At 38.2% G+C, this 105,665-nt stretch overlaps 1 protein-coding gene across 1 annotated transcript; it reads left to right on the top strand.

Moving 5' to 3' along the window:
* Positions 1–24,959: 24,959 nt before the first annotated feature.
* On the top strand, positions 24,960–99,043 carry NR1H4 (nuclear receptor subfamily 1 group H member 4). The gene is made up of 10 exons (XM_015539103.2): positions 24,960–25,078; positions 42,137–42,268; positions 58,509–58,874; positions 72,970–73,110; positions 74,997–75,130; positions 77,204–77,302; positions 77,614–77,713; positions 81,351–81,497; positions 96,750–96,863; positions 98,310–99,043. Exons 2-10 carry the CDS (start codon positions 42,190–42,192, stop codon positions 98,546–98,548), a joined length of 1,419 nt encoding a protein of 472 aa, XP_015394589.1. The 5' UTR covers positions 24,960–25,078; positions 42,137–42,189; the 3' UTR covers positions 98,549–99,043.
* The last annotated feature ends 6,622 nt before the right edge of the window (positions 99,044–105,665 follow it).

The following is a 105,665-nucleotide window of genomic DNA, read 5'->3' on the forward strand; positions in this document are numbered from 1 at the left end:
GGAAAAGAGCTAAGTGGTAACAGACTTCTCATTGGCAGAATGCTAAAAGACAGTGGATCAAATGTTCAAAAGCCTGAAAGAATTTGATTTTGAATCTAATATTCTATAACCAGGCAAATTAAAATATGAGTGATAACTGAATTTTAAGAAAATACTGTGAATAGCTTAATAGGAACACATTTGAAAATTAAGTTGAAATGGATGATTTCTTGGAAAATCTAGATTCCCAAAATTGACTCAAGAAGAAATAGAAAAATTGAATAGAACTATATAGAAGAAATTAAAAATTAGTTTCAATATATAGCTCTTAAAAGGCACCAGGCCCAGAAGTATCTATAGGAGAGTTTCATTAAACTTCATGGAACAGATGAAAAAATAAGGAAAGCTTTCCAACTCATTCAAAGAGGCTAGCAGACCCTACCAAAAGCCAGATAGGGTAGCAGATGAGTGACGGTCTACTCAGGAGACCGAAACCTTGCCAATTATTGAAAAAATGATAAAATAATGGAAAGAATTGATAACTAGATGTAAAATTGTTACCCAGGTAACTGAAAGAATAGAAAGTGAACTCTAAGGTATCAGAATTGTAGCAACTGAAAAAAACAGGTTCCACCCCAGGGCATGAAGAAATAAAGGGAAGAACTTAAATTTATTAAAATATAGAAGTTTGGAAGAGGTCCCCCTGAACTGAAACTCAGATCTCTCAAGAGAGGCTGCTGTCCCACTGGTGCTGGTGTCTAGGATGTAGTGGAGTAGGGGTGTGGAACATGCTGAGGCTGGTTCTGCAAGTATTGAATAAAACTACAGTCTGGATTCAGCTGTTGCCATGGGAAGGCACCGCTGCTGCCTGGGTGAAGAAATGGTGCGGTTGCCAGGAAACCACACACAGGAAATGGAGCAAACAGGAATATCACAGCAAGCTGTCAGGAAGGAGTAAATCCCCTCTTCCTCTTCTAGTCCTGCAGTCTCCTTCGGAACCTAATAAAAAGCCAGCTGACAGAGCAGAAATACGGTTTGCAGAGTTCTAGCCTCACAAATCGAAGTATAGAAGGGTGGGTTTGGAGCTGAGAGACAGTAACTCAACAACTATCACAGAGAGCACACACACAAAGGAAAATTTATGCTCACCCACTGACACATGAATGGGAAAAAAACAAAACATCAGTACATTAAATCAAGCAATGTAGAAACAAAATTCACAAAAAGGTAGGGTTTATCCCAGGAATACAAGGATGCTTCAACATTCGAAAAGCTATTTGCTAACAGATGCAAGTAGATAGACACTGGTATTTGATGACCCTCAGTGCCTCTACCTCATCAAATATCTCAGCAAATGTAGAATCTGAAAAAATTATGCCTAATGGTGAAACATCAGAAAAATTCCTACTGCTGTCAGAAACAAGACAAAGAGGCCAATTATTGCCACTATGTTCAACATTATACTGGAGAGCTTAAAACATACAATATAATGAGAAAAAGAAGAAAGTATAAATATTTGATTGGAAGAGATAAAATTGTCACTCTTTGTAAAAATCTGATGTTCTGTTTTTAAAGATTCAAGAAAACCAGTGGAAAAACTAGTGAGACTAATATAAAGATTCAGAAGAGCACACACCTGATCACACAAGAAGCTAGAAACCATAGCTTTCCCATGTATAGCAGTGATGACCAATTAGAAAGTATAAAAAAAAAAACCCTCCTGTTATCTTAGCAACAAAACTATAAAATGGGGATCAAAAACCTAACAAGAATTGTTCTTATAATTTAAAAACTATAAAATATGTCTATGAATACACCTAACAAGAAATGTGCAGAAACCTCTTTTAAAGGCTACAAAAGACATTTTGAATAGACCTGGATGGGAAGACTGAATTTCATAAACATATCAATTCAATCCAATCCCAATAATGTTTACAGCTGGATTTTTTTTTTTTGGGGGGGAAAGAAAACTAATAAATTGATTCTTAAATTCATCTGATTAAAAAAAATTGTGCTAGAATAAAAAATATTTTGAGAAAAAAGAATAATGAGGATCTTGCCTTACCAGATATTAGAGCATACTATAAGGCAGTATTAATGGAAACAATGTAGTACTTATGTGGAAATAGATAAATTGATGAATGAAACAGATGACAAAGTTTAGAAACGGAGGTATACATTTACAGAATTGAATCTATGGTAAAGTTGGTAAAGTTGTCATTTCAATAGAAGAGAGAGATTACTGGATATTGATTTTGGAAAAAAAAAGGTCATAATCTAACACAAAATCTCTGATTATTGCAATATGCAACTACTCAAGTATTAGGACAAAATAAGGGGCAACATATTAAAATCTGGAAAATGAGAATGGTTTTCTAAGCAAGACATAAACACAGAAGCCATAAAGAGAAAAAAGTGGACAGACACAACGACATAAACGTGGAAATTTTTTACCCAAAGAAAAACACTATATACAAGTTAAGAAATTTAAGGCTGCTTGGGAGAATGTTTTTGCAATGTAGTTAATAGATATTTAGCCTCAATAATCTCTTAAATATTAAAAACAATCTGTAAATGTTTTGATTTAGGAGTTTTAGTTATTCATTAAAATGTACTATAAGCCAGGCACTGTGCTAGCTCTTTTCAGACACGATTTAGTCTTCAGAACAACCCTATGGAGTTGATATTATCTCCATCTGGCAGAGCAAAAACTGAGATTCAGAGAGTCCAAGCAACTTGCTTAATTTCTCACAGTTTCCAAGTGACAGGGCTGAAATTCAACAGCAACTCTGACTCCAGAGTTCTTTCCCAGGCCCTTTCTTCTTCCTAGTGCTAAATTAGTTTACCTTAAAAATTTCTAAAATTGCACTATTATCTCCCACGAAGTATTTCCCGATCTCATCTTTTATGCTTTGGTCTAGCAGAGTATTTATCCTTAAACCACCATTAACACAATGACAGAATAAATGCATTATATGGGCAGGGCAATGTCAGTGAGTCTACAAATATTTATTCTAAGTGAAGGGACAGGGATAACCTTATCACGTCCATTCACAATTAAAAACTTGGCAGAAACAGTAGCTAGTTGAGAAATTTGAAGTTGGCCAGTTCACTAATTTGGTGTGTGATATTGTCAGAATTACTCATCAGCCTGGCTTCATGCTGACAGGCAATTATTTCTCCAGGGCTGAGTGAATTTCATGACCCAAACCCATAGGAAACTCTTAAGCAAGGAGTTTGAAGATATTCACTTTATCTATCAGTGAATGACTCCATTCTAATTCTTGATGGGGATAATGGGATGGGGAAAAAAAGAATAAAATTACCATAATTAAAACAACACAACAACAACATTTATTTAGATAAAAACCTGTGGTTCCTGTTTTCCACCTTATCTTGGCCAAATATTTAAACAGATTTGCAATTAAAGAGCTAAATTGTGAGTTTTCAGTTACATTTCTTCCCTGTGGTGCTGCTAGATTATGTACTCTTGCCTTTGTTATTTGGGATTATTAACATCTGAGCTAGTCCTTCTAACACTCCTTGGTGGATTCTGTTCTTTCTTATCTGTCCTTTTAACATTGGCATTTTTTGGAGTCCTACCCAAGGCCTTCTCTACTGGTCTCATCCACTCCTATTGCTCCAATTATTGTGTGCAGATGATGTCTGCGTTTTTTAGGGAGACTGGCTGCAAACATCACAATACCCAATAATGGCTTAAGAGTGATGATATTTATAGAACCATCTTATAAAACAAGAAGTCGGGAGATAGTCTGTTCCAGGGTTAGTTCAGGGATTCAGAGATGTTATCAGGTACCAATACTCTTTCTACCTTTCAGCTCTGCCATTCCCAAGGCTGTCTCACAGTTTCAAGATGGCCACTAAAGCTCCAAACCTCAGGTTTCCACATAACACATTTAAAGTGGGAAGGAAGAGGGTTTTGAAGGCAGATGAGAGCTTTATTCTTATGTGGCTCTCTGTTTTTCTGAGGGAAAAAAATCTCTCCTAGAGGTTCTCCAGTAGACTTCCTGGCCTTAGAAATGGGTCATATATGCAAATCCAAAACTGCTTACTAGTTTTAATAAAAATTATAAATTTTAGTTCCTGATGGATAATACACATTTGAAAATTTTAGGCAAGCTCTCTTAGTGTGGAAAAGAAAGTATGAAGCAAAACTTTCATGCCAGTGCTTATTGGAGAATAGGATGCAATCCTAAGAATGCAAGAGGGAGCGATAAATGGGAATAAGGCAGAGAACGAGGGAAAGCAATACAAGTTGGTATGTTGCCAAGCTTAGGCACACCTTCTCAAGAAAACATTGCTAGTAGGGGCGCCTGGGTGGCTCAGTCGGTTGAGTGTCCGACTTCAGCTCAGGTCACGATCTCGGCGGTCTGCGAGTTCAAGCCCCGCGTCGGGCTCTGGGCTGGTGGCTCAGAGCCTGGAGCCTGCTTCCGATTCTGTGTCTCCCTCTCTCTCTGCCCCTCCCCCGTTCATGCTGTGTCTCTCTCTCTGGCTCAAACATAAATAAACGTTAAATTTTTTTTTTTTTTTTTTAAATAAAACATTGCTAGCTAATGTGGGACATCTCCTGAGTGGTCACATGGATTCATTGCTTCTTAGAACAGTCCACTGTGGAAGAAGAATAAGGGCATGGCATTTATCTGCAAACCTATTTCCATCTTCTGCTCCTTGGGAAAAGCCTGCCCGACAGGGCACTGAGTTTCTCACTTTGGGCAAACACTTGCTGGGAAAAGTAGGTTGGGGCTGCACCCTGGACCTGCTGCAGTTCCCTTACAGCTGGCGCAGAGGAATCTGTGCTTAAGCCCAGCCTTCATCTCTAGGGAGGATGAGAAAATTGGAGATGTGGGATCATAACCTAATATGAGGTGATGGTGGCAGCAGCTGGGATGTGAGCCATCTCTGGGATTGCTCCAGCCTGGGAAGAAGGGCAAGTGGCCAAGGCTGCAGGATATGTGAGGATGAGCAGATCTGGAGTGGGGCATAAAATGAGCTCGATACATAAGCTGAGGCTTATATGTTGCATGAGAAATGGATGAAAGGATCCAGGGAATACTTTAAAATTACATAAAAAGAAACAATACATATGACAGAATTCTTTCAGCTACTTCTGATCTTTTTTGTGGATACTTTGGGTGTCATTTCTACTTTTTCACAATTTTTTTCTTTTGCCAATTTTTCAATTGTCAAAAAAGGTATAATTTTGTATTCCCAGTATTAAACATTTTTAATTCAAATTTATATTATTTCTCCATGGATTAAAGACCTGTATTTGAAAAAAATAACTTAAAAATTTTTAGAATAAAATATTGAAGGATATTTGTATGGTTAATCAGGACAAAAGCACAATACATAGTAAAACAGAATCAACATTACAGTGTTCAAATTCTGTGCATCAAAGTTAAAAGACAGCCCATAAGGAGAACATATTTGTAATGCATGTAACCAGAAAAATTGAAGATTCCAAATATGTAAAGTTTTAGCTACAAATCAATGAAAAATCCAAACAACCCAGTAATCAAATGGGCAAAGAATATTAAGAGGCAAGTCACAGAATAGCAAAACTGAATGTCAAAGAAGCTTAACTAGTAATCAAAGAAATGAAAATTAAAATGAGATACCATTTGGTACTCATCATATTGGCAGTAAAACAGCTGACAATATCATATGTCAGTGAAGATGTAGAGAAATGAGAGTATAATTGGTAGAGCAAGTTTGGAGAGCAATTCAGTAAAGTCTATTAATGTTGAAAGTGTGCATACACTATAGTGCTACCATTTCAGTTCCAGGGACATATCCTAGAAAACATCTGAACCTGTGACCCCGGAATTAAGATGTAAGAATGTAAGAATGCTCATTTTGGCATTGATCAGAATAGTGAAAAATTGAAAGCAACCTTAATGTTCATCAATGGGAGGATGGCTACATTGCAGAATAATTATAAAAGAGAATGTAAATGAATGAAATAGAGCCTGGTGTTGAATGGAAAAGCAAGTCACAGAGTAATATACATAAAGTTTAAATGAAACAAGTATGACAAAGCCTTAAAATTTCTTGAATATGATTGATTAGTGATTTCTTGGAGTTTAAAAAATATTTTCTCTGCATAGTTGAAGATTTCATTCTAAAACATTTATAGAAGGACACAATCTTAAAGAAAAGTTTTAAGCTTATTGAAATTTAAATAGAAAATTTAAATAGAAAATTTAAATTTAAGTTAAATGTAAACTAATGCTAAACTCAGAAGCATGCAGTGTTAATTGGAAATGTTTGAAAAAATTCCATTTCATATAAAATGCTAAGCTTTTTACTTATAACCAAAACAATAGAGATCTGTCAACTTGATAAGAGTTGGCAGAATGAGTCTACATGAAAAAGGAAAACAAAAAAAGCAATAGGAAATGAGCAGGGCTTACTCCAATGGATAATCTGATTAGAATGCCTGTCACAGTACTTACTGATGTTGCTTATGTTTGCCAATATCTGTGTAAAGAGGTGTATTAGGCAGGATATAGTTTTAATGGCTGCCTTGAAGAACCAAAATAAAAGTAGCTTAAACAAGGGAAAAATCTATTTGTCCCTCACACAATAGTCTGAGTTTAAGTAGTTTAGGACTAAAATAGCAGCTCTGCATTGGCAGGGACCCAGACTCCTTTGATCTTGTTGCTTTGTCATTCTCAACATACAACCTCCTCATATGGTCCAAGATGGCCGCTCCAGCATTCACCATCATGTCCACATTTCATCCAATAGGAAACAGATATAAAGAAAGTGGAGGACATGCTCCTTCCTTGTAAGGAATACTAGTAAGTTTCTCATGTTAGTTCTGCTTATGTTCCATGATTACACCTGGCACGTAGGAAGGCTGAGAAAGTCTTTGTTCTGGGTGTCCATGTGCCCAGTTAAAATTCAAGAGTTCTAGTTTTAAGCTTATGAAAGGAGAATGGATATTGGGAAATAATTAGGAATCTCTGCCCAAGTGGTGAAAATCATTCTTTAACAGCTGGTACAAGATTCTTCTTATAAAGGGAAGTGTATTGTTTAGGGAAATATATTTATGAGTTAGTTGGGTATAAAAATAAAAGCATCAGGGCAAAGTCTAGGAAGAGAAGGTAGGATAAAAGGAGTTTGGATATTTCTCTGCATGGGTAAATGAAGGTATGAGGAAGAGGAGAAAGGGAGGGGTACCAAGTTACTTGACAAAGAATCTAGACTCTCCAAATTTTTATCAGGTCTGCCATTTAAAGAAAGCCTCTGTGAGGCTGGGTTTTATGTATGGGTTAGAATCTAGGAAGGGGTTAAGTTTCATGTGCAAGTCAATAATGTGCATGATAAAGAACAGTGAAACAGTTCACGGATGTAGGCACTCAGAATCACCCTCCATGGGCTTGGTGTCCTTGAACCCAACTTTGGAGAGTAATTTCTCTATAGTTTCCTGAGTGTTCATAGTGAATGAACCCCTGGCAGTCCTCTTTCACATCTTCTAGATATGAAGTAGACCTGAGTTCTAGGAAGAACACAACCCAGGCTCCAGCTGAAGACCTTACTAAACTCAGTCTGATCTTGGGAGAGTCCATTCACCCCTCTCTGTCCCAGCTTCCCCTATCACTAGGAGAAAAAGTACAACACCAAGACTCCACACCAGAACACTGTGAGAACTTCTTCACAAGGTTTGTTTGAGAATTTCGATGAAAATAGTCACAAAGAAATCCAAACTTAAATGCTGGTCGTGGCTTTGAAAATTCTCCAAAAATTGATTCTGGGATTTTAGAAAGTTATTATTTTGTGGCTTAAGCTAAAAAATATATATTTAAATGATTATTATTTAAAAATTTATTTGTATCTCAAGTGGACTCAGCTAAATGATCATTCATTCATTCACAATGATAGGTGCTATGGGAAGATAACACAATGTATTAGATATGGTCCTTGGCTTAATGCAGCTTTTTATTAACTGGGTAAGTCATTCATTGATTCAGAAAATATTTATTGAGCACCTACTATATGCCTGCCACTGGGCTGGGAACTGGGGATGAATGGGGAATGGGAAATACTACCCACCCTCAAGACGTTTCCTATGGGTGAGGCAGACATGGACATAAACAAGAAAGTGTGATTCATGTTATCAAAGAGGAAAGTATAAGGTACTGTGCTTATTGATAGCAAATACACAAAATTTAAAGCCAGACTTATTTGTGGGATCTTTAAGATAAAAAAAAAACCCAAAAACTGCAGACTGGAGGGCCCTCCCAGTTTTCAAAGCATCTGTGATTTTTCTGGTATTGTTTATAGAACAGAGCCTGAGAAAATCTTTTCTGCTAACAAGCCAGAATTTGGTTTATAATTAGACAAGAGGGCTCAACAACCAGGGGTGATGGAACATTGCCGAGAATCTTGGAGAGGACCAAAGGGAAGCAGTTTAAAATTAATTTAAATTTTGAGGTTTTAAAAATGTCCACTTATTTTCCATGGAAACCAAGCTCAACCTACCTCAGAGACTGGGTATTTATGGGTAGAATTATTTGTTGTGTATTTACCTGCTTTAATCACAAGTAGTGACTAATAAACACTATGTGCCATGCAGTGCTAGATGCTTTATATACATTATCCTATTTAGTATTTAGAAACATCTTGTGTGGGAATGCTTAGTCCCATTTTATGAAACAGAGGCTCAGAAAATGTATTTTGTCTCAGTTTACACTGTGAGTGGGGCAGAACTAAGATTTGAACCCAGAGACTATAAGATCCTAAGCCCTGTGCTCTCAGTCACAGCTACTACAGTGTATCCCAGATTCTATCATTTTTACAGTAAAACCATTTTAGCTGTCAATCATTTACATTTTATACCCTCTCTCCTACTCCCAAAAACACATGTAATAAAATACATTATAATAAACATATAATAGAAAAGCAATTACAATAAAGATAAAAAGGAAATCAAAAGCCTTTGAGGCAGGGACAAGATAATCACACTAAAGTAATCATTTTCCATAAATGTTTGTTGAGTGAACAAATGAGTGAATTAAAGTAAAATCAGACATTTTAAGCTTAGAAGTTCCTAGAAGCTAGAACAAAAAGGGAACCATGATGAGTTATATATCTAATGTAAGAAAACATGGAAGCTTGGCAAAACAAGTTATTGTGTGGTCTTTAATAATAGAGGTAAGGTAAATGATGATATCTTCAACTGCAGTATTTTAGAAGAAACAGAAGTGATGTATATATAACAGTTATTTTTCTAATAGATGATCTAATATCATCTCTAAAAGAGATGATAAATCCTTATGAAGCATTTCTATGAAGAGTTAAGCTAATATGCTCTAGGTAGGCCTCTTTCTGTTATTCTAATATGATGAGTCTGGTTTTTCAGTTGCAGGAAAAGCCTTCTGCCCAGAGAAGACATCCCTGTACAGGGAAAGAGTGTGGCACTAGAATGTTGTGGGTCTTGTGGCTACCTTCTAGCTCTTGGCTTAAGCAAGTCCCTTAGCCTGCTTCAGCATCCTCAGCTGTAAAGAAGGTAACAGGATCTACTTAAAAAAGTTTTTTAAGTACTAGGGTAATTATATGTAAAATGGCAGGTCAGGACATAATGAGTATGATGATGATTGTCTAGTTTTCTTTGATTCTTATTTGCAGTCAGGGAGGTCTAAGTTTGTTTCAGTTGCTTTTGTTTTTACACATTTTTTTCATGGTGTTTGTTTATATAAAGTAGATTTGGAGTTTACTAGATAATATGCTTCATGAAGATAGGAAATGTATCAGTTTTGTGCTCTGTTGTACGCCCAATGACTGGCTCAGACCAAGGGCTCAATAAATATGTATTGAATGAATGATTGAATGAATAAATGAATGAATGAATTAGGGTGAAGTGGGGAGTGCTTGTGCCCATAACTGTACTCATCCTCATTACACCATGCATCAAGTTTTCTGATTTGGAAATCTTTCTAATATCACATTGCCCCTGAGGATGAGGGGTCCAGTCTTCCAATACCCTCATTGGTCTGAATGATAATTCACATGTTCCCCTTTCTACTATTGCTGAAGATCTGTTTGATTTGATTTTCATAATTACCTTCTCCATCTTATTTCATTTTACCTTTTCGGAGGAAGAAGAGGAACTCCAGCTCCGATTATAACTTTAGATTTCATATGTGATTGTTGTAGACACATTCTGCTCATTTTATCTTGTAGATAGTAGCTTTGCTTTTTCAATATAGTACGTTTAGCAATTGAGCCCAGGGAAGCCCACATTTGTGGATAGATGCTTTAATATTACGCTATAAGAATAACACTTTAATAAACTATCCACTAATGAAAAAGCCCATGATTGGTTGTATTAACCAATGACTATAGATTCACAGAGAAGATATTACCAAAGTGATTTATAGAGACTGATGCTTAGCACTGAATTTTAAAAATCAATTAAGAAAAAATGTTAATAAACCAAGTATTTAATATTCATAAGATATGGAATCATAAAATCAGAAAGGATGGAAGAAACTTCCAAGGAGATCTTTTAGGAGAAAAAAAATGAAAGGAGGTGGCATCGACAAAATGAAACCTAGTAATTAAAATCCAGTGAGTAATGATCTACTTTCTTTATAAAATGATACTGGGCCTCATTCGGATGACAATCTGATTCTCTTTGATAAGTATAGTAGCAGGGAGGGACAATATTTTGAAAATGGGCTTTGTTAAAAGAACAAAGCTTTCACTCTTTTCAGCCTCATCTGTGATATCTGATCCCCAAATCTGATACAGACACATTCCCTTCCTCTGCCTACCAATAGGAAAGGGGGGGATGGGCTGAGAGCATCTTATGTCTGAAACAGTTTTTCATTTTCTAGTGAGATGTGTCTCCCTAAAGTGTCACCTTGCCTTATATCCTTTCGATATAACAGATGAAGATGTATTATTGTATTAGGAGTATGAGTTCGTTTCTGAAATGTAAAACCCAAGAGATGGGTATAGGTATTCAGCTCATCTTTTGCCTATTGCTCAAGTCTTGCTTGTAAGACACCAACCTGACAACTTATGCCCAGGGTATAAAGTCTAATTGGCTGAGCTGGACCAGGGGAGAAAATTGCCTGACATTGGTAGAAGTGTTCTCAAAGGCCATAGGCTCCATGGTCCAGGAAGAAAGATTTCAGCCACATCTGCAGAGGTATCACTAAGATGTCAGGTCCAGGAGTGAGCAAGATTAAATTGCTGGCGAGAAACTCAAGTGTGTGAAAAATAATCCTATTTTCCATTCTTCCAAGCTGTCACGATAATCAGTCTTGGTCATTATCTAGTGACCAAGCTAGATAATGTCAAGCTCTTACACATAGTACAACTTCATCAATTATGGGACACCATCCACAGTGTTCACCACGGGGCTACCCATTGTCCCAGACTGCAGGGGCCTTCTCTGCAGCTCACTGGTTTCTGCACCACACGCAGGGTGCCTGAATCTTTGGCAAGGCTTGGAACCCCTGGGCCTCAAGCCCAGACTTTCTAGAAACCCCTTGGAGTCATTTCTTGGAAGTCCCCTCACTACACATGGCAGAGTGAGAGTTATTACTAATCTTCTACTTTCCAATCTTGAGAATATCTTTCCTCTAAAACACTAAGTGTTAAATAAACCCAAGAGTTGAATAGTCAATTAGAGTATTAGCAATGCAGGGGCTTGGGTGCACACAAACACACACACACACTTTTAGAAGAATTGATATTACAAAAAAATCATTTTATTGATCAAAAGAAATCTAAATGTAATTGGATTTCTTTTTTTTAATGTTTATTTTTGAGACACAGAGAGAGACAGAGCATGAGCTGGGGAGGGGCAGAGAGAGGGAGACACAGAATCTGAAACGGGCTCCAGGCTCTGAGCTGTCAGCACAGAGCCCCGCACAGGACTTGAACTCCTGAACTGTGAGATCATGACCTGAGCCAAAGTCATATGCTTTACCAACTGAGCCACCCAGTCACCCTTAACTGGATTTCTTTTTATTGATGTTATGGGTGAATATTTTTTCTATTTTGATTTATGTTTGGAGGATGGTAATGTTGGCACCATATTCCTCTCAGTCAGGATCTCTAAAATTCTAAATCTTGCCCACAAGTCACTTCTCTTCTCTCTCTCCTCTCAGGTTACCATTAAAATATTTTTGAAGAGGTCTTTCAGGGGTTTTCTACTTTTTCCCCAGTTGGATATATGGGACCATGGGGGTGGGTAGGCAAAGAAAAGGAAATGCACAAGATCTATCTACTTGCATAGAGTGGTGGCTTTTCTGGAGGGACTGGAGAATAGAAGGACAACACACATATATCCCATTAATATCCTGCTTCACAGCTCATGATAAGAAGTTATAAACATGATAGAAACAAAATTTGAAAACTGTTTGTATTTAGTTTTTTGGGGTTCAAAGCAAGGAATCATAACTACCGGGTAAAAGGGGACGTGTTTATGGGTGAAATGCCCATTCTTTCTTTCTGACAATTTATTTCAAATGGCACTGATAGTTCTTTCATTTGTCGTAGTTGAAGGAAGAGCTTTTTCCAGTAATTTTTTCAACACCCAAGATGGATTTTTTAAAGTTTATTCATTTATTTTGGGGAGGGGGAAGGCAGAGAGAGGGAGAGACAGAATCCCAAGCAGGATCTACTCTGTCAGTGCAGAGCCCGACATGGGGCTTGAACCCACAAACTGGGAGATCATTATCTGAGCTGAGATCAAGAGTCAGACACTTAACTGACCGAGCCACCCAGGTGCCCCAGCATGGATTCTTCAAGAAACAAAATATTTAGTTATTTTTTGTATTTTTGCCTCTTGGAACAGATTTTTTCCCTCTAAAATATATTCTGTCCTACCCTGCCTTTTACATGAAAGAAGAGGACACAATTTACCTCTCTCTGCAGCTCCCCAACACTCACTCTCTTCTGGGTTTTCATATTAAACAGAGTCCTCTCATATTTTGGGGAAAACTTTGGTCTCTTGCTTGTGGCCACCTCTCACCTTGTTCTAGATTCTTTTCTGGTTTGCTGATGAGCATTTGTTATCAGAGAGGAAACCAAGCACCTTGACTTGGGAGGATACCTACCAAATAACAGCAAATGGGCTCTGGGCCAGGACCCAAGCCTGCAGAGCCTTCGTGGCAGCCATTTTAATGACATTATCAACTTTAATTGAGGAGGGTCTATTAAATAAAAGTGAAGTCCAGTGTATTTGATGTTCTAAATTAAACTTCATAAGACACCAAGATATAGATACTTTAATCTTCTTTTTATAGTTGTTCTAGTAGATCCCAGAACAGTTCAGAAACTTGCCCAATGCTCTTAGACTTGACACAAGTTTTTCAAACTATGGGTCACAATCCATTGGCAGGTCATGAAATCAATCTAGTGGGTCAAGATCAGTGTTTTAAAAATTAGAATAAAATAAAATAGAAAATATCAGAATAGATGACACATAGAAGCCTAAGCATTTTTGTTTATGAACTTTTATTTCAGTCACACATATATGAATGTGTGTGTGTGTGTGTGTGTGTGTGTGTGCATTTGTGGTCTGCATTGTGGTATGAAATTTATTTACTATTTGGGTCCCAATTCAAAATATTTGAACAACTGTGGTCTGCACTTCCCCAGAGAGTGAGGTTGTTTAAATGTGACTTCTGGGAATATGGTTGACATCAGAACTCTTTACAACCAAAGCAGATGAGATGAATGGTCTACTATTTATTCCAGAAAAGTTAGAATTTCCTTATAAAGCTGTGGACATAAAACCATTGAAGCACTGGGATATTTGCTTGAATTCAAAAGACCACCAGGGACCATCCCAAGTGACCATCTAAATCACTGAAGAGTTTCATGGTTAGTAGACACTGTCTATTTTACCCTGAAGGACAATAGCTGCTATCGTTCAGTGTTTACTGTATATTAGGCCTTGTTCTAAATGCTTTACACACAGGCTCTCTTTTAACCTTTTTAACAACTTTATGAGGTTGGTGTTGCTGCCCACAGCTTAAGATGAAGACACTGGATACACAAACGATGACTGAGTCAGGTGCAGCTTGGCTTCTACACCATTAGGTCTAATTTAGAGGGAGGGATAGTGATACCATATCTTCTCTCGGAGTCTGTTCCCTCAGTGTTTAACAACTTAATTTTTTTCTGATGAAAGATTTTCTCTGAATCTAATTTAGATTGCTCATGCTACAGTTGAAACCCTTTTCCTCTTTGTCTCCTTTGTGGTGACAGAGAACAGCTGGTCACCCTCCCAATGACAATGATGTGTCGTCAAGAAGGGGACAGTAATTGTCCTCCTTCAGAACCAACAATATCAGCTCCTTGGACCATTTTTCCTCAGCCCTATTTTCCACCAAACCTTCAATTACTTCTTTGTTTCTTGTCCAGTCCTTTGAGAATGGCTCCACAGCTTAACTCCTTACCAGCCCTGGATGTGAGACAAGACAAAGTTTGGGCACTTCTAGTTTATGTTCCCCTGAACTTCCCTAGAATGGGCAACAAAAGGCTGATTTCTAATCTGCATTCAACCTCAGGGGCTCCTCCCAGACCCTTCACACCCAGATCTTGGCTTCCTATGCATGTACTCACATCCAGAGAGGACACACAGTCTTCACTGAGTGCTAAAGTTCATCACAGGCCCCTTACCTGCCCCACAGCAGGCTGCCCTCCCCCACTCCCCGAATATCCTCACAACTTTCCCTTCTTTAAAGGCTCAGCTCTGCCTGATGACCAGAAGGGTGTAATCTCACTCACCTCTGACCACCTGGGCACCTTTCCTATTTCTCTCTAAGCCCTTTTGACTTTCTGACTCAGAATCTTTGTGTACATATCATTCATTTAAAACACTAATTTGCAGTTTAATTTTTAAAGCAGGCAGTATGTGCATATAGTATACAATCCAAAAGGTACAAAAAGTACACACAGCAAACATTTTTCCTAATACCTTGTCCCCCAGAAGCAGGCAACCAGTGTTACCAGTTTCTTATATATCATTTCAGACACATCCTACGTATCCAATTTGTGATTTTATGTGTGTGCATATGTGTGTTTGTGTGTGTATACACACATATATGTATACATACATATATATGTCTATGTATCTAAATACATATACACACATGTGTGTATCTACAAATTGGATAAGTACTACACACATTTTTCTGTACTTTCTTTACAATGAGTAGTTTAGCTTGAATGCTATATCAATTATGAGTTCATAAAGCGCTTCCCTGGGGCACCTGGGTGGCTCAGTTGGTTAAGTGATCAACTTTGGCTTGGATCATAAACTCACAGTTTGTGAGTTCAAGCCCTGCATCAGTGTCTCTGCCTTTAGTGCAGAGCCCTTTTGGGAAACTGTCCTCCTCTCTCTCTCTGCCCCTCCCCAGCTCACACACACTCTCTCTCTCAAAAATAAACATTACAAAAAAAAAGAGCTTCCCCATTCTTCTCTGTGGCTGTATAAGTTTCTATTCCATGGGTATACCCTAATTAATGTCACCTGTCTCTACTGAAACACATTTTGTTTTAAGAGCATAGGCTTTGGAATCAGACTACCCTGACAGAGTTCTGGTTCATCACTGATTAGTATATGATGTTGGCTATATGTTAACCTACTTAACTTCTCTGTGCCTCCTTTTCTCATCTATAAAATGGGAATTATAACAGTACCTCCATCCTAGGCCTGTTGTGAGGACTAAATATGAGAATCAATGTAAAGTGCTTTGAACAGTGAGTGGCACATAGTAAGCTCTCAATAAATGTTAGCTTTTGATTAGGTTGTTTCCCAAATTTTGCTATTGCATTCTATGCTTCAGGGAACAGCCTTGGACATAGGAGTGCTATCCAAATATATAACAACCCTTACAGCACAAGCACCAATCAATCAGAATGAGGCTGGCCACAGTGCTGAAGCATGGTCCTGGAGGCCCCTGCAGTATCAGGTGTTACTTCTTTTTTTTTTTTTTAATGTAAATTTTAGTTAGCCAACATACTGTGCAATGTTGATTGGAGGAGTGGAATTCAATTCAGTGATTCATCATTTACATACAACAGCCAGGGGTCATCACCAAGTGCCCTCCTTAATAGCCATCACCCATCTAGCCCATCCTGTACCCACCTCCTCCATCCACCCTCAGTTTGTTCTTTTGAAATGCCTGGTTGCAGCAAGGTCTGGGGTTTGGGGAAGGGGCTGGATGGGCAGGGCAGGAGTAGGCGGCTGGGTGGGCTCAGGACAGCTATGTTTCCCAACAAATAAGAATTTTAATATTTTAATCATCAGTACAGTACATCTGGAGCATACTAGGTGAATTTAGCACTGTGTTCAAGTATCACTTCACACATCTGAGTGAGTATCTTTTAGGATAGACTCCGGGAAGGGGAATTACTGGGTAAAAGGTTGTATACACTTGCAATCTGTTCTCCTTGGAGATTGTACCAATATACATCCCCACCAGCAATATGTGAAAGTACTTGTTTCTCCATCCTCACTGGCATGATATGTTAGCAAACTTCTTTTTATCTTTGCCCATCTGATAGGTGAAAAATGATAGTATAGCTTGAATTTCTCTTATTATGATTGAATATGAATGTCTTTTATGTGTTATCAGCCATTTATATATTCTTTGTTGTCTTTTATTATGGTTCTTATTATGATTGAGTTTAAATGTCTTTTTTATATGTTGGAAAAAAAGAGAGGGAAGCAAACCATAAGAGACTCTTAACGATAGAGAACAAACAGAGTTGCTAGAGGGATGTGGGGGGGGGGGATGAGCTAAATGGGCAATGGGGATTAAGGAGGGACTTGTGATGAGCACTGGATGTTATACGTAAGTGATGAATCATTCAATTCTACTCCTGAAACAATACTACACTATAGGTTAACTAACTAGAATTTTAAAATTTGAAGAAAAAAAGTCTTTTCATATGTTTAACAGTCATTTGTGCAACCTCTTATATGTATCATCTTTGCATGTACTTTACCCATTTTTCTTTTGTGTTGTTGACCTTTTTCTTATTGATTTGTAAAAGCTCTTCATATATAATGTGCCACTCATTCTTTTAGTTAACTGTAGAGATTTTATGAGCACCTGTAATAGGCTTGGTGCTATGTGAGGACTAGAGATCGAGAAGCTAAAAAAACACCACCACAGGACTTGCCTTCAAGGAGCTTACAAACTAGTAAAGGAGACAGATGAAGAAATAAACAATTGCAATAATGAATAAAAAGTGCATGGAGGGGGGTGAACATGGAGTGCTTTGAGGGTACAGAAAATAGATAACATTCTCACATGGACCATGCTGATTAGGGAATTCTGCAAAGGTTGAACAAAGTCTTTATTAAACCAGATGTTTAATAAATGATTGTTCTATGTGTAAAGACAGACATTTTAAGTACCTTGTTTGCCTCTTCTGTTTCAGTATCATGATTTTGTAAGGAGACCAGCATTATGATTTTCACCATATCTGATGCTGTTCTATTGTCATGGCCTATATTTGGTCCCTGGAAAAACAAAATGAATAGTGTAAATACAATGTCACCACCATTATAAAGTTCTGAAAATATGCCTTCTTGATGATAAGTAGCTTTCTCCCTATTGAAGAAAGATAGCTTACCATTGAGCTATCAACTGAATTTCCCAAACAGATGGGGGCCTTTTCAAATATAAAATGGACCATGCCCTCAAATGTTTTCTTTATTCTACCTATTAATCATCTTTTTAGCAGCTTCTGGGTTTAAAATGCAGGTTGGACATAATATAGTACTCAGGCCCAACACTGACCTTCATCTTTCTATTATATCTTTTATTGAGAACCTGCTGTGAATGTTTCACATCCAATTAACCCGTAGAGCGGCACATGGCATTAAATGGGTCATCCTATTTTAAGACTATTTTTTGTAAGAGTTGAATGCGGTTTGGACAATCCACTCCAGCTGGGGCTGGAACAATTGAACACAAGCCTTGGGCAGAACAAAAGTTCTAAACAGCATCCCTTATGTGTTGTTTGTAGTGCACCGCAGACTTTTGCAAGTCATAAACCCTCTAAGCAGCTTGTACTTTATCCACTGGGGTTGAGAGCCACTGCGTCATCTCCCAGCAGTGCCAGAGGAAAGAACTCCATGTTCCTATCAGGAAGACTTCATGTTGTCTGACTTAATAGACTGGACCAGCTATGTAATCTGTGGGGCTCTGTGGAAAATGAAAATATGAGACCCTTTGTCAAAAAATTATTAAGAATTTTCAAAACAATGACAATAAAGCATTCAACTTAAGCACAAGGCCTTCTAAGTGAGGGACCCTGTATGACTGCATAGATCGCATGCTCATGAACAGCCATGCAATTAACAGCTCCTGTTAATGGGCCACTGAAAGCTGTAATGGATCAGCACAGCACAGATCCCTGGGACCGCAGATGTGGAAGGGCCCTTGGCTGTCATCTGGTTGAATATCCTCATTTTGTAGGTGAGAAAGCTGGGGCTTAGAGAGATAAGGTGAGTTGCCCCCCAAACACTGGTGGAATAAGCAGAGGCAGATCTGTAACTATAAAATTTTTTTAATGTTTATTTATGTTTGAGAGACAGAGAGAGAGAAAGAGAGAAATCATGAGCAAGGGAGGGGCAGAGAGAGGTGGAGACACAGAATCTGAATCTGAGCTGTCAGCACAGAGCCTGATGTGGGGCTCCAACTCACGAGCTGTGAGATCATGACCTGAGCCAAAGTTGGATGCTTAACCAACTGAGCCACCCAGGTGCCCCTGGATCTAAAACTATAGACATAATGTGACAGAAATATGTGGAGAAGATACAGGTACAGATTACCTGTCCCACCCTGAAATTTATAATTTCACCTACTATAAAACCATGACTTATGTTACACTTTTTTAAGTAGCTAATTTTGTGTACCTCTGAGAGTTCTATCACATTTCCATTAATAACGTAGATTTCTCCCCATTGAAGAAAGATAGCTTTCCTACCAGGGAATATAAATGGAATGTGTGTCCTTTCTCCATTCCCTTTGCTTCCTTCCCCACCAAATTATGCCCTGAATCTATACCCCATCAGCCTGGATTCTATGATCTTTTGACTAACCAGTACTTAGTTAGATCTACACTGTGATCTTACAACTGTTTTATATTGAAATCTAGGCCTCATCAACATGTACATGTGTAAGTGAAACAAAAGCTCCAGTAATTGGTACATACTTTTCTACTTGCAATGGTGATATTTGCTATACTATTTTAAACAAATGCTCTATTTCATTGAAAACAAATAAATGCTGGTCATGACCCATTAACTTGATTTTATGAACCACTAATGGGTCATGTCACACAGTTCAAAAGACACTGCTGCAATGTCCATGTTGCTTCTGTACTGGGAGGGGTAAGTGAGGATGGGAGGCATCACATAGGACATTTCCTCTGGAAAAGAGAAGAACCAACAAGGCCCCCATTTGCTGGCAAAGGGCAAGAAATAGACACATTTAGACCCTATTGGGAGACTATAAATTGGCCCAATCTTTCTGGAATCAGTTTGCTAAGTTTACTGTAGAATCTTAAGGATTTTAAGGATTTAGAATCTAAGGATTTAGGTACAAAGGGTGATCATTGCAATATTATTTATAATGGAGGAAAATTGGAAACAAGTGAAAGTTTCAATAGTAGGCAATTGGTCAATTGAGGGCTATATATATATATATATATATGAACTGAATATTATGTTGTCATTAAATTATGTTATATGTAAAAGAAAAGATTTAGTGATATTAAAATATTTATGATACAGTAAAGGAGGAAAGCAGATTCAGAACAGTATATACCATATGATATCATTTTTATGAGATGAGAAGTTGTGATATATCTATTTGCATTAAAAGTTAAGAAGGAAATAGATCAGTATGGATAGTATATTCTATGATTCTATAGGTTGTAAGAATATAAGTGAATTTTATTTTCTTCTTTATGATTATACGTATTTTCTATTTTTCTACAATTACCATTGCTACTTATGAATTAAAAACAATAACAACAGCAATAAAGGACTCCTCCAAAAAAGGGGGGGCAAGGAAGATACATAAAGCAAAGTGCATTTGATCTAGGATGAATGGAGAAACTAACCTGAGACTTCCTAAGTACAATATAGTAATGTTCTTTCTCATGGATTACATCTTAAAACAGGTTATGAATATTTTACTTTTAAAAGGTTCTGATTATTAAGATTGGTTGTCTGGGTTCAGATAAATGTTCAGCTATGTTCTTCACCATCTATAAGAGGGCTATGTCCGCAATGTAGACCCCATGACTTTAGGGAGTCACTTAAAAAAGGTGATGGCAGAGAGATGGGTCAGACTCTTGTATGGTTTCCAGTTTCTAGAAGATTTCACATCTGATGGTGCCTGGCAGTTGCTTCCCTTTGCTGTTTTTATACCATGCATTTTCATATGATATTTCATGTTGATTTTCACAATAATTCTATGTTGTGGACATCGTTTTCCATTATTATATTATTTTGGAGGGAGAAAACTAAGATCGAGAGATTGACTTGCACAAGGTCATATGACAAAACCAGAGTCAGGACTCAAACCTACGTCCCTGACCTTTAGATTAGCCCATGCTTTTGCCACTGCCCCTACTTTGTTGTCCTAGGTCTTAGAAATTTTCTCTGGTTTGAGAGCATAGCTTCTTGAGGGTTGTGGTGCCTAACCAGAGAAAAGAAGTTATTTAAGGCTGTAGTATAAGGATTGTTGCACACACACTTCTGCTAAGACCAGTTCAGTGTTGGGACAGACATTCACACTCACATCCAGGAGTGAGCCAGTGGGGAAAGAGGCCAACTCGACTATCCATGCTCTCTTTCCTTCTCTCCTTTTGTGCTTTTCAGTGTCCCCCCTGTGGTCACTGCCCTGTGAAGCTAAGTGCCCTGTCTCTGTTCTCTGACTGTGGTGTCACACACACCTCCTGTCCCTAGGTTAGGTTGCACCCTTGCTACAATATTCACAGTGTACCTGTTCTGCTTCCCATTTGCTTCAGGATCTTTTATCATCCTTGATCTGTGAGAAACTCATTCATTAGGGTAGATGGGGGGAATTTTCAATTAAAAAAAGGAGGAATCCTCTAGCAGATAAAGAAGCCAAAGCATTAATCAAAAAATATTAATTTCTATGAATAGAGATCTTTTTGTGACAGAATGGTTTTTCTGCTGCATACCTAATACTATACCAGAATTGATCACTAGCAATATGTTAATGACTTCCCTCATCTGTATTCTATTCAGCAATTAATTAAAATATCCCAGTTCTGATAAGCATTTCATAAATATTTTGATCTCACTTTGCCTGGCTTAGTAGTAGAATAAAGTATAGGAGAAACTAGATCAGCTTTGAAGAAAACAAAGCTGTTTAAAGCCCACCTTTGTTGCTTTTGACAAGTCACTGAATCTCTAAGCCTTGGTTTCCTCATTTGTAAAATGGAGGTAATACTTCCTAGCTTCTAACTAATAAGGACTGAATGTAAGAAGCCCTCATGCCCCCAGTGATGTGCTGAGTTGGCTTGTCCCAGCTCATAAGAGACAACTGGTAAATTTTCAGGAGCTTTTTGAGTTGGTTGTTAAATATAGCCATTATTAAAAATTAAATAAACTTACAATTAAATACATTTTAAAAACAGAGGTAATAAATACTCAAAACTCATCACATGCTAGTTATTTTACTATATTTTACAATTATCTCTGCCCTTGTGGTTAATTCCATCTGTTGTATCTGTAATGTAGAAATACTAAATAATGATGTGCCACTGTACATTTCTTTCCAACCTTGGGTTGAGTAACATCTTGTTGTTAGTGTGGCTACAATGAGAATATTTACACCACAGAAATGAGCAAAATCTATAAATCAGGACTTGATTCATTGCTTTGTTGATTGTTTGGCCCACGGATATTTTTGTACAGCTTGCAAACTAAGAAGTTTCATATTTTTTAAAAATCTGACAGAGATCATATGTGGCTGCAAAACCTAAAATATTTACTTTTTGGCCCTTTAGAGAAAATTTTGCTGAGTATAAAATGTTAATAGTAAAGATTAAACTTAAAAGCACCTCATGCTTTTAGCTTTACATTGTGAGGAGCACACACCCAAAAATGAAGAAATGTCTTCCGATGTCTGAAAACGATTATTTGATTCATCAAAGAAGCTGCTTGCATCGCTGATTAAGTGATGCAACATATATGTTGGAGCTGAAAGAGGGTACAGTTTAATGAATATAATTTGTGAGACGGTAACAGTTCAACAGTACATCGCACACGTGATTTCATGACAGCAAATATACTAGGGAAAGCATCAGTGGACTAGAATGCAGTTCCATTTATTAAATCATGGTTGAAAACCAGTTACCAATACAAGAGAATTCAGCAAGCTAACTAAAAGCATTCTGTGAGAGTCAATTGGCTACATGGAATTTACAATACACAAAAATTTTATGTTTTATTATTATTTGTGAAACATGTTACACATCTGTTATATCTAAAAAGGCGAAACATGTCTTTAAATGTACTCACCTCCCTGAGAGCTGACTGTTAAACATTCCCGGGCATACTACTGTCCCTACCCCTATCTCTTCATGCGTCCTCCATACTCTGTTGAAAAACACTGGCCTTCTTTTACTTCATGGGATTCTCCAAGCTACCTCCTGGCTCAGAGCTTTGCTGCTGCGTTACCCTTGCCTGAAATTTTCTTCTCAATACCTTTCACTCTCAAGACACCTGAGCTCCTTCAGTTCTAGTCCAGCTGGGCAGATGTGATAGTATGAAATGCTAGGGAAAACAATAATCGCTAATGCTTAGATAGCATTTCTAGGTATCAGATTCTCTAGATGTACTAGCATGTAGCACATATGAATTGATTTCATCTTTATAATAACCCCCGTGAAGTGGGTAGTAATTATATGTCCATTTTACAGATGAGGAGATCTAGGGATGTTAAATAAAATCCTAAGGTCTAAGGTCACACAGCTCATACGTGCCAGAGCTGAGATTCGGACACAAGTGATAGGTTCCAGAGTGTGTGTCCTCCACCATCACCTTCCACTGCTACTGGGGAGAATGAAATCATAGCATAGGCTCTTGCCATCCACGAAGAACTGGTTTGGGAGTCATGCAGGAGTCCTTCGGGCAGCCCAGAGCTGCAGAGCAGGGTGAGTGTCACCACAGACTCTCCAAATGGGAGGGGGTAATTTATAGGGCTAAGTTTCTCTTCTTCCTTGTGATGAGGGGTGTGTCTGGGGGCATGGTTCAGTATATAGGGAGTCCACAGGCATAAGGAGTGTGAACCTGTAGGACTAACACATGCTATTTAACAAGAGGAGTAAAATCTACCATTCCTAACAGATTTTAATGTAGACCTTCTACTAACTTTACTGGGAACACTGGTGCTTGCGCGCACACACACACACACACACACACACACACCCATGTGTGTGCACAGGTGTGCTACTCTGGAAAATTGTTCTTTTCTCAGCTCACTCATTGATTTAGCTAACAAATAGTTATGCAACCATTTTGCCATGAGAGGTACTATGCTAAGACCAGATACAAACACAAGTTGGCTACCGTCCTTGTCCTTTAGAAATTTTGTTCTTGTAAAAGAGATAAGTAGGTAACATTAATAGACAAGGTTGGAAGAATTAAGGGACATTGAGGGAACTACAAATAAAGAGTGAGGAGGGTTTGGTGGGCAGCATAGAGACAGATGAAGAATGGGGTTGGCTTCAGGGAGAACACAGCAATTATGGTGGGCCTGGCAGACATGAAGATATGAAAGGAAGGTGATTTAAGCAAAAGGAAGAACTTGTGCAAAGGCATGGAGGTCTGAGAGCTTGGCATATGTAGGCAAGAAGTTAAGGTCTATGGAGAGACAGGATGTGAGAAAATGCTAGAAAGATAGATTAGGGCTAGATTGTCAGACGGTGGAAGGGGTTCTAAATGTCAAACCATAGCATTTTAAAATTATTCTGTAGTCAATGGGAACCCATTGGGGGTTTTTGATTAGAAGAGCATCTAGCAGGGTGCTTGCTGGGTACAGGGTATGCAGACAACCAATCAATATTAGTTCAATTGATAAAGCAAAGAAATAATAATGGCTAAAATTTATTGTGCGCCTGCTGGCATTTTTTTTTCAAACATTTTACACATTTTTAACTCTGCAAGTAATTCTCACCACAGCCCATGAAATACTCCATTTCCATCTTCCAGATGAGGAAGCTAAGACTCAGAGAGGCTATGTGTCTTGCTGAGGGCTGTGACAAACAAGTAGGCATCTGACCAGAGCCCACGCTTTATGCCGCTATGCAACTTGGAAAGCAGAGAAAGAAAAGAGGAAAAGAGATATGAGGCCAGTGCCGTTCTTCAAGAAGGAGACTGTGGTAGGCCCAAATTAGCAGAGGAACATGGTGGGCTGGAAATAAGAGACATTCCAAAGATAGAATCCACATGAATCTGTTATTACTTGATATAGGAGGCCCTGGAGAGGGAAGGGTCAAGAAGGCTCAGTTACTAACTTCAGTCCCTGGGAGGTGGTGGAGCTATTAAAAGAAATTGGGGATGGGGGGAGGGGAGAGGACAGTTCCAGTTTAAGGCCTTGGTGCAGAAACCTGGGTTCTCAGAATCCTGCAGGCAGTCTGAAGAGAAATGTTTTAAAAGGCAAGTTTCAGGGCTCCTCGACTGGGTCCCATTCCCTACTCTGGAGCTCTGGGAGTTTGTCCTGGGAATCTCGAGGCTCTCCCAAGGTTCCTTTCTATGTTTATATCATTTATCAGGGAAAGGATTGTTAATGACTAATCTGTGTTCATGAGGCACAGAGCCAAGGAAGAGATGTTGCTGCTGAGCCAGAAGGCCGCCTGTGATCATCTACAGCTTTTACTAGAACTCTCCCCTCTTCCTCCTCCTCCTCACCACACTGTCTCCTGGACTCACCCCAATGCAAACCCAGGTTCTGAACATTTGTAGCAGAATTGCTGCGATTTGAAGGAAGACTGGACTCAGTATCCTCCCAGGGCCTTGAAAGTTCATCTCTGACCTGAGACAATCCAAGTGAGTACCTAATTCCTCTGGGAGGGGGTGTCTATCTCAAGGCAACAGAGGGGAAGTTATCATTTAAAATTTTTCTTTAACGTTAAGAAGTGTGGTCGATGAACGAATTCTGTTAGTAGAGTTTGATGTAAAATCCTGAAAACAAGAAGGGAGAGAAACAGAAACTAAAAACAAACAAAAAGCAGCAGGAGTTAATGGGTCTAACAGTTGCTTACCTTATTGACAAATTATTTAGGGATATCTTTTAAACATTGTGGTCACCCAGGAGAATCACCAGAGACCGTGAATTTCAGAAATGTTTTCTGTTCTGATTCCATAGACAATTTGACCTGTATATTATGCTCTATTTTGGTGATTTATCAGATCTTGCTGTGAGTCTGGGAATATTGCTAATATCAAATGACTTGGGACCTAGGGACAGGACAATATTTAAGCCATTCTTAATTAAAATAAAAGTTTTTCCTAGGAGAAGAGTAGGTTTAAAAGCTTTCTCTTTTGATTTCGGTTGTAAACCTGCTTTCCATTTATCATACTAATATCAGATGGAAATACTAAAAAAAGATGGAAAATGTTAGGAAGAACTTCAATATTAAAAGTGTCCAAGGTTTGAATCTACAGACAAGGCATCTCCTTGTCTGCTTACTGCCACAGTGAATTAAGCAACTGAAAGGTGAGCCTGGATCATTTCTTTTAACTGAGTTTTTATTTAGAAGGGGGGAGGGGATACACATGACTCACTTTGGATTCTTTCTCTGGGAAACTCACCTGAGTTTTAAAGATATTTGATGTGTCACTGGCACTGCCTTAGAAGGACTTCGGCAGTATTAACAAGAGAAGTAGAGAAAGATGTTGAGGGAACTATCACTGGGTTTCTAGCTGTGATTTTATGAAATGGTAGACACTTTCATCTTTGAGTCACTGCTCCCCTTGCCCCACTCCAAATTATGGACCTATGCCATTTGCACCGTGGACTTTTCTGTTTTGCTGAGAATGTTGCAATGTGGCTGATGCAACTTGAAGGTAGCTGATAAGTACCAGCCAGGGACAACACACTCTTGTCCTGAGACCCTTCCTCACTATTTGCAGCAGTGTTTTTCTCTAGGCTCCTCTGCCCTCTCACCATAGTTGGAGAGGTGAAGTAATGTAATCTGGTCTTCCCACACCTCTACACCTCCCAAATCTGGTCAGATTGTAATGGAACACCCTATAGTTGTGAGGCCCTGAGTACTTTGTAAGGAAAGGAAAAGAAACGTGTGTGTGTGTTCATGAGTTTGTAATGGAACTGGCTTTGAGCGTCTACTAACAGGTCACAGGCTTTACTAAAACTGCCTGTTCCCATCTCACAATAAGCCTACTTGAATTTTGTCTTATATTCATTTTTCAGATGAGCAAACAGAGGCTCAAAGAGGACAACTCATTTTTTTTTTTAAGTAAACTCTACCCCCAGTGTGGGGCTAGAACTCACAACCTTGAGTTCAAGAATCACGTTTCTACCAACTGAAACTAGCCAGGCGCCTCATGAAAGAAGACAAATAACTTACCCACGATGACATGGTTAGGAAGTAACAGGTCCCGAACATAGAGTCTTTCTGACTCCAAAGTCCTTTCCTTGCCCCCCTGACATTGTTGGAGGCTGGGAAAACTTGAAATCTGGAATTATGGGAGAGGAGGAGGATCTGCTTGCAAGCAGTTCAGCTGACAGAGGTGATGCGTTAGCCATAGCACAATTGTGAAGATTCCCAAAGCCTCGTAGGGTGTTTTCTAGTGACTACACCATGAGTAGGGGAAGTGGAAAGTTTCAGCACTATTTGCTTTAACCCAGAGGTCAGTCTGGGAATGCTGGTTGGAGATTTCAGTTAAGAGTATCTTAATTAAAGACTCCATGAACCCACCATGGTGCTGTGATTAGGGATGTCCAAGAGGAGCTCAGCACTGCTATTGGTTCATAGAGTCTGCAGGTTATGAAAGCCTGGAGAATACACATCACCATGTGATAGATTTTAAAAGGCTCACATTGTCCTCAGGTGAATGAATAAAGGAAAACATGAAGGCATGTGTTCTTTTCTTGATAGGAAGAGTTTCCCCTTCATTTCACTAATAGTCTCATTTTCCTCTTACATCCTAGCAACATAGATTATGAAGGGGCCGAAAGAAATAGGACCAATTTTCTTTTTCCCAGTTATTTCCTATTGTGGTGTTATTTCCTGCCAGTAGAGATGTGGCCACATACTATACGAGTGTTTTTAGTTACCTAGTTGCATGGGAAGGCAAACGTCTCTACATAAAAATACCAACCCATCTTTCTCTTCTCTCTCCCTACGCTATCATTCTCTAATCCCTGTGCCCTCCACAGGCAGTTAGTTTCTCCCTCACTTTGCCCCTTTCCAATTTTTGTAATAAAGGAGTGTCTTCTATTCTTATCCTCTCTCCTTTTTATAAATTTGTGTCAATACAGTGCTAATAATATAATGCAACTTGGTTGCAAAGTGAAATAATGCATAGAAAGAGTAACATATTTTTTCTTTGTTAGGTCCAAGTATTACAACAGAGTTCTGGTGACTAAAAATTAATATGTGTGAATGCAATATAGATTTTGATTAATTTTTATTTTTCAAGATAAAATTCTAATAAACTTTGAGATTTTACTTCCCACTCTAAACAGAATCAATGTTGCAATGAACATCCTTGTGCATGTGTGCAAAGGTTTATCCAGGAGCCATATTTAAGTATTAGAATTGTATTTTATTTTAATATACAGTGCTCAAGGGCCCTCCAAAAAGACTAAAACCTATGCCCTCACTAGTAGTCTGTAAAAATACATATTATCAAAATATTTTGATAATCTGATAGGTGGAAATGCTGTCTAGTTAACATTAATTTGCATTTTTCTAATAAATTAATTTCAGATGTTTTGTATGTTTATTGGCTTTTTGTTTTCCTGTTGGTGAATTTTCCTCTTTATATCCTTTGCCAATTTCTTTCTTGGATTGTTTATCCTTTCTGTTTTTATTTATAGGAGTTATTTATGTATGGTTTGGACTAATTTTTGGCTGCTATTTATGCTGTAAACATTTTCTCCCAGTTTGTTTCCTAAATTTAACTCTGTTTATGGTGTCTTGATTTCTTTCTTTTTTCTTTTAACATAGTCAAATTTATTCTTTTACTACTTATTTATTATTTAATAGATTCTTCTTAATCCCTACATTCATAAGGTCATGAATGTATTTTCCTATATTTTCTCTCAATAGTTTTATAATTTTAAAGTTTTTAATCCACCTGAGACTTATTTGTAAGAATGATACAAGGTACAAAGCTTTAATTTTTTTTTCCCTCAAAGGAATTGTCAATTTTCTGGACACTATGTCTTGAAGAGGTAGGTCATTCTTCCCCCACTGATGCCAGCTGAATCCACTAGCATTGTTGCAATGCTGCACACAGCATGCTATTTCCCTTCCTATAGCCATCCCACTGCATGCCTTCTTCCTAGTCTAGTGCCCACTCAGGATTAAATTCAAGAGGCAGCCCTCCACCCTCAGAAATATTTCCTAGTCACATGCTTCACACCCACCAGTGATTCCCATTTAGAATGAATCCAAACTGCTTACCACAGTCAACAAGGCCATATGAAAGCTGTCTTCTCTCAGACCTCACCTCCTGTTCTCTCCCTTTGCTCACTCATTTCATTGGGCTTTTGCTGTCCTCCAGTGTCCTGAGCCTGGCTCACAGAACTTGCTGACCACTCTGCCTTGGAGCTTTGCTGCTTATCCTCCACTTCTCAGCTTAAATTTCCACTCTTCAGAGAGCTCTTCCTGGTTCCCACTGTCCAAAACAGTGTCCGATGGCATCGTGCTATCACTTGTCCCCTTTATTTTCTTATCATTAGTAGAAATCTCACTTTTTGTTTATTTTCAATTATCCATCTCTTGCACTAGAACGTACTGATTTTTTTTTCTTTCTCATCTTTCACTCTAGTTCCAAGATCTAAATCAAAGTCTGATACATAGTGGAGAATTAATGAATGTTGAATAAATGAATGTCCTTGTTTATGTTCCTGAAGGGACTTATGCTTACCTCTGTCATAGCAGCCCCCACACTATTTTAATTGGGTTTCTTTGACTGATGTTTATACTAAGCTTCCTGAAGGATCATGATTTTTCTTTCTTTCTTTTTTTTTTTTTTTGTCTTTATATCTGATGCTTGACACAGGGTTGATAAATGTATATTGGCTGAATAAATAGGTGAGTAAATGAATTCACTTGGCATTGACATTGGAACTTGACATTGAGATACCATTTTTAAAGAGTAAATATATTACTTTATTTATTTAAAAAAATTTTTTTTAACATTTAGTTTTGAGAGACAGAAAGAGACAGAGCACAAGCAGGGGAGGGACAGAGAGAGAGGAAGACACAGAATCCGAAACAGGCTCCAGACTCTGAGCTGTCAACACTGAGTCTGATGTGGGGCTCAAACCCACGAGCTGTGAGATCATGACCTGAGCCAAAATTGGACACTCAGCCGACTGAGCCACCCAGGTGCCCCAAGAGTAAATATATTACTTTAAAGGAAATACTCACTTTCTTTAGATACCAGTGAGACAAAAGCCAGCATGCCATATTGTTCATTTGGGGGATTATAATCAGTTATCTAATACTGTGTAACAAGCTGCCCCAAAACTTAATGGCTGAAAAAGATAATGATTTATTATTTATTGTAATTCTATGGGTTGGATAGGTGATTCTTCTGCTGGTTTTTCCTGGGCTCAATCATGCAACTGAGTTCAACTGGAAGATAAACTAGGTCTTACTCCCATGACTGAAGTCTCTGATATTGGCTGTTGATTGGGATGCTTGGAATGACCAAGTCTCTTTCTCCTGGAGTATTTCATTCCTGGCCTCTTTATGGCATGGTGGCCTCAGCCCATCATTCCAAGAGGGTGAAAACAGAAGTCACAGGTCTCTTGAGGCTTAGCCTCAGAAGTCAAACAATTCTATTGGTCAAAGAAAGTTGTAATAATAACAGCTCATTAAAGGGGTGATGAAATAGACTTGATGAAATAGACTTCATTCAGTAATGGGAAAAAATGCAAAATCAGCTTTTGGTTCAAGATAGCATTGGTCTCACTAGAACAATTTGCATAACACTTTATGGATTTATTATGAGCCTTTTTAGGACTTACTCTGTGCCTGAAAACCTACATCCATAATTTTTTGAGACAGGCTTCTTTCTACTTTGGACATGTCAAGCGATTATGGAACAATGCTATCAGATAACAGGATTATGCCCGTTTACCTAGAATGCCTTTTTACCTAGATGTGAATATCTATTAGGCACCTCCTTAAATTTTTTGAACTCTTAGCAAGGATCTTACAGCCACACCCATGATTTGACATTTACCCTTTGTCCATTTCTTACTTGAGAATCTTCTGCCAGATGGAGAGACCAAAAATGCAAAACAGTCTTACTTTTCAACTTAGCATGTCTTGAACGCATCATTTTACTTTAAATTCTACTTGAAAATGAACAGTGCCTTCATTAATTCATCTCTTTCTTTATGGACCTTATCATGTATAGCTAAAAACACCAACTGACACATTCATTATACTCCTTAGAAATCTCCTCAATCAGGTCTACAAGTTTATTAGAAAACACTCCATCTCCCAAGTTACCACAGGTGACAGTGTTGCCAATTTTTTCATGACTATAAAAAGTGATCCATCCCCTTTGCAGTTTCTTATAGTAATTTTCTCACTGTTCTTCCAATTTCCAAAGCAGTCTCCTTACTGCCCTTCTAGGCTCTGCCCAACCCTTAATCCCAAAGCCAAGGCCACATGTTTTAGCCCTTTTTGTGTTGTTGTTTTTACATCCTCCCTCTTACAGGTACTGCTTCTACATCTGTTATTTTTTTCTTTGTTAACAGCTACCCAAAAGCATACTGACTTAAAAGAATAATGATTCATTAATTCTCATATTTCTATGAGTCAGCTGAGTAGGTTCTCTGACATTTTTGCAGGGACTTACTCAGATACAAGATCAACTGGAAGGGAAGGTCCAAGATGGCCTTGTAAATATGCCTATAGTTTTGATGTGGCTGTCAGCTGGGACAATTGGGATATCTGGACTTCTCTGTCCTAAAGGTTTTGTATCTGAGGGCATCTATACATAGTGTGCCACTCTCAGGGCAACATTCCTAGATGAGAAAAAGAAGCTCAAAGTTCTCTTAAGGTCTCACTCAGATGTCTCATAGCATTGTGTTCACCATTCTACTTGTCAAGAAAGGTACCAGATCAGCTCATGTTCGAGGGCTGGAGAATAGACTTCATCTGTTGAGGGGTAGTGGCAAACTAACATTGCAAAATGGAGTGTAGAATGGAAGAATGTATGGTGTCTACTTTCACAAATAACAAATAATTTACATAAATAATAATCATAAAATTTTAGGAGATCTAATGAACTATTTGGGAAAATAGATGATAGGTCAGTAATAGAGAAAGCATAAATAATTTCTTGACCATTCTGACTATAGAAGATTATGGAGGAAAAGAGACAGCTTTCTTGACTACGAAGAGTAAACATTAAGAAGACACAAAACTATTTCTGATAATTCTGAGGGAAGAGAAATTAACAAAAGGAGATTTGGGAGGATTATTAAAACTATTTTATGGGATGGTTAATTCGCATTTAAAATAGTTAAGAGATTTCCAACAAGAATGGATACAGTTCACTAATGAGGGCTTCATTGTGAGAAAGCAGCCTTAGTTGTCAGGTTTTGTATGTGATTAAAAAAAAATCCTTCTTCAGTTTCTATGTGTGTTGCTGTTGTACATTTCGATTCACTAATGGTCCTGTGGCCCAAACAAGATGGACTCTAAAGGTGGTTATCTACTAAGGTATATTATTCATTTTTTCATATGTGTGTGCAGTTAGTTTATTTGTCCACCCTCTAATTCATTCAATCAGTAAGTATTTATTTTGTATCTAATACATACCTGGCAGTCTGCTAGGCACTGGAGGTCCAATGTGAGTTCTTCTGGAGCTGATGGTCCAGTGGGGGAGATAGACAACCACTCACCACAAACACAAAGACAGAGTTACAACTGTGACAAGAAGAGGTACCAAGTGGTATCAAAGACTCCTGAAGGTTAGTGCTAGTGAAGGTAGTTGAGAAGCCAGGCTGGAGTTTGAGCAAGACCAGCAGGGAGCAGGTACAGAATGGAAGGGTACTCACTGTCAAGTTCCTGGCTCTCAGGGCCTCAACTTTTATAGTCAGCTGGAAATAAAGCTCAGCCACTTTTTTATTTCTTTAAACGTTTTTTCATTTTTTGAAAGACAGAGCGCTAGTTGGGGAGGGGCAAAGAGAGAGAGGGAGACAGATTCTTAAGCAGGCTCCAGACTCTGAGCTCTCAGCACAGAACCCAAAGTGGGGATCGAACCCACACACCATGAGATCATGACCTGATCCGAAGTCAGACCCTTAAACGACTGAGCCACCCGGGAGCGCCCCAAAGCTCAGCCACTCTATAGGCACCATTGTGTAACCTCCAGAGCACAGAAACTCAAAGGGCTGTCGAGGTCTGGTTGGCTTAAGTATTTTTGGTTCACAATGCCTCAAGGAAATATACCTTTAAGTGGGTACTTTAGAAATACAAAAGAAGAAACAATATAATGGGCAAGCCCTGTATAGGCTTACTTCATTAATATGTGCATATGAACACATTGACTGCCTTAGGCAGAAGTGACCTTGCAGAACTGCCGATTCACCCTTACTAGGGGCTGGTAAGTGGTTAGTGACAGTCTTGGTGGGAGAGTACACGAGAGAGCATGAATTTAGAGCTAGATGTGGGTTTATGTCCCCATTCTGCTTTTTACTAGCAGTGTGAGCTTGAAAAATTTGCTTAATCTCTTTGAACCTCAGTTTTCTCATCTATAAAGTATGTATGTTAATATTTGTTTGGCTCCTTATAGATTAAATGAGATAACATAGCATGGATGATGCTACCATATACTGAGTACTCATAGTATGGTAGATATTATTTTAATCTATATCTCCCCAAATATGTACTACTCTGATAGTAATAAATATGGTCTGGTTCCTATAGGGCATCGTTCTCAGAATAATGTAGTCACAATGGCCATACTGACTTGCAGTTATCCTGCCTGACCTGTGGTTGGTACTGGCCACAGATTGTCCTATAAATCTCTGTGGACTTTGAGAAAGATCTATTTACCTTAAATTAAATTTGTATTTTTACCCTGAAAAGAATGACTTAAATTTGAGTGCTTCTGGGAAAACCAAGTTCCTGGAAAGATAAATCTCTCTCTTTTTTTTAAGGAGCTCCGTTAGAGCTCCTTTCTCTTAAGAACATTCTTCCAGACTTTGGGCTAAATCCAGGGTTTCCCCTGGGCATGAAATAATGATAGCTAGAAAAAGTTTACTTTTTCCCTGCTATTTAAGAATGATTTACACTTTTAACAAAAGGTATACTTTGTCATCAACAACTGGGTTCATCTGAGAAAAATGTCCCCAAGGACTGTGTCCTTGGGTGTGTAGAATTCATAGGGAACCAACATATATAAATAGTTTTTATCTTCATCTTCTGAAAACTGAGATTCTTCTAAATCACAGTCAAAGCTATTTAATTGGAACAGGGTCTTTCCAAGATCTCTACTTGCACATGGTTTATGCTGCATCAGAAAAGCTCTACATACCATGAACTTCCTGTCACACGCAGGATCTAAACAAGTAAAAATTGATAACTAGAAAGTGGGAGTCCAAGTTACCAGTCACTATGTGTCTTATCACATTAAAAACAAACAGTGCATACCATTTCTGAAACTATTCCTGGGTCCTTAAGACTTAGGTTGCAGCACCATACAAATAAACATAAAGTAAAATAAACATTTTATCCCTGCTCCCACAAATACTCAAGGCTTAAACTTTGAATCATTAGGCTTCTTTCTGTCCTGGCTCCTCCTTTATATCTGCTCTATTCAAGTCTCTTCCTTTCCATCCATCCAGACACCACTGTGCTAAGCATAAAGTCATCTTAGTTCAGCAGCAAATTTCCTCCTTTTACTGCTTACCCTGCCCATGCCACCTTCTCATTAGAGTACTCTTGAACATAGATCTCATTGTGTTGCTCAGCATTTCCACTAGCTCCACACTGACACAGAGTCCCCAAACATTTTACGGAAAGGAATACTTTCTCCTCAGAGCCTTAAGAATGATAGAATCCTGTATGAACTTGTGTAACTTCATAGATGAGGAAGCTTTTCACATACATGGTTTCATTCAGTCTTTTTTCATTATGAAATATTTCCCATATGCAAAAAATTGAGTAATATCATCAGCCTCCTTGTATTTACCCTCCAGCTTAAGGAGAGTATTATAGATGCTGTGGAAATTCCCTTATGTACCCACCCAGTCTTTCTGTGCCACTGTTCTGAATGTGGATTCAACACTTCCATACGTGTCTCTAGAGGTTACAGCAGGGATCACAAGTGTTTTCTATAAAGGCCAGATAGTGAATATTTTAGGCTTTGCAGGCCATATGGACTGTGTCAAAACTACTTAACTCTGCTATTATTGCATGAAGACAGCCACAGACATATGTAAACAAAAGGGCAAATTTGATCTTTGGCAGGCTGCATTTGGCTCATGAATCCTAGTTTACTGACCCCTGCATTAGAGTATCGATGGTAATATAGAGCATTGTTTGCGTATCTTTAAACTTATATGCATTTATCAAACTGTATTTTTCTGTAACCTGATTCTTTTGCTCAAGATGTTTTAAGTTTGATCCATATGAATACATATGGATAGTCCTAGTTCATTCGCTTTAAGTGTTGTATAGCATTTAGGAATATACTTACTGCATTATACATGTACTATTTATTGTCCATTGTCTTGTTGATGGACATATATGCTGTTTCCAATTTTTTACTATTGGAAACAATGCAGTGAACATTTGTGTACATGTCACCCATACATATATGTAAACACTTATGAAAGGTTACCTTTTAATCTCTATAGCAGCCCTATAATTTAGACTTTTAAGTTTTCATTCACCTGAAGCTCAGAGTGTAGTATGGGGAAGGAAGTGTTAAGTGAATAGTCCCAGGTCATACATGAAGCTAGGGAAGGTCAGCATAGTTCTCCATCCTAATCTCACGTCTCATCCCTATTCTCTGTTAGACCACAGCTGTTGCTTCTGTGTATGTGTAGCACTACCAGGTGTGATAGGAGGGCACAAAAGAAATATAAGTTGTGACTCCAGCCTTCTTCGAATTTACAATCCTGTGCTACAGTGGGGAAGATGACAGATGTAGCTAACTCATTAATTACCACATGAGGAGGAGAAAGATAAATGACAGAGGAGTGTCCATGGAGACATTGGGGCATACATGGAAAAAAATCTACAAAACTGAGAGCTATAAGAGCACATTTGAGTAAATAGAGACATACTTGCCCGTGAAAAGCAAATTGCATGTTATAAAGAGGTAAATCCTCCTACCTAAATATATAGGTTTGGTACCATCTCAAACTCCTAAAGAAACTTTTTAGAAAAAGAATGTGACACAAGATATGATTATTTACTACAGAGAATAAAAAGATGAGAGTATCTTAGGAAATACTGAAAAAGAATGAACCTTAATAGGGAAGGATGATATTGGTACAAGATAGAACTGTGAGATCAATGGGAAACTAAATTTAGAGTCAATAAAAGGAGCATAGGTCAGTGGGAAAAAGTATTTAACAAACAATTCTGAGAAAACTCACCTTGTACCATAAACTTAAAAATAAAAAGCAATAAAAATAAGCTTAAAAAATCTGATATATTTAACCACATACAACGGAAAAACTTTTCAGGTGAAGATAATTAAAAGCAAATAAAAATGTTTGTAGTAAATATTCCAGATATTCCAGAATAGGAATACATTCAATATGCAAAGAACTCTTATAAGTCAACAAAAAAGATGAACACTTACATAGAAAAATGACAAAGAACATAAACAGAAAATGGAAAGAAACTATCACATATAGACAAAAAAGATGTAAAAGGGTGCCTGGGTGGCTCAGTCTGTTAAGCATCCAACTCTTGATTTCATCTCAGGTCATGATCTCACAGTTTGTGGGATCAAGTCCTGTGTTGGGTTCTGTACTGAAAGCATGGAGACTCCTTGGGATTCTGTCTCCCTCTCTCTCTGCCCCTCCCAAGCTCATGGGCACATGCCCTCTCTGTCTCTCTCTCTCTCTCTCAAAACAAAGAAATAAAAAGAAAAAAAGATGTAAAGTTTTTTTTAACTTTACTAATAATCAAAGAAATGCAATTTAATACAGTGAGATAGGATTCGTCACCTATCAGGTTAGCGAAGATTGTTGAAGGAAGGTGTGCTGAGAAAGGCAGGCACTCTTACTGAATGCTGCTGGGAGTGTAGATTAAAAAAAGATTATAGAATGCAATTTGGCATTTTCAAATGCTTTTTTGTATTGTCTGAATTTTCTGCAATGGCTCTTTTATTTTAAAAATACTTTCATTTAAAAATAAATGTTAACTTTTCAGGAAAACAGAAAGGTAGGGAAGTCTGTGTGCAAATTCAGACATCTTTCTTTCTTTGCTCTGATTCTAAATTCAATCCTTTGTGTATTAACACACACATGAATTTATCTGAATAGAAATAATGGCTTTCTGTGATCTGCATTTTTATTACTAACTCCAGAGAATTTTTAGGTTCTCTGTCTATAGTTTCTTAAAGTTCAGTATTTAAACAGAACCTTTAACTGTATTTCTAAGGAGGTGTTCTTTTTTTTTTTTTAAATTAAAAAAATTTTTTTTTATTTATTTTTGAGACAGAGAGAGACAGAACATGAACGGGGGAGGGGCAGAGAGAGAGGGAGACACAGAATTGGAAGCAGGCTCCAGGCTCTGAGCCATCAGCCCAGAGCCCGACGCGGGGCTCAAACTCACGGACTGTGATATCGTGACCTGAGCAGAAGTCCGACGCTTAACCGACTGAGCCACCCAGGCGCCCCAAGGAGGTGTTCTTTTAATGCTGTGCTTAGTCATTGCTGGCTGTGTGGCTGGTGCCTGACAGTGGTGACTTCCTTTCTCATCTGCATGCTCATTCATCCACAACAGACTTTCTCTACCTGTGCTCTTTAGCTCCAAGGAGAAAGGTCCATGCTATTTGTAGAGAAAGCCTAATGGGCAAAGTATAGTTTTGATGAAATGGACACTGATAATAATTAGTAATAAACTCAGTCCAGAATATTTATTATTTAAACATTAAAAATCTTAAGCTCACTAGACTTTTTAAATTCATATTTATGTGCATGTTTTAGTTACAGAAAAGTATGATATGATAATCAATTATAGACATCCAATCATTAAAATGTGCTACGCTGGAGTAAGATTCTGCAGTCTAGTGGAATGAAATGTGAACTCAGAGAGGAACAGGAATGATAAAAAAATTTTTTCCAGATGTTAACACTTTTTAGGATAAGGGAGTGTTTCTTTGAAGGATAAGGGAAGATACTAAGTTGGTGTGGTATTTAAGAGTAGATTTAAGAGTAATTGAATAGGGTTGAGAATAATGTAATAACACATAAAATGTCAATTTTTATAATATGTCAGAAGTTAACTTTTTTGCAACTTTTAAGTGAAAAACTATGGATATAAACCAAAAAATGTGTTGATGGAGTATATTGTTTTTCAACCATTTTATATGGGATAAATGAACAAAAACTATTCTGGGGCCACTAGTGTAAAGAATACTCATTGCTTATTCTCAACCTACAAATATGACTCCTTCTATGGAAGGGAGGTTTTGAGGGGAAAAAAGACTGCAGAGCTAAGGTGTGGGGTCTCCTGGGACTTAGGCTTTCCATTGCAATTCTTCCCCTAACAAGGGGGTGGAAAATATTACAGAAAGGAGGACATAGAAGTAACCCTAATTAAAGAAATAATATATGTGGAAACAATTGTCAAACGCTTGGGACATGGTAGATGCTCATTACGTGACAAACCAGGTAAGGCTAAAGTCTCCAGTCCTAGTAAGGAGCTGCTAAGAAGACCGTACTATTATGAGATGTATATAAGTGAGTTTATACCCCCAAGGCAATCATTACGTTTATTCATAGTTTGCCTATATTTACTTACTTAAAAAGATTTCTTATTTTGTTATTTGTTTAAGGCAGGGATTAACAAACTTCTGCACAGAGCTAGATAATACATGTTTTTAGCTTTGTGGGCCATACAGTATGTGTTGCAACTACCCAACTTCTTTTCTGGGGGAAAGAAGCCATAGATATTCCATAAACAAATGGATGTGACTATGTGCCACTTACACTTTATGAACAGTTATGTTTTAGTTTCATATAAGTTTTATGTCTTATGAAATATCCTTCTTTTGATTTTTTTCAACCATCCAAAAGTATAGTACCATTGTTAGCTTGCAGGCTGTATAAAAACAGATGGCAGACCAGTGTTAGCCTGTGAGCAATAGTTTGCCAAACCCTGATTTAAGGCACTGTTTAAGGGCCCTTTATGCTAAGAGTGGGTGTAGTGTTGGAAGGATACACAAGAAACTGGCCATTGTAGTTGAATTTGGTAACGGAAATGGGTAACAGAGCTAGAAGGAAGACTAATTTTTCAGTGTACTGTTTGAATTGCTTACCACATGCTTGCATTACCATTTCAAAAATTAAAGAGTGTCCTTTTCTTTAAGTCCCTTGAGGAATCATAAACCCAACAAATCTGGTTTGAGCAGACTCTGCCAACTGTTTCCAGATTCTAGAGGGCTCTCTTGTTAGCTACTCAGGGGCACCCATATTGTGGATCTCCAGCCAGGGATAATAACTCAAGTGCTACAGAATTTGGGGAATTGGACTTTCATTTGGGTGAGAGATTGACAAATTATGTCCTTTGTGCTAATAATAGGAGAACCTCTTCCTTATCTTGTACCATTACTCCAGGAAGAGCGTGCCAAATGGCAGGGAATTTGGCGGAACTAAGTGGGAGAAGCAATTAATACAGATCATTTAATTGAGCCAACATTTCTTGAGGGCCTATTATGTGCCAGGCGCTTGAACTAAAGATACCAAGTTTATATGAACATACAGAGTAAAATATAAGAAGGAAAATATAAGAATCCAAAATAAAGATGAGTATACCTGGAAAATATTACAGAGCTATCATGTGGTATGAGGGAGCTTGATGAACATGACTGAAAGCTGAAAAAGACAAATATGAGAAAAACATAGCACAGAGGGAAATGTAAGGGAAGAGTCAAAGAACTAAAATCTCCCCCTTTTTTTTTAAAGACCAGAGGAAAAAGGTCTTATGTTATTACAGAGTATACATTTGGATTGAAAATTAGGAGAAATTCCTAACTCTATATTGTGGGTTCCTGAAAACTATTATGGGAAGGAAACTGTGGAATTTCCTATTCCAGAGGAGGAACTCTATCTAGAAGAATAGCTGCTTGAATTTTGGGGAGGCTTTTCAATCCATTTATTATACAATATGCAGACACATATACATAATGATTATACACAATTAATTTATATATTAATATATACACAGTGAATATTACCTAAACAATTCATACACACATATTAAAAGTTGAATTTTCCTAGTCCACAACTGGCTTGTTAGTATGAATGAGGTCTTATAAATAGTGACAACTCATCTTTTACTGGTTTATTACTCAGGACCTTCAGCTTTCTATCAGAGTCCAAGTATTTCAGAAGTGCCTTAGGGTCTCCTCATGTTTGTTCATGATCAGGTTTGTTCTGGCTGTCTCTTCCATTACCTCTTGTGTCCATGAGTAAGAGTAGTGCCCAACCAGCAGTCACAGTTCCTCTCCTTCTCCATGGGTTATGGTGATACCTATGGTGCTGCTGCTATTTCACAATTGCCCCAGAAAGGCCCTGGTCCTCTTGGGGTCAAAGTTCCACTGTGATATGTGCCAGAGTTGCGTGAGGATGAGTAGTCTCTCCTACTTGTTGCATTCTGTTGGAAGGATCTACCTCTATTTTATACTTCAATGCTTCTAGATTTCATTTTTATTTATAGCCTTCCCTCTCACCTTAGGGTGGCAGGAAGGCCTTTTGAATCCAGTGTGGTTTGGCCAAACCGTGCTACATTGAGAATTACACATTTCTGAAATGACTAAGGTTTGCTTTAGGATGAAGGTTCCTGGCTCCCTCTGACTTTAGAATGGGTTTTTTCCCCCCAACAGGTCCCTTAGCTTTCTGGAGAGTAGATTCTGGTAGGGCCATGCCATTGGTTCACCAGATGGACCCAGATTTGTCTGCATTCCCGCAGTGGGCTTTGTATCCTGTAGCAGGAGGTTCTCTCTCTTTCTTGCCTCTACAGCCACCCCCTCTATAAAAATTGCCCTTGAAACCACTTCTTCATCAGTTACTTCCCTATCTTGGCACCTTTTCATGCCCCAACCTCTCTTTTAGAGCATACTGATCTTAGGCTTTATCACCAGCTTTCATGACAATCTGTAGTTGTCTGTGTATATGTGTGATTTTTTTAAGTTTATTTATTTATTTTGAGAGAGAGAGAGAGCAAGCGTGTATGAGAGAGTGGAGGAGAGGCAGACAGAGAGAGACAGAAAATACCAAGCAGGCTTCACATTGTCAGTGCAGAGCCAGATGCGGGGCCCAAACTCAGTAACTGTAAGATCATGACCTGAGCCAAAGTTGGATACCTAACCAACTGAGCCACGTAGGTGCCCCGATGTGTGATTATTTTTAATCTCTTTATTAAGCTTGATGTCATAGATCGTGGATACTTTTTTTTTTCTTTTACCATTTTAGCGCCAAAGATCCAGCCCAGAGCTTAATGCAGAATAAATCCTCAGTAAATGTTTTTTGCAAGCATGAATAAATAAATGAATGCATCAGCATAGTCTGGTAGACTACCTTACCAGAAGCCTAGTGTATCTGAAACTCACTTCTGCTTGAACTGGAACATTCTGCTGAGTGAAAGAGAAAGAAATAGAGACATAAATAGTAGGGACATTATAATGAAATAAATTTGTCCAACAGAAACTCTATATGCTCTTCCTGAATAGCAAATGTAAATATTTATTTGTAAACAAAATGATTTCTTAGTAGAGACATGATAAAAAGGTCTAAAAAAATCATCCTTAGAAAACAGCCTTGGAAAAGAAATTCTGATTGTATAACTTTTCATTACTTGACCTTTCAAGTTATCTCTTCAGGAAAGTAGGAAACATAGTGGAAGGAAGGAAGGAAGGAAGGAAGGAAGGAAGGTAGGAAGGAACGCAGGCCTAAAGATATAACTAAAAGTGGACATTGCTTCCCTTGGGTTCTTGGATTCATTCTGGACATTACTCAGTATGAAACTTCAGACACTTTGGTGAGACTTACCATTATTTTTCCTTTTACCATAACTTTTTTTTCTATCCCATGTAAATAGAAGACCATGATAGACCCTGAGAGTGAAAAATGCAAGCCTCTGAAATTTTCTCTAAAAAGCAAAAATTAAGATCCTGTGAGAACATTTTGTGAATTTTTTATTTGCTGCTATAGTGCCTACTAAAGAAAATTCCAGAAGGAAATGGTCTTAAATCACTTTTGTGTCTGGAAATACCTGTTCAACTTAGGAATAAGGTTTAAGAGATGAAGTCATTGATTTATCCCATTTTTAATCAAAGCCTTTCTATTTGTTTCTGTTTTTTTCTACTTGTAAAAGAAATAAAGACACAACCAAAATGTCATCAAATCTTGTACAAATTTCTCAAGTGCTGAAATTTAAATGAAAACATATGGTATTTTCCCAGATCCATTACAGAGTATCTCTTTTGAAAGCACATATCCTGGTCATTTGTAAGTTCAAATGAGGGGTAAAAATGATAAATACTGAGAACAGATATGTACAGAAAGGCTCTGGCAAAATGTCTACAAACAGATCCATTTGCTATTTTGTGTATAAGCTTGCTCCCTTTCTCCCTCTCTCTTTTAACTAAATATCTATGCCCCCACGCTTCCTCAAACTCTACTACTTATTTGTCTTTCAGAGTTTTCTTTTGAAGACTACTGTAACAAAGGGATATTTTAAATAGAACTTTGGATGGGATCAAAAATGAATCTCATCGAACACTCCCACTTACCTGTCATGGATGAATTTTCTCTTTCTGAAAATTTATTTGGTAAGTTGTCAAATTCATTTGAATATAAGTGAAAATAAAGTGCAACTGGGAAATACATGAGAAAAAAGCCTAGATGATGAATCCAACAGAACCCAGAAAAGTTTTTGTTCCATCTAAGTACTCAATAAACATTAGATACCATGCCAGGTTAGAGGCAGATCACACCTTGGATTTATTGAGCCTGATGGTCTTCTTTTTTATAGTCGAGGGCTGCAAGGCAAGAGAGCTTTGTGACTTGTTCAAGGCCATGAGGCTAGATAATTAACAGAGCTGGGAGTAGAAACAGATTCCTGTTCCAGGCTAATTCTGATATTATTATAGCATGTACTAGAGTATGAAATCATGCTTCTTATGGTTTAATATTATACCTATAAAAGGTTGGGGTTGCTTAGGTTATAGTTCTGCAATAAGTTTCCTTTCTACTCTTCTTCCCATGCTGGGGGATATATGGCACAGTGTCATGATTAGTCATTTAAATTGGATTGAGGACAATCTGTACTAAGTTGTTTTCAGTAGATCTGTAACTAGATGATACCATAAAATGATATATTGCTTCACTTTATGCATTTATGAAAAAACTTCTCATTATAGTTTCAGTTGAGAACATCAGCAAAGACTCAACAGCAGCAATATTTTAGATGGGGCAGGGAATCTTTCTGCCACTCTTAAAATAATTCCCTTCTGTATAATAGCCCTTCTGGGAGGCTTGGATGCTCCCAGTTTTTTACTCTACATTAAAGTATGGACCATGGACTCTGATAGTGAAAATGCAAACATTTATAATTCCACAAAATGCAATATTTGAAGGCATGACATCCTTGCCTATTTGTTTGCAGACAACCTTGAACAATATTAATTAATAGCTTATGCTATTACCCAGTAGTCATTAGCATCTTAGTATGTAATGGTTTAGCAGGTCATTTCCAAGGAGAGGTCATTATTTGTATTACCTGTTTACATATCTACCTGTACCATACAGTATAAGAGCATTTAAGGGCAGTGACCATATTTTACTAATCCTAGTATGCACTTGCTAAATAAGAACCAACTAATAAATAATAAAAGGGAAGGAGAAAAGAGGTTTAGGGAGAAAAAGAGATATTTATCAGTAACTCTCAGAGAGACCAAAGGCAGCAGTAATTATTTATGAAATGCCAGTTCTGGGACATAAGTGCTGTATCTTATTTCTTCCATTTGGCGTTTCTTCATCCTATGGATGCATTCAAAGACAACGGTGCCTACTTCCATGTCCATTTACATGACCATTTACTTCTGTTCTACCCTTTTATGAGTCCTGAAAACAACCTGCATAGACATCTTTATAATTTTTGTCCTACTAATCAGAACTCACAGGATAGTTAAAACTGTACATGTATATCATAGACTAAGGAAAATTCCACTTAAGATTATTTTTTCACTTCACTGAAATTTTATGTTTGCATGGTAGGATCTCTGAGAAAGCACATTATTAGATTGAAGGCTCACCTCATCAGCCATGAGGTGAAAAAGATGTGAGCAGATAGAGAAAAATTTGTGAAGGTGCTGTCACGTTAGAAGCATCTGGAAATGATTGCTTGAGGAAGCACTGTAACTCATGCTTTCAGTGTTGCTTTTCCTCCAGCTCTCCTTTGCTAGAGCACATTCTTAATTTGTTTCCTAACACAGTCATTTAAGATTTCTGACAATACATAGTATAAGACACATAAGCCACCAGCACAGCTGTTACTCCTGACTGGAGCAGTTTCCTCAAATCTTCATCTGGTCTTCTCTCCTGGTAAATTAATATCCAGTGTGGCCATTGGGACATGCTTTCCTTTTCTCCATTAAGTTCTAGAGCTGGCCCTAAGCATTTTTATCACATCTCTTTCCTCCTGGGAGCTCAGTCTCACTCCACACAACATATCTGAGCTAAAGGTACACCAAAGCGGTGGCTGGAGACTTTCATTTTAATTTCCTTATTCCTCCTCCCGTCTTCTTTTGTCTCCTGATGAGCCTGATGGATTCTTTGGGCTTCCCATCCTGAGCTTAGGATTCAGAGCACCAGGGAAAAGACTATGGCCCATGGATGAGTAACCCACAGTGCCTAACTCACCACTCCTGGATTTTGAGATATGCTAGAGACTCGGAAGTATTAACCCATGGACTCAACTAGCTGGAGAGTGAAACTCTTTTCCAATGGTCTGTGTAATGAAAACCAGCTATCATGTTGTTACAACAAAGGAAAGTGAGGTTAATTGTATAGCATATGGATACCTATCATTTCTTCCACTCAAATATTGAGTACCAACTATATACCAGGCATTGGAATAAAGCAGGGAAAAAGACAGGCAAGATCCTAGTGGAGGGTAGACTCACAATAAGCATACAAATAAATAAATAAACAAAATAACATGAGGTAGTGGTAAGTGCTATGAAAACAATAAAACAGGGTGATATCATAGTAACTGGAAGGATGAGACTGCTCTAACTGGTGTGGCCAAGGAAAGCTTCTGAGGAGTTGACAATTGAGCTGAGACTGAAAGACAAGAAGCCAAGGAGAACATTCTAGGCAGAGGAAATAGTAAATGCAAAAGCCCAACGTCTGCAATGGACTTTAAGGCCTTGTCTTTTCATTTTTATTTAGGGTCATTGAAAGAGTCTAGACAACTGGTTTTGGACCCTGCATCCCCATTAACCAACATGAGTAAAAGGAGATGATTAGATGGAGAATTCTAGAACCACTGTCTAGTTTTAACATCTGAATCCACAAGTTGCTATAGTTGTGCTAGAAAGCAGTGACCTGGACTCAGTGGTACTTATCTGGCACATGACGTGACTTCTAAGGTGGCCTTGGGCATGGTCCTCCTTCCTGCAGGTTACTATAAAGGCCATAATGAAATCCCAATGTTAATAAGACAGTGGGAAGGTGCTGGTAAGATTATATAGCAAATACTGATAAGTACTCACTAATGGGCACTGGTGACACTAATTACCTCTGCAGTGAGAACTTTCAGCCTCTTCTAGAGATGGCTATGGACCCCTTACTCTCTGAAGCTTTGGGTAAGGTGATGGGAGTGCATCTCCTCATGTATAAATGGTTACCCTGAAGACAGGAGCCTGAAGCAAGGACTTGCACACAGGCAGTTTATGTGAGAGGTGATCCTGGGTTGTAGAAATCAAAGACTGGAGTCATGAAATGGGGACAGAGGAAAACCAACATGAGATGAGTTATGAGGGTCCCTGTTGTGGACAAGGGGATCTTGATTCCCCTGAGAGTAGCACAGAGGATTGTCCTCTGAGGAACCAGGGACTGGGGCAGTTACTAACAGGGTCACCCTTGGGGGCATGAACTCCCTGGCACTTGTGGGTTGTGCCTTTATTAACCCCAGTGGAATCAGGCCAAGTGGTCTCCCTCCTATGGTGTTGGAGAAGTTCTGAGCAGAAAGCAAAAAGATATGCAGCATGATCCTGAAATGACAGACTAAGTATGAGGTGAGTCTGAGCTCGTGTGTGATCACTTGCTGTGGCTACAGCTGAAATGAGGGGTGGGCTTCAGGATGTGACACTGCCACCAGAGGGGTCTGCCACACAGTATTAATGTGATTTTTCTGCTAAATCAGTTTAAATATTCAAAGGAAGGCTAAGATTTGGAGGGGGGATGGGGCAGATTTTCTCTATAGATTCTGTTTTCTTAAACTGGTTCTTGCAGAAAAGAAGGAAAGAAGCTGGGACAGAATGGAATTGTAGAGATGAGACTGGAATCACTTTCTGAGGTCGTTTAATTTATTCTGCTACCACACATCCCTGACAAATTCAGATGGGAATCTAGCTCATTGGTAACTCAATCCACATATAGGACTCGGAATGGAAGGACATGGTGACCCAAAAGAGATAAATCTCCTTTCCTTTGGGACATCCTATAAGCCAGGAAACTTGGTCAAAGATTAATTTAGTGGGTTGAGAAAGGCTTCTCTGATGAATGAAGAAGGCAGGATCTTTATGCAATTAGTGCACAATAAAAGGTAATCATGACAAAGTCCACAGCTTCCCACAGTTTGACATGGTGAATAGGTATGTTAAATAAAACCTATGTATTCTTTTACCAAACTGTGCCTTAAGAACTCAAAAAATCACAAAATTTCAGATGAATAAAAAAGAATTCTAACAGTAGGACAGCATAAGCAAGAGAAGGTACTGTCTTATGCTCCAATATCTAATGTTCTTAGTGCAGTGAATTCTGGTTCTTTTGGCTCAGTGATATTGGGAAAAGTTCACTGATTGTGAGTGGAAATAAGCAATGAAATTTAAAGAAATAAAGTCTAAGAAGCAATTGAGACACTCTGAAGTTTAGTTTTCTCCCTTGTAAATGGGGATAATAATGACACATTACAGCTTCTTGGGAGAATTGAATGGCTGTGTTGAAAGTGTTTTTGTAAACCTGAAGGCATCACACAACATAATTAATCCAGAGTTTTCAAGGTAGTTGTTACTATTTAAATTGTTGAAATGATAAACACCACCCTACTCATTAAGGGAAGGAAGTGCTATTTATCTTAACATTGTTGAATGCAAAGAATCTTCAAGGAGCCAACAAAACCCAACAGCATGGAAATAAATTTCCAGGTGCCCTAAGGAAGGAAACACTTGTTCTGTCTCATCTTGGTATTATGGCTTTGCTAACAATAGCTATGGAATCTGTGTTTTTATGTTAATTTTTATATTTGTATCTAATAGTCTTTCCAAAGCCCTATTTTGAATGAGGATCAGCAAGTGGCAGGAGGCATATCCCAAATAATTCCTTTCCTTTAGCTATTTGTCATTACTTTGTGCTTCCCTCAGCTGTTTATGTCCATTTTCTCTGGGTAGTTTTATTTTTTTATTAAATTTTTTTTTTTAATGATTACTTACTTTTGAGAGAAAGAGAGATACAGAGTGTGTGCAGGGGAGGTACAGAGAGAGAGGGAGACACAGAATCCAAAGCAGGCTCCAGGCTCTGAGCTGGCAGCATAGAGCTAGACACAGGGCTTGAACTCATGAACTGAGAGATCATGTCCTGAGCCGAAGTCAGATGCTTAACTGACTGAGCCACCCAGGTGCTCCTGGGTAGTTCTATTTTTATTAAAAGATATTCATCTTAGAATCTTATTCTTGCTTATGTCTTTTGCTTAAATTAAAAGAATCTTTCAGGTGTTACAGAGTCAGTCAGATGTTTTAAAATACAATTAAAGGTCTTAAGATACAGTTTTGTGGAATATTTCTGACATTTCACTTCAGGTTTGTTTTTTTTTTTTAATCTCACTGAGTTCAACTAAAGTGAATGTAGTTCTGATGTGATGGGTAAATTGAAGCTGAAAGTTTCCAGAAGATGAAAAGATACCATTGGCTCAGACAAATCGGGAGCTTTGTTTTAGTGTAATGTAAATATTGTGTCACTACTGTTTCTTACCCATATCTTTTCTGCAGATTTATGCAATATCTAAGTTTTTATTAATTCACTATGGCTTTGGATTTTGCACTCCCAGGAATCTCAGATTTGGTAACCCTTGTTGGTGGAGTTTAGAAATGGAAGATGGTAAAGAAGTATTGACAGGGACTTTCCTTATTACAAAATAGAGTAGACAAAACAGTGCTTCTTCTGATAGGGCTGAATAGTTTGGATAAAGCATGCAGTGGGATGAAGAATTACAAAGTGGCTAACTGGTGGGTGACTCCATTGCCATCCAGGGCCTTGCGCTCAACCTTGTAGGCTAAGAAACAAATCTCAAGGGCACTCAGAATAACCAAGCTGAGAAAGGTTGAATATAAAATCAGATTGAAAATTTATACACTTACAGGGATAAAAAGAATTGTGCTAATGGTAACAGCTACTATTTCTTGAGTGCTTTCTATATGTCAGATATCATAGTTATTCTATATTAGTTAGCAAGCTTCCTGCATTCAAGTCCATCTCTGTCATTTACTGGTATGTGGTCCTTTAACTTTATGCAAGTGACTTGCTTTATTTAATCAAGTTCTCAGAAGAATGCCTGGCACATCACAAGTACTCTATAACTATTTGCCATTAGTATTAATTCTTTTATTTTTTTATTAAAAATTTTAAAAATGTTTTATTTATTTTTGAGAGAAAGAGAGAGAGACAGCACGAGTATGGCAGAGGCAGAGAGAGAGGGAGACACAGAATCCGAAGCAGGCTCCAGGCTCTGAGCTGTCATCATAGAGCCCGATGCAGGGCTCCAACCCATGAACCATGAGATCATGAACTGAGCCCAAGTTGGACGTTTATCCGACTGAGCCACCCAGGTGCCCCACCATTAATATTAATTCTTACAACACTCCTATGAGGTGTATACCATTACTATTCCCCTTTACTGGTGAGAAAATGGAGATTTAAAAAGTTCAATAATCTGCTTAAAGTTCCATAGGTACTTAAGTGGAAACCAAAATATAATCAAGACAAGGAATTAGAATTGGATGGTTAAGGATCCAGGCTAAGAGAACACTCACATTCGCCTTCTCAGGGGAGGTCTTTCCAATGAGATTACATCACCCAGAGTCTATTGGTCAAGTCTCCTCTAAAGGATAGTTCTCAGAAAACCTGGGACTACCTAATTTCAAGGCTTCGTAGCTCATTCTCCGACTTACCAGGAAGGATATATCATTCACATTGTTCCCAAGTACCTTATGCAATAGGACCAATAGCACTTTCTGTGATGGTGAAATGTTCTAGATCTACGTTGTCCAATGCGGTTGCTACTGTCCATATATTAACACTTAAAATAAGACGAGCATAACTGAGGAATTGATTCTAATTTAATTTAATTAATTTTAATTTAAGTAGCCATATATGACTAGTGGTTACTATTTCAGTGCACAGAACAGCAGGGGAATAATGTGTTTTTAGAAAAAAAATAACATGAGGCAGTTGGTCATCACTGAGAAAGAAGCAAAGGGATCCAACCAGCCTTATTATGAGAATATTGTGTGTGAATGTCACTCAGCAACAACTGTTTCCCCGATCAGCTAAATTGTCCTACTCATTTCCTTGTTAGTATAGCAGTTTCTGAGGGCAAGAAGCCCATTTGTTTGACCAGTTAAAAAGTCAGTAGAGAATTATTAAAATTGAAAAGTCAGAGATAATTTGTCCTGGTTAAATCCTTTGGGTAGCTCTTCCACCCAGGATCCTCTCAAGGCAAGGATAGTTCTGGGGTTGTGAGGAGAGGAGAATGAAATCAGAAGTAGACTGAGGAGTGAGAATAGCTTTGCAAATGGTAAGTGATTTGGCAAGCTGAACTGAAACATACCCATGCACTATCACTCTTTTCCCCTTTCTTGGCAACTAGGGCAAGTGTGCCTCAGTTTTTCAACCACGGGGTTTTGAGTCAGAAGACCTGGGGTAAAGTCCTAACTTCATCCCTCACTAACTGCATGACTTTAGATAAATCACTCAATGTCACTGCCTTGTAGAGTCTGTAAAATAGGGTAGAAGATAGTGGGCCTCAGATATAATACCTTCCTCAGAGGATGTGAGAAGGATCAAATGAGGTAATGCATGTGGAACCACTTTGTAAACACGTGAAAGCTGTTGAAATGTCTTGGCAATGATGACTGCATTTGTACAGATCACTATTGCCTTTGAAACAGCTTTCATATTTATTGCGTTTTTATCTTCACAACAAGTCTATGAGGGAAGTAGGGCAGGAATTATTATCTATGTTTTACCATCTGTTGATGTAGACAAATGAGGCCCAGAGAAGCTGAGAGACTGGCCTAAGGTTATACAGGGTGTCTGATTGCATTAAATGTGAGCTTAACCCTAGTCCTACCAATTCCTATTCTAGAGCCCTCTCTTCCAAAAAATAAGCAACAGTCACAAGCTTGATATCCACCAGTTGTGCTGTAGAAACTATTTCTACTCAGTAAGCAAGCCACCCTACAACCTGAGTCCAAAGATGAAGAATCATAACATCAATGTAATGTATCCACCCACTGTGCTAAGCATTTCATCAATATTATCTTCTTTAATCCTCATACTAACTCTATGAGATTTTATGGTTATAAGTCCCACTTTATAGATGAGGAAATGGAGGCAGAAAATGGTTCAGGAATTGGTCCATGGTCCACGGAGCTAGTGAGTACCAAGGGAGTCTGGATGTATTAGTTTGCTAAGGATGCTTTAATGAAGTCCCAGACTGGGTGGATTAAACAACAGAAATGGATTGTTTCACTATTCCTGAAGCTAAAAGTCCAAAATCAAGGTGTTGGCAGGGTTGATTCTTTCTGGAGGCTGTGAGGGAAGGGTATGTTCCTGGTTTCTCTCCTTGGCTTGTAGATCCCTGTGTCTCTTCATACTGTCTCTGTGTCTAAATTTCCCATTTATATAAGGACACCAGTTATATGGGATAAGGGATCACCTTCATGATTGCATTTTAACTTGATTGCCTCTATAAAAACCCTCTCTCCAAATAATGTCACATGATGAGGTTAGGACTTCAACATACCAATTTGGTGGGGGGGTGGGACACAATTCCACCAATAACACTGGATATAAACCCAGATCAATTGGCCTTATACTGTTAAGCATTATGCTTTATTGTTTCCTGACATCATAAAATTAAATTATTCTGTAGTCTTTTGATGGGAACAAATGTCAAGACCTAGAGCATGTCAATTGATCCCAAATCCACTTTTAGGGCCACTGACCAGAAATCTATTCTACATATTAAGTTCTGAAACTGGAAAGTACTCCCCAAAATTAAGCTAAGAGACTGATTTCCAGTTTACTAGGCAACTTGGCATCGAGGACTTTTCTCATAAACATTTACAAATATTCTGCTCTGTAATGAAGTTAATCAGTAAACCATACAACCTCTGGCCTCTGTCACTCCTTACCTGGTCTCATTTTCAGTTGCTGTGAATAAGCTAAGAATGGTAATGCAGTTTCAGGGGTTAGAATATCCAATTCAAAGTAGTCCTCGCCATAGCCACACATCATCAAGATTTGTCATGGAAATGATGAGCATGAAGCCTGATAAAGGTAGGATACTGTTCACAATTGCTCTTGGTCAAATTTACACAACTGGGCTGAGCAAGTGTGGGGGCTTTTGTTTGAGATTTTAGCAACAGATCTATGTCAAAGATGTCTCAGTCAGAGCCAGAAGACTGGGTGAGAAGTTGGGGTGGGGTGATTTTTTAGGATTCGAGGCAGGTGAATATCTCATTGAGATAAAATCTAAGTATTTTTTCCTAAGATTCTTCATTGAATATTATGTAAAATGAGCAAGATTTTTTCAAGTTAAACACTAGACAGTTCTAACAATAATGCCTGTAGACACTTGAAAAAACACTTTGAAGTGCATTATTTAATGCAGTGTTTTAAAAATGGCATGTCTTAGACCCCAGTGGATCATGAAGTCTATTTGGGGCTTATAACCAGTATTAAAAATTAGACTAGACTAGACTAGAATAGAATAGGAGTAGAATAGAATAGAAATGTCAGAGTGTACTTCAAGAAGTAGGGTAAGTGTTATTTCATAGAAATTTTGTTTCAATTAGTTCTACATATGTTTATGTGTATACAGGGGTCATGATATAAGATGTATTTCAAACTATTGTTGTGGTGAGAAAAATAAAAAGAGATTGAGAAACATCGATGTACTGAACTAGTTTCACAGCTGATTTCTCCCAAGTCTGTGGAAAATTAGATGAGTAAAGAGTTCAGCTTTAGGCCTAGGCTGTTTGTTTTCTCTGAAGCAAAGCACAGATTATAATTAAAACATAGACTGTATAATGTAATATTGTCTATTTTAATATTCTTCTCAAAACAGACTCTTACATTTTAAATTTTCAGTTAAAAGAGAAACTCTAATCATTTTTACAATAATTATAATTTTGAGCCTATTTCTGATTGTAGACATGGCAGCATAACATTTTATTTAAATATGATGTTCAAAAGTGACTGGCATTGTACTTAGGAAGTTAGTTGAAAGGCAGGAGAAGCAAATTTTCCACTATTTCCATTTAAGAGACATTTATTAGGCGTACTGTGTCAGGCTGTGTGTAAGGTGCCAGGAATGAAAAAAAAAAAAAAAGAAGAGAGGAATATAACCTAATATATTCCCCAAAGAGTTCACTGGCTAACCACACAATAAAAAATGTATTGAAGGGTGCCTGGGTTGCTCAGTCAGTTAAATGTCTGACTATAGCTCAGGTCATGATCTCATGGTTCATGAGTTTGAGCCCCACATCAGGCTCCGGGCTGTGGAGCCTGCTTTGGATTCTGTGTCTCCCTCTGTCTCTCTCTGCCCCTCCCCTGCTCTCTCTCTCTCTCTCTCTCTCTCTCTCTCTCTCTTTCTCAGAAAATGAATAAAACATTAAAAAATTTTTAAAAATGTATTGAATGTTTATGCTATATCCAGCACTATGCAGTTTATGTTCTTTGCCTTAGCTTACCCGTACTATAACCTCTCACCCAGGTTGTTTATTCCACATTATAAAGGAAGGAAGAGAAGCTTAAAAAAGTTCAATGTCTTTCCCAAATTCATACATCTAGCAAATTGCAGGTGAATTGAATCCAGATTTGTGCATGCAGAAGGGCCCTGGTAAACCTGTATGTCACTAAACTTCAAGTTTAGCGTGGAAGATAAGCCTGTAAACAAGTCAAACAATAGTCCATGCTTCTAAACGCTGCAATAGAGGTGTGTACAGACAGTAGGTGAGATTAATTCTAGGGGAGACTAATCGAGGGGAGCTAGGACAGGCCTCACAGAGGAGGTGGTCAGCTGGCAAGCCAGGGAAAGGCACCAACATCACAAAGGCCAGGAATGGCAGACAGCTTACAAATGAAGCCATATCATCTAAGTTAAGAAACAATGGATTAGGAAATAAAGGAAGGCATAGAAGGCAATTTTTCCATGCATGAAACATTTTAACAAGCAGTCATGAAATGTTTACTATGGTCAAGAGTAAAATAGTGCCAGGACTAAAATAATGGATATAATGTGAACACTTTCCAGGCTCTTCAGAAACAAACTGAGATCATGGCAAAGTGCCATCATTATTACATGAACCTGATTCTCCCATTTGGGTACCCAAGGATTCAATCACACACTCCTTGGAGAGGTATGGTCTAATATGGTAGGCACTAGGCACATGTGGCCACAAATTTTTAAATTTCAATTATTTAAAATTAAATACAACTTCAAACTCAGTTTCTCAATATCACTAGCCACATTCTTATATGGTTAGTGGCTACCATATTGGTAGGTATAAAACATTTCCATCATCTCACAAAATTCGGTCAGATTCTACTCTTAGAAAAACTATTAAATGCTAAAGACTCTACCCAAAAGAGTTTTGCTTTCCTTTTGCAGGGGATCTCAGACTCCCCTGATGTCTATTCATGTGTTGTCATTTAAAAGCTCTTTCTAAACTCTCAGGGAACATTCCCTGTCATAAAGGAATCCAAATTGTCCCTCTCCTTGTTAGACTGATTCCAGAAAAGCACTGATAAATCCAAATATATGTGTTATATACATACATATGTACATATATATATGCATATATATGTACATACAAATACATATATATGTATGTATGTATAATACACACACATACATATATATATTCCCTTTAAATTGTATTAAAGTAGAAATAAATGCACCTTTTTAGAAAGCATATTTTAAAGTTGACTTACCTCTCTGCCCCTTCCACATCTGATGTGAAAAGTCCTATCACAAAGTTCTGGTATTCATTTACTTGTTTTTGTCCCTTGACATCTCTCCACACACAAACACATGCACAGAGAAGGGATGGGCCTTTTGTGTCTGTATTATCTCTATCTTGTTCACTGTTGTATCCTCAGAGTCTAGCACAGTTCCTGTCAAATAACAAGTGTTCAGTATATATTTATAAATGAAAGAAGTATCCTATAACTTATGTTATTAAAACAGACTAAGTGTTAATAATTACTAATTAACTATCAGTCAACTATCATTAAAATCAGGATTTTGCTAGGTTCTTTTAGAAGCAAACATGTCTTTTTATGGCATTCAACATATCAAAACATTTTCTCAAGTACTTTATTTTATATTCAGAATTACCCATGAGATAGCAAGGTTGGGTGTTAATAGTCCCAGAAAAAAATGAAAAAGAAAAATGTTAGGCAGTTGTTTGAAGCCTGTCAGTGAGTTCATGATGGAAGCTGTTCTAATCTCACTATTTTGGGTTATGTTGATCACGCTGGGTTTTTTATTATAAGTTGCCTGCATACTGATTGTTTCTCCTCTGTCAAGATTTGGTGGGGACACTGAAATACTAGAAGTGGATGTGCTTTGAGAATAGAAACATTATTTAATAATATGATGTGCTGTTCTCATATTCTTACATTTCATTGTTTTCATGTAATATTATCAATGTCTTTGTGAAAACTTTCCATTTTACTTGAAATGATTCCAAAGACATTTGACACTGATTCCATGTTCTGACTTTACTTGGGAGTATATTGTGTCTATTGATTACAAGAATATTAGTTTTATTGAAACAGTGCTCAGAGATCTTGCAATTGTCACGTGAGGAGAAAAAAAACTACACATTTCCTTGGATTTTGTAAAATCCAGATTCTATCATTAATTGGTTGTTTGACCTCAGGCAAATTGCTCAACCTTGCTGGACCTACAGAAAGAGAGGGGCTGGGTCTGGGGACAGGTAATTGACTTGGGGTAAGATCAGTTGGAGGACAAAATCTGGGAATAAGTGTAAGTGAAACTAATGCTTTTAATGCTTCTCAGTTCTTTTCAAACCTATTCATTCTACAAATTTTAGTCATATTTGGTTATGAAATAGATCAGGATTTTGCTTATATTTTATCTTTTCTTTTTGCTGTGATAATATCATATTTTCATACTCTTCCATTTTGTGGTAATAAGACAAAGCACCACTGCCGAAACTTTTTGTCTGTCAGATATACTGATTCAATGCTAGTTTTATATGGAGAAGTCAGGCATAAAAGACAGGAAGTTAATTTTTGCCCAGATAGTGTATACTTTGTGCTTCAGCAATCTTTTTCTGAGTCAATGCAGAAAGCATTCTTTTTAACAAACTTTTGTTATGCATATATTCCCCACTGCCATTGTAGAAGATCCCTGAATTCTTATGCCTATAGGCTATTAGTCATATACTTATGGAGATTTTAGATATAAAGAACTATAAGGTCATCCAACATGAAGTCTTTTCTTTACAGATGAGCAAAGGGCAGCCCAGAGAGGATAGGTAAGTACCATGTAACTAGATTCAGGATGCCCAGGAGCAGAATGCCAGGGAAGACTTCCCAAGAGAAGCTTATACTGAAAAATAAATTTAGAGATAAGCGGAGAATAGTGAGATGAAGCTCTGTGAGCGGATGGCTGTGTTGCAGAAGTTTCCAGGCTCAGGAAAGAGTCGTGTGGGGGCGGGGGGAAAGGGTAGGGGTGAGGAGAAGGGAGGTCCTGAGTCTGGAAGCAGCAATACATTCAAGGAATAGAGAAGTCAAAACATGAGAAATGGCTGGAAAATAAAAGGTAGGATCATGCAGAGCCTTGCACACCTGGTTGCAGCTTACTTGCAAGCAGAGGCATTGAAGGGACTAACCAAGGGAAGTCCAAAGGGAGGAAGAGAAAACTGTTTACTATCATGCTTTAAAGCACCACACATCTGAAATTATCCGAGACAAGTGATGCTTTGAAGTCAGACTACCAAAGTTCAAATCTTAGCTATTCGGGTAGGTAGGAGTAAAGTTGCCTAACTTCTTTGTGCCCCAGGCTACTCCTTTGTAAATAAGGATAATGATGTTATTCACCTCCTAAGATTTTGTGAGAGAGAGATGAAAATACACAAGTGCCTGGCATTAGGAGGGAAGCTCTAAGAGTTTTCTGACAGTAGTAGTTGTAGCAGTAATAACAACACATCTACAATCATTTTTTGAGCACCGCACAAAATATTCCATATGTATAGATACATAGATCCACAGTCCCCAACCGACAATTTTAAATTCCAAATGCTCTAAAAACCAAATGTTTTATCCAAAGTTTGACACAAACTTCTTTGGTGGCAAAACCTGACCTGAACAGATGTGAGGATATTTATGGCATTTTTTTTATTCCTTAGTAAGAATATGTGTACATTTCACTCTGGAAAAGAGTGTTGTGTTTGATTCTGAGTTCTGTCCCAGACCACGCTGGGAAAAATAGCACTATATTCTGTTCCAAAACACAAACAATTCTGAATTCCAAAACACATATGACAGCAAGAGTTTCCGGTGAAGAACTGTGAATCTGTATTATGTCATTCATTCCTCAACAAAACCCTTGATAGAGATATTTTCATCTCAGGCTTGCTGCTATCAAAACTGGGGTTCATCAGTGCCTGAGAGTCCCGCTCTTCATAGGAGATGGAGTTGGAATTTCAGTCTAGGATTGCCTGACTATGCTTTGAAGAATCAGACACATTTGTACACTCTCATATCTTATTTGTGTTTATTAAATTTTTTAGTGCTTTGCATAGTTTAAATGTTTTTATTTTCTAAAGAGTCATAGTTTATGCTTCTAGGAAATAGAAGCAGTTTCACAACCTGATAGTTTTCTAATACCTAGAGGTTTTATAGATAAAAGTCTCATTTTGTAATAATGGTGGTAGGAATAATGATTATTATTAATAATAATTTAATGGCAACTATAACTTATCAGGCACTCCTTGTGTGCCCAACATTTAGCAAAGTGCTTGGCCTGCATTATCTTGTTTAATTCTTACATCAAACTAATGAGATAGGTATTATTCCCTATTTTATGAAGAGAAATTTGATCCTTAAAGACATTAAATAAATTGCCAACATGCACACAGAAAATAAGTAACAGGACTGGTATTTGAACCATAGTCAATTCCAGGCACTGCATTGTTTTCTTTTCTTTTTTTTTTAAAGCCCCTCCTTTTTTAAAAATAATGATTAAAATACAAATATACTTGGCAAAAGTACAAACAGTGTAAATACTATGCAACCTCCTATCCCAAAGAACAAGTCAACAATCTCACTTTCCAGTCCCCATCATCCAGTTTCTTTTGTATCATACAGAAATCTGCCTTGTACACACACACATACACCACACACATTATTTTTTCAATACCCACATAAATCTATGCATTATTCTGTAGCTTAATTTTTTCAAATAGTAGCACATCACAGAAACCTTTCTTTATCAATACATATAGATCTAAATCATTGTTTCATATTTACATAGTATTTCAGTGCATCACATCGTGTAATTCATTAAACCAGACTCCTATTGGTGGCTATTTAAATTGTTTCTGATTATAGTTCTTACAGATGTTCCTGCAAATGGACATCTTTACAGAAACATTTCACACAGATGCAAACCTATCTCTAAAATAAATTTCCTTGGGGTGCCTGGGTGGTTCAGTCAGCTGAGCATCTGACTCTTGATTTCAGCTTAGGTCATAATCCCAGGGTTGTGGGATCAAGCCCCGCATCTTAAGCCCCTGCTTAAGATTCTCTCTCTCTCTCTCTGGTCCTCTCCCCCACTTGCATGCTGTCTCCCTCAATGAAATGAAATGAAATGAAATGAAATGAAATGAAATGAAATGAAATGAAATGAAATAATAAAATAAAAAATTCCTTGCAGTCTAATTGCTGGGTTAAAAGAGTATTAAAGTTTTAGATGCTGAAAGATATTGAAAAATTACCCTCCAAGAATGTTTGCTTTTCTAAGAGTGTGTTCTGTCGAGCATTTTTAACCTTTACTCATTTGAGGATGAACATGATCATATTTTATATTGCAGTTTATATATTGGACTAACCAAGGGAAGTCCAAAGGGAGGAAGAGAAAACTGTTTACTATCATGGTTTAAAGCATCACACATCTGAAATTATCCGAGAATTATTTAAATTTAAATTTAAATTTAATTATTGGTAAGGGTGAATGCATTTTTGTATGCTTATAAAAACACTTTGTATTTCTAAAAACGGGCAGTCCATTTATATCCTCTATCTTTTCTTTCCATGAGGCTGTTGAATTTTTCTTATTGGTTTCAAGTGCTCTTTACATATTAATGATATGAGTCTTCTGTCTGTCTTTTATGTTGTGGATATTGTTCTGAGCTTGTAATTTGTCATTAAGTCCTTTTTACGGTGTTTTTCGGCTGTAAAAAAGTTGTTAATATTTATATAGTTAAATTTTTGTCTCTTCTTAATTCCAGTTTTGTTACTCTTGTTCAGGTGTACTAACAGAACAAGCAGCAGGTCCTTTGGGACAGAATCTAGAAGTGGAACCATACTCACAATACAACAATGTTCCATTTCCCCAAGTTCAACCACAGATTTCCTCATCGTCCTATTATTCCAACCTGGGTTTCTACCCCCAGCAGCCTGAAGAGTGGTATTCTCCTGGAATATATGAACTCAGGCGAATGCCAGCTGAGACTCTTTACCAGGGAGAGATTGAGGTAGCAGAGATTCCTGTAACAAAAAAGGCTCGAATGGGTACAACAACGGGGAGAATAAAAGGGGATGAATTATGTGTTGTTTGTGGAGACAGAGCATCTGGATACCATTATAATGCGCTGACCTGTGAGGGGTGCAAAGGTAAGCTTCTTTGGTTGGTCATTTTCTCCTTGTTCAAGTTTTACTGTGTTGGTTGTTGAGATATCTCAGACTGGATTCTTCCCTTTTTCCAGATAAGTTCCCATTTTCTCCTCCTCTGCTCCTACCTGTTACAGATTTCTAGGAAAAGCCTTTTTAGAGCATTTAGCTTATATATAAACAAACTATTTCCTATTTATAACCTTACACATGGTTAAAAAGAATTTATGGATTGTGGGTTTTATAGGGGTGGGAGGTTGTTATTTTTTATTTTAATTTTTTTACTGTTTATTTTTGAGAGAAAAAGAGAGAGACAGAGTGTGAGTGGGGGAGGGGCAGAGAAAGAGGGAGACACAGAATCCAAAGCAGGCTCCAGGCTCTGAGCTGTCAGCACAGAGCCCCATGCGGGGCTCGAACCCATGAATCATGAGATCATGACCTGAGCCGAAGTCGGACACTTAACTGACTGAGCCACCCAGAGCCTTAGGTTGTTTTCTTTTCCTTTTCTTAAAATTAAGATCAAGGAGAATAATACTTTATTATATAATGTATTTGTTATACCTCAGTAGTAAACTTATTAGTTCTCATGTTCATTCCCATTTTATAGATGAAGAAAGTGCAGCACAAGAAGTTAATCAACTTACTCAAGTCTTCACAGCTAATTAGAGGTGGAGCTTCAAAAGTATAGCTTATGAATCTAACTCCAGAGCATTTGCTATTAACCACTTGGCTACCATGTCTTTTAATCCTTGCCTACTAAATGATCATTCTACTCTTTGAGCTATTTGGTCAAGGCTAGTATTGACTAATTCAGCGGCCAAAGTATTGGTATTGTCTAGGCCAAGGAAATAGACTCCTGAAGTCAGTAACCTGGGTCGGCTCAACTCCTTACAGATGAGCACTTAGAGAAACCTGGTCCTCCTGAGAAGAATCTGGGGCATCCAGGGTAACTGGAGTGAAACCAGTATGCCTAGGACAACCCTAAAAAACACCGACTTTAAAAGCAGGCAGGGGAAGAGAATCCCCTAAAGGGTATAGAAGAAAGCCAGAGATGGGGGGGGGGGGTGGCTACCAGGAAAGTGCAGGGTCACAGGACAGAAGGGGACAGAAAAGTGGTCAAAAAAGAAGTTGTCCTTGGGCAAGTTCAGGAAGGAAAAGCTGGAGCTGGATGTAGATATAATTTTTAAGAGCAAAAAAAAAGCAGAGCTTTTTCATTGATTTTGACTTGAGACTTTGCCCCAGTGGTACGAGCAAAAGGACCAGAGTGCAAGGGAGGAGATGAGATGGGGCCAGGATGAGCCCGTGTGCTACATTAGGGTATGCAATTTTTTTTTTCTGTAAAGAGAGAGTAAATATTTTAGCGGTCTTTCTTGCGATTACTCAACTCTGCAAACACAGCCACATAAAGAAGGGGCATAGCCATGGCTTTATTTAACTTACAAAAATAGGTAAGGAAATTAAAAAAAAACAGGCAGCATGCCGAATTTGGCTCATAGGCCTAGCTGTAGTTTGCTGACCTTGTTCTGGACCAATGACTCTTGAGGGTGAGTATCAGCCTATTAACTAGAAGCTATATAGTGAGAGAGCACAAGAGTCAGGGCATGTATACAGGAAACATAAACTCATTTTGTGTAGCTGGATTGAATTCAGTTTCAAGCCCTTGTGGAGCCTTTATTTCATTTAATTTAGGATTATTCTTCTCACCCTCACCCCCACCAAAAAAAACTCTCACATTTCTCTGGGGTTTTGTCTAAATTCTGTGATTATCCAGGGTCAGGGAGGTATTGGGCACTGCAGGTGGGACTCTGGTCTCCAGTGTTGTTAACACAGTCCAGCATCTGCTGGGTGTTGTTCTAGCTGGTCTGCGGTGATCAGTGGGAAAAGTCTCTGAGGCTCCATCCCGGGGTCTTGAGTACATTCCTCCTTCCTGTCTGGCCTGCCTGCTGTCCTGCAACTCAGGTGGGGTGGGTTCCCGATGCTCCTGCAGTGTTGTGCTGGAAGACCTGGCTGCTCAGAGAAAACATGAAGCCATTTCATCTGCTCCCCTGTCACCCAGTGTGCAGGCAACACCTGGTGCCTCTCCGGGCTGTCTCCGGGGACGGGTGCAAGAATTTTTCTGTTCTAGAACTCCTGAATGACATGGAGTTTCTATAATCTTTCAATACAAGCATCCCAGGATGCAGTCTGGGCGTGAAGAGGGGAAGGACAGAACTCAGGGCTTTTCACGTATCTAATATATGTCTTGACTCTTTTTTTTTAATTTCTTCTTTCTTAATTTACCCTTCCCAACTTGGGGAAATTTAGTGTCTGGGATCTGAAGGCTCAGATTGTGGTGACTAAAAACCAATAATGAGCTCCTTTGTGCTCTGTATATGTTCTCCTGAGGAAACAAATGAAAATGATCCTGGCTTAGTGGATAGGTAGGAGGTTCACAGCATAGGGTAGAGTATAAGGGGAAGAAGCAGGAGCCTATGCCAGGAAGGCCTAACAGCTTGGCCAACCCAGTCCCCTCACCTGGCACCCCTTGCATGTCTGTGCTTACAAGATACAAAGTCAGTTTTACTCTTTAACTTTCCATCAAAGAGAGTGTGTGAACTTTGGGGGTTCACAGGCATGCATTGAATCTAGACTCTGTAATTCTTGGCTGAGTATGCAAGTTACTTAATATATCGGTCAGAGTTCAGTGAAATAAAACAGAAACCAAAACTTCAAGCAGTAAGGAATGAATGCAGAAGAAGTTGGAAGGGCAGAGGAGCAGGTTCTATGCTGAGTCTCCAAGAGGATGCTTAGTGCACACACTGCAGAACCGGCCTGCCCGGGCCATTGCTATAGTCAACAAGATGGGGAAACAGGAAGCTAACACAGAACTGTTGGTTCCTTAGCTGCCATCTTGGGACCAGGAAGCTGCCTCCACCATAATCACTGGCTCTAGAGACATGGCGTGCCAGCTAAATCTGTACATGTGCATGATGAAGGCCCTGTGTCTTGCTTTTCAACATCCTCTAAGCTAGCAGCTGGAACCCAATATTGCTGCACAATTCCACAATCCTACTTGCCAGCAGAAACAACAGTCTTATAAGGGCATGTGTCTGGAAGAGCTTAAATCATATGCACAATGTTAGCTGCAAGGGAGTCTGGGAAAGATTGTGTCCAATGTCTTGCCTTTATGATAGAGAATGTATGATAGATTAGAAGTAGGTACAGTGGATATCCAGCTAGCCAATCCTTAGTTTATGGACTATTTTGCTTCTCTGAGCCTCCAATATGCAAAGAATGATAATATCAATTCAACAGGGTCTTTGTAGAATTCAGTTAAATTTTTATATTTTATAAGATTTTTTAAAGTTTATTTATTTTTGAGAGAGAGAGAGGGAGAGCAGGGGAGGGGCAGAGAGAGAGGGAGACAGAATCCCAAGCAGGCACTGTGCTCGAGTCCCACACAGAGCCTGATGTGGTACTCGAACTCACGGAATTGTGAGATCATGACCTGAGCTGAAATCAAAAGTCAGATATTTAAGTGAGTGAGCTACCCAACACCCCAGATTTTTATATTTTAAAGATCCTGGGAGCTCTCTTCCTTTAAGACTTCACTGCAGATCTGTCAGACTTGTGATACTCACACACACACACAAACACACACGAGAAAATTTTTAAAAACTTAAAAACAAAGCAAAGATCATGGTTAACATCCTGATTTCATTGGTCTCTATATCTGTTTCTGTTAGAAATATTTTAATTTTAATGTATGCTTTATTGTAGATATTTATGGCATCAATGAGAGTCATTGCAATACATTTTTAAAAGTATAATTGCAAGAACACAAGTATAACGCATTGACAATGACTGCCATTTGCTCAGCACTAGATTAAATCAAGAGCTTTCTTTTCCCCCAGTTATCAGTGGAACATATGAAAACGTGCTAATGTCTGGGGATGAATTTTGATTCAAACTTCAAGCCTCAACTAACAAAACTGATCTGCATCTGACTGGAAATTTCAAATGACCGCATTTTTAAATAGGTCACTGTCAGTCACATTCATCTCCAGGCCAGGAGTCTGCACCTATCAATGAGAGATTGAAAGAAATCTTAAAAGGCATTTTATGAGTAAATGGGTAACCTGTTGTCCTTTCGAACACATTCTGACTTAGTTCTGAAGTTGTAGAAAAGACTCAATAGTTACAGAAACTATTCTGGTATGTAGAATAGATGCAGAGTGTTTGCAGTGGGCACTTTGTTTATGGGTCAGGGCTGAGGTGCCCTGATTCACACACAAACCTCCTGAAATCCTATTTGACTTTGGGGTCTGATTTTATGAGATCTGATAATAACCCTAATGAACTCTATAGGTCAAACTAGAACGTGATGCAAGGGGGTGGGGCTTATGCTATTTTACTGCGTTGGAAGCCTTTTGTAATAAGTGTTCTAAAAATCACCTGGGCGGCTCAGTCGGTTGAGCATCTGACTCTTGATTTCGGCTCAGGCCATGATCTCATGGTTCATGAGTTTGAGTCCTGGGTCAGGCTCTGTGCTGACAGCATGGAGTCTGCTTGGGATTCTCTCTCTGCCTCTCCCCCACTCTCGCTCTCTCTCAAAATAAATAAATAAAACTTTTTAAAAAATCACAAGAGTGGGATTCTGACAGCAGATGACCTGGATATCATCCGACCCTTCCCCCATGGCTGATTCTCTTCCCAGCTGTTCCAAGTTGCTGATTATGTCTCGGCTTCAGACTTCTCACTTATAAAATGAGGATAATAATAAAGAGGAGGAGGAGGAGGAAGACCTTGAGAGGAGGATGATGGTGATGCTGCTCATAGATAAGATATATTAAATGATTATTATGTGCAGGCTTTATCTGGAGGCTTTGCATGTACTAACTCATTTAATCTTTGGGACATCCCTTTGAGGTAGGCACCTAGAGGCTGGTGGGAAGATTGAAGAAGATAATGTGTGTAAAGCAATTAACATAGTACTTGTCTATGGTGAACCCTCTGTAAATGTCCACTCTTATTATTATTATCATTGAGTTGTTGTGAAGAAAAAAAAATGAGGCATTGTTTTTGAAATATCTAGCTCAGTACCTGGCACACTTGAGTGCTCAGTAAGCCTTAGTTATTGCTGCTTTATTGGTGAATTCTTACGATTTTATTATTGTTATTCTATTCATCTGGCCTCCCAAATTTTGATCATACACTATCTTCAAAACTATCTCTCCTCCTATTAATTAATTAGTTAAGTCTCCAGCTCCTGAGAGTTTGAATTCATTAATTCAATTCTTTATTCAGCAACCATATGCCAGGCACTATTCTTTTTTAATTTTTTTTAATGTTTATTTATTTTTGGGAGAGAGAGAGAGAGACAGAGAGTGAGTGGGGGAGAAGCAGAGAGAGGGAGACACAGAACCCAAAGCAGGGTCCAGGCTCTGAGCTGTCAACACAGAGCATGATGTGGGGCTCGAATCCACGAACCGTGAGATCATGACCTGAGCAGACGTTGGACGCTTAACTGACTGAGCATCCAGGCGCCCCTGCCAGGCACTATTCTAAGCATAGGAGATGCAATGGTGAACAAAACAGACAAAATTCCAGTTCTCTTCATCACCATCTTAAAGCAAAGCAAGGAAACAGTTTATGTAAAATAGACAAAAAGAGAAAACAGTAAGAAAGAAAAAAAAAGATTAAAAAATACAAAAGCAACGAAATAGTATCAAAAAGAACATCCTTAAATAGTAATATGATGATTTCCAGTGGGCAAAAATGGAAATTTCAAATAAATATATAGCAATGATGCAAGACAAACCTAAGACAAAAATTACATTTAAACAAGGAAAAATGTTTAAACTAAATACATAAGCAATATGTAAATATGAAAGTAGGACTAAAAAAACCCTCTAGTTGGCATAAGCCTTCAACTCCTGGAGTTTGCCTACCTTGGAGTCTATATGGCTCTTAAAGACGGTAAAAGCAAGCTAACGCAGAGCATTGTTACCCCTCCCTTCATTTTCCCAATAAAAGCGCTGACCTCCACCTCTATCATCTTTGAGATGATCAAGTATAACCCTTTCAATGAGGGGTTGAAAAAAACTCTATGTGACAGTTATCTCTTTTTTTAGAGAGGGACTTTACCTTTTGTTTTATTAAGTAAATGTAGAAAGATAGCTACCTATCTTTTCTCCTCCTGGGATGGGAAAGAAAAGCAAAGAGAGAGAGAGAGAGAGAGAGAGAAAGAGAGAGGAATCAAAGCAGCAAAAACAAAACAAAAAACAAACCCAAAAAACAAAAAAACAGACCCCAAAAAACAACAGGAGCAAAAACAAAGCATACTTGGGAATCACTCAATAAATTATCCTTTCATATTAACATTGCTAAAATTATTGAAAAAATATACATTAATGGGCTCAAACAAATTGGGGAAAATAATGACTTTGTTTCTGTTATGGCATTCTGTTATAGACTGTTTATTTCATTTATCTTTATAATGGCTCCAGTAGATGGTATTATCATTTCCTTTTTGCGAATAAAGATACCAACACTCAGAGACTTGTCCAGGCCTCACAGCTATAAAAGATTGGGGTAGAATGGGTAGTCAAATCTCCAGGACTCCTGAGCTATACTTTGCCCTCTGTGCTGTCCTTCCTTGTATCCTTTTGTCAGTGACTTTCTGAAGACATTCAACACTAAAGCATATGCAAGGAAAATGAGTGTTTCAAAAGTTGGTTCTGTGTTTAAGGAAAAAGCACACCAACAAAGAGAAAACCAAATGAAATCTAGATGATGGTGAATCTAAACCCATTGGTCATTTGATAGAATGATCTCCTGGTGTTCTCCACCAATATACTTTCCCAAAGCACTCACAACTATGAATCATTGAACAACACTCACTTGTGTACAAAATAGACCATCCTCTTTTTAAAAAATGTTTGTTTATTTTTGAGAGAGAGAGACAGAGAGTGAGTGGGGGAGGAGCAGAATCCTACAGAATCCAAAGTAGGCTCCAGGCTCCAAGCCGTCAGCACAGAGCCCAACATGGGCTCGAACCCACAAGCTGTGAAATCCATGACCTGAGCCGAAGTCAGATGCCCAACTGACTGAGCCACCCAGGCACCCCAAAATAGACCATCCTCTGAGTAACTAAGTAGGGTTGTTAGCCCCTTGCACACATAGAAATGACAATCACTAGTCATATCACTTTTAAAAAATAATGAAGCATCTAAGTGTCTTCATTTCTAATTGTGATATACAAGAGCATTAAAATATATAATTTAAGAAGGGCCTTTGTGGAAGCTTGCCTTGCAGTGTCTTACACTTTGACCCTGTACCTTCTATTAATAGGTTAAGGTGAAAGGAGGAATAGACTCAAGAGTTGCCTTCCAGGCAAACTCCCACAAAGGCACTTCTCAAATGACTTTAGAAAGGACAGTCATGTCATTAAGGAGTCTCTGAGATTCCCTGTTCACCCCTCTGAGGAAGCTGTTTGTGTTTGTGCAGGCTGCTTTTAGCAATCTGGAGGGAGGATAAGATGTGTGTTGGATAGAATATTTCAGTCCTTGTCTTCTAGGCCATTCCTCCTGAGCATCGCCCTCCCACTCTGGTTTATATCATTGTTTGAGACTGTGTGCAAATACTACTACCATCCATGGCTTAGATGGATGGCAAACTTTTTGTAAAGGGCCGGATAGTCAATATTTTAGGCTTCATGTGTACTAAGGTCTCTGTCACAATTATTTGACTGTCATTGTAATGTGAAAGCAGACATGCATATAAATGAATGAGCTTGGCTGTGTTCCAATAAAACTTTATTTATGAACACTAAAATTTGTCAAAAATTTTACATACCACAAAATACTTTTCTTTTCTCCAACTGCTAATCATGTAAAAACCATTCTTAGGTTACAGCACATGCAGAAATAAGCAAGGGGTGGAATTTTCCCTTCATGTTGTGGTTAGCTAACTCCTGGCTTAGTACAGGACTCCTTCTGAATGCTTGTAGGCCATGAGCATCTTGTATCTGAACTTGGAGTTTCCTCCATTACTCCTAATCCTACATTCTTCACCTGTCTTGGGCAATGTTTATTCATAAATTTACTCTGTTTCCTAGCTTTCAGAGATTCATCAACATTTTTGATACACTGAGGGAGTTGTACTCTAACTCTTAGAGACTGCTATTTCATGAACTTTTCTTACTTTGTGGTATTTTTGACTGAAGGGAGTATAGAAGTTTGAGGCATGTCCTTTGGCTACTAAGTTGTTTGTAGATTTGACTACTTTGAAAGGATGTTAGGCAACTTCCCCAAGTAATTCAAAGTCAGTCCTTTAAAAAATTTATTTAAGAAAAAAAGTCAGTAGGGATTGTAGTTGGTAAAAGTAAGTGTTGGAAAAGTCAGATGAATTTTTTTTGCCTGTGTATGGCTCCCCAACAGATTAAAGGGGGAAAAACTTAAAATTACTATTAGCATTAACTAGTCAATAATAATTTTCATCACAAGAAACAACTGGTGTTGGATAGGATGTGGAGAAAACAGAATCTCTTGGACTGTCGGTGGGAATGCAACCTTGTGAAGCCACTATAGAAAACAGTGTGGAGATTCCTCAAAAAGCTAAAAATAGGGGCACCTGGGTGGCTCAGTCAGTTAAGCATCTATCTTTGGCTCAGGTCACGATCTCACAGTTTGTGGGTTCAAGCCCCGTGTCAGGCTTTGTGCTGACAGCTCAGAGCCTGGAACCTGCTTCGGATACTGAGTCTCCCTCTCTCTCTGCTCCTCCCCTGCTCACTTTCTGTCTCTCTCTCAAAAATAAGTGAACATTAAAAAAAATTTTTTTAAGTTAGAAATAGAACTACGCTATGATCCAGTAATCACACTACTAGGTATTTACTCAAAAAAATAAAAAAAAAAAACATTAATTCAAAGGGATACATGCACCCCTGTGTTTATAGTAGCATTATTTACAAAAGCCAAGATAGGGAAGCAGCCCATGTATCGTCCATCAATAGGTGAATGGATAAAGAAGATGTGGTGTATAGATATATATACAATGGAATATTATTTGGCCATAAAAAGAATGAAACCTTGTCATTTACAACAATGTGGATGAAGCTAGAGAGTATAATGCTAAGTGAAATAAGTCAGTCAGAGAAAGACAAATGCCATATGATTTCATTCATATGTGGAATTTAAGAAACAAAAACAAATGATCAAAGGGAAAAAGAGAGAAACCAAGAAACACTCTTAATTATTGAGAACAAACTGAAGGTTATCAGAAGGGAGGGAGTTGGGGCTGGGTGAAATAGGTGATGGGGATTAAGGAGTGCACCTGTCATGCTGAGCACTGGGTGATGTATAGAAGTGTTGACTCATTGTATTCTACACCTGAAACTAATATAACACTGTATGTTAACTAATGAATTAAAAGAAAGCTTAAAAAATAATAATTTTCATCAATTTCATTTCAGAAGTGTGAGGGTTGCTTTTTCAAAAATAATAGTCTGAAACAGCTCCTACTAGGTGATCAGGAGTCCATTATCAAGTTCTAAAAATTTCAGCAAGCAGCTCAAGGAGGAGCACTGAGATCTTTAAGAAATTGTGTGATGGACACCAAAGCTTACCTTTTTATATCGGCTCCCTCCTCTCTAGTTTGTGGCCATTGCATAGTTTCCTAATAATGAATCTGTGGTGGAAAAGACACCTGGGTTGGAGGAGGGGAATAGGGTGTTTTGAACAGTTTTGGATATAGAGAAGAAACCATGGAGCACTTAACACTTGGTGTGGAATTGGGGGAGATTAATGTCTAAAGACCATTTTTAGCAATATGAACTCCTTACTAGAAAGACAGCCTAATGTAGAGGGGTTAAGAACACAGAGTTTGGAACTGAACCTATCAGAGTTCAGATCTAAGTTCCACCATTTATTATCTGTAGAACATTGAGCAAGTGCTTCATCTCTCTGTAACGCAGTCTCCTTAGTTATGAGAGAGAGATAATAATAGAATCTATTTCATAGGATTGTTATGAATAGTAAATGAATCACCATAAGCAAAGTGTTTAGAACACTGCCTGATACAAAGTAAGTTCTATATAAGAGGGTGGAGGAGTCCTTGTTATTCTACAGTGTGCTGAGATAGACCTAAAGCCTGACTCTATTTAAGCCATATTGGATGTAGAGATCACTAGTTATTCAGCTCTGTGCATTTGTTGCTGTGTAAAACGTGTGGGAACCCCCAAAGTTTTAAACAGCCAATATTTTATTGATTTCAAAGTAATGGGTAGCTACTGTCACTAGAGTCTGATGTGTACATGTGCACTGTGTGCACATATGTGTGCACACTTACACATATGTATATAGGAGTTGTGAATAGGCTATGGTATGTGAGTTATATCTGTATAAAGAAGCAGAGAAGCAGAATGTGCAATATTATGCATATTTGAGGGATCCATTTTACTATCCTATAGACATTCTCCAGGAATGCCCCAGCACTACACATTCCTCAGATGGCAATGCCAGGTCTGTCTATTCATCTTTCATTACCAGGAAGCCTCTGTTCCTCAGTGAATTTCCTTTCCATTCATTTTCAAATGACTTTTCTGGGCATTGTTAAATATGCACAAGATAGAGGCAGAGGTATGTGTATGGATGATTTGCATAAGTATAAATATAGTATATGTACCCATATTTAAGTGATATAATGATAGTATTGTGTTGCCACCTAAGAGTGAAAGCTAATTAATTCAGCTATTGAGATGATAATGATTTCTTTCTCAGTTAATACCAGAGTTAAAAAAAAAAAAAACCTGCAGAATTGTCTTAGCACTGTTCCTTTGATTCATCTTGGAATAAGGAGGTTTATTTCTGTTAACTATTGAGCTATCAGTATCTGTGGTGGTTTTAAATTGAATCATTCCTGGGAAGGGCTGAATATTTGTGGAAGACTGACTCAGGTCGACTAATACGGTCATTGAGCTCAATTATTTGGTACCAGGAAATACATTTTTCCTTCCTTCCTTCCTTCCTTCCTTCCTTCCTTCCTTCCTTCCTTCCCTCCTTCCTTCCTTCCTTCCCTTGCCTAGAGTCTCTTTTAAAATACATGCTTTGGTATTTGCACTCCCAATATCAATGTTGATCTGAAGCACAAAATCTTTTTTTAGACTTTGTGTGGTTGGATTTGACATTTAGGAAAATGGTAAGATCTTTCCTACTGAAAGTTACACCAGCTGACAATTTCACAAGCAAGTCTATGACTTTTTTTTAACCTTGCTATCTCTAATTTTTCCTTCTGCTTCTGTTTTTATGTTGAACTAGTTACCAAGTCATGAGTTCCTCCTTTCCTCTTCTCTTTTCTCACCCTCCAGCCAGTTCAGGCACTAATAACCTCTGGGCTGGTCCACTTTTCTTCAACTTGCACCAAGGATTCTTCCCAACATGGAGATTAGGTCACACCCTCTTCCAAAATCCTCTAATGGTTTCTCTCTTTCTGCACGGTAAAGACTCAATTGTGGCATTAAAGGGCATTTATATTCTGTCCCACTACATGCCCTCACCCACCTCTCACTAATTCTCCCTACATTCTACCCTTCCACCAAAATAGACTATCCACTCTTCCCTGGAATTTCCATAACTTGTTGCCTTTTCTCATTTCCCAGACTGTGCTTCCTCCCTCACAGTCCATGTTTCAAAACTCTACTTATTCTTCAACATCCAGCTCAAATTCTACTCCTTCCTGAATTCTCTGATTTCCCCTACCTGGAATTAATCAGGGCCATTCCTAGACCCTATAATGCCTTTTCCTCTCAAGACACTTGATTTCTAGGTGTTGAGACATTGTCATATTTATTTTACTAGAACCAATTTTTATTGCCTTCTGCAGGAAAAATTGTCATAACAAATGTACAAATCTCCATGTCTGTGATGGAATTGCTGCCTCCTCTGAATGTGACAGTATGTTCATAAGCATATAATGCGGCCTTGAAATGATCACTTTTTCATCTACATTCCAATTATTTATTACTTAATTAGCTATCCTATCACTCTATCTTATATTATGCTGTAAATGTACTTCTTCTCTGTCTTCTAAGTTGGAAACTCTGAGGACAAGGGTTGTCTTATTTATCTGGACGTCTCCCAGGTTAGAGAATGTAGCTTTCAGGTGGTAGGTACTTAATATTGTTATTCTATTCTCTTGTAACTTAAGGGAGACAATTATGATATAGTGGTTGGGAGTGTGGCCTTTGGTCCATGACTGCCTGGGTTTGAATCCTCCTAATCCACTTATTAACCATGTGATCATGGTCAAAATGCTTAATTTCTCTGTGCATTTTCCCACATTCTGTAATATGGGGACATATAATATTATCTTCATCATAAAATTGATATGGAGTTTAAATAACTAAATACAGGTGAAATAGAACAAAAACTAGTGAGTGCTTAATAAATGTTAGCTATTCTGATAGGCTGTTAAAATAGGAAAGACTCTTGCTATCTCAGTTTTGGCACTAGTTGCTACATCCAAAGTGAGCCCATCTTGCAGTCAGTAGTCAAGAAATGGTTAAAACCTCACCTAGTTTGAGGTATGAAGTGTGCAGGAGTTGGAAATTCTAGAGTATACTCTTTAAAGATTTTGGAGCATGTGACTAGTGTGCTATAGATCCCATTCCCCATTGCAAAGGAGTGGGCAGATGGGATACAGATGTCTGCCTTGGGGACCACCACTGAAAGTATGGTACTTTTGTGAGAATTAGGAGAATGTGTCCCACCCTTCTCAGGTGTAATCTATACAGTAAGGAGGCCCTCCTGCCCCAGGCGCAATGAAAGGGTCTTCAACAGGATCCCTTGAGGAGATTGATACGTATCCCTTACAGCTGAGGGACACAGGAGACTGGCATCTGACTTTCACCTGAGAAGTTGAAAGGGCAGGAGGTATGGTGGCTGACTGCTTATGGGTAAGTGGGAGAGATTTCTCCTCCCCGCAGTTTGCTGGACCAAAAAAAGCTGGCACGGGGTCATTATCATCAGCTCATGACAAGGCAACATGGAGGGACCCAGAGTACAGAGGATGGTGGTGAATTGCCAAATTCCTACATGCGGAAGAAGGAGATAGAAGCCCTGGGCTAGAATAGAGATGTATTTGTCCTCATTGAGGACTTGCAAAGGAATGGATCCCAGTGGTGGGCATTCTCTAAAGAACCCAACTCCAAGAGAGAAGGAGTCAATTTCAGAAACTTGCGGGGCACAAGCCAGCCAAGAAAGAACTTTCCTGTCACTTCTTCCCATGCCTCCCCAAATCCTCTCCTTATTCACACCCCACCTTGAGTCTGGAAGTGTCAGAAATTATGGTTAGCCAGGTGGAGGATGAAGAGTAAAAGTAGAAAGTGGGAGAAAAAAGAAACTGAAAGAAAGGCATTTGTGTTCCCTCCCCACCTGCAGCTTAACTGTTGCAGGCTGGCAATGGTGGCTCCACCATCTCAGGGGAGGTGTTTGCTTTTAAATCAAGGTTGGCATTTGTATTACTGCACCAGGCCGGGCATGTTAAGAACTGAACTGAAACCTTGAATGTGACCTCTCCCAGTCTGCCTGGTAAACAGCAACTTGTTTTGCAAGGATTAGTGCAACACTTGCTTCCAAGTCTGATCTCTTCACCCAGAACGGACCATTCTCCCTCCCTCTTCTGCCCCAGCACAGACCAGGAACACCTAATTTCACTTGTTTGATTGCTTGCATGGCTTTGCCCTCCACTAGGCTGTAAACTCAAAGAGGGCAGGGATGACTTACTCGCCTTCGGACCACCAGCATCTAGAGCTCACTGGAACACAATGGTATTCCAGTAAAGATGTAATGAAAGTAACCATTCTTAAAAAAAAAAGCAAGATTTTCTCTAAGAGAGGCTACAGTTCAAACATGTCTTTATCTTTGAGATAGAGATTGAAAACAGCAGGCTGCTGGAAGTCACAGTACAGTTGAAGTTATCTGTCACCAGTCCACCTGAAGATTGCCTGGGTGTTTGCCGGGGGTTCCTGAGAAAATGTTCTGGCATCCCTTAATCCTAATATGTTTTTCTGAGTGGAAGTTGTTAGGATAGCTTTTTATTCCTTTCTGTGTTTCTTTCACAGGTTTCTTCAGGAGAAGCATTACCAAAAATGCCGTGTACAAGTGTAAAAATGGGGGCAACTGTGTGATGGACATGTACATGCGAAGAAAGTGCCAAGAGTGTCGCCTAAGGAAATGCAAAGAGATGGGAATGTTGGCTGAATGTATGTATACAGGTATTCACATCAAGCAATTAAATTCCACTAAAAATCTAAGGAGGCAGATGGCAGGTAACTCACATGATTAGAATGGTACTTCACATATTAAAGAAGGGATTTACTAAGCCATCAATGTTCTTGAAAAGGGTAATGAACCACTGAAATTGTCCAAAGTGTCAGCTAAAGAGCATTTTGTTCACCTGAAACAGTTTTTTGTTATTCATTGTTGCAAGGAATCATATGTGGAGTGAGGTGGCATTAATCTACAGTAGCTTCCAAGAATGATAGCAGTCTAAAAGTTTTCTCCAAATGTGATTTAATATCTTTCTTATTGTTTAATTAGCATAAACATTCACAGTTGTGGGAAAGATTAAGAATGCTTTATAAAGTATAACTGCCTCTGAATTGTCTAAATAGAGTTTTAAACCAAGTCATTTTATTAGTAGTCCTTCTTCTCTTAGTGCAGCTTTGAACCAATTTGTATAGGTTTACACAGGAAATTAACTACTGTGAGTTTTAATATAATTTGGCCCTTTGATCTGATAAAGAGACACTGTATTAACTGCTGGCTTTGTGAGGAACCATAATCTTCATCAATTTGGAATGCATGCTAGTATATAATGTATTAATTTTTCATTCTGCAAATTCTACAGACCACTCAGATTTTGAGATATGGTCCATTCCTCCTCAAAAAACAAATGACAAACAAATGTCACCAAGGGGATGATAACATTCAGGGAGGGAATGCCACATGGAATAAAAGCCTTTGGAAGGTGACTCCAATTCTATTGTTCCCAAACTGTACAAGCAACTGGGATGGACCCAGAGAAATAATGTGTGCATGAGGGGGAAAAATAGGTCAGTGTAAATAATCCAGCTCTGGTGGATGAAAGTTTTATAGTAGATGATCACTATCTCCTCTTAGCATATGAAACAAGAGACTGCAAGAGGGATGACTGCTGGAATCCAATCCTGCAATGGAAACGCTTACTTTGATACTGGATGGTTCATGTTGCTCATCACTTAAATATGAACTTGTTCCAACGGAAGCACTGAGGACATTTTTCAACACTCCACTTATAGAAGTCTATCATATTATTTATGAACACAAACTTGTCCAGTAACAGATGCAGAGCTTTCACCTGATCTTGTAAAATAAATGCCCTGGACAAAGAAATTCCTGGAATTTCTCATTAACATTGGAGAATACGGAGGTTAAATGGGACTATGGGAGATTGTTTTGCATTATTTTTTATAGCTCTGTTAAGTGTAAATTAATGATGATATTGCATAATTATTCAGAAGAAAATTTCAAAGTCCCCTTGACTTATTTTCATCTCTATGTTCTCAATAATTTATACAGTTCTGAAAATTAACAAGATTTAAAAATTTTCTCTGAAGGATGTTGACATTTGTTTTACACAGCACATGTTTACTTATGTGTGTTTAATGTGAAACTGAATATGCTTTTGATGGTACAGTTATATAAACATGGATGAGAATAGTATTAGTTGTGAAACACTAGCTTTCAGGGTCCACTAGACTAGGAATAGGGAGGGTGTCGTTCCCTTTTTATTTACTGAATATCTTGCATTTCTACAATGCTTTGGTATTACAAATTCTTTATATAAAGTACATTTTTTTAAAGAAGACCCAATTATACTTAATCTACACAAAACTCTTAGGTACATATTACTTCTGTTTTACAAGTGAAGAAAGTGAGACTCACAGAGGGATAAATTTCTTGTTCAAGTCCAAGTCTTAAAATTCAAAAGGGCTAGAATTAGCTCTGTGCCAAATTGCACAGATGTGAGCAGACTACACATCAGCTGCCTCATGACCACACACCCACTAGAACTTCATGGTGAAGTCTCTGTTTTTTATTTTGTCAGGCTTGTTAACTGAAATTCAGTGTAAATCTAAACGACTAAGAAAAAATGTGAAGCAGCATGCAGATCAGACCATTAATGAAGACAGTGAAGGTCGAGATTTGCGACAAGTGACCTCGACGACTAAGTCATGCAGGGTAATACCATGCAATGGTGTCGGCTAAAGCCAGAAGGAGCTGAGCTTCTGGCATGTAGTGATTAATGTGAAATGTTGCAGCTTGGGAGTGAACAGTCAAATAACTCTTGAGACGTCTTTGGTGCAAAAAAAGGTGGTTTTATTAAAGCATGGGGACAGGACCTGTGGGCACAAAGAGCAGCACTGGGATTATGAGAAATGACTGATTATACACTTTCAAGTTGGGAGAGGGTTAGAGATAAGGTTAGTGTCTAAGGAATTTGTAAGCAAGTGTCCAGGATCTCCAGGGGTCATTTATATTGTCTAGTAAACCCTTGTCATGAGACCCTTCAGATGTATATCAGTGGGCAAATGCTTGGAGGTTGATTGCTAACATATATCTTTGGGGGTGGGTAGAGATAAAGGAAGTTTCCAAAGGGATTTTTATATGTTAAAGAAGACTTACAGGATCCTGGAGGTCGGGCTAATGTCAAGCAAAGGTTGCCTTTTGCCTCTAGTGAAGTATTAACATTGAGGCAGTTGAGTTCCTGGAGGAAGGTCACCTTGCCTGTCCCAAGTACTTGTCAATGGGCTGCAAAGGAAATTTAATTTTTTCTATATTTCTTTTGCCTTTGTTATCCACATCAGTGATCTGGTTGGGAGGCTTTAAAATTAGAGCCACAGCCACAAGCAGAATTTCATTTCAATTGTGTATTAAATAGTTTTCTTTTTAATCAAGAAAGTAATACCTGCTTTGGTCTAGAAACTCAAATAATAGCAGTAAATCAGGTAAAAAAGTGAAAGCTCTCCATTTCTCTGGCTCCATTCCACTCCTACTACCAAGAGGTTGCCAGTAGAATTAGTTCAGTGTATAGAATGGATTTTTCAGGTTGAGTTTTGATGACCTTTTTCTTTTCCCTGTCATTGAGAAGGGAGGCCTACAGTGGGAAGGAGATGTACTCAGTAGAGGTTTGCTGATTAGTCCCTATCAATGGGTAAAATTGGGTGGATACACATCTGTGGAACAACAGAGAGAAGCCTTTCCCAATGAACTCACAATTTTCTTATGCTCAAATTTCTTTTGCAAGAAGTTCTTTGAACAACTTGAGACAAAATAGAGGAACAGCATCTTGGATGATTAACTAAACACATTGTGATAATCCACAGGGTATATGGAGGAACTTTAATTTGCCATTAGTTGAGAAAACAAAAATCCATGATTATTTAAGTCACACTCTTCTTAATATTGATTGTACTACTAACAAAGAAAACTTCATCCACATTTAGTTTTCCAAGTATAGTATTTTACATTAATTTGAGAAAAAAATAATTTTATATCAAAGTGTTATTTTGCCATAGTACTTCATCAATAACACTTTTTGGTATGAGGAAGCAAAGAGCTGACACAATTATCCACACTCTTCAAAATGTGCTAGTAAGGGAGAAAGTGATAGTTGGTGTCTGAATTGTCCAGATTGATGACTTTCTACTTCAGAGCTAGGTAAACATTTTTTTTTCTGTAAACGGTCAGATATTTTAGGCTTTGGCTACAAGGTTTCCATGACAACTATTGAACTCTGCTGTTTTAGTGTAGAAGGAGTGTATATAACACATAAACAAATGAACGTGGTTGTGTTCCAGTAGAGTCAGGTAGATTTGGTAGATGGGCCATAGTTTGTCAACTCCTGCCCTATATGAATGCCCTTAATTGGATTCTCTATTTTATATGTGGGAACTTTTCATTAGTGACTAACCCTTGAACTTTCACTGAACTTCTCTATGAATGGGGTTGATAGGGTTCAGATCTAGACTATTATTTATCCCCAAGATATACATGAAATGAATATTTTGTTATCCCTATTTTACAGATAGAAAAATGAACAATTTGGGACCCATTTAGTGAATTGTGATATGCTTGACCAAGGACCCAGAGTAAGCCATTACAGTGCACACTGTATCAGAGTGCATAGTTCCTGCCATATTTAGGGCTTTTATCAATAATTTCTGAGATTAGTGTACTCCAGATGAATGTGCATATAGAAAAAGTGCATCATAACAACCCTCCCTAATATCTTTTATTTTTTTGCCAGTGTAGGAGAAAACTGAACTCACCCCAGATCAACAGAATCTTCTTCATTATATTATGGATTCATATAGCAAACAGAGGATGCCTCAGGAAATAACAAATAAAATTGTACGTACAAATATCTAAAAATGCATAGGTTGAAAGTTAATATTTTCTATATAAATTATATATGAATTTGTTACTTTGAAATAATTAGAGCTGAGAATTTAAGTTATGCATTTAAACTTTTAGCAGCATTAGACAAAGAACAAGACGTTTCATATCTATCTTGGTAACAGTAATTGCTCTCCAAGGAACTGAAAAATATAAGCTCGATCTTAAATTTTATTATCCAAATCTTATTCTTTAGTCTAATGATTTTGTGTTGATTTATCCTTTTATCTACTTATTAATCATTTGCTTTTCTTCTTAAAATTTAGTTAAAAGAAGAATTCAGTGCAGAAGAAAATTTTCTCATTTTAACTGAAATGGCTACCAGTCATGTACAGATTCTCGTAGAATTCACAAAAAAACTTCCAGGTATTTTTTACATGTATATGCTATACTGTGCAATATTCTTGTGACACTGAGAAAGTCAGGTCTGTTGGTCGTAAAGTAGAAATTATCTCACATCTGATTTAAATTAATATGTCTAACTACTATAGACATGAATGGTTAGAGCCAGATAGGATATTTCAAATCACTTATAATTATTTTTCCAGATTGATAGACTAAGAAATTGAGACTTTGTGAAGTTGTCATTCATCCATTTATTCATTTAACAAGCCCTTGTTGATACCTATTCTATACTAAGTATGTAGCTATTGCCTTCAAGGGAAGTGATTTAAGAAAGGCTATAATAAAAATATTATATACAAAATGCTGTTTGAACAGAGAGGAAGTTGTTGCTATTTGTACCTGAGAAAGACAGGGAGACCTCAAAGAAAATCATATTTTAATTGGGTCTAAAAGAAAACGGAGTTGTCCTGGTGGTATGGAATAGAAGGAACCTTCCAGGTCAAGAGATCTACTTGTGAAAATATAATGAGGCATGAACAAAAATAGGATTATTAGAGATGGAAAAATTCAATGTGGCCACAGCATAATGTGGTAGACTCCTTGGTTAGGCATAAGGTTAAGTTGGTGTCAGATTAACAAGGGCTTAAGTAAGGAATTTAATTTTCATCCCCTGAATGGTAAAGAGTTTTTGGTGGTTTTTTGTTGTTGTTTATATTGAGAGGGAAGTGATGGGATTTATGCTAATACAGATATGACTTGTTCCATTTTGTATAAGATGAATTTGAACGAGGAGGGACCAGAGGCAGGAGGATCATTTAGGATGCTACTGCACCAGTCAAGGCAGAAGGCTTGAAATAAAGCAACAGCACTGGGAGATGGAAGAGGAAACAAAATGAAGAGAGATTCAAAAATCAATAGAGCTTACTGAACAATATATTGTGGGACAAGGGAGAGGAATTTATCTATAGTCATTTGGATGGGGCCAGTACAGAAACTGGAATTCAAGATTCTTATCTCTCAGCTTCCCAATTCCTTTGGCTACATTATCAATGCTATCTCAGCCAATAGATTTAAGTTGTTTCAGTGTTTTAAAAATATATTAGTACAATAGAATTCTATGATCTGGAAGAGTATAATAAGAGTCTCATGCTCTAGCGACTGAGCTAGCCGGGCACTGGAAGAGTATAATAAATACCTTGTATAACAGCACAGCACTGTAATATTAAATTATAGAAGGTAACTTCTGATGTAAGATTTTAATTAGGTTAATTTGTCTTCTTTGGCCAGCATCATGCTATTATTTTATTAAAGTGTCATGAATAGACATAAGCCTACATAAACTCATAAAATGTGAGGAGGAAGTTCTCATTTTCATTTTAACATTAATATTCTCTCATTTCTTTATTACAATGAAAGAGGAACTTAATTTGTTATATGCTAATTAAGGTGAGGGGAATCTTGATCAAAAACAAGATTATTCAAGAGTGAAAGGTGTGGGAGGAGGAATTGGGAAAGGGAGAAATATATTTTTGGTTGTTTGTGAAAAGAGAGGTTTTCAGTTCAAATGGTCTATTGGTCTTGAACCACAAAATAATTGAAGAAAAAAATCTTGTTCATAAAAGGTAGCTTATCTGAAAGCAACAGCAATATCTAACACATCTCTTTATTTCCGGTGCTTAGACTAGTTCCTGAGGGGGAGGAAAGAGTATAATTAATGTGTGTTTAATGAGTCAAGCAGGGGGACCTGGCTGGATCAGTTGGGAGAGCATGTGACTCGATCTTGGGGTTGTGAGTTTCAAGCCCCATGTTGGCTGTAGAGATTACTTAAAAATAAACTTTTAAAAATGAGAAAACAGAAGGAAAAAAAATACAATAGGAAATAAAAGACCAAAACTCCTGAGAAAGAAATTTTAACAGTACTAGTAATATAGTTAAAAGTAATATTTTAACAATAATTATGGAAATGACAACATTAATAAAAATAACAGTAATAGTGATATAATACCAATAATGAAAGGGTGTGGGTTAAAGAGATGAATCATTTCATTTTGTAGTTCATGGTGCACGACCTGTGCCAGGCACTGTCCAGGGTGCTGGAGACCCTGCAGGAATGGCTTCTGCCTTCAAAGGAGCTCTGAGATAGTGATTCTTTTTTTTTTTTAAGTTGAATTATTTATTTATTTATTTATTTATTTATTTAGTTAGTTAGTTAGAGGGAGGGAGGGGGAGAATTTCCCAAGCAGGTTGCATGCTGTCAGTAGGGCCCAACAAATGATGCGGGGCTCGATCTCATGAACCCTGAGATAATGACCTGGGCAAAAATCAAGAATGGGATGCCTAAAATGATTGGGCCACCCAGGCACCCCTAAGATAGTGATTCTTAAACCTTAACATTACTCTCTTCTCTAAATTCCCATTTCTATTTAATACTTTTCTAAGCCACCTGGCCCCTGATGGTATTAGTTTATCTTCATAAGTGTGTTATGTGTATGTATACATGTGCATAGGAGCTTATGTTTGTTTCCCATTTATTCAGTTATCCAATTATTCAACAAATAATTCTTGGATATCAATTATGTGCCAGGTACTGGGGATACAAAAGTGAACAAAATGGGCAAAGTCTCTGCCCTCATGAAGTTTATACTCTATTCGAGGTGGCAAACGATGAACAAATATGCAGATAAATTTATTATGTCAGGTAGTGGTAAATTCTATGAGTAAAAATAAAGAAACTAGTGGGGTTAATGGGTGGCTCAGTTGGTTAAGTGTCTGACTTCAGCTTGTGTCCATGAGTTCGAGCCTTGTGTCAGGCTCTGTGCTAACAGTGTGGACTCTGCTTCAGATTCTCTGTCTCCCTCTCTACCCCTCCCCTGATCACACACCTTCTGTCAAAAATAAATAAATAAACATTAAAAAAAATAAAGCAGATAGGGGCTAGTGAGTTATGGGGAGTAGTATTATTTTAGTAGGGTCACCTTGAATATAGGGTCTCTGCATATAGTGGAGGGAGTAAAGCATTTGGATAGCTGGGGAAGGGCATTTACTCCTGAGGCAAAGCAAACTTGTATGTTCACAGCAGGGCCATGAGTCAGTGTGGCTGGAACACAGTGAGTGAGAGAAAGGAAGAGGAGGAAATGATGTCAGAGAGGCTGCTGGAGACTGTGGCATACAAGCCTGGATAAGGACTTTGGATTTCCAAGTGGTGTTATATTCCTTCAGGTTGTCAATTCCTTCCCATGGCTGGATACATGTAAAGATTTTTTTCTGGTCTGTGGATGCTTCCATTCTTCAGAGTTGACCCTGTATCACCAGATGTGACTAATATAATGGCTAAAAGAGAATCTGTTTGCTTCTAACTTCTGAGTTACTTCATTTGAATCAGCCTTCACTGCCATTATATGTATTTTTGGTGTGGATAGGACGTTCTTTTTTACCCAACTTGTACAACTTGTACAACTACTCAATAAGATAAAAGTCAGCTTCTATTTGGGACAGAAAAATTGATTTTTAGTGACTCAACCTGACTACCCAATCTTAAAACAATTACAAAATAACTTTAAGGAAATGTTTTATCAATGGGGATGATAATGATGATGAAATATTGTTATATAGCATTCACAGTTCCTTGATACTTGATTTGATTATCATCTTCATCCAGGATTTCAGACTTTGGACCATGAAGATCAAATTGCTTTGCTGAAAGGGTCTGCAGTAGAAGCTATGTTCCTCCGTTCAGCTGAGATTTTCAATAAGAAGCTTCCAGCTGGACATGCTGACCTATTGGAAGAAAGAATTCGGAGGAGCGGTATGTGATTTGGTTAATGGTAAAGAGTTTGCTCCTGCAAGTAAGCATTCCATGAAGGCAGGCTTCTTACCTATCTTATGCAAAGTTACATTCGCATTGTGACTAGTATGGTGAATGACTCTAAAAAGATATGTGTTAAATAGATGAGGCTTTTTGTTTTTAATTTTTTAAATATTTATTTATTTTTGAGAGAGAGACAGATAGAGTGTGAGTGGGGCAAGGGTGGAAAGAGTGGGAGTTAGAGAATCTGAAGAAAGCTCCAGGCTCTGGGCTGTCAGCACAGAGCCTGATGTGGGGCTCACACTCATGAACAGTGAGATCATGACCTGAGCTGAAGTCTGAGCTCAAGTCTTATGCTTAACTGATTGAGCCACTCAGGTGCCCTTAGATGAGGCTTTTAGAGGGTTGCTTCACATGTCCTTGTTGTAGTAGCAAAATACTAAAAATATTCTTTGCCCTATACTAAGATTAAGGGCCAAAGGAGGAATTTTTAGAAGTTTGGAAAATTAGATAAAAAAACATAGCATAAAGGAGTTGGGATTATTCAGTCGAAAAAAAAATTCACTTGTTCAAAATCTTCATGTATGAAAGACTGTGGCTCAAACTATTATCCATCTCTATTCAAAGCAAAATAAAAAGAATTATTAATAGCAACATTTATATATCATTATCATTAGGTTTTAGACACTGTTCTAAATAATTTACATACATGATTTCATCAGAATCTTGCAAAGTCTTATGAAATAAGTACCATTATTATTCAAAATTTATCGATAAGGAAACTGACACAGAGAGTGGTTAATAACTTTCCCAGAGACAGACAGGAAGTCTGACTTCAGAAGCTGTGTGTCTAAGCCACTATGCTACATGCCTCTCAAGAGACAAAATGAAATAATAGTATGAGTTGAACTTATTATGGAGGAATACTGCGACAGAAAGGGTTAAGAGACATTGCAATACATTTCCTGGAATTCTGTGCAGTTTATCTTAGAAGAGTCTTAAAATAGGGTAAGTGCTTGTTTTCCTGAGATACTTTCTATATGGGTTGGGAGGGGAGAGATGAATGAGAAGAAATGATGTCTCAAGATCCTTTCTTCCCAAAGTATCCTTCTATGAAAGACTAGAACAAAGTTTAGGTACTTATAAAATCAGTGTTTTAGAACAGAGGTTGGAAGGAAAGTTTGTAGGAAGTTCTGCATTTGTTATATAAGAAAAATAATTGAAAAATTGGAAATTATTTTTTAAAAGCAGCCATCCATAGTCATTGTGTTTTTTTAAACACTGAAAGTATAATTATCATTATTGATAGATTTAAAGAATATACATTTAAAATATGCATTATTTGTATATATCATTGATTTACTAGTTTAACATGTACTTAAGGGCAAGCTACTATGGAGGCAGTAAAGAGAGGAATCAGATGCGTTCCTTCTCCTATAAAGCTTACAGTCTAGTAGGAAGACATGAACTTTACATAGGTAGTTATAAAAAAATGTGGAAGAGAACTGAGAGAAAGGTGACTCCTAGTTGGTAGGGCTCTGGAAGATTTCACTGGCAAACTGGGCCTTGAATGGTATTAGATGTGGATATTTAGGATAGAGGTACAAGAAAGAAGGACCAACCCAAGCAAAGGATTGAGGCAAGAAAGCCCAGGTTATGCATTCAAAGAAGAATGAATAGTTGAGTGTATTTAGATTAAGGGTTACATTAAAGGGAAATAGAATTTTTAAAAAGAATCAAATGGTTGAGGGCCTTGAATGCTGGGCTAAAGGTTTTATTCTTTATTTTATAAGAAATAGGGGACACTGGGGCACCTGGGTGGCTCAGTTAGTTAAGCATCTGACTTTGGCTCTGGTCATGATCTCATGGTTCATGGGTTCGAGCCCCGTGTCAGGCTCTATGCTGACAGCTCAGAGCCTGGAACCTGCTTCGGATTCTGTGTCTCCCTCTTTCTCTGCGCCTCCTCTGCTCACTTTCTGTCTGTCTGTCTGTCTGTCTCTCTCTCTCTCTCTCTCTCTTAAAAATAAAACACTAAAAAAAAAAAAAAGAAACAGGGAGACACTGAAGATTTTTGAGCAGGGGAGGAAAAACATCAACATCATGCTTTACAAATCTTCCAGCAACACCAGTCAGAAGGCAAAGGTTTCACGAATGTGCTGCCAGAAGAAATGGAAAGAAGGGAAAGGATCTGAGAAATAGATTGTTGGAGATTTTCACCTTTTGAAAGACAGTGTATTATAAAGAAATATAGATTCTTGTCCTGGACAGATTTTATTTTACATGTTCTGGAATGTACAGTGTGTGTGTGTGTGTGTGTGTGTGTGTGTGTGTGTGTGTATGTGTCCGTCCGTCCCTCCATCCATCTGTCCAGGATGCTGGGAGTAAGGGAGAAGAATTGAATCAGGTAACCTCCATGGCACCATCTAGTTGTATAAGACTTACTGGTTGCCTTCTCTTAACTAATCAATATTTCTGATTGCTGGTTTAGCCAGTCAGGCAGGCAGCTCCTTGAGTATCTTGATTTTTTTTTTATTGTGGTAAGAACACTTAGCATGAGATCTATCCTCTTAACAAAATTTTAAGTATACAACACAGAATTGTTGCCTATAGGTACAATGTTGTATAGTAGATCTCTAGAACTTATTTATCTTGCTTAACTGAAACTTTATGGCCATTGATTAGGAGAGGAAAATAAGTTACTGATCAATAGGCACATTAAAGGAGATCTTTCCAATCAACAAATATCCATTGAATACTTACTTTGTGCCAAGCACTGTGTGATTATTGAGGGTATGGAGATGAGGAAATGTCTTTGTCCTCAGGGAGCTTACTGACTAGTGGGAAAGAGCTATAAGCAAAGGATTCCAAATCAAGGTGCAGTGTAATAAGGACTATGAGGAATGTATGTTGAAATATGAAATAGAAGCATAAAATTGAAAAATGAAATAGAAGCATAAAGATGTGCTTGCCTTTCTATGTGAGCTTACTTGGTGAGTCAGAAAAGGCTTGCAAAGTTGACAAGTGAATCATGGTTAGGAACTTATCAAGCCACAAAAGCCTGAGAATGGCATTCCAAGAGATATATCCATTAAATTATAGTAATATAGAAATTACAAGTGCAAAGATGAGGAGGTATGTGAGAGCATCCATGTAGAGGACTCACAAATACCTTGATATTGCTAAAAATAATATTTGTGAAGGTGAAATGTGGTAACCGCTAGATTTTTAAGGATGTTGAACACCACAAAAGTAGTTTAATGTAGTTCTTATATAATGGGGAGTCTTCTGTAATGTTCGGAGCCTGTGTGACATGACCATACCAGTACTGTAGAAAGATCTTTTGAGCAGTAATATGAAGGAAAGTTTGGAGGGATTGAGATAAGAAGCAGGTCCCTATAAAGAAATCAGTGCAAAAACTAGGTGAGAAATGGTGAGGGTCTTGCAGGTTAAAAAATAGGTAATAAAAAAGAAAAAAACTTGCTTGATTAGCATAGGTTTCAGAACTTGTGATTTTGCAAATTTCAGAAAAGTTCAAGAATGAAGTTTTCCATAAGAAGAACTGTATAAATAAATATGCATGCCTCCAGTTCACAAATAGATTACTTTATCCAAACATCAACCACATATTGTAACAATAAAAACCATTCAAACTTGCATGCTGCTTCATATTTTATTATCTATAATGATGCTTCCATTTATTAATATTTATGAATTTGCTTCTTCCAGTGGATTTTCAGAACATTGCCTCTTCCACACACCACATAGAACCATGATCTTGCAAGATGACCTTTCAGAATAACTTTTTATTCTTGTGCAAATATAACATATTCTTTCTATTGTACCTTTAATTCTAGAGAAACATAATATCTCAAAGTTGCCCTGTTTATGCCTACAGAAGTCTTTAAAGAATACAATGTGAAATTTCTTTTTTTTCTTCATATTCATACTCTTTTGTTTCCTATTATTTTCTCAATTACATACACAAAAATACTGTCTCCTGAGATACATTTAATTAATGAGGGTTACAGTGTTTATATATGTTAATTGAAGCTTCAGAACATTATATCTGACATAACCTGTGGTTGGGTTGTTTCCATATAATTTTAGTGCCTCAATTATATTATTCCTAATGTAGTATTATGCAAACTAGGCTTTAAAGCTAAAATATTTATTAAAAATAGGAATAATCATATGATAAAATATGACAACACTATAATTGCTAACATTGAATGATTTTCTATTTTAACATTAAGGGAATGAGCAATAACTTTTCACAGACCAATGTAACTTGTTCTATTAACTTCAAATATAAATAACCACTGAAATTTATGGTATATTTTGGTCTTTTTTTGATCCCCATAACAGACATAAATGAAATATTCAATTTATTTGTATTTATCAGGATGACAATATCTCTTGTGATTTTTTCAATGCTTTCCTTTTATACACATCATCTTATTGTATTCACAGTGGCCCCAGAAGGTGGGTGCTATTGCTTTTATTTTATAGATGAGGAAACAGGCTTAGAGAGGCTGGTTGACCTGCCCAAAGACACACAACTAATCAGCAGATTGCCAAGAGATGAACACAGGTGATTCAATTCAAAGCTCAGTACTCTTTCTATATGTTTCACTCACCATGGCTTAATATTTGCTCTACTATCAGCTAGTAGGGAATACAAAGACCTAGTAAAACACAGATTCCTGCCCTTTGGTTGAGAGAGAAAGTATAAGCAATGAGTAGCAATTTGAAATTGGTTTTAAGTAAATGATAAATAGGATCAAGGAGGTTAGAGAAATGAGACATCCTTATTAGCATGGTAGAGTTGTAACTAGTTTACAGTAGCATAGTAAGGTGTGCTCTATGTAGTATACTGTGCTTATGTCTCTGCTCTTTAAATACACATGATTTCGTTGCTTTAGCTTTGGTAACAAATGAAAACAATTGGAAGAAGTAAATTTTCTAAAGAAGAAGATGTAAGCTGATTATCAGTTCAGATACTGACTTTGAAAAAAGGGTTGGAAATGTAAAGAACAAATGGCAGAATATTTGTAAAAAAGGTAAATGTGTAAGTCAAAATTTGGAGTTCTCAACACCTCTCATTTTGTTTTTCATTAGTGGTCATGTGGTAGTTTTGGCATGGAAAAATTTGGGATTCAAACTGTAGGAAAAATCTTTTTCAAAATAAGAGAAAGTGTTAAATTGATACAAGAGTCAGCCTTTTCAATGGCTCTCAACTGTATTCCCTAAGCCTTTTATACTTGTCCAGTATTGGACATTATGTATTTATTTATGTATCTGCCCCTTCCATTAATCCATTAACTGCTAGAAGATTATTCCCAGCGTTATCATAGTGCATGGCACACATTTGTCATACAAAAATTGGTGAATTTTGTTGAGATGAATCTGGAACTTGACAATCCAGACACTGTCAATTCCTAAGCACCAGTAAGATCTAATAATTTAGCCAGATAACTTTTAACCACTAGGGCTAATGGAAAGTGTTTATTAAGTATTTCAAATTAAATCTTTTATATTGAAAGTAGTTATTTTTTGAATTGCCAATCTGATGGCAGCTTTTTACTTAAGGCCAACAGTATGGCACAAATGACTCACTAGGTAGAATTTAGCAGTTGAAGTAGAGGTTAGGGTCCAATCTCTTAACACCATGAAAATGTTTCCATTGTCTAATGGCCTCCCTTGCCACCATTACATCTCAGAACTATGTGACCTTCATTGAAAAGAACTAGCAAAACATAATATTGCCCAATTTAACAAACAATTGTTATTCTTAACCATGTCTCCAGTAGGATGATAGTTACTGAGAATACAGAGGTGGATAAGAAACATCTATGGAGCACCATTTAGTGGTCAGGCAGTGTGTCAGGCACTGGGAATACAGCATTAGTTCCTGTTCGCATAAAAATTTTTTATGGCATTTCACACTCTAATGGGAAAGAGATATGAATTCTGATACATGCAATAGAATTGAACCTACAGAAGGGAGAAAATAATTATGCTTCCCGGTGACAGGGAAACCTCCACACAGGAAGCAAAATTTGAATGTTGCCTTGAAAAATGAATGGTGTGTCCTAGCCTCACAGGGATCCTACCTTATACTTCAGACCCAAAAGCATGAAAACATTAAAAATGTATCTTATGTGTTAGAGGAACTATCTGTTAGGATGCTCTTGGCTGACAATCACAGGAAATCCAATTCCATATGGCCTGAAAAAGTAAAGACATTGACTCAAATGAAAAACCCAGAAGAAGGGTGACAGCAAAATTGGTTAATTAAAGGGATCAACACATTATCAGAAACATAGGTCTTTTTTCATCTTTCTGCTCTGCTATTCTTGGTGTATTGGCTTTACCCTCAGGCTGATTCTCTTCCTGGCCAGAGCATTTCCAGGCATCATATGTGGTGCAACAATGGCCAAAGGAAAAAGAAACTCAATGTAGAAACTTAATGGTCTCTTCCTGAGTGTAGAAATCTTTCTTGAGAGCTCCTGAGTAGACTCCCCTTTGTCGCATTGGTCAGAATTGTACTGTCACTGACTAACCAACCTCTGACAAGAGAAATGAGACCAAGGTGGGGCTGGACCTTGGGCTGGAGTTTCAATCTGTCTTTGCCATAGTACATGGCCATAAGGTTAGGGTCGGGGGAGGTAGATAAGCTGTGTAGACAATGACCTGAATCAGCTTCAGGAACCAAGAGTGGAAGTCATTAGTTCATAGGGAAACTACTGGATGGAGTAGTTAGATGGAGAGAGCTTAGTTTGGAAGGAAAGCAGAAAGCAAACATTGCTTTGTGTGCCATGTCAGAGACTTATACCTTAACTTCTATGCTATGGGGCGGCATCACTTCTAGAAAAATGTCAAATTATATGGTTTTGAGCAAATAGTATCATTTTTAATAAGATTCTTGGTCTATCTTGATCAAACCAATTATAATATATCAGATAGAGGTATTTAAAATACCAGGAATTTTTTTTAACTTAATAAATACAAAAAAACAAATTTTAGTTTATGAGTTTTCATTCAAATAGATCTTTGACATGACAAATATAATTTTATTGGTATTTAAAATTAGGTCCAAACTATCAATCTCAGAAATTGTTTGTCAGCACACACTCTTTCCTTTCCTTTTCTCCTCTTCTTTCCCTCAATGAAGGGGTGGGAATTTTCTTACATAATACGTATTCTTGTATCACACATACACACCCCTCTGCTTTATTTTTTTTCCCAGTCAAAACTTGGAAGATAATTAGGAAATGAAAGACATTTACATTCAAAATAACTGAAAATAGCAGAGTTAATTCTATCAAATAGTTTTTCTCTCAAGGAATATTTCTGATTTTAAAATAATTTATAAATTACATACCTCTTTTTTTTTTTAAGGCAAAACAAGAAACAGGAGTGCAAACAAACTTTTTTTTTTTTTTTACAACTTTGCACTTTTCCACAGTAGTCTTTGTCCTTAAGTTAGAAAATAGCCCCCCCTTGTGACCAAAAATCAGCTAATTGGGCAAAAGAGCAAAAAACAAAACTTTAAGCAAGTCTCCAGAGAGGAGGAGGCAGAAAATCAAGAAAAGACTGCCCCTTCAGAATGATGTTAGTGTTACATTTCTTAGGTTAGAAATTGCTGGTTCGTAAACACTTAAAATACCCCTTTGTTGATGGTGCTGTGGTTAATTCTGATTATTAACTCTAATTCCAAAAGCAGATTTATATTTGATCTATCCTGTAGGAAATTTATTTTTATAACATTCTATTTCTTACATTTATAATGTATATTCACTGTTGGCTTGTAGAACATGTACAATATGAACAATCATAACCAACATCTTTACTTTTTTTTTTCCTGAAAACTATTAACAATAATGAGGTCGCTAATGAAGGTAGCATTTTTGGTAGGTTAATGGGGATTTAGAAAGACAAAATAGATGGGCGCCTGGGTGGCTCAGTCGGTTAAGCATCCAACTTCAGCTCAGATCATGACCTCATAGTTCGTAGGTTTGAGCCTCGCGTTGGGCTCTGTGCTGACTGCTCAGAGCCTGGAGCCTGCTTCAGATTCTGTGTCTCCCTCTCTCTCTCTGCCCCTCCCCTGCTTACTCTCTGTCTTTCAAAAATAAATAAACATTAAAAAAATTTAAAAAAAGAAAGACAAAATAGAAAATTAGGTAGTCAAAGATAATTTCTAAAATTTAAATATTTTCAAATCAGCTGCCTTTAATATTATCCCTATATCCTTGTAAACTATTTTTAAAAATAGCAGAATCATGAATTACTATTTTGGGTAGCCAGATATGATGGGCGTAGTCCCTGAATGCTGAAGAAAGCCTAAAGACTGCCATTTTTCTTTTTTAAAGTGAAATAGAACACTCTTGCCAAGAAAATATAGATGTAGTTAAGCTTTAACACCTAGAAAAATACTGAAGCAAATCTCTGATCGGCCAATTTGGATTCATCTCTAGGAAAGTGCAGAATATAAAAACAAAACAAAAATGTAGCTTTGTAAACACAAAAGTACATGAGCTTAATCAAACTAAAATTAAGATGAACTGAGATTAAAATGAACTACTGAAGTAAAATTAATCCAATTTCCTGAATAACAATAATAGTTATTATTAGTATTTGCTCTAACATTTATTGAGGGTTTATTATTAACCAGGCATTATGCTAAGCACTCCACGCATATTATCTCATACAATATAACAACTTCTTATTGTTATAATTCACATTTCACAAATGAAGAAATTGAGGTTTATGGAGTTTAAGTTCTGTGACTAAGATCAAATCATACGTCAAATTTCAAACTCAGAGCTGGCTCACTAACTCTTAACCTCTATGTTTGTTGGAAACCAGGACTGGTATTCCCAGGATCACATACTTCACCTTCTACATTTTTAAGTTGTATCTAATTCAGTGATGGGTATTTGGATCAATCTGTAAAAGCTGGAATCTTCCACATGATGTAATACCCAAATTGCTTAACAAAGACACTGTTGTTAGGAGAGCCCACTGGGTAGATTAAAGAATCAAAAGTCAAAGGAGGGAGAAAAGTGTGGCATTTTGACTAAAGAGAGGAAGACTAGGGATTCAGTTTGGGAAGACTCTTTAGATTATTCTCAAGGTAAGGATTTAGACTTTCTGATTCTATGAAGCAGAATATTAGATGATAATTATGCTCTTTAGCATCTGGAATCCAAATGTATTCTACTTTGGTTTGACCAAAGCTGTATGTCTCTAGGTCTGCTTCAGGATGGGATACAGCATTCTATTTTAGTGTGGAACAATTCAGGGAATCTCATCCTCATTTTAATTCATCCATAAGTCGTATCAGTCTCCCCCACCCCCTGCCCACCCATGGTCTTTTTTCTTTTTCCTCTTCCTCCTCCTTTTCCTCTTCCTCCTCCTTTTCCTCTTCTTCCTCTTCCTTTCCTCTTCATTCTCCTTCTTCTCCTCCTCCCCCAATCCTTCCCTCCTTCTCCTCCTTCCCCTTCTTCCCTTCCCCTTCCCTTCTTCCTCCTCCCATCCTCCCCTTCTTCTTCTTCTTTTTTTCTGTCTCTGTAATTCCCCTGTCAAAACTTTTCTGGAATGGAGTCATGCACAGGAACAGGCACCTAGTTAATACTTGTTGAATGAGTGGAGGAAGTGACACAAAAGAGCCTTAAATTATGAAGAGTTACATCTAGATAAAGGAGACAGAGGATATTCCAGCTAGAATATCTTGAGCAGTGTGGGGGTGCGTAGGGGGCTCAGTCAGTTAAGCAACTGGCTCTCAATCTTGGCTCAAGTCAAGGTCTTACAGTTTGTGGGCCCTGCGTTGGACTATCAGTGCAGAATCTGCTTGGGATTCTCTCATTCCTTCTCTCTTTGCCCTTCCCCTTCAAGTGTGCTCTCTTTCTTCCTCTCAAAATAGATGAACTAAAAAAATTTAAAAACAAAACTGAGCAGTATGAATTATTTAGGGAGATCCAAGTGGCTAAACATGGCTGGAGTAAAGGCTGTGTGATAGAAAGGTTGTACAGCTTAGTGACAGCTAAAAGCCAGGACTCTGGAGCCTGCTAGCTATCCATGGTTTGAATATTGTTTCCACCAATCATGAGCTGTGGTTCTCTGGGCAAATGAGATAACCTCACAGCACCTACCTCATGAGGTATTAGGAAGATTAAATGAATTATAGCATAAGAAGTGCTTGGAACAGTGTATAATACATAATGAGTACTCAATAAATATGAATCCTACTATTACTACCATTATCAGGTAGGTGAGTAGTGGGTGGGTACAGGTCTTGGAGCTTCCTATGTAAAAAGGAAGAACATTTATGCCAAAAGCCACTGAGAGTTTTTGAAGATTTGTAAAAATTGAGGAGACAGGGTGTGATTTGAATTTTGAGATTCTGGGACCAAACTGAAGACTGAGGAGGCAGTCCGGATGAAAAGAAATAAGGACTGAAACTAAGTCAATTCTAGAGGTTGTGGAGACGAGAGAGAACACCTAGGGAGAGTTATCATGCTGAATCATAGGACTTGGCACCTAACTGGGTTAGAGAGAGGGCCAAATCTCAGTTGTCAGGCAGGAGAAAGTGTATGGGTAAAGATATGTCACTGAGAATGGGAATATCAGGAAAGAGGTGGATTTGGAGGAAGATGAGGAGTTTAGTTCTGTACATGGTATCTTTGGTTTTAGACATGTAAGTTTGAAGAGAACAGCCAAGTACCAATGCCCTAGTAAGCACTGGAACTGAGAAGAATCTTAGCCAATGTATTAAGTCAAGATGTTTATACTTCTGGGCTTAAGAACAGTAATTTTTTTTTTATTGATTATTTAAGATGCTACCTATACCTTAATTACAGATTGTCACAAACTTTGACTCTGGAGTTCTCTCTTGTCCAGCAAGACTGCAGACACAGAATTGAATACAAGAGAGGCTAATGTTCGGGAGGAGACAAGAGCCCCGAGAAAGGGTCCTTGCTCCATATTTATTAGGATCAGAAGGCTTACAAACGTGATGGATGTGCAAAAAGAGATAATAAAACAGTGATCATTAACTCAAGTGTGTGAGAGAAAGGGGTTTTCAAAGATATGTGGTATTTGGGATTTCAGTCAATACAAAACAGAATTGCAGCACCGAGCAGACGGCTGTTTACTGCAGGTGCCAGGTGCCATGTCTGTTTACCTTAACTTGTCTAGGGGATAAGACAGATGGAGGATGCTATCTCAGGGTTAACAAGGCATTTATGTGTGTGTGTGTGTGTGTGTGTGTGTGTGTGTGTATGTGTGTGTGTATTTATTTATTTATTTATTTTTGTTTTTACTGATTAGCTCCAGGTAATTTTGCCTTGCTGTGGAGGTCTTTTTTTTTTTATTAAATATAATTTATTGTCAAATTGGTTTCCATACAACACCCAGTGCTCATCCCTACAGGTGCCCTCCTAAATACCCATAACCCACTTTCTCTTCTCCCCCACCCCCCCATCAACCCTCAGTTTGGTCTCAGTATTTAAGAGTCTCTTATGGTTTGCCTCCCTCCCTCTCTCTAACTTTTTTTTTCCCCTTCCCCTCCCCCATGGTCTTCTGTTAAGTTTCTCAGGATCCACATAAGAGTGAAAACATATTGTATGTGTCTTTCTCTGCCTGACTTATTTCAGTTAGCCTAATACCCTCCAGTTCCATCCAGGTTGCTACAAATGGCCAGATTTCATTCTTTCTCACTGCCAAGTAGTATTCCATTGTATATATAAACCACAACTTCTTTATCCATTCATCAGTTGATGGACATTTAGGCTCCTTCCATAATTTGGCTATTGTTGAAAGTGCTGCTATAGGGGCGCCTGGGTGGCGCAGTCGGTTAAGCGTCCGACTTCAGCCAGGTCACGATCTCGCGGTCCGTGAGTTCGAGCCCCGCGTCAGGCTCTGGGCTGATGGCTCGGAGCCTGGAGCCTGTTTCCGATTCTGTGTCTCCCTCTCTCTCTGACCCTCCCCCGTTCATGCTCTGTCTCTCTCTGTCCCAAAAATAAATAAAAAACGTTGAAAAAAAAAAATTTAAAAAAAAAAAAAAAAAAAAAAAAAAAAAAAAGAAAGTGCTGCTATAAACATTGGGGGTACAAGTGCCCCTATGCATCAGCACTCCTGTATCCCTTGGGTAAATTCCTAGCAGTGCTATTGCTGGGTCATAGGGTAGATCTATTTTTAATTTTTTGAGGAATCTCCACCCTATTTTCCAGAGTGGCTGCACCAGTTTGCATGCCCACCAACAGTGCAAGAGGGTTCCCGTTTCTCCACATCCTCTCCAGCATCTATAGTCTCCTGATTTGTTCATTTCAGCCACTCTGACTGGCGTGAGGTGGTGTCTCAGTGTGGTTTTGATTTGTATTTCCCTGATGATGAGTGACGTTGAGCATCTTTTCATGTGTCTGTTGGCCATCTGGATATCTCCTTTAGAAAAGTGTCTATTCATGTCTTCTGCCTATTTCTTCACTGGATTATTTGTTTTTCGGGTGTGGAGTTTGGTGAGTTCTTTATAGATTTTGGATACTAGCCCTTTATCTGATGTGTCATTTGCAAATATCTTTTCCCATTCTGTCAGTTGCCTTTTAGTTTTGTTGGTTGTTTCCTTTGTAGTGCAGAGCTTTTTATCTTCATGAGGTCCCAATAGTTCATGTTTGCTTTTAATTCCCTTGCCTTTGGGGATGTGTCGAGTAAGAGATTGCTGCGACTGAGGTCAAAGAGGTTTTTTCCTGCTTTTTCCTCTAGGGTTTTGATGGTTTCCTGTCCCACACTCAGGTCCATCATCCATTTTGAGTTTATTTTTGTGAATGGTGTAAGAAAGTGGTCTAGTTTCATTCTTCTGCATGTTGCTGTCCAATTCTCCCAGCACCATTTGTTAAAGAGACTGTCTTTTTTCCATTGTATATTCTTTCCTGCTTTGTCAAAGATTAGTTGACCATACATTTGTGAGTCCAATTCTGGGGTCTCTGTTCTATTCCATTGGTCTATGTGTCTGTTTTTGTGCCAATACCATGCTCTCTTGATGATTACAGCTTTGTAGTAGAGGCTAAAGTCTGGGATTGTGATGCCTTCCATTTTGGTTTTCTTCTTCAAGATTACTTTGGCTATTTGGGGTCTTTTGTGGTTCCATATAAATTTTAGGATTGTTTGTTCTAGCCTCGAGAAGAATGCTGGTGCAATTTTGATTGGAATTGCATTGAATGTGTAGATTGCTTTGGGTAGTATTGACATTTTGACAGTATTTATTCTTCCAATCCATGAGCATGGAATGTTTTTCCATTTCTTTGTATCTTCTTCAATTTCCTTCATAAGCTTTCTATAGTTTTCAGCATACAGATCTTTTACATGTTTGGTTAGGTTTTATTCCTAGGTATTTTATGCTTCTTGGTGCAATTGTGAATGGGATCAGTTTCTTTATTTCTCTTTCTGTTGCTTCATTATTGGTGTATAAAAATGCAACCGATTTCTATACATTAATTTTGTACCCTGCCACTTTGCTGAATTCATGTATCAGTTCTAGCAGACTTTTGGTGGAGCCTTTCAGGTTTTCCATGTAGAATATCATGTTGTCTGTGAAAAGTGAAAGTTTGACTTCGTCTTTGCTAATTTTGATGCCTTTGATTTCATTTGTCTGTTTAGACAAACCAATAACCAGGGTAACCAGCCTAGAGGAGGGAAGAGATAAGGAGGAAAAATGGCGGGGAGAATATATCTGTATATCCAGAATTGACCTGGAATTAATCCAGGCAATGCTGCAGCACTGGTCTAGAGGAGCTGTCCATCTGGTTAAACAGGGTCTGTCTTGCTCCAGTAGATACACAGTTACCCAGTGTGGAGGGGCATGGCTTGGTTTGGTGTAGTCTGGTCCTGCCTCCACTGTGGGGCCCTCGGATGATCCCTGAAGCCCTGCCTTGGTGGTGGTGGGGGGGGGAATGGCGATCCCCCAGTCTCTTCTCCATGGACCCGGTAGACTCCGTTTGAGTCATCCTCACTGTGCCATGGGCCCAGACGGGGCTGTCCTTCTCGCTCTACCAACTCCCCTGACCCTGGACTTGGCTGGGAATCAAAGACCCACTCCATGCGCTCTGACACTGGGGAAGCGCCTCTCTGTGTGGCACAATATGTGGTCTTAGTTGGCTTTGTCTGTGCCGCAGCACTTCAGGGAGGGTTGCCTTCTACTGCGGACTGCCCCGCCAACCTCGCTGGGCCCTGGGGGTGGTGGATGCAGGCAGGCTTTGCCTTTTCCCACAGTGCTCCTGAGAGGGGGCCACTTTCTCCTACTGCAGACTGCTCCCCTGATCTACCCCCAAACCCAGGGCTGGCTCCCCTCTTCCCCAGGTGCACAAACAAGGAGCCAGCCGCAGTCTGAAGAAAACCCTGCAGTTAGAGATAGGATCCCTCCTCAGTCCCAGTCCGAGGTTTTTCTCTTGTCCAGATACAGTCCTACACTTCCCCAGCTGCTCTTTCTCTGCCTTTTGTCTCTCCGCAGAAGGGGATCCCTCCCCTCCATGTCTATGTGGCCTGTTTTATCTTCCCCAATTCACAATCACCCACCTATTGTTTCTCAAGTTGTCCCATTTTCTTCCTGGTAGATTCAGTCTCTTTTCCTCCCAGACTGTTGGGGTTCAAAGTCCTTTGGCTTCAGAACTTCTTTGTTTGAGAGATGCGGGATCCCCCTACTTCTCCGCCATGTTGGGCCAGTGGGGAGGAGGTCTTTTTTGCCCTCTTCACCTGTTTACCTATTCTAGGAAGCTTTAGTCCTGTGGAAGCAGATTTCTGCTCTACTCTTTGTTCTACACTGGGCCGCTTTTGCCCTGTGGCCACTTTCTGCTCTAAGCCTTGTTAACCCATTGGTGCAAGCTCAGGGAATTCTTAAGCCTATTCCCCACAATAGATATTAATATTAAAAAGATTAACCATACCCCATCCAGAAATGGTGAAGTTGGGAGATTCTTTGGGCGATTCAAGAACATTATGATTTATTGTTGGACAGGAGTGACTAAAATAAAGGCATTGCTGAAATCAAGGACACACAAATCACTGATTAAGTTATATATTGAGGATTTTGTTAACTGACCTTCTTTGCAATGACCTGCCTTTGATTGGACAAATAAAATATAGACATTATTTGTGCATAATATTAACATGTGCATGTATATATGTTTGTAGTTTCTCACTTTTTAGTCACTCAAAAATTTAACTATGCCTCTGTAATTTTTCATCTTTCCCCCATAGGTATCTCTGATGAGTATATAACACCTATGTTTAGTTTTTATAAAAGTGTTGCAGAATTGAAAATGACTCAAGAAGAGTATGCTCTGCTTACAGCAATTGTTATCCTCTCTCCAGGTAATTTTATTGTTATGTTTTTATCTTTATGCTATTTGTTTATTCTCCTCCCTCTCCAGTATAATAGCAATAAAATTTCTTAAAGAAAAGTGTAGAAGACACAGAGGCATAAAGAAAAAATAAAATGGCCTGTAATTCCACTACTCAAATGGAATCATTGTTAATATTTCAGTGTAGTTCTTGCCAGCCTTTCTTGTAAACATTAAAGTCTTTCACTGAATAATTGAGTTTGGAGCACCTACTATGTACTAAACATGGTTCCAGACAATGGAGGATACAGCAGTAAAGAAACAGGCCAAATATAGCTACATAGAGCTTGCATCCTAGTAGGATGAGAAAGACAATAAATGAAGAAACAAAAATAACTTTCAGGAGGTGGTAATGGTAAAACAACTATAAAGATGAGGATATAAGGAAGGAAAGTGGCAGCAGAATGTTATAATTGGTGGGCAGGAAAGGCTTTTCTAAGGGATTGAAATTTGAACAGGGAAGTAAAGGAAATTACATCCTTTTTAAACTTACTTTTTTTAAAGTTTATGTATGTATGTAGGTATGTGTGTATGTATGTATTTATTTATTGAGAGAAAGAGAGAGAAAGTACAAGGAGGAGAGCGACGGAGAGAGAAAAATCCCAAGCAGGCTCTGCACTATCAGAGTGGAGATGGAATGACATGGGGCTCAATTTCATGAACTGTGAGATCATGACCTGAGCCAAGATCAAGAGTTGGACGCTTAGCTGACTGAGCCACTCAGGTGCCCCTACATCTTTTTTAACATAATATAGAGCATAGTATCTTTTCTTTAAAGTTTATTTTCCCATGTCATTAAAAAATTATATTGGTAAAACTTTGTTGAAATATATGTATCCATCATATTTATCATATTAATGTACAATCACTTACTTAATTGTTACCATGTTTGGGTATTCAGGATGTTTCCAATATTTCAATATTAGCCTTAAACCATTTTTATATATAATATTGAGGCAGAAACTAGTTGTTACTTAATTTTTTTTTACCATAAAACTTATAATTAAAAAAGTTTTTGGCCATATATACTAAAGCTACACACACACACACACACACACACACACACACACACACACATGCACCCTATGACCTAGCAATTCTGCTACTTAGAATACACCCACTAGAAATGATGCTTATATCTACCATATGGGTTACCTTTGGGGGCATGGATTAAAAGGAGAATTTAGAGAGGCTTCTGTGGTGGGCCAGTAGATGTTCTATATCTTGATCTAGTTGTGATTACATGAATATATACGTGTGTGTGTGTGAAAATTCATCAAGTTGAATATGTTATTTGTACATTTAGAAGTGCACATTTGTAATTTACGTTGCAAGAAAGTTACCATTGCTATTATTATGCCAAATGAATACTTTTCCACTTTTTTATTTTGTCGTCTTATTTTAAACTTCAAAACAGACAGACAATACATAAAGGACAGAGAGGCAGTAGAGAAGCTTCAGGAACCACTGCTTGATGTGCTACAAAAGCTGTGCAAGATTTATCAGCCTGAAAATCCCCAACACTTTGCCTGTCTCCTGGGTCGACTGACTGAGTTGCGGACATTCAATCATCACCATGCCGAGATGCTGATGTCTTGGAGAGTAAATGACCACAAATTCACCCCACTTCTCTGTGAAATCTGGGATGTGCAGTGATGAGCATTGCAGGATCAACAGCATCTAGTGATTTATTTTCCTTATAATATAAATCTGATGTATAACTTTCTTTTATTTCATTTGTACCTGGTTTCACACAAGAATTTTGATGAATATTTATGCAGTAATTATGTAACTTCTACCATTGTAAATATGAAGCTAGATAGGATTACTTTCTTTACATTGTATTTTACATGGCTTCAGGGATTCTTTCACTCTAAGTGGCATGCCCTGTTTGCCTAATCAAACTGATCATTCTTCACTTCTATCTTTTGAAATAGGGAAAATTTCATTTTGCTCTTTATCTTACCTTGTTGCATATATTTTATAAAAGAGTTGTGTTCAATTTTGGCAATAAACTGAGCATAATGGCAACAGGCTTTTCTTCCAGGCAAAATTTGAAAAATACAAACTCATTTCTTTAAATGGTCAATGACATCATATGGGGCCCCGGGGTGGGGTGATGGATAAACTCTCACAGCACAAATGGTGTTCTAATCCTTGAAGAAGCCCTGGTGAATATTCATTTATTTGTAATAGCCCTCAGATTATTTCATTTGAAGTTCAAAGAGATAGCACACAGAAAAGTTAATGATTCTCACATGAAGTATTCCCTCAAGCAAACCCTTTCCACAATTAGGGACTTGAAGCAGTATTTACAAATCCAGAGTATGCAGATAACTCCAGTGATGGAATATTCCCTTTTCTCTCTTAAAAGTACTCACTATTGGCTTCAGTGCGTATAATCAATCTTTTTTTTTTTTTTTTTTTTTTTTGGTTTGTTTTGTTTTGCTTTTGGAAAACACTCCTACAGCTGGGTGCACAGCTGTTGTATGCTTCCCCCAGAGCAGGAATTCCTTCATTTCCTTCATTCATTGTTATACTGTTGCATTCTTCTCCCCATTATCCTTTGGTGAACACAATAAAACACCTTCCGTAAGTAATGGGCTTATATCTCCCTTTCTCCTGAAGTCAGTCAAAATGAAGCTTTGCTTAGCATGCAAAAGGTTTTTTGTATTCAAATATTAGAGCAACCCTGAAGTCCTAAGCATAGTGGAAAGAGGAATGGGTTGGGGCTAGTACTAGTTGGATTCCACTTGCTGCAACAAGACTTGAATCCCCATTAAGTAAAGATCCCTACAGGGACAAAGTAACTTCCAGGAGGGGTTTATAAAGAAGTGCAGAGGCAAGTTTTATGGGCTCACTGGGCAAGTCTTATGGAGGTGGGATTTCCCTTGGGCTTGGAAAGATAGCCAGGACTTCCATGGATCAGGGTGAAAGGGAGGAGGATTAAAGTGGAAGGGGTGGCAGGAACAAAAGCAAAGGGTAGGGAGTTGTGCAGATGTTAAAAAGCACAAGTAATCTGGGGAGAGATCTAGAGTGCACAACCCTTCTTGAGCCTCGGTTTCCCCATTGTGAAATGAAGATACCAGCCCCTACCATCTCAAGGGATTTAGTTCCTGAATGAAAAGCAAGTGGGAAGTTGCAGGCTCACCAAGGAAGAGGGCTGGTAGAGAAAGGATACTTAAGACAGAGAAGTAAATTTCTGAATGCGTGAAAGATGAGATCTAGTTTAGGAAAGGAGAGTGGTTTGGTGTTTCTAGATCACAAGGCATCTGTACGGAAGGTGGTGAGAAATGAGCTGGAAGGAAGAGAGCTAAGAGTTTCTCCTGTAAGTGTGGATTTATTCACGTAGTTAAGACCTTGTAATGGCAAATAATAATGCTTGTCATGTAGAAAACTAATTGTGATACAATAAGAAATACATATTGGCGCTTAGTCCCTGGTTCCTGACACAGAGCTTCTAACACCATTGAAATTTCCTAATAGGGGTGAAAGGAGCATCTTTTGTTATTCATAACAAGCCCCTTTCAACCACACCTGAGTTTATGCTAATAAGGTGATGGGGGGGGGGTGCGGAATCTAGGTGCTTCAGAAGGGGAGATGTTTGCTAGAGGAACCAACCTTGTGATTAGAGAGCTGGATCTTTCAACCCCATCCCGATACTCTGAAGTGGGGAGAGGTCAATTACCAGTGGCCAGGGATTTAATCAATCATGCCTGTGTAATGGATGTTCCATAAATATCCCTAAATGATGGGTTTGGAGATTGGGTTGGTGCACACATCAAGGTGCTGGGGTACAGGGTGTTGGAGAGAGCATGGAAACACCATGTTCTCTCCCCCACCCCCATACCCAACCCTGTGCCTCTTCCATTTGGCCATTATTGAGTTGTACCCTTTATAAGAAACCAGTAATAGTAAATAAACTGTTTCCAGAGTTCTGTGAGCCATACTAGCAAATTCTCAAAATTGAAGAGGGAGTTCATCAGTGAAGATCTTATTTACAAATAAGTTCGCATTCTGAGGTTCCAGATGGACATGAATTTGGGCGTGGGGGCACACTATTCCACCCACTACATAGACAGAACATTTTAGTATTAATCACAACTGTTGTTATTGTAACATTTTATATCATTGAATTACTTATATATATTTATAATAATATACATTTCTTTAAGATAAGCTTAATGTTGTTTTTAATGTAGTTGGTTCTCAATAGACTATCTGTTGAATGAGTAGTTTAATTGATTGTGAATAAATCAAGACTTCTATTGCCCCCAAATTTTATCCAGTACTTCACATGAGACATAATCCATAGATTGACACCCAAAAATATCAAGACATTAAATGCAACAGCAGCTGCCACAAAATGCAGAAAAAAACAACTAATCAATCAAAAGAAAACAAAACAAAACAAAAAAAGCAACAACTACGGTATTTTTAAAAAATTCCAGGGGCTCCTGGGTGGCTCAGTTAAGCACCTGACTTTGGCTCAGGTCATGATCTCGCAGTTTGTGAGTTCAAGCCCCACGTCGGGCTCTGTGCTGACAGCTCAAAGCCAGGAGCCTGCTTCAGATTCTGTGTCTCCCTCTCTGCCCCTCCCCCACTCACGCTTGGTCTCTCTCTCTCTGTCTTCAAAAATAAATGTTAAAAAAATGAAAAATAAATAAAAATTCTAGTATACCTAACATACAGTGTTATATTAGTTTCAGGTATGCAATATAGTAATTCAACAATTCTATATATCACTCAGGGCTCATCAAGATAAGTGAACACTTAATCCCCTTCACCTATTTCACCCATTCCCCTACCAACCTCCCTGTGGTAACTGCCAGTTTGTTCTCTGTAGTTAAGAGTCTGTTTTTTGGTTTGTCTCCATTTTTCTCTGTTCATTTTTTTCTTAAATTCCACAAATGGGTGAAATCATATGGTATTTGTCTCTTCTCTGACTTATTTCACTTAACATTATACTCTCTAGATCCACCCATGTTGTTGCAACTGGCAAGATTTCATCCTTTTTTATGGATAAATAATAGTTCACTGTATATACTTACATATATATACATACATATGTAAGTGTGCATGTGTGTGCTTCTGTGTGTATCCCATCTTTATCCATTCGTCTATCGGTGGACACCTGGGCTGCTTCCATAATTTGGCTATTGTAAACAATGTTGCAATAAACATAAGGGTGTGTATATCTTCTCAAATTAGTGTTTTTGTATTCTTTGAGTAAATACCCAGTAGTGGAATTACTGGATCATATGGTGGTTCTATGTTTAATTTTTTGAGGAACCTCCATAATGTTTTCCACAGTGGCTGCACCAGTTTGCATTACCACTAATGGTGCATGAGTTCCTTTTCTTCCACATCCTTGCCAACACTTCTTGTTTCTTGTATTTCCTGTATTTTCTTGTTGTTCTTTGTATTTTTGACTGTAGCCATTCTGACAGGTGTGAGGTGATATCTCATCGTGATTTTGAATTTCTCTGATGATTAGTGATGTTGAGCATCTTTTCATGTGTCTGTGGCCATCTGTATGTCATCTTTGGAGAAATGTCTGTTCATGTCTTCTATCTTTTAAATTGGATTATTTGAAAAAAATAAATTGGATTATTTGTTTTTGTGGTGTTGAGTTGTATAAGTTCTTTAAATATATATATTTTATTTCAAAGACAGAGAGAGAGAGAGTGAAAGTGGGGAGAGGGAAAGAGAGAGAGAAAGAGAGAGAGAGAGAATCTTAAGCAGGCACCACGCTTAGTGCAGTGTCTAACTCTGGGCTCAATCCCATGACTCTGGGATCATGACCTGAGCTGAAACTGAGAGTAGGACACTTAACTGACTGACTGAGCCACCAGGCGGCCTGAGTTCTTTATACATTTTAGATACTAAGCCTTTATCAGATATGTCATTTGCAAATATCTTCTCCCTTTTCATAGGTTGCCTTTCAGTTTTATTGTTTCCTCTGCTGTGCTGATGTAGTCCCAATTTATTTTGCGATTTCTCTTGCCTCAGGAGACATATCTAAAAAAGTGTTGCTATAGCTGATGTCAGAAAAATTACTGCCTGTGTTTTCTTCTAGGTCTCTTGTGGTTTCAGGTCTCACACTAAGTTCTTAATACATTTTAAACTTATTTTTGCAACTATGGTATATTTTAAGCACTAGAGCATTCCAGCCCTGAAAGGGCCATGAAAAAGCCAAATCATATCTCAACATCCAAGGTGCATATGATTTTGAAGATTCTTCTGTATTCTGTAGAGATGTTTGATTAGTCAGATAAATGATTATTCCTAATGTAATAACTTTTTTTAAAACTTAGATTTCCAAGCATGGTACTTTCTTAAAGTAGGTACATCTTCATAATTCTGGCAAAGTCATAACTTATAATAGACTTTGTCATCTGATGGACACAGACTGGTGAGACTTGCTGTACATGTTCTAACCATGGCAATTTCAAGTAAAATAAGGACCTCTAAAATATGTCTATTAACCTAACCACTAATTAGAAAATCTACACATGAAAGTAGATTGTACCTCATTAAGTGGAACCCTCAATTAGTAATTGCAGTGTTAAAATCAAGATAGGTAAGATGGTGAGTGCACTTAGGGTGTGGGTTACCAACTGGGAGTTAATGTAAAAGTGAGGTGTAGAAAGCAACAGAACTTTCTTTTTGTACAGAAAGTAAAAAGCAGGGAAAAGCACAAGAAGGGAAAGGAACAGAAGGGAAAAGCACCAAGAATCAAAGAATTTAGAAGAGAACTCCTCACCCAATCTATACATTTATTCAGTGAAGGATATGGGCTTAAAGTGATTTAATGGACTTTTAAAAAAATGTTTATTTATTTATTTTGAGAGAGAGAGCACATAGGGGAGGGGCAGAGAGACAGGGAGAGAGAAAAATCCCAGGCAGGCTCTGCTCGGTCAGCACAGAGCCCAATCTCACAAACTGTGACATCAAGACCTGAGCTGAAATCAAGAGTTGGACAGTTGGACACTTAACTGACTGAGCCACCCAGGTGCCCCTGCATAGACGTTTTGATTGCAGAGTCACTTTCTTCTACCCTGTCTTATATCTTTATAAGGCACAGAAGTTACCAAGACAAACTACAAAGACAATGAAAATAAAAAGAAAGCAAGCATGAAATATCCTGCTGCCAGTTTCAGTGTGTGCTTCAGAAATACTAAGTGGTGTGTGTGTGTGTGTGTGTGTGTGTATGAGGGAGAGAGAGTACATATAGGAGTACAACATACTTTCAACTTTTATTAAGTGGTATTCAAATGTTTAGGCACATAGTATGCGTGTAAGAAAAAAAAAAACGAACGACTTGTCAAACAACTCTTAAAAGTTCTGTAGAGAAGTGGCCAGGTTTTTATATTAGGCCCCAACAAATCCAACTTAAAGCTACAACTCCACTTCAAAATTTGACTAAATGATGTTGCGTGACAAACTGTCCTTTAGTTTTAAACAGAAACATTATAAAACATGTGTTTATTTGAACAGCAGGGCCTGTGCAAATTGATCTGCTGCACTCAGGGGGAGCAAAGGGTTCTGGGATTAACTTTAGTCAAAAAGGAGCAACCACTCCAGGGCATCAGGTTCAATTACCACTTAGACTGTCAAGGTTTGAATGGCCATCTGACCCACCCACCCCAGAACGTAAGCTCTGTGAGAACAGGACCCTTTGTGCTAGGAGAGTCTGGCGCAGAGCAAGTACTTGATAATATTTATCGAATTAACTTCTCAAATCTGTGTCTCCTGCATCAGCCAGTTTAAACCACTTCAGACCTAACCACCCTGCATGTTCCTCCCACACTTCAAACTGAAACCCAAATGCAGTTTTCTTTCCCCACATTCCTTAGATTGGCACCGCTGTCACATGGTAACCAAGTCCAGATAAGTCAGCCTCTTAGGTATCTCCAGAGACCTCTTCCTCTCCAGCTGTATCACTTTTGAATTAGTTTAGGCGATGGCTAACTTTTTTTTTTTGGGGGGGGGGGGGGGGGGGGGCGGGGGGAATTGTCGCCAGTCCTATTCTATTCTTCAAAAATCCTTGGAAACTGTTTTTTGTTTTTTCTGAAACCTCATACCCCTTTAATAGCCAATCCCAAACGACTTCCAAGAAAAATTCTAAATTCCTGAGCACCTACCAGGCCTTTCATCGTGCCTACGCCTCCAGCTTGACCCATCTCCCAATCCCCAAACTTTAGTCATTCAAAACTACAATTCCCAGAACATTCCAGGTGCTCTCACATCTCTGGAAACGTGATGAGCACTCCTTATTCCCATTTATCCTCGCTCTTGGCAGATTCCTATTCATCCTTCAAAACTCAGCTCCTTTTGAACCTCTGATGGTCACCCTCCGTGACCGTTGGGGGTTTCCTCTCTGGCACACCTTCACTGAGCCTGTACCAGGCCGCTGAGCACTTTGGAGGCGGGGACTGTCTTCATTTTAGTCTCCTCAGCAAAGCAGCAGCAGAACCTCCTCATTGTTCTTGATGAGTGAATGAAGGCATAAACGCTAGAGAGAGAACCTCACTCCAGGGGAACGCCCTCACGTTACAGATGGGAAACTGAGGCCCGGGGAAGTGACGTGACCTGACAAAATCCAAGAGGGGAAGGATCTGGGCCTCCAGGCTTTTGGCCATTGATTTTTTTTTTTCTTCTTCACTATTAGCAAGCCAGTTACAGTTAGAGACCTCTTTATTGCTACATCGAACTCCAGTCTCTGCTTTATTTAAGCCCTCACAGCAGCTAATAAGCGTCCTTCATTGTG

Source organism: Panthera tigris, chromosome B4, assembly GCF_018350195.1.
Source record: "Panthera tigris isolate Pti1 chromosome B4, P.tigris_Pti1_mat1.1, whole genome shotgun sequence".
Classification (NCBI taxonomy): Eukaryota; Metazoa; Chordata; class Mammalia; order Carnivora; family Felidae; genus Panthera; species Panthera tigris.

Coding starts and splice junctions, on each gene's coding strand:
- NR1H4 (XM_015539103.2), top strand. CDS start 42,190: ATGGGATCAAAAATGAATCTCATCGAACACTCCCACTTACCTGTCATG. Junction 58,875..72,969: donor GACCTGTGAGGGGTGCAAAG/GTAAGCTTCTTT, acceptor TTTCTTTCACAG/GTTTCTTCAGGAGAAGCATT. Junction 73,111..74,996: donor GATGGGAATGTTGGCTGAAT/GTATGTATACAG, acceptor TTATTTTGTCAG/GCTTGTTAACTGAAATTCAG.